A 121,896-nucleotide genomic window follows, 5' to 3' on the forward strand; every position below is an offset into this window, starting at 1 on the left:
GCTATTGAGTAATCTAAGTAGGGGGCCCATCACAGGCTTTGTTGGGTTTGGTAGTATGGATGGTGAAGTCATATGTCGAGAAAAGGGAGGGACTTTCACAGCCTCGAGTGGCCACTGCGCCTTCAGTGTATTGCAATGTAATACAGTTTAGGTGTTTTCTCCTGTAGAAATTTACCAATTTTATTGTTTTAAATAGTAAAATCTTTGCAATGTTTTTGTAATGAAATAGAGAATGACAATGAAAATCTTTTGTACAATGCAGAGGTTTGCTGGTAAATTTTTGGTAAAGCATTTAAAAAAGTTGTCAAACTTAAAGATGAGATATGCGTTTTCTTTCTACTAAAGTCTCCAGATTCTCTAAACTTTTTCTGAGTTGCTGTCAGTAGTAAGCTACATAGTGACATTTTTGAAAAATTAAACACATTTAATAGGTCCCTACAAAATAATTCCTGCAATGAACCTGCAATGATGAGAGACAAAGTAATTGCTTCTTGAGTACAATTTGTTTTATGGAGGACACAATTTGTAAAAGATGTTTGGAAATATTTCTATCACTATAAGTTTTGTTGCCCAAATTTCTTTGTGTGTGTCTCCTGTGTAATCTCTCACATCTAAATACTTAAAAAACTTGGAAAAGAACATTCTAAAAACTATTAAAAACTTTCCAAAGGAAGAGTTTCAGTGGACTTTGAAACTGTTAAAAATGCAAGTCCATCTGACTAGTTTATGAGATAAACTGACTGATGTTAGAGAAAGGGAACATTTAGGAATTAACTTGCAAGAAAACATTTACAGACTTTCCAAGTAGGATTGAGAACAGATGTCGTGATTTAGCATTTATAGCCATGCCACGCTGGGTATGCTGACTTACTAAGCACAACCCGAAGGTTCTGTTCGGATTGACACTTGTGAGGTCAAGTTTGCAGCTATGACTGCCTATAACGCCATGTAAAGTAAACTGAATGTGAAAGCAAACTTTTGAATTTCTGTATTGTATAGTATTAAATCAATATTTAAAAAAAGTAATAAATGGAGTTAATTTCATTGGTCCCACTAAAATAAACTTCTTGTACTTATTAATATATTTATGAAAAGAAAAATATTTGGGATCATTAATAAATAAGATAAAATTTTAAAGCATTGTTTTTTTTCCCTGTCTTTTTCTCATCTGTCTTTAATTTTTTTCTTCCCTCATTCTCTAAGGAGAATACTACCTTTATCTGCTTGATTCCTGGACTTTTATAATTCAGAATCAGGAGGCTGTTAGAAAGGAACAGCACCGGTGAGACAGGAAAAGGGGTAAGGGGAATTCCAAATGAAAGGCCCCTGGGCTAATATATTGGGGAAAGATTTTGGGGGCTGGCAGAGAGAGCAGGAGAGGTGGGGGAGCAGAGGAAATCCGTCTGCAGGGTTCTTCCCAGAGCCAGCAGCATGCCTGGAATGTAATAGGTGCTCGGAAAATATTGGGGTGCACGATGCACAACCAACTTGCAGATTAAGAACAAAACGAGACAAACACTTCAATCTGACAATCCCTTTGGCCTAATTGAATTCTCAGCAAATTTAATAGTTTGTAAAAAATATGTTGCAAAGAGTCAATAAAATTCTGTTTCTGAGTAGATGTATGTCAGAATTATTTTGAAAGCATTTAAACATGCACAATAGCACTCTCTTCTGTTCAATAGAAATTCTAATATCATTATTTTTAATACTCTTTTTTTATAATATTCTGCTTTGCTCAATTTGAAAATTGGAAAGCTACAACAAAGGAAGTATTTTCCTCTGTATAACCTAGTTATCTATGCAATGTATCGTGTGGGCAATTACTGTCATGTAATGGTGGCCTCTTAGCACACTACCAGAGGTCACAGAATCGAAAGATTCACAGACCAAATTAGAATGCTTGAGTCACATGGTTTATAGAATCAACCCAAAACACTCACTGAACAGTAAGGGGAAAGAGATGGGGCAGGTTTGACACTTTGGTTAGAGGACGGGTGGGTGGATTCCTGCGTTACACAGCGCTTATCTGTCCTGTTTCTCTGGTGCATCAGCCTTTCCCACTGATGGTGTCATTACAAGGACCAGAGTTGAGGTTTGGGCAAGGAGGCCAACAGGAGAGTGGACTGGGCCAGTAGCGCATATTCACTCTCTCAAAGAGAGGCAAGGAAAGTCTGCCTGGCTTCTGCTGCAGCTCAGCTATTGCTGAAAGACTAGGGGTTTAGCTGTGTCTCCTGAAATGAGCATACACAAGGCCAGAATGGGGTCATATACTGTCATCAATGGGTGGCTGATGTCGGGATGACAGTTGTCAGCCCAGAAATGCCATGGTCATGACTTGGTCTTCACATCTTTTTCTGTCTCTAAATAACACTTTTGGGTGCTCCCTGTTATTTCACTTATTCTATCTTTTAGCATGTCTTACAGGTTACTAAGTTATTTATCTGTATTTAACACATTTTATGAATTCTGCCCATGTTTCACAAACCACTTACTCTTTGTTTATATTTAGCATACACTGTGTTTTGCCTGTATCTCATAAGCTACTATGCTAAATGCTGCTTATGAGTTTCATCCATTCTGTTTTTCTTGTCTTCTATGGCAATATTGAATATTCTCAAATAATACAGAAAACACACATTATGCAATCCCTTTTTTATGGGCCCAAAATACATATACCTTATTTTATGATCGTATAATAACTAATTTCTGTCTCTGAGAAGGTGCAATTAGATCGTTTTAAACTAAACCTTTGATTATACTCTTATTGTTAAGAAAAATGACTTGGTTTAAATAAGATGGTTTAGTTTACTAAGAATTTTTGGTAGGCGTTGATAAGCGAAAATATATTTTAATGGTTTCAAATATACTGGAAGCTGACTACCTGTGAATTCACCTATGAAATTCACGGGTGAGTTGCGGGTTTGGGCAATACACGGTGGCGTGGAGCAGGCCCTGGTTCTCCCCTGCTTGGGATTCAAAGTTCTTCCTTCTCTCCCTGGATCAGGGGAATGGCTTTCCAGGGTGGGACAAGCTTCTTTCTTTCCAACTCTATTCTCAGTAACTTAAGCTTTTGGAAGTAAAAGCCAGGAAGACTTATGGATTATTTCTGCTTTCTGTCTAGCTACACACTTTCCTGAGGTGATGAAGCGGTCAGCCTGATTGAACATGCAATAATGGAAAAGAGAAAAGAAATATAAGCTGATACTCGAAGAGTCCAGCCCGTGTCAACTGAGGTCACATTGTGGTAATCAGCCAGTCTGAAGGGTCTCTGAAGGATTCCCTGAGATGTGTGGTGTCTTGAAGGGAGGGCTGTAAGGCTGGTTTACCTGGGGCTTTCTCCCAGGGAGCCTATGTATACCCTCTCCAGCATGATGGTCTCAGAGTGGTTGGACTTTATTCCTACACACATTTTTTTTGATATTACTGTAAATGGCATTTTCTTTTTTTTTTTTTGAGGAAGATCAGCCCCGAGCTAACTACTGCCAATCGTCCTCTTTCTGCCCAAGAAGACTGGCCCTGAGCTAACATCCATGCCCATCTTCCTCTACTTTATACGTGGGACGCCTACCACAACATGGCTTGCCAAGTGGTGCAATGTCTGCACTGGGGATCCGAACCTGCGAACCCGGGCTGCCCAGAAGCGGACGTGCGAACTTAACCACTGCGCCACCGGGCCAGACCCATGGCATTTTCTTTTTAATTGTGATTTCTTCTCGTTTGCTGCATGCCCCTTTCCGTCTCAGGCTGCCTCAGTGAGAGGAGCTGCTGCCGCCTTGGCGTATCTGCAATGGACGGTCGGGAGCACTACTCCGGTTTCCTGATCAAGAGGAATAAACGGGCGCATGTGCAGCGCTGACGCCAATCATCTGAAGGCCTGCAACTCCTTCCGCTACAAGGGACTGATTCACTGCAAGACTGCGGGAGTGGAGCAGGCAGCCGAGGACAAGGGTGTGGTGGTGTTCACGAAGAAGAGATCCGGCCAGCCAAAGCCAGCCACCTTCATCCTGCAGACCACATCAATAAGAACTCCTGGGCCACTTTCAGCGGCACCTGGCACGTGAACAGCAAGAACAAGTACCGCCTGGATCTGCGTGTCTGCCGTCCGCTGAGTCTGCGCAAGCCTTGCGCAGCCAGAAGCCTGTGATACTGAAGAGGGGGTGGACCAGCACGGAGTCCCATAACGTCTCCCACCCCAAGCAATAAAGATGTCAACCGACTTTTCTCGACGATGACAACAAAATATACAGAAAGGCAGCTGAGTCTTATTCTGGGCACCGTGGTAAATTTTCCCATTATTTTAAATAATTTGCCTATAGAGTATTTTAGGTTTTCTATGTAAATGATTATACTATGTACAAAAGAGAATTTTGTTTCTTCTCTTTCAATACTTAAGTGTAATTTCTTTTTCTGTTTTACAGCATTGGCTAGGCCTCCAATGCAATAGCACTCTTGTGTATTCTAAAATTTAAAGTAAATTTATCTAATATTTCCCAGTTAGAATGATTTCTCTAGATTTAAAAAAATATTCTTCATGAGGTTAAGAAAGCTCCTTTATAGTCCTAATTATCATGAATTAAAAAAAATCAGGAGTCTTGAATTTATCAGATGCTTTTCCCCTGCATATATTGAGATGATCATTTGGTCTTTAACTTCTATACTACATTGAATTACGTGTATAAATTTTTTTTTGTCATCTTAAACCATATTTCTTTTGTGAGAGAAACCCAATATGGTTGTTTCTTTAATAATTCTTTAATGGGATTTTATTTTCTAATATTGTATTGCTTTTTTTCCCCCCTCGTCTGTTTCTGAGTAAAATAAGCCTGTAATTTTTCTTTCTCTGGTATCGTGGTTGTGAGACAGAGAGCTTTCTCTCTCTGTCTCTCTCACTTAATGTCTGGAAGAGTTTGTATAAAATTCGACTAATCTGTATATTGAAAGTTTTGCAGAACTCCCTTCTTGCCTGTAAACCCTCTGGGGCTATTTTTTTCCTTGAGAGAAGATTTTTAACTACTTCCATTTCTATAATGTTTATAGGGCCATTTGAGTTTTTTCATTTTGAATAGGTCTGTAAGATACATTTTTCTAGGAACTTGTCCATTCAGTAAACTTGAAAAATTGTTGGCATGTATTTGTTGATGGTATTTTTTCCCCTTACTTTTCATGTTCATTTTATCTGTAGTTATACTGTGCTTTAACTTATAATACTGTTAATTTGTGCCTTTTCTACTCTCGGTCAGTCTTAACTAAAGGTGGTTATTTTGTTAGTGTTAGCTGAGAACTAACCTTTGGCTTTTTAAATCTTCTCTATTCTACTCTTGTTTCCTATTTAATTAATTTTAACTCATGTTTATTATCTTTTTTCTATGTTATTTGGGATTACGCTGTTGTTCATTTTATAACTTCTTTTTATTAAACGATTGGCACCTGAGCTAACAACTGTTACCAATCTTTTTCTTTTCCTTCTCCCTCCCAAAGCCCCCACTATATAGTTGTATATTCTAGTTGTGAGTGCCTCTGGTTGTGCTGTGTGGAACGCCGTCTCAGCATGGCCTGATGAGCAGTGCCATGTCCGCGCCCGGGATGGGAACCGGTAAATTCCCAGGCCGCCGAATTGGAGCACATGAATTTAACCACTCAGCCACGGGGCTGGCCCAATTTTATAACTTCTTAAGATGGCTGTTTAATTCATTTTAAAAGACAGTATAAACTTTACTAAAGTATTAGTCATTTTTACTTCATGTGTCTTGCAGTATGTCTTGGATTTTTCTCTATTCTCATTCAAGTATTTTATCAAAAACTCTTTTTTGGCTTTTTGTATGTGTGTGGCAGATAGCTTTTGCCTTTGTATCCCTGAGATTATTGCCCTCATTTGTTAATGCAGTTTGGTCAGCTGGAAAATTCTGGGTTCTCTTCCATCAGTACTCTGGAAACACCACTCTACTGTCTTCTTATATCCAGTGTTGGTTATGAAAAATCTGATGTCAGTTTGATTTTTTCTTTCTTTTGAAAACTTTTAGCATTTTCTCTTGGTCTTGAATATTCTTAAATTGTACTAAAAATATCCAGGTAAGGTTTCTTCTGTATCATTCCTCTCTTACGCTGAGCTCTTCTTTTTAAATCTGAGAAATACATCTCTATTTTTCTTCACATGTGGTTTTCCCCCCATTTTAATTTTTCTTTCTTTCAGGGACTTCCATTATTTGGATGTTAGCAGTCTCCTTCTGTCCTCCATATCGCTTGCTTTTCTTTCATACTTTCTCTTTACATGTTTTTGTTTTTTCCTTCTGGGAGATTTCCTCAGTTTGTTCTTCTAATTGGCTAATTCATCTCTCTACTACATCCATTTCTATATATCCCACCTTTTGGGCTTTTTATTTCAATTGCTACATTTTCATACATAATATTTGTGCTTGCTTCTCTTCATATTATTTGTTCTTATTGCTAACATCTTTCCTTATTTCTTTAGTAATTTTATTAAGGTCACTAGTAGTCCATCTGTTCTAATATTTCTGCTTCTTATAGATTCAATATTCCAACATGTATTTTTCTTTTGAAATAGTTGTGCTCTTCAAGTATTTTGTTGATTTTTCTCATGTGTCTGTTTTTCCCTGGTGGTATCAGCTTCTCTGTCAGGCAGCACTCAATCCCTGACAGCCTCACTTTGCTCAGTGCGTTGGGGGGTGACTGGCTTTTGAGTCTGTCCCTCCTCACTCAGAAATCAACCCTCGGGCCAGAGAGCCGCTCTTTGCATCACAGGGAGAAGAAAGGTTGGGAAGAAATACTCCTCAGATGTAATTCACCAGCCCTGGGGCTTGGCCTGGGAAGGATGGGGAGGCAACTCCTGGAAGTTACTTAGTTTCTGTCTGTTTTCTAACTTTTCATAAACTGTCTTGGGCCAGGGGGGGATTTGTTTGCAGGAATTTATTGGAGCATGGTTTCAGGAACAACACCCGTAAGCCAGTAAGGGAAGCAGCACTGGGCAGAGGGAGGAGTGAACTGTGATGCCGTTGCAGCAGGGGCTTCAGCTGATCCTGTAGAAACTCTGGAGCCAGGAGAGCCCTTCACAGTGTCTAACACTGAGGCAGGAGGGCTAGCATTTGGTACTACCCTCCTACCCGCATTGACTAGTAACTGAATGTAGGCTGCTCCTGGGGAGGGGTCTTGCGTTGCTTCTTTCCAAGGCAATTCCTGGAAAGGAACGCTGCTGTGAGCTGTTAGCAACCAACGCTCCAGGTAGCTGCAGGAATGAGCACCTCAGCCCTGAGGGGGGATCTGGGCTCTGCGCTATAGGCCTTCTGTGCTGCCCTGATTTTACCCCTCAGGACCTCTGAACCAGAGGTCCAAAGGCAAAAGTGAGGGGCAGGAAATCACAGAACCCCTGGAGTTCCTTCTCTATATTATTTTCTTCCCGTAGCCGGGCCCAGCTGCTTCTTGCCCAAACCAAAAGCTTCCAGGTCACACACCAGTTTAAATAGTTGCCTTACCTTCGTTCCCTCTATGCTTTCCCACAGTTTTCTTACTTTGTTAGTGTTTTTCCCTCTGTAGTTTCTCTGGGGTTGATCTTAGGGAAGGCACTGGCGGTTGCTGTGATGGTTAATTTTATGTGTCACCTTGACTGGCCTAAGGGATAGCTAGATAGCGGTAAATATTTTTTTCTGAGTGTGTCTGTGACTGTGTTTCTGGAAAGGATTAGCGTTTGAATCAGTAGCCTGATTCAAGAAAGTCACCCTCAGCGCTGTGGGTGGGCATCATCCAATGCGTTAAGGGCCTGAGTAGCACAAAAAGGCAGAGGTGGGGTGAATTTGCTCTCTGCTTGAGCTGAGACATCCATCTTCGCCCCTTGGCAGTAGTGCTCCTGGTCCTCATGTCTTCAGAATCTGAGACTTACACCGTTGGCTCCCCTGGTTCTCAGGCCTTTGAGTTTAGACTGGAGTGACACCACTGGCTTTCCTGGGCCTCCAGCTTGCATACAAGATCGTGGGACTTCTCAGCCTTCATAATTGCGTGAGCTAATCTCTCATAAGAAGTCGCTTTCTATATATCTCTATATATTCTTTTTTTTTTTTTTTTCTGGTGAAGGAGATTGGCCCTGAGTTAACATCTATGCCAGTCTTCCTCTTTTTGCTTGTGGAAGATTGGCTCTGAGCTAACATCTGTGCCATTCTTCCTTTATTTTGTGTATATATGGCTCACCAGCACAGCATAGCTTGATGAGTGGTATAGGTCTGTGCTTGTGATCCAAACCCACAAACCTGGGCCACCGAAGCAAAGTGTTCCAAACTTAACCACTAAGCCACTGGGCCAGCCCCATCTGTCTCCATATTCTATTTGTTCTGTTTCTCTGGAGAACCCTAACTGACCCAGTTGCTAGTGCAGCAACTTTAGCTATCATACTTTCCCATGTAGTGGCTAAGGTAATCTTAAAAAAAAGGGAAATCAGATTATGTCATTCTTCTGCTTAAAACCTTTTGTTGTCTCTTCGGTGTATTTAGAATGAAATCCAGAACCTCTAACCTTGGCCTGTAAAGATCTTTGCAATCTTGCCTCTGTCTCTCTGACTTCCTCTCATGTTGCTCTTCACCCTGGCCTTGTGTCTGTCTTGAAAACATACCAAGATCTGCCTGTTCCCCTCTATCTAAAGCGTCCCCCTCCTCCAATTGTTCTTTACCACAGCACCCTGTACACTTCTTTCTTTGCACTAGTAAAGTCTTAATTATTTTGTTCACTTATTGGCTTACCTGTTGACTGTTCTTCCAGCCGAATGCAGATTCCACGAGGACCAGGCCCATGTTGGTTTTGTTCACCACTGTGTCACTCCTGGCCACAGTTCTTGGGGCTAAGTGCTCTGCTCAGTAAATATTTATTGAGTGGATTCTCCGAATATCAAAGATGCTCTTTTCTTTTTTCATTCTTAAGCTATACTCGTTCTTTTTTTCTAGCTTGTGTACATGCTCAACTGCCTCCCAAATTAGAAAAATCTTCTCTCTCCATGCCTTGTTTGTCTCTCACCACCACTTTTTCTGATTCCCACACCTCTAAGCTGCATGCTAGTTGAGTTTACAATGAAAGTCTGTACTTCTTCGTCAGCCCATTACAGCTGGGCTTCTCACCGCACCACTCCGCTGTTAATGTCTCTGGAAAAAGTCGCTCATGCCCTCTGTATTGCCACATCCAATATGAATATATTCTTATCTTTTTGGACTTCTCTGCTACATTGAGCTGAGTTGAATACTCTTTTTCCTGAAAATTTGTCTCCTCCTCCACTGTGAGCTCCTGGAGGCTGGAAACTGTGTTGTACTCACTGTTTGTGTTCACTCTTTATGTTCCTAGTGTTTGCACATAATAGGTACACAATAAAAGTTTGTGGGACTTTTGAGTACTTCGTCAACAAAGGGTGCATATTTAAGAGTGTGGGGAGGTTAGGCAGGGCCAAATGATGTAGGGCAAGTCTTGAAAACCCCAGTAACCACAGGACGTAGGGCGATATGGACTCTAAATCAGTATAGTAGGCTGGGGAGGATGGTGGCAGATGGCAGAGGATACAGTTTGTCTAAGGGGATGAGATGCTATTCAAAGCCACTGGATGGCTGCCCTGTGGGAATGCTGGTCCAGTGTTGTCACATCTTATCGTGGAGCCAGAAATCTGGATGCTTATATAAAATTATCTGATGTTTAAATGTTGAGTATCAATTTAAAAGTCAATTTAAAATATTGTGTAGGCCCAACAAAGCATGTATGTAGACTGTTTGTCCATGGGCTTCTAGTTTTCTACTTTGAGGTTATTCTCAAAGCTAAGGGAAGCCAGAGATGGATTTTAGGTAAGGAGTGGCATGTTCAAATTTATCTTTCACAAAGAACACACTGAAGAACAGAACATAGACTTTACTGCAATGATAAGAGTGGAATTTCAAATAAACGGTGACAGAAAGGATTTTTTTCTCAATAAAAACCATTGGGTTAACTTGTAATTATCAGAAAAAAGGTTAGCTTTTTCCATCACTTAATATACAAAGATTTTACAATGAACTTACTATTTGAATATGAAAAATGAAAATGTATGATATCAAAAAGTAATTATAGCTGCTTATTTCATTTAGAAATGGAAAAGTTCTTTTAAAGTTAATACCTAAAAACAAATACCAAAGAGAAAGCAATGATAGATATGATTATGTGAAAATTAAAATATCTTCCCATATCAAACTAAAAGGCAAAGTACAAATGAGCAAAAATATTTATCATATGTCACAAAGAGATCATGTATATATAACTAGCACTTGCAAATCAATAAGAAAAATATTGCAATAGGAAAATGGGCAAAAGTTACGTGCTAACAATCAACAAATATAAAATACAAATAGTTAACAAATAGAAATATTTCAACATGCTAATAATCAAAGCAATAACTCAACTATAATGATAAATTTTTTTTTCATACAGTTAAAGGTAAAAAGATGACAATATAACAACTAATGTTAATGAGAATGTGGGGAAGTGGGTGTTCTGACCCAGGAGGTTGTGAGGATAAATTGCACAGTTTTTTGAGAGGGCTACTTGACAATACGTATGTATTTTTCGAACCGGAAGTTCCACTTTTGCAACTTTATATTGTTGAAGTAATAATACGTCAAAACACTTAGTAAGGATATTCATGGAAGCGTTGTTTATTATATTGAAAAAACAAAAACAACTTGATGCTTCCAAATAGGGAACTAGTTAATAAATTGAAGATATACACTAATAAAATAAAGTTCAACCATTACACATTATGTTGTAAAAGAAAATTTGATGACCATGGAAATTGTTGGTTACACTGGTAAATGGAGAAGGCAAGTTACAAACTCTACTGTAGTGATCTCATTTTTGTTAAAATATATATGTCTGTACAGAAAAAGCACTGGAAATGCAGACAAGAAAATACTATCAGTGATTATCTCTGTGCCGCGGGAATTTTCACATTTTCCTCATTTTTCAGTGACCATGTGTGTTTGTTTGCTAGGGCGACCTCAGCAAAATTTCACAGACTGGGTGGCTTAAACAACAGAAATCTATTTTCTCACAGTTCTGGAGGCTGGCAGTCCAAGATCAAAATGTTGGCAGGTTTGGTTTCTCCTTAAGCCCCTCTCCTTGGCTTGCAGATGGCTGCCTTCTTATTGTGTCCTCATGGCTTTTTCTCTCTGTCTGTACATTCCTGATGTCTCTTCCTCTTCTTCTAAGGACACCAGTCATGTGGAATAGGGCCCCATCCAAATGACCTCATTTTAACTTAATGACCTCTGAAGACCTTATCTCTAAATATGGTTATGTTCTGAGATACTAGGGGTTTGGACTTCAACATATGAATGTTAGGGGGATAAAATTCAGCCTATAAGACCATACATTTATTTTGTAATCATACTTCTTCAGTACATGATTGTGGAGGTAAGATTAGAGACTTAACTTACGTGGATAGGAAAATTTTTATTTTTATTAAGAACATGTTTCATTATTCATAACCCTTCTAGGTAAAATTGACTTAAGTTTATCTGATGAGAGGTCAAAAATATATCCATTTAAATTATGTTTGGAAATTGACAAACATAACTTTTGATCTGGCTGCTGTGCACATTATTTGTCTGGCTATAAAGGGAAGGAGAGGTCTCTAATGAATTCTTTGTGAGTACTAGTAGGCAAGCTCAATACTAATGAATACTGCTATGTGCTAGGCTCTGCATTTTACAAACACCTTGTTTGGCCCTCACAAATAGATTAGGTAGTTTACACACAGTGACACACATAAAGTCCACAGATAGTTGATGGTAGAGTCCTGTGGAACTTAGAACCACCTGACTCCAAACCTACTGCCCTTACTTGCTACACTGCAACCACCTATCAAGTTTTGTCAGATACTCTGTTAACTTAACACTTATCACTCTTCATTGGAGTGCTAAGTCTGATTTTCTTCCTTAATTTTTTTTTTCCTGAAAATTCTAAGTACTACACTAGTTTATTGCATTGCTTCTTCTATAATAGCGCAGAGAACTTTGGACAAAGAGTTTGATATTTTGTCATTTAGAGAGATTATTATACCTTTCGTTCATAATTTTCAATCTGCCAACCTAAACATACACATATGCACAAGCACACACGCACACACAGAATTGTTTCAACGGATTTATTAGCCAGAAAACAAACAATTAATACTAAGATTTGCGTAGCTGTCAGAAGTGTTTACAGAAAACAATGACTAAACATCCTTGAAAATAAGGTTGTCTTTTCTATATCAGAGGAAGAATACATTTATTCTTCAATGATATAAAATTTAAAGTTAGCTTTTTGGAGGATTGATGGCAGACCGAAATTTCAGTAGTGCATTTTTTGGATTGATGAAGATTTGTGAGAAAGAGGATATAAAGACAATTTTAGTTACTAGAGCCACATGTTCTGAGAAGAATAGAAATTTCTATTGCTTGTCATTTTAATTTTGTAGGTAGAATCTGTTATTAATTGACAAATTGCTTCATGGCATCTTGTAAACACTCCGTGGACGTTTGCATGGTAATATTTTTCGGCATAACCGATATCAACAGTTTTGGTAAAAAATACATGATTAAAATTTGATTTGTGATTAATGAAGCTTGGCCTATGGACAACATATGCCTCTTATTTTTTACTAGCTTCTTCCATAATTAGGATATCATGAAGCTACTTATTGGCAGATGTCCATTTCTCTCTATAGGCGTGTTCCATTTTTTAATGTTAAGGGAACATTCCAAACTTATTAACAGATTGCCAGATATTGTTACTTATCATTGAATTTATAGAAAAATGAAAAATAAAAGTACTAAAGAGAGAATTCAATAATATTTTTATGGTCTTCAGGCTGTATGGATCATTCTAGGAATTGGGATGGCAGAGAAGTTTCCTCCTGAGTGGCTCCATTGGCTTGAAGTCACCCACGTTTTTAAGTGATGACTCATAACTAAAGTTTTATTTTTGAAATTTAGCCCAAACGCTTTCCACTACAGGACTATGTTTGACTTTCTGGAAAGAAGTTATTCAGTTGTGATTACAGGTAACGTAATTTGAGGGTGCAGTAACTAAAGCAGGAGAATAAGGGCATTACTCTAAGTTGTGAGTGATTTTTGTTTTAGTAAGTGTGATAGATGAGTACTTAACTTTCATGATTGGTTGTGATAGAAGTAGCAGAAATTGTAGTTTGCCCTTTGTACTTTTATATCACTTCTACTAAAAGCTCAAAGCACTTTACAACTATATATTTAAGTCAGGAGTTTTAACAGTAATGCTTTTAGTTTGGAAAAGAGTAGGTTTTGAGAGCTGATGTTCCCCAGTTGGACTGCGTGCTTGTCTGTCTGGATTGGCTGAAGAAGTGGTAGAGGTGTTGAAGTAGAGCTGAAGCTGTATGTGTTGTGTTAGAAGGAAACGTTGTTAGACAAGTCGTTATGGCTAGTTCAGTTGTGGTCGAGGTGATTGTAGTTTGCAGTGGATATTTCAAGTCCAGGGCTGGTCATTTCCTGTTTGACAGTAGGGGCTGGAACTCTTGTGTTCAAGACTGTCGATGGGGTGACTTCAGGTACAGTGGTGTGCTCTGGGGTGATTTTAAGTACAACAGTGGTCACTGGGGTGGTTTCAGGTTCAGCGATTGTTAATGGGCTTTGGCTTCAGTGGTAGTCTCAGGGGTTTTTTCATGTTCAGTAAAGATTTCTTGGGTATTTGTGCGTTCAGCGGAGCTTTCTAGAGTGATTTGGAGTTTGGTGGTTGTTCTTGGGATAGTTTCAGGTTCAGCAGTGGTGTCTGGGGTGGTGTTTCCATTTGCTGGTAGTTTCTAGGATGGTTCCCTATTCAGATGTATTTTCTGGTGTGGTTTCATGCTCAGCGTGTTTTCTGGAGTGGTTTTGGATTCAGAAGTATTTTTGGGATGGTTTCAAGTTTGGTTGTGGTCATTGGGATAGCTTTAGGTTGGGTGGTGATCACAGGGTGGTTTTGGGTTCCGTGATGATCTCTTGAATGGGCTCATGTTGATCAGTGATTTTTGGAGTGCTTTTGGGTTCAGCAGTAGTTTCTGGGGTAAGTGTGGTTTCAGGTTTAGCAATGTTTTTTAGGGAGGTTCAAGGTCAGTCAGCTCTGGGGTAGTTTCAGGTTCCGTGGTTGTCTCAGTTGTTCTTTTGGGTTCACTGGTGATTTCTTGGGTGGCTTTAGCTTCAGCAGTGATCTCTGGGGTAGTTGTAGTTTCTGGGGAGGCCCCTGGGATGGTTTTGGGTTCAGCAGTGCTTTCTGGGGTAGTTTCATTTCAGCAGGGGTCTCAGGAGTGGTTTTGTGTTCAACAGTATTTTCTGGGGGTGTTTTCAAGTTTAGTGGTGGTCCCTGGAGTGATTTCAGGTTCAACAGTGTTTTCTGGGGTAGTTCCAGTTTCAGAAGTGGTCTCCGGAGTGGTTTTGCGTTCAACAGTGTTTTTTGGACTGGTTTTAAATTTAATGGTAGTGTTTTGGGCCATTTCAGTTTCAAGGCTGTTGCCTGTGGTGGTTTTGGGTTCAGTGGGGGTCTTATGGTTAGTTTCATGTTCAGCAGTTGCTTCTGGGGGTGATTTCAGTCCTAATTGTGGTTTCTTGAGTGGTTTCATGTATTTTAGAGTGGGTTTGGTTTCAGGCTTGATTTCTGGGGTGGTTTTGAATTTGGTGTTCGTCACTGACTTTGCTTTGTGTTCAGCAGTGATCTCTGTGTTGGTTTTTGGTTCAGTGGCATTTTCTTGTGTGGTTTCATGTTCGCCAGTGGTCTCTGAGGTTGCTTTGGGTTCAACGGTGATCTCTATGTTGGTTTTTAGTTCACTGGCGGTCTGTTGTGTGGTCTCATGTTCACCAGTGGTCTCTAAGGTGGTTTGGGGTTCAGCAGCGATCTCTGGGCTTATTTTAATTTCTGGGGTGGTTTCAGATTCAATAGTATTTTCTGAGGAAGTTTTAGTTTCAGAAGTGGTCTCCGGAGTGGTTTTGTGTTCAACAGTGCTTTCTGGTGTGGTTTCAAGTTTAACAACAGTCGTTTGGGTTGTTTCAGGTGTAAGGACATTGTCTGTGTTGAATATCTGTTCAGTGGTGATCTCTTGGTTAGTTAGATGTTCAGTAGTGGTTTCTGAGGTGAATTCAGTCCTAATTGTGGCTTCTTGAGTGGTTTCAGGTTCAGCAGTGGTTTTTAGAGTGGGTTTAGTTTCAGGCTTGGTTTCTGGGGTGGTTTTGATTTTGCTGGTGGTCGCTGACTTTGCTTTGTGTTCAGCAGTGATCTCTGTGTTGGTTTTGGGTTCAGTGGTGGTCCCTTGTGTGGTTTCATGTTTACCAGTGCTCTCTGCGGTGGTTTTGGGTTTAGGTTTGATTTCTGGGATGGTTCCCAGTTTAGTAGTAGCCACTGTGGTGGTTTCAGTACCTGGGGTGGCCTCTGGGGTGGTTTTGTGTTCAGTGCTGTTTTTCTTGGCAAGTTCAGGTTCAGCAGTAGTCTCAGGCATGTTTTTGTGTTCAACAGTGTTTTTGGGACTGGTTTCAAGTTTAGTGGTGATCATTGGGATGGTTTTAGGTTGAGTGGTTGTCTTGGGGGTCATTTTGGGTTCAGTGGTGATTTCTGGGTTGGTTTCAGGTTGAGACCTAATTTCTAAGATAGGTTTGGATTTGAGGATGTGTTCTGGGGTGGTTTTGGGTTTGATGGTAGACACTGAGGTGGCTTTGCATTCAGCAGTGTTCTCTGGGTGAGTTTTAGATTCAGTGGCAGTCTTTTGTGTGGTTTCATGTTCGCCAGTGGTCTCTGAAGTTGCTTTGGGTTCAGCAGTGTTCTCTGGGTTGGTTTGCAGTTCAGTGACAGTCTTTTGTGTGGTCTCATGTTCACCTGTGATCTCTAAGGCAGTTCTGAGTTCAGCAGTAGTCTCTGGGCTTGTTTCAGTTCCTGGGGTAGTTTTAAGTTTAGTGGTGGTCATTGGGATGGTTTTAGGTTCAGTTGTTGTCTCAGGGGTTGGTTTGGATTCATTGGTGGTTTCTGGGATGGTTTCAGTTTGAGAAATGATTTCTAGGTTAAATTTGGGTTCAAGGGTAGGTTCTGGTGTCGTTCCAGTTTGATGGTGGACACTGAGGTTGTTTTGGGTTCAACAGTGGTTTCTGGGTTCATGGTGGTGCCTGGGATAGTTACACTTTCAGTCAATTTTTGTAGAGTGGGTTTGGGTTCGAGGGTGGTTTCTGGGATGTTTGTGAGTTTGATGGTGGTCACTGAGGTTGTTTTGAGTTCAGAAGTTTTCTCTGGGTTCATTTGGCATTTATTTGCGGTTTCTTGTGTGGTTTGTTGTTCAGCAGTGATGTCTGAGGTGGGTTTGTGTTTAGCAGTATTTTGAGGGGTGGATTCACGTTCAGAGGTGATTGGAAAAATTGCTATCATAGGTTCCGTAGTAATTGGAGTGTGGGTAGATTCATATAGAGAGCTAATAGCAACTTGGTTGGGCAGAAAGGAGGTGGTAGATACTTCTGAAGGGATTTTTGAAGGGATTCTTTTAAATCAATTTAGAAAGACTTGGCCATCAAGACACATTACAAGACCTGAAGATGGTATTCGATATGGCCTCTTACACAATTTTTTAGCTGGATGGTTCTGTTTTGGTTTATCTTTTAGAGTCCATAAAGAAGGTTTTTTCAGATAATGTCTATATGTTATGTGTGGGATTGTGTGAAAGTGAGTATTACTAGTTTTATAAACAGGACCATGTTTTAAGGAAGATAGAAGAGCTTTGGGGCCAGTTTTCCATTGAAGGTGTACCATGTTTTTTTCCTGACTCTCACTAGGCTGTAAAAAGAGAAAGGAGAATATTATTCATGAGTAACATAATTATTGAAATTTAGATGAATCAAACCATGTAAATTTGGAAGTATCTTTTTTAATTTCAATTTTTGATCAAGTACAGCACACATACCTAAAACACAGTGTATAGTTCAATGAATTAAGAAGGCAAATACCTATGTAACTACAGCACAGATAAAGAAATAGAACGTTCCCATTGTTCCAGGAGACCCCTTTGGTCCCTTCTCAATTTTTACCTAACACTTGTATAGACCTGTTTTTGAATTTTGTATAAATGGAATCATGTAATATATACTAATGATTTGTTTCTGGCTTCCTTTGCTCAACATTCTGTTTGTGAGATCATCCATATTGTTGTGTGTAACTGTAATTAATTTTTTTAAAGTCACCATAGAGTAGTTAGTCTTTTCTATAAATCCACCACAAATGTATCCATTCTACACTTTATAGGCCTTTAGGATCTTTCCAGTGTTTGGTTATTAGAAATGATGCTGCTATGAACTTCTGTTTACATGTCTACTGGTGTAAATCTATATGCATTTTCTTGGAAAATACACTAATGTTGAATATATCCATTCCTGATGACTTAGTATATATGTATATCTTCAGATTAGTATATAAAGCCTTACAATTTTCCAAAGTAATCTCACTAACTTATGCTCTAGTGGTAGTGTGTGAGAATTCCAGTCTTTTTAATCATTCTGATTAGTGTGTAGTAGTATCTCATCATGGTTTATATTTGCATTTGCCATTACATATGAGGGTGAATCCTTTTACATATGTTTATTGGCTTTTTGAATATGACCAATATCTTGAAGATATTCTGTTGTCTTCTAGACACTTTAATGTATTGTATTTTCCTTTAGGATCTACAATTCACTAGTCTTTTTTGAGAGAAAGAGAAAGGCGGCAGGATATGAGTTTGGGGTCAGGTCTCATTTTGTTTTCCAATTTGGACACTAATTGACTCAATACTTGTATTGAAAGGGTATCCTTTCTCCATTGATCTGCAGCGTCACCTTGTTGTAAATTAGGAATCTGTGTATCTATGACTCTGTTTCTGGGCTTTTAATTTGGTTTCAGTGATCTCTTTATTTATCCTTTGCCAAAACCACCTTTCATAATTTCCGTGGCTTTGTATTGTCTTAATGATCAGTAGAGAAATTCCACAAACCTTTCTTTCTTTTTTTTTTCTTCGTTTTTTTTTTCTTCCAAGAGTGTCTTGGCTATTCTTAAATCTTTGCATTTCCATATAAGTTTGATGATTTTATGTCATTTTATGCAAAAGACATGTTGGGCTTTTGATTAAGATTGTATCAAATCTATAGATCAGTTTGAAAAGAATGATATTTTTATAATATTGAGTCCTGTCATCATGGACATTATATGGTCCTCTACGTAGGTCTTTAATTCTTTCAATGGCATTTTGTAGATTTTAATGTAGAGAGCTTGCATATCTTTCATAGTTTTTTTTTCTTTAGGTGCTTCCTTATACTCCCATGTCTTCTGGCAAAAATCAGTAGAAAATTATATCACCTCAATATAGAGAAACTATTAATGTCATCAACAATTCAGGAATGAAAGTTAGGTCATCCCACCAGGCAGAGAACTACCACCAGCTGAAGTCCTTGTTAAGGGAAAAGGGAATATAGGCTAGGTGATTGAAGAAAGATTGTATATATTTGTCTCTTAGCAGTTTAAAATTTTTTCTCTTTATCTTGGTTTTAAGAAGTTTTATTACGAAGTGTTTGATTTGGTTTCCTTTGTATGTATTCTGTTTGCATTATTAGGTCTTAACTTTTACAGGAAAGCCTGTTGTATTTTCTCATTAAATATGATGCTGTTTCTGGGCTAAGGTATGGGAACTTTATCATATCGAGGAAGTATCCGTCAGTTCCTCTTTTATTTAGTGTTTTTAACCTGAACGGGAATTAAATTTTTTCAAATTCTTTTTTATATCTACAGAAATGAACAAATAACTTTCTCCTCAATTCTGTTAATACGCCGTACTGTCCATTGTGTCCCCAGGACTTATTTATCTTAGAACTGGAAGTTTGTTCCTTTTGATCACCTTCACCCACTTCACCCTCCCTACAACCCTGCCTCTGTTCTGTGTTCCAACCACCAATCTGATCTGCTCTCTGTATCTATGAGTTTGGTTTTTTTTAGATTCCACATATAAGTGAAATCATGCAGTATTTGTCTTTCTCTGACTTATTTCACTTAGCATAATGACCTCAAGGACCATCCATCTTGTCACAATGGCAGGGTTTCCTTCTTTTTTATGGCTGAATAATATTCCATTGGATATATAAACCAAATTTTCTTTATCTATTCATCTGTCCGTGGTTACTCAGGTTGTTTCCATCTGTTGGCTATTGTAAGTAATGCTGCTACGGGAGTGCAGCATTACATTTTTTTTTAATGCAGACCCCAGTATGAGCCAAAGACTGCAGGGTAAAATAGTTATAGAGGTGGGACAAAAGAAACAGACTAAACTGCTCGTGAAAATTTCTCCAACAGGCATGGATAATGTGAGTGTGAGAGAAAATGTGTGGGTGCATATAGGTAAAGGAAAAAGAACAGAAGAGAAAAGGGAGAGAAGATTTTTGTCCTAGCTTGCCCTGATTGCTTGTAATTCCAAGTCTCTGAAATGAGCCGAGAAAAGCTGCCAGGCAAGGAGGTAGAGGATAAGGACATAAATGCACATTTAGTTTTTAGTGCTTTGCAAAACCCAAAGACTACTTATTGCATGTTCTCAACAACTTCTGCATTGTTGTGCTGGGTTAAAATTGTGTTGGATTTGGTCACTTTGGAAATTTTTGCATGGCGGGATTCTTTGTAGGGAAAAAAGGAAAGGAACTCTGACACACTTGATTTCCAGTTACAGAATAGCTGTTAGTTCTTATTTAATTGTATGATCTCTTCTGCTATATCAGATGTTGGCAAAGCTTCCTCTGCACCATTTTACTGCTTCGTGATGTAATTCTCCTGTGATTTAACATGTGCCACTTAAACTTATATTTCCTGCCTATTCTTCCCACGCTAATTTGAACTATGTGAAAAAACTTAAACAAAAGAGGAGAAACTTCTTGCAGGATAAATAAAGATATTGTACTGGGGCAATTCTTAATTAGAGTTAGCATTTTACATAACAATACAGGATATGGCAAAAATCAACTCAAGATGTGGTATATTGCAATTGCATTATGACTAACCAAGTCTAGACCCAAATTTTACACCAACTGTGACTCATGAACTAAAATAAAACTCAATGAAACCCATGCGTACGTCAGAGTTTGCTTTTCTTGATTTGGCAGCAAACTACTAACTTTGCATAGGATAGGCAGCAGAGGAGAAAATGTTACATTTCTTTGAACCAATCCATGTTAGAAAGAATAACTAATTCTATTTGGTAACCAGCTAGATTTTTAAATAACAATATCCAACAGAAGTAGAATCATATCTGTACCAACTGTAACCAACAAAAGCAATATCCAAACAGAAACTTTGTCTAAATGATGTTATTGAAACTTAAAAAATAAAATTAACAAAATCTATCATTTATTAGAGCCTAGCATGTGCTAGGATAGTTAGTAGGTTAGGTAGTGTATGCACATTGTCTTGTTAGATCTTTTTAGAAAACTTTATTTGTCTGTTTGTTTATTAAAGTCTTTAGTTTCCATTAGGGTTCACTCTTTGTATTGTACATTCTATGGATTTTGATAAATGCCTAATGCCGTGTGTCCTCCATTGCAATATCAGACAATTCCCTATGCTACACCCATTCATCCCTCAGCCCCTTGTCCCAAACCCCTGGAAACTACTGATCTTTTTACTGTCTTCATAGATTTGCCTTTTCTATTAGGTCACATAATGGAATCATACAGTATGTAGCCTTTTCAGACTGGCTTCTTTCACTTTGCAATATGCTTTAAGATTTCTCCATGTCTTTTCATGACTTGATAGCTCGTTTCTTTTTATTGCTGAATAATACTCCATTGTATGGATCCACCACAGTTTGTTTATCCATTCAGTTATTGAAGGGCATCCTGGTTGCTTCCAATTTGTGGCAGTTATGAATAAAGCTGCTTCAAACATCCATGTTCAGGTTTTTGTGTGGACATAAGTTTTCAACTCATTTTGGTAGATTCTTGGGAGCAGGACTTCTGCAGCATGTGGTTAAACTAGCTTTTTAAGAAACTGCCAAACTGTCTCCCAAAGTGCCTGTAGTATTTTGCCCTCTCATTGCTTCCTCTTTTAGCAGCTTTTCAATGTATGTATTTTACGTCTGTTAGATGAAACAACTGAGATTCCAAGAGGTTAAATAACTTGCGCAGTGTCACGCAGCAGAGTAAGGGCTAATGCTTAGATTCAAATTCAAGTTGCTCTCACTTTAAAGCTGATGATCTTTCTACTATACTACGCTACATCTCTGAGCAAACCAAACACTGAGCTGGGCAGGGTCATTTAATGGTGCAAGTGTATATAGCCAGTCTCTACTGTATGTATTAATGTGTGTCCTGAGTCTAAAGCCAGACATCAGGGAAATGGCCTATTGCACAAGTCTTATAACTTTCCTCCTTCCCTTGAATCTCCCCCTCCTCCTTGGCCACAGCTCCTGGGCGGGGCTACAAGGCCCTATGAAAATGGCAGAAGGCAGACACTAGATGTAGCCACGCCTTAATACAACTCTAGCTGTAGGCAAAGACAGTTTGCTATCACTAAACTTTGTATTATCACTCCATAACTGCACTTTCAGTAATGCAAATACTAACTTCAAACCCCCAAATGAGGTTTCTGAATTCAGGACTTCTTTCAAAGAACTGGAATGCCAGCGGCTGACTGTTCTAGAATGGGAAACTGGGGGAAAAAGTCACTGACTGCTGCTTGTAAGTTGTTTTGCCAGAAAGAACTTAAGATGACTATTGTAGACTCATACCTCTAAGCTAACTAAGGGATTTAGCCACTTAAAAATGTTTCTAGGTTTTTAGCTCAAGAATTATGCATGGTACTCCTGAGGTGTGATCTGAGATATTCCTCATTTTCAACCAGGGCAGAAATCCGAGTACATTTATTTGTACCTCAGTGGACTCATCATCACAATATACAGCGTGGGTGTTGGGGAGGGGTGACAGGCATTGATGGCTTGGGGGAGCAAGGGGCATGGCCAGCCTAGGTTCACTGTTAGGACTGGATTTGAGGCCCAACCCTGTTGCTTAGTTATTATGACCTTGAGGCATGATATGGAGACCATTGCACCATCTGGAAGGCAGACAATAACATTTGCCATGTAATAATATGCATATCAGCCATATCATATTCTGCAAAGTGTCCAGTGAGATTCCCTATTCTCAAAGTATATCAGTTCTTTCTTCTTTTCTCTTCTCCTTTCAGCAATTCCAGCTATATTGGTCACACCACCTTTCAAACAGGGCACAGAATGTCCTATTTTAAGAGGAAGCACAATTTGGTACAGCCTGGAGAAATAGCTTAAGAAACTTAAGAAGAAGAGTGATGCTTGTTCTCATGAATAATATGGTCTGGTTAAATTAGGGAGTGTGCTTTACATAGCAATTTAGATGAGATAGGAGCACCATCCTTTGCTTATGGTCGTTTCTTTAAAAGGTTTATATAACTCTTTAGTTGTTGGTTGAGGTTATAGGAGAATATTACTTTGGCTGCCAGTTGTAGAAGGGGCTAGATTTCTATTTCAGAAAGACCTAGGTTGAGGGGGAAGGGATGAGACTGTTGACTATAAAAATGAACTACATTAATGGAAATCTTATGAAAATTAGGGGGCTATATCCTGCTTAGACTCCAGATGTTGGAGAGATGATATCCCCAGCCCTAAAGATTGCACACTGCATTGTATCAAATTCCTAAGATCTTTTAAGATAGTAAATACGTACTTCCTGATTTCGTCTTCATTTCCTTGAAAGACAAAAAGAGACCACATAAGTTTCTGGGTTGTATTCTATTAATAAAACTGAAACCATCTAGGGAGAGTGTTCTGTTTATACAGAAATTGAATAAACAGCGCATGTGTGTATGTCTTAATTCCTTATTTTTTACACAGCACATCTGTACTATCAAGCCTGGGTGACTAGCTCATGTATCTGTGTTTGAAGGTCACTAAAAGCAGAGTCAGTCTGGTTTTCAGAGCGTTTCCAGCGCTTCAATCCTTGTCTCCGGATCTGCCTATTCCATTCCAGTTTTCACCTCATCTGGACCCTGTGCTTCTCCTCTTTGTGCTTTTGAATAATCTTGGTGTCCTTATCTTGACCCCCTGTACCCTCTGAAATACTGTGGCTTGTGTTCAGCCCTGTGGCTCTTTGGGCTCCAGGATGCTTCAAATGGGATATATCACTTTAGCACCTAAGACCTAACCAACTCTGCTTGTACTCCAACTTCTCCCAGGGAAGAATGTAGGCCTCAGAAATTATGTTTTTTCCACACTGACACAAGTCAAAGAGCCATATTAAAAAATTTTTATTGTACTAATCCATGGCTAGTAACCATATATATATATTTTTTTTTGCTGAGGAAGATTCCCCTTGAGCTATCATCCATGTTGATCTTCCTCTATTTTTCAGTTTGTGGCCACCAGCACAGCATGGCTGCTAACAGGGCCATGTGGGTCTGCACCTGGGAACCCAACCCAAGCCACAGAAGCAGAGCCTACTGAACTTAACCTCTAGCCCACTGGGGCTGGCCCTAACCATATTTTTTAAGATGAGGAGAGGCATCAGATTTATGCTGTATAGTACAAGTTGAAGTTGCAAAATCCAGCTTCAGCGAGTTCAACACAAATATTTCAGAGAAACATTCAAGTTTCTAAAATTCTGAACATTAGAGTTACTGAAACCAGTGGGGAAAAACAATACTACTGTAAGATTTCACCAGATATCTTTTTAGGATAGTGATTTCATTTTACTCAAATACCCAGAAGTGGAATTATTGGATCATGCGGTAGTTCTATTTTTAACTTTTTGAGGAACCTCTGTACTGTTTTCCATAGTGGCTGCACCAGTTTGCATTCTCACTAACAGTGCACAAGGATTCCCTTTTCTCCACATCCTCACCAACACTTGTTATTTCTTGTCTTTTTGATAATAGCCATTCTAACAGGTGTGAGGTGATATGTCATTGTGGTTTTGATTTGTAGTTCTCTGATGATTAGTGATGTTGAGTTCCTTATCCTATACCTGTTGGCCATTTTTGTGTCTTCTTTGGGAAAATATCTATTTAGTTCTGCTGCCTGTTTTTTAATTGGGTTATTTGTTTTCTTGCTATTGAGTTGTAAGAGTTGTTTATATATTTTGGATATTAACGTCTTATCACATATATGATTTGCAGATATTTTCTCCTATCCATAGGTTGCCTTTTCATTTTGTTGATGGCTTCCTTTCCTGTGCAGAAGCCTTTTAGTTTGATGTGGTCCTATTTGTTCTTTTTTCCTTTTGTTGCCTTTGCTTTTGATATCAAGTCCAAAAAATCATTGCCAAGACAGATGTCAAGGAGCTTACCCTCTATGTTTTCTTCTAGAAATTTTATGGTTTCAAGTCTCATATTCAAGTCTTTAATCCATTTCGAGTTGATTATTGTGTATGGTCTAAGTTAGTAGTCCAGTTTCATTCTTTTGCATGTGGCTGTCCAGTTTTCCCAATACCATTTCTTGAAGGAACTATCTTTTCGCCATTGTATATTCTTGGCTCGTTTGTCCTAAGTTAATTGGCCATATATACATGGGTTTATTTCTGGGCTCTCTCTTCTATTCCATTGATCTGTGTGTCTCTTTTTTTGCCGGTATCATACTGTTTTGACTACTATAGCTTTGTAATATAGTTTGAAATCAGCAAGTGTGATGTCTCCAGCTTTATTCTTCTTCCTCAAGAGTGCTTTGACTATTCAGGGTCTTTTGTGGGCCCATACAAATTTTAGGATTATTTTTTCTGTATCTGTGAAAAATGCCATTGGAATTTTGATAGGGATTGCACTGAATCTGTAGATTGCTTTGGGCAGTATGGACATTTTAACAATGTTAATTCTTCCAATCAATGAGCATGAAATATCTTTCCATTTATTTGCATCTTATTTAATTTCTTTCATCAATGTCTTATAGTTTTCAGTGTACCGGTCTTTCACCTCCATGTTAAATTTATTACCACGTACTTTGTTCTTTTTGATGCAATTGTAAATGGGATTGTTTTCTTAATTTCTCTTTCTGATAGTTCATTATTAGTGTATATAAAGGCAACTTATTTTGGTGTATTGATTTTGTGTCCTGCAACGTCATTGAATTCCTCTATGAATTCTAACAGTTTTTTGGTAGAGTCTTTAGAGTTTTCTATATATAATATCATGTCATCTTCAACAAGACAACTTTACTTCTTGTTTTCCAATTTGGATGCCTTTTATTTCTTTTCTTGCTTAATTGATCTGGCAGTGACTTCTAGTACTGTGTTGAATAGCAGTGGTAAGAGTGGGCATCCTTGTTTTGTTCTTGATCTTAGAGGGAAAGCTTTCAGCTGTCACTGTTGAGTATGATGTTAGCTGTGGACTTGTCATATATGACGTTTATTATGTTCAGGTATGTTCCCTCTGTACCCCCTTTATTGAGAGGTTTTATCATGAGTGGATGTTGAATTTTTTTCAAAATGTCAGATGCTTTTTCTGCATCTATTGAGATGATCATATGATTTTTATCCTTCATTTTGTTGATGTGGTGTATCACATTGATTGATTTGTGGATATCACACCATCCTTTGCATTTGTGGAATAAATCCTCTTGATTATGGTGTATGATCCTTTTAATGTACTGTTGTATTTGTTTTACTAATATTTTGTTGAGGATTTTTGCATCTGTGATGATCAGGAACATTGGTCTGTAATTTTCTTTTCATGTAGTGTCCTTGTCTGATTTTGGTATCAGGGTGATGATGGCCTCGTAAAATGAGTATGGAAGTGTTCCCTTCTCTTCTGTTTTTGGAAGACTTTGAGAAGGGTTGATATTAATTCTGTAAATGTTTGATAGAATTCACCTGTGAAGCCATCTAGTCTGGGACTTTTCTTTATTGGGAGGTTTTTGATTATTTGTTTAGTGTGCTTACTATTAAGAGGTCTGTTCATATTTTCTGTTTCTTCATGGTTCATCTTATTTGGAATCCTCCAGGCTTCCTGGATCTGCATGTTTGTTTCCTTTCCCAGGTTTGGGCAGTTTGCAGTCATTATTTCTTCAAATAAGTTTTCTGCCCCTTTCTCTCTCTGTTCTCTTTCTAGGACCCTTATAATGGGAATATTGGTCTTCTTCATGTTGTCCCATATGTCCCTTAAACTATCTTCAAAGTTTTTCAGTCTTTTTTCTTTTTGGTCCTCTGATTGGCTGAATTCTGCTGCCCTGTCTTTGAGTTTGCTGATCTTTTCTTCTGCTTCATCTAGTCTGCTATTGAACCCTTCTACTGAATTTTTCATTTCAGTCATTGTATTCTTCAGCTCTGTGATGTCTATTTGGTATTTTCTTATATTTTTCTGTCTCACTGGTGCAGTTCTCACTTTGTTCATGCATTGTTCTTCTGACCTCAGTAACCATCTTTATGACCATTATTTTGAACTCTTTATCAGGTAAATCACTTATCTCCATTCATTGAGGTATTTTTCTCAATATTTTTTATCTTGTTCTTTCATTTGGTGTATGTTTCTTTGTTTTTTAAATTTTCCTTGGCTTTCTGTGTTGGTTTCTTTGCATTAGATAAAGTGGTCACCTCTTCCAGTCTTGAAGAGTGGTCTGGTGTAGATGAACCTTATCATTCAACCTTGCCTTAGCTCTTGGTTGTCTCAAACATTTGTGATTGTCTAAGCAGCCTCTTTCTTCTCAGTAGCTGAGTGTGTGCCAAGACATGTCATATCTCAAAGGAGAGGATCTCAGTCAGTGCCTAGTTGCAGGCTGATTGGAAGCTGGACCCTCGAGCAGCAGCTTTTATGGTATGCGAATGTACCTCTTTCAGGGGAACACTGGCATATGAATGTTTCTGTCTGCTCCCTGTGCACTGAGCCCTGAGGGGATAGCCAGTTACAAACTGTTTCTTCGTTGAACCTGTGAGCACAAGCCCCACTGGCTATCAGAGCTAAGCAGTTTAGGGGTGTCACCTAGGTGGCAGCCACAAAAACTGGGACATGAGACATGTACACAAGCTCCTTTCTTTTCTGAGAGCACAAAGATGGAGCCTGCTGCTCTCTGGGGTCTGGAGAATATTACGGTTGGCCTTTTCATGTGTGTTAAATTAGAAATCTTCCCTTCTGGCCAAAGCTTTAAGAGAAGCAAATAGTCCCCTCTCGCAGGAAGAATGGATGTTTCAGTCTGCTGCCTCTGCACTGGGCCCTGGGGTTAGCAAGGGTGCATCTGCAGGTGCCCTTTAAAAACTGTCTCTCATTTCCCTATAGCCTCGTGAATCTCCTAGATGCAAGCCCCATTGATTTACAAAATTAGATGTTTTGGGAGCCCATCTCTCTCTTAAGGTGAAAGTTTTAAAAGTTGGGGAGCCAGGTGTTGAGTCCAAACCCTTCACTCCTCAGGGAAAAGCTGGGAGTTGTACGTTCCCTCTTGGTTGTGTGTTGCCAAGGGTGAGGTTTATGGCAAGAATGTCTCAGCCTTTTCTACCCATTTCCATATGCGTTTTTTCTCCTTTGCCTGATGTGTATGAATTGCTCAGCTAGTTTCTGAACTTCTTTCAGAGGGAATTGTTCTGTTAGTAGCTGTAGATTCCGTGTGTCCGTGAGAGGAGGTGAGCTCAGGAGCCTCCTACATCACCATCTTGAACCGGAACTCCACATTTGTTTTTCTCAAGCTTGTCCTTTAGTCAAGTTCTCTGGGAGGAACTCATGGGGACAATATACTTTGGGTTCTTCAGTTTCCTAACCGTATATCTGCAGTCATTACATTTAAAGATCAATTTGGCCGAATATATTCTGGCTTATATTTTATTTCCTTGAATATCTTAAATATTTTACTCCATTGTCTCGTACAAAATAGCCATTGAAAAGACTCATGTCAATCTAATTTTATTTTTCTTATAAGTAACTTTTTCTTTTTATCTGAATGCCTAATGGATTTGTTTGTTTGTTTGTTTTTTAAAATTAAAGATCAGTAGATTTACTAGAGTATATATTAGTGTTGACTACTCTTGGTTGATATTCCCAGGTTCATGTGTGGTATGCTGTTTCCATCAGTAATTTCCAGTCTTCTTTTATTTCAGAAAATATCTCTTTAATTATAGCTTTAAGTATTTGTTCTGATCTGTTGCACTGATTTTCTTCAAGGACACCTGTAATATATATGTTGGATCTTCCCTCCTACTCCTTATTTTCTATATCTGTTACTTTCTCTTAAATCTTTTAATCTCTCCTTAAAAATTTCTTTTTTGATCAAAACATATTTTTTCCTATTCATTTCTATTTTCTTATGTATTTATTTGCTCATGTGTTCCATGTGTTTGATCTTTTTCTTTTATTTCTAATTCTTTTCTGAGTTCTGTAAGCTCTTTTTTCAAACTTCGATTTTGTCCAATCATTTTTTTCTGAGTTTTTTAAATTTCTGATTTATGTAGTTCTTTCAAAGCTTCTATTTTTTTCCTCCAAATTTTTAACTTGTTTTGATATATAGGTCTACCTTTTCCATCTGTTTTTGGGCATGTATTTCTGACATGCCTTCCTTACTCCTAGGATCATTACTCTGACTATTCTTTTCTTTTCTTTTCTTTTGTTTTTTTGCAGGCAAAGATTTGCCCTGAGCTAACATTTGTTGACACTCTTCTTCTTCCCTTTTTAATCTCCAAAGCCCCAGTACATGGTTGTATATCATAATTGTAAGTCTTTTTAGTTCTTCTATGTGAGCTGCTGCCACATCATGGCAACTGACAGACAGGTGGTGTGGTTCTGCGACTGGGAAATGAATCCGGGTCACTGAAGTGGTGAGAGCGCTGAACTTTAACCACTAGACCATCAATGCTGGCTCTCTTTTGTTTTTTCTTAAAATTGTTTTGAATGAGTTCTGCTATAATTATTTTTTGTGGCTAATCTTTAAGTGGGATAGACTTGTCCTGTGAAGGAGGATGTAAAACATGCTAGATTTCCTAGCTTCACGGCTCTAGGATTCCCTTTTCTATTGTTATCACAAAATGTTAACTGATTATGGCCTTAAAATTTTTGAGCTCTACCTTTTCTGCTCCTCTCCCCTCCTTTCATCAGCACAGTCTCTTTTCTTTCCTCTACTTGTCCCTTTCCTGATCAATTTAGATACTACTCCCAACAGTTTCTCTTGAGTGTGGGGCTTCTTTTTCCTGGAAGAGTGCTTTGATTGGTTAATTTACAGAATTCACAGAGCTTCATTTGTCCCACACAGTTAGACCTTTTCCTGATCCCCTTGGCCTCCTCAGCACATTGGGGACTTTTTATATTGTTAGGGTGAAGAGGTCAGTTGTTTTGCTTCACTTGCTTCCTTTAATTCTAAAAACGTTATTTTCAATGAAACTGGATGTCATTTATTAATATACTAGTGCTAAACTAGTGACAGCTTGAATAAAACATTAGCTCTTTGCAGATATGGGAAGCTGACTTATCAGTTGAAAAAAGAAAAATTTTCAAAATCAAATGCTTAAATGATATAAGATAGCTTGATGAATTTATGTCAACAATGAGAACACATCTACCAGAAGGACTGGATGTTAAGATGGCAAATGCAAAGGACATGATGTTACTAACCCTTGTCAGTATTGTAAGTTGTGGAAACGTTTTCTAGGTTCAATGTACATCAACACAAATTATTCATGAATCTTTACAGAAAAGGTCTATTCAGACTTGAAAACCAAAGGGAAAGCTTATGTTATTAATTATTAAGACTCACATACTTAAAGAAAGGCAAAGAAAGTAAAAATTCCAAACCCACTATTTCATTTCAAAGAAGAATCACACTGTGGGTTAGTGGTTCTTCCCTTGTGGCTCTTTGGCAAAATCTGAGCCCTTGAGAGAACTGTGATCATCTCTGAACACTCTGACATTTTTCTTATACAATGTCATTTAGAACTAGGTACAGTTTGATTCTAATAAAAGGGGGCACGGCATAGTGTCATGCTGGCACCAAAGGAAGGTAAATTTTTTTTGTATAGCATTAATGCCCTTGCTTCTTGAGGCAAGAGGTCAGGGGTATAAAAATTTTACTCACACAGAAACACTGAACTGAAGGGTGACAAGTGAATAGCTCAATATATGGATACAATTAAATGCTGTTAAGTGTGCTGCGAAAAATTCTAGCATTTGGAAAATTCAGAGAACATAAACAAAGTTGAGAAGTATCACTGTGGATTTGTTAAGATGGTTTGAATAAAATAGGAAGGGTGAAGGATTGCAATCAATGGGACTTACCAAGAAGCCTGCAGTCAGAACCCAAAGTCCAAGAATCAGGGATGGTGTTTTCATCTTTTCCTGTTATGCCCTGAAAATGGTCAGATGGTTATGTCTCTCAGCCACATTGATAGATATATTAGTGAGGCTCAAGTTATTTAATTGAAAAAATGCATTTTACATTTTTATATATAATCTTGAAGAGATAGGGCCTTCTGGATAATGACCATGAGAAAAGTTTCAGGAATTTTTGTTTGTTTTGTTTTTTGTTTTTCTTTGAGGAAGATTAGCCCTGAGCTAACTACTGCCAATCCTCCTCTTTATGCTGAGGAAGACTGGCCCTGAGCTAACATCCATGCCCATCTTCCTCGACTTTATATGTGGGACACCTACCACAGCACGGCTTTTGCCAAGCGGTGCCATGTCCACACTTGGGATCCGAAGCGATGAACCCCGGGCTGCCAAAGCGGAACGTGCACAGTTAACCGCTGTGCCACTGGGCCAGCCCTAAAAAGTTTCAGGAATTTTATATAAAGAAATGGACCATTTTTTAAAGTAATAAAGGCACTGAATAATTAGGTACTGGTAGTGCTTCTTCTAAAAAATTATAATAGGGGATTTCTGTAAATTTATGGTTAGAACATTTTTTATTTTCTTAGATAATGCACTTAAAATTATAGTCTTTCTTGGGAACTTATGCATGAATAAAAGACAATCATTATTACCCTGTTTTCAGGTGATAAGAAATTCTTTTCCTAAAAATTTTTAGTCTTTTTGAAAAAAATTTTTATTATTACACGAGTCTCACTAAGAATTAAAAGTTCACATCAGTCTTAAAGCATCTTCATATTCTCCTCTACCTCCCATCACTAAGAGCAGAATCATCCAAGACATCCTCTTCTCTGTGCATCAGACTAAACTCACACACTAGTGTGTTTCTTTCATTTCTTCTAGATGTTTTCTGTGAAATAATTAGATGTACTTTTAATGTTGATGTAAGGAAGGAGAAAAGGTGAGAAGAACATAGCCCATTGATCTTCATTTTTGAATTGTGATTTTCAACAGTTTTTAAGTATACGTTATTTCAGATAGGGGTCTCTGCTAAGTATGACCACAGATAACTATGTTTATTCAGTATGAGTGAGAGAACGTATAGCCTTATAAAAAAATATCTGAGGTGGATAATCCTAGGTTCCCTATGCAGGATTGTGGAGAAGGAAGGCATATCCGGAAGCTGGAGAGGACCTTCTTGGAGGATGTGGTACTTGAGTTGGTGGAGCACAGATGCCCAGGACAGCCCTAGAGAACAGTCTTCCACACTATACTCCCCAGGATGGGAGTCAGACGAAGACCAAAAGTGTTTCCTTATTTGTAAAAGAATAAAATGCCATCTTTCTCGTGGGCTCACCATAAATGCCTGATAATGTGAAAACACTTCGAAAGAGATAAAATGACTTCTAATTGTATGGGCCTTATATGATTATGATCATTTCAGATATCTCAATTTCCAAATCCTCAGCTTCTTAGATTATTTAAGAGGCATTTGTTGCATGATTTCTCTATGCCAGGCTCTGTGCTAGGCACAGTAGGGGATAAGGACATATCTAAAGCAAGTTGCCTGTAGTAAGAAGCTCAGTGTCTAAAATAATGTAAAATAATGTAAAATAGAAGTCATAGGGCCAGCCCCGTGGCTGAGTGGTTGGGTTTTTGTGGTCCACTTTGGTGATCTGGGGTTCGCCAGTTCAGATTCTGGGCATGGACCTACACACTGCTCATCAAGCCATGCTGAGGCAGCATCCCATATAGAAGAACTAGAATGACTTACAGCTAGGATATACAACTATGTACTGTGGCTTTGGGGAGAAAAAGAAAGAAAAAAAGAAGAGGAAGATTGGCAACAGATGTTAGCTCAGGGCTAATCTTCCTCAGCAGAAAGCATACCTTAAAAAAAAAAAAACGAAGTCGTGTGTAAGATTATTTATAGCAAAAGCAGAAGGAAACCTGATTATCCTAGAGGTGTAACAAAGGTATGTTTATCACTGTCCTGGCTCAGGGCAGCCTCAGATGCCTTCCATTTGCTGAGGCTTTCCCTTTCATATAACTTTGCTTAGTGACCAGGTCCTCTCCTTCTAGAAATTCTTTGTATCCCTGCCAAGAAAATGTACTTTTTATCTCAGTTTCTCCTACATAAATTGAAAACTAAGTTTCTGTTTCAAATTTTTTTCTTTAGGATAAAACTTCCATATTTTCAAAATAATAAAAATGAAGAGAGGATATAATGCTACAAGATTTGTATGCAAAAAGATCTGAGTAAAAGTAGAATTCAGAAGTCTCAAATCCAGAGTTCCCAGTACCTACCTTAGTGAGTGGGAGACTTCTCATGGATAGGTCAAAATGGTGCAGAAGTTTGATGGTGGCCAGTAACTGTCTTATGGCTTTCTCAGGATGGCAGCTGAATCATATGAGAGAGCTTTTTAAGGGATATACTGCTTCTTCTAGCCGTCAGGATTTATTGGAGGTAGGAGGAAGTGTTGTTGGAAGGGGAAGTCACTTCTCGACTGATAATCTTTATCCACACAAAGAAATGGTAGTTATGATGTTTGGCAGGAGTTCTTTTCATATCTGTTCATTATTGAGGAACACCGTGATTCTTCAAGCCACATTCTTGCAGTAAATTTTATGTCCTGGGATTAAGCTATGTAAATTCTTTTGGATCATTGGATTTCCACTATCATTAATACTAAGATGCCCAATTTTTTATGGTAGCTTTGTACCCATAACATTCAATTTACCTTCCAGATAGCCAGGGACTCTGGCAAATATTTACTAAATCTTTCAAAAGTACACGAAACAGTTTCATGTAGTGTCCTATTGTATAGAAAAGACATGGAAGACATTGGCTAGATGCTCACCAAACCCATCCTTTAGTTCTTGGCAACACAGCTAAATGGAAATTCTCACCATGTTTGTATGTAGGGGCCTTGTGTCTGGTTTTGGCCAACAGAATACGAACAGAAGAAATGTATGTCACTGCTAAGTTTGGCCACTACAATATGCCCCACTTTCTCTTTCACTATTTTTGAGTAAAATATAAAGGAAGGAAAGGAGTCAACTGTGCAGATATCTGAGTGAAGGGAGTTGCATGCAGGGAAAACAGTTGTGCACAGGCCCTGAGTTCGGCGAGTGTTTGGTTAGAAGAACAACAAGGAGACCAGACGGTGAGGTGGATTTTTCCTTTCTATCTTGCCCCAAATGTCCTCCTTCTCAGTAAGGCTTACTTCTTATCACTCTATTTAAAATAGCACCATGTTCTCATCAGCGTTTCCTCTGTTCTCCTTGTTCTTTCTTTCATACACTTATTCCCTTTGACATAACATGCTAGGCAGAATAATGACCTTTAAACACGTCCATATCCTAGTCTCCGGAACCTGTAAGTATGTTGGGTTACATGACAGAAAGGGAATTAAGGTTGCAGATGCAGTGAGGGGGACTAATCATCCAATTTTAAAATAGGGATATTATCCTGGATTGCCTGGTGGGCCCAATATAATCACAAGGACTCTTAAAATGGGAATAAACCTGCAAAAAAGAAAAAACCAGAAGAAAGAGACAGAAGAAACTCAGAGGGAGAAGTGACTCCAGAAAAAAGACATAGAAAGGCGCAGTACTGCAGACTTTGAAGATGGAGAAACGGGGCCTTTAGAAGTTGGAAAGACAAGGAAGTGATTCTTCCCCAGAGCCTGCAGGAAGGAGCTCAGCGCTGCCCACACCGTGATTTAGCCCAGCGAGACCGTGTCTGACTTCTGACCTACAGAACCGTAAAGAATAAATTTGTGGAGTTTAAGCCACCAAGTTTGTGGTAATTTGTTACAGCAGGAATAGAAAACTATTACACTATACTATATAACGTACTATATGATTTACATATTTATTATGTTTATTGTTTTTTGTCACCTTTTTCAATTAAAATTTATATTTTAATAGGTAATATATTTACATGGTTCAAAATGTTCACGCGATTCACAAAGGTATAAACACAGAAGTCTAGTTTCCATGGTGTTCCCTCTTACCTGTCTCATCCCTGTTTTAGGTAACTATTTTTAAAAGATGCTGGCTTATTCATACAGTATTTTTAAAAAATATAAGCAATATGTATATGTGTGTATGTATATATATATATACATGTGTACATAAACATGTATATTTTCTCCACTCTTTTACAAAAAATATAGTGTACTGTATGTATTATTCTGCACCTTGCTTTTTTTCACTTAATCATCTATCTTGAATTCATGTCAAACACACAGGATTTCCTCATTCATCGTTTTTCAGCTTTATTGAGAAATAGTTGACAAATAAAATTGTAAGATATTTAAAGTATGCAATGTGATGATTTGGTATACGTATACCATCACAATATACGTTGTGAAAGAATTCCCTTCATCAAGTTAATTAACACAACCGTCACCTCATATATTTCCTTTTTTTTTGTGAGAACATTAGTTCTACTCTCCTAGTAAATTTAGTCAGTGTCTCATACATTAGATCCTCAGAATTTATTGTTCTTATAACTGAAAGTTTGTACCCTTCTATCAACATTTCCCTATTTCTCCCACCCCCCAGCCCCTGGTAACCATTTTTCTACTCTCTGTTTCCATGAGTTTGACTATTTTGTTGTTGTTGTTAAGGTTCCACATATAAGTGTTATCATGCAGTATTTTCTTTCTCTGTCTGGCTTATTTCACTTAACATAGAGCTCTCCAGGTTCATCCATGTTATCAGAAATAACAGGATTTCCTTCTTTTTAAAGGCTAATATTCCATTGTGTATGGACCACATTTTCTTGATCCATTCATGCACTGATGGACATTTAGGTTGTTTCCATACCTTGCAGATATATATCTTCTCACGATGATGATTTTGTTTCCTTTGGACATATATCCGGAAGTGGGATTGCTGGATCATATGATAGTTTTATTTTTAATTTCTTGAAGAACCTCCATACTATTTTCTATAGTGGCTGCACCAGCTTACATTCCCACCAACAGTGTACAAGTGTTTCCTTTTCTCCACATCCTCACCAGCATTTGTTATAGCTTGTTTTTTGGTAACAGTCATTCTAACTAGTGTGAGGTGATATGTCATTGAGGTTTTGATTTGCATTTCCGTGATGATTAGTGATGTTGAGCACCTTTTCATGTACCTGTTGGCCATTTGTATGTCTTCTTTTAAAAATGTCTATTCAAGTGCTTTGCCAATTTTTAAATTGGGTTATTTGGTTTTTTTTTACTACTGAGTTGTATGAGCTCTTTGTATATTTTGGATATTTACCTCTTATCAGATATGTGGTTTGAAAATATTTTTTTCTCCCATTTTCATAGGCTGACTTCATTTTATTGATGGTTTTCTTGCTGAACAGATTTTAGTTTGATGTAATCCTACTTGTTAATTTTGCTTTTGTTGCCTTTGCTTTTGATGTCAAATTAAAAAAATCATCACCAAGACCAATGTCAAGGAGCTTACCCTGTATGTTTTCTTCTAAGAGTTTTATAGTTTCAGGTCTTAGGATCAAGTCTTTAATCCATTTTGAATTGATTTTTGTGTATGGTGTAAGTTAGTGGTCCAGTTTTATTCTTTGGCATGTGGCTGTCCAGTTTACCCAACATCATTTATTGAAGGACTGTTCCTTCCCCATTATGTATTCTTGGCTCCTTGTCCTAAATTAATTGACCATACATGCAAGAATTAATTTGGGCTCTCTATTCTGTTCCATTGATTTGTGTGTCTGTTTTCATGCTGGTATCATACTGTCTTGATTACTACAGCTTTGTAATGTAGTTTGAAATCAGGAAGCACGATGCCTCCCACTTTGTTGTTCTTTCTCAAGAGTGCTTGGCTATTCAGGGTCTTTTGTGGGTCCATACAAATTTTAGGATTCCTTTTTATATTTCTCTGAAAAGTGCCATTGGAATTTTGATAGGGATTGCGTTGAATGTGTAGTTTGCTTTGAGTAGGATGGACATTTTAATAATATTAATTCTTCCAGTCCATGAGCATGAAATTCTTTCCATTTATTTGTGTCTTCTTTAATATCTTTCCTCAATGTCTTATAGATTTCAGTTTACACATCTTTCACCTCCTAGGTTAAATTTATTCCTAGTTATTTTATTATTCTTTCTGATACAATTATAAATGGAATTATTTTCTTAATTTCCCTTTCTTATAGTTTGTTGTTAGTGTATAGAAATGCAACTGATTTTGGTATGTTGATTTTGTATTCTGCGACTTTACTGAATTTGTTTATTAGATCTAACAGGTTTTGGTGGTTTTTAGGGTTTTCTATATATAATATCATGTGATCTGCAAATAGAGAACATTTTACTTCTTCCTTCCTAATTTGGATCCCTTTTATGTCTTCATCTTGCTTAACTTCTCAGGCCGTGATTCCAGTATTATGTTGAATAACGGTGGTGAGAGCAGGCATCATTATCTTGTTCCTGATCTTAAAGGAATAGCTTCCATTGTGTCGCTGTTGAGTATGATGTTAGCTGTGGGCTTATCATATGTGACCTTTATTATCTTGAGGTACATTCCCTCTATACCAGTTTGTTTAAAGTTTTTATCATGAATGAGTGTTGAATTTTGTTGAATGCTTTTTCTGTATCTATTGAGATGATCGTATGATTTTTTCTTTCATTTTGTTTATGCAGTGTATCATATTGATTGATTTACAGATGTTGAGCCATCCTTGCATCCCTGGAAAGAAATGAAAAATAGAACCACCATATGATCCAGCAATCCCACATCTGAGTATATATCCAAAGGAAATGAAACCATTATTATGAAGAGATAATTTTACTTCCATGTTCATTGCAGCATTATTCATGATAGCCAAGATATGGAAACAACCTAAGTGTCTGTCAGTGCATGAATGGATCAAGAAAATATAACTATATATATGTATATACATAAAAAATGAAATAGCCTTAAAAAGAAGGGAAATCCTGTCATTTGCAACAACATGGATGAACCTGGAGGACATTATGCTAAGTGAAATGAACCAGGCAGAGAAAGACAAATGCTACATGATATCACTTATATCTGGAATCTTAACCAAAAAAATAGTCAAACTTTTAGAAACAGAGAGTAGAAAAGTGGTTGCCAGGGGCTAGGGGGAGAAATAGGGAGGTGTTGGTAGAAGGGTATGAGCTTTTCAGTTATAAGAACAATAAGGTGTGAGGATTTAATGTAAAATATGGTGACTATAGTGGACAACACTGGAGTGTGTAAAATTTCCTAAGAGAGTAGAACTTGTGTTCTCACCAAAAAAAAGAAAAAGGAAGTATTTGGGGTGATGGTTGTGTTAATTAACTTGATGAAGGGACTCCTTTTACAATGTATATGTTTATCAAATCATCACATTGTATATTTTAAATATCTTACAATTTTATCTGTCAATTACATCTCAATAAAGCTGAAAAAATTTTAAAAAGAGCATTGGTTTGGGAATTTCTAATTATGAGTAAATATATTTCTAATAATATAAATACATCTGCCGATTTAATTTACATTGACCAATTTTGCTAATTCTGTAAATATATTTAATTTGCTTGTATGTGAAGTTAAATTTAAACAATAGTACTAATCCTGTATAAAATTATCTTGCCCTACATTACATATCTGGTATACATCAAAAGAGTCATAAAATTTCTTCTAACAAGGCTGTCATTAACTTGAATGGCAAAAATACATACCAGACTGTACCAGTATGATAAACAATGCTTCTAGATATTCGTCTTAGTGCGTGTCTGATGAAGTAATGCATTGTGGTGGACAGAATAATTGCCCCCCTAAAGATGTGCATGTCCAAATCTCCAGACCTGTCGGTATGTTACTTTATGTGACAAAAGCGACTTTGAAGATATCATGATGTTAAGAACCCTGAGATGAGGAGATTATCCTGGATCATCCTGGTCAGCCCAGTGTAATCACAAATGTTCTTATAAGGAAAGGAGGGAGGCAGGAGAGTCAGGGTCAGAAAGGGTGATGTGAAGACAAAAGCAGAGAGAGAGGTTGGAAGACGCTGTGCTGCTGGCTTGGAAGATGAAGGAAGGGGCCACAAGCCAAGGAAGGGAGGTGTCCTTGAGAAGCTGGCGAGGGAACAGTTTGTCCCCTAACCCTCCAGAAGGAATGTAGTCTTGCAACTTTGATTTTAGGACTTCTGACCTTTGGAACTATAAAACAATAAATTTTTATTGCTTTAAGCCACTCAGTTTGTGGTAATTTGTTACAACAGCAATGAGAAAATGAATACATGTGTTATCATTGAGTGGTACTTTTTAATTTATTAGCTGATTTATCTTTAATAATCATAAATGATATATCCATATACACTAAAAGGAAAATTTTCTGAGTGTGTTAATGATCCACTTTTTGCTTCCATAATGTTCAACTAAATAAAATATAAAAGCTTTTTTCATTAATAGTCATGGAAAGCTAAGGAATTTTGCCTACACTTAGAATTTTCTTTCTTTGGAGATATTCAGTGGTTTTATAAGAAGTAAATCCTCCCAGGTTCCAGTGTCTTTTTAAACTTGAAGGCTTTAAGCTTTAATTTTTAGGAATATCATTATGAAGAATGCATTAGAGTCTGTCATTTTCGTTGGTTTTGCACACCTTACTTTCTTCGCTTGGTGAGGCTCAAATTTTAATTGAAGTTTGTTGAGTAGAGTCAAAATTTTTATCCAAGTTATTGCCACTTATGCTTCTAGATCTAGCAATTGAGCTTGAACTGTGCTTCTATATTTTTCACTTCTTCATTCTTTTCTTTTAGCAATAAAACAAGCTATTTTAAGGGCAATTTATAAAGATTCAAATAAAATATTACAATTGTCACAAACTTTAAAAATGTTCATCTGTATGTTCTCCTTTACAAAAAATATAGTAGGATTTCACAAAAGTGAAAGACAGTTTTGTCGACAAGGGATAGAATTCTCCCTCATTTTGCTTTCTAAGTAATCATAAGTTCTGTTAATAAAAAGAAATTGTGTAATGTTAACTGTCTGTTTACAATGACAAAACAGATAATCATATACCAGAAAATCAATACTGTTAAGCCATAGATCAAATAAGCCATTTCTGCATGTATTGATCACTTCCCCTTCTCTGTCTCTCACAATGCTGAAGGCAATTGGGTATAGTGTTTATTGTAATGTACACAGTTCTTGCTGAGGATAATGTGATTAATTCTTTGTTCTATTCTGTTCTGTTCCATTTCATTTCATTCTAGATGTTAACCTAGGATTCCAATTCATATAAATGAATGTATGCTGTTGATGGTGAAGTCTTGGGCCTCAAGATGGCATATCTTGGCCATTCTAAAACTGGGGAATATTCCCAGGGAAAGGACTAGTTGCTATTCTTCTTTCCAGAAGGCACAGAGGTACTCTATGATGAGACTGGAAAGAACAGAGGTAAGTGAGAGGGATGACGGTCTTTGTCAATCTCAGCAGCACAGGGCAAACACAGAATTTGGATTGGTAATAAGTTTAAGTAAAGATTAAGTTAATCTAAGTAAATTAACCACTTTGTTTGAAGGATAAAAAAACATATTCTGAGATATTGATTGCCTTGCCAAAGTCACTGGCTAACTAGTGGCTGAGTTGACAAGTCACCTGACTCAGAATCTGAGAGAGACAAGGAGCTTCCAGATACACACAATGAAAATAGATTGCCATGTGAAGTCTTTATTAGTTGACAAAAAATCTAAATACAATCATCAGAGTTCTTAGTAGTAGTAAAAATAAAAGTACCTCCGCATCCCAAATTAACATCCTCTCTTTATACCAAATAGATAGTTTTTATTCTTCTACTGGCTAGAATCAGCATTTATTTTCAGAGGCCATTTTGCAAACTCAACATCAGGGCAGTAGTTTGGTATGATTTGCTTTAAAATACACTCAAATATATGGCTAAAAGTTTTAGAAGATATTTCACTGTTGAATGCAGTTCACATTGAATTAATGTAAATTAATCAAATTAGTAGAAAGTTGAATTAATAGTAAAATATTATGAGCAACATACAAAAAAAGTCTTCTTGTGGTTCACAGAGGCTAGAATCAAGCACGTCAGGTCTAAATTAACTTAGATATAATATAATAAATGTCAACCGTGAAGTCTAACCAATTACATGCTCTCAAAAATGTAGTGCCAGAGTCTTGGCTGCCAGATTTCATTTTCATTCACTTCAAGTCTTCACTTCACATCCACTTTCCCCTTTCTCAGCTCACATTTTGTGGAATGAAATTTCATTTAAAGTTTTAAGATGATTGTTTAAAGGGTTTTTGTCACTAATCAGTAATACAATGATAGATCTATCTATAGATGTTTAGATGTTTTTGTTCATTTGGAGAGACCTAATTTTATCCCTTTATATTTGTGGGGTTGGGTAATTCAGGTAGGTTTTTGATTTAGGGGTACAATGTAGTGGCCTTATAGTTTCTAACATTTAGGGAAAGGTAAATGGTTGCTGATCCATATAATTTTCTCTCTTTATTAAATGACTTTTTCTCCTGTCAGTGGGCTATCTCTGTAGGTTCCATAAAGTGATCTTAAATTATGGTCATGCAACTGATTTGTGGGATAGAGGTGTTTTTCCTTGCTAATAGATCATGTGAGGTGACTAGTTAGACTAGGTGACAAGATTAGTGATAGCACTTTAAATCTGAGGAATATTTTTATTTCACTTTGAGATTGGTGGTAGAAGTAAAGGTGGTAGTTATGTATTCATAAACCATATCTAATGACAGAACACTTCACAGCGTATGATGCACTATTGCTGCTGTAATACGCCAAAATTGCTCCCATAGCTTATTAAGAGCTAACCAGAATTGAGGAAATGTATCTTGGGGAGAAGATGAAGTTGTTTGTTCAACACTAGTAGTTTGAGTAATGGCTGGAGTAGGAGTTTGGGTTGTGGGTTCAGCTGGAGTTTGGGAAGTGTCAGGAGTGGTTGGGGAAGGATTGGGTGTGGTATCTGGGGCAGCTGTGGTCTCTGGTGAAGGTGGGGAAGATGGTGGTGCTGGCGTAGCTGGGGGAGATGTAGGTGGGGCAGCTGTGGTCTCTGGTGAAGGTGGGGAAGATGGTGGTGCTGGCGTAGCTGGGGGAGATGTAGGTGGGGCAGCTGTGGTCTCTGGTGAAGGTGGGGAAGATGGTGGTGCTGGCGTAGCTGGGGGAGATGTAGGTGGGGCAGCTGTGGTGTCTGGTGTAGCTGTGGAAGGTGGTGGAGCTGGGGAAGGTGTAGGTGGGGCGGCTGTGGTGTCTGGTGTAGCTGGGGAAGGTGCTGTAGCTGGGGAAGATATAGGCGGGGCCGCTGTGGTGTCTGGCAGAGCTGGGGAAGATGGTGGTGATGGTGTAGTTGCAGACGAGCCTGTGTTGCCGTTATTTTCTCTTGCCGTTGTGGTAGCATCCGGAGCAAGGATTGTCACACTTGGAGAGGGAACAATTTTGGTGGAAGTAGATGTGGGTTCCACAGATGGGACTTGAGTGGTAGCCTCTGAGGTATTATTGTTGACCCCAGTGTCATTTTTAGCTGGATGTTTAGGTGGCTTGAAATGTTTTGGCCGCTTGTATTTTCTTCTTGGATTTGAAGGCTTCCAGGGTCTGGGTTGATTAAAAAGGAAATGCTTTTGAATTAATAGGTTCCTGTCAGGTCGAAATTGGGGATGAAATGGTGAGTGGTGGTCTAATGTATATCGATGGACATTAATCTTTTTGTGAAGTACTTTCTGTTGCTGTGTATGACCTTCACTGAGCTGTAGAAGAGAAAGAAAGTACAAGAAATGAAAACATCTTTTGATTTATCAACTAGGGGATTGTTGCTGAATGTGGGGTGAGCATATTTGTGAAGTTTTGGGATTGGAAACTGGATTTCAGTGGGTTGAATGATTATCCTTCTAATTTCACCAAATTTCAATAACAGCTTGCTCTTAGAGAGTTTCATTTTGTCAAGTGTTTATTTCACAGCCAGCCGGGATGGATATATTCCTGTGGGCTCAAGCCTGGAGAATCAGCTAGATCTGCCCTTTTGTGCTTGCAGTGTCTCTGGTAGAACCTGGTCAAGTTACTGCTAGAGGCGTGAGCAAAAGGGCTCCCAGCTTGCTGCACTCTGTCCGTGAAACTTCAGTCAAAGACTTTCAACTGAGACCAGGAGTCCTTTCTGAATCACACCCCTCATATCCACCGTCATCAAAACCAAAAAACGAACAATAACAAAAACCCAAACAACCAACTTCACAAACAAATATACCACCTCAGCTTCAGATTTTCCATATCGCAGGAAACTTAGTTTTTAGCCTTCTTAAATTGGAGAAAGAACTTTGGCCATTACCTTTTAACATTATCATTATAAATATTAGAATTACAGAAACTCAGGGGGTTCATCAATCCTATGATTCTGCAGAAAAATTATGCATGTTTATGCATTTTGTGGGGTTAGGGGACCTATAGGTTTCAGGATTTCTCAAAGGTGCTCACATCTGAAAAGAACACTGATCTAGTCCAGCTGTCCATCTGATACCTGATCTTATACCAGTACACCTCCTGACTGGCTTGCCAGCCTGTGCTTGACCACCTTTTCTGGTCGAGAACTCGCTACCCTGTCTCCCAAGGTGGCCTGGTAGAGAGTTCTTGATACTGAACGGAGTTCATTTCTTGGCATTTCCATTCTTAACTGAATAGAGATTTGTTTCTTCAGATTCCCATTCTTGGTATTAATTCTGTGCTTTGGCAGCACATAGGAGATCCTGGAGCCCTTCAGAATTTGAAAATACCTACCATGCCATCTGGCTGTTCTGTAAGATTAGCATTCTTAGTTCCTTTAGCCATTGCTGACGTTATTGGAGTTAGAGTACCATCACTGTTTCATTTTCTTATCTTTAAACATACTACAATTTGTCTATATCCTTCTTTTATTTCTGTATTCCATCTCATACTAGACTTTTAAATTATCAATTATATTAATTTAAATTGGAGAAAAGAAATATTAACATAAGGATAAGGGGGCACATTCCAAAGTTCCAAACAAGAATAGGTTACATTTTTCCTGCTGAAAATTCCACATAAAGACTTTTTAGACCACCAAATACATAAATCATTCCAGTCCCACACTATAAAGCTGTCTTCAGAGACAGAGTTTAGCACAGGTAAAGTGACAACTTCTCAGTGACTAGCAGAGTTGTTTAGCTAGAGAACTTGCTCAGAGACTGGTATACCAAGCCTCAAAAATAATTTCGAAAGGCATTAATTGTTTAAAAAACTTAAATTATCTAGGACATTTCAGTTTTTAACTGAGAATATCCATAAGTTAAGGTAATGGCCTCTGACCCACATAATGTTAATGCTTTTGCATAGAGCTCTCTTAAAAGGGCATAGAAATTCAGAATCTGTAATTCTGAACCCAGGATTCTTCCCTGACCCATGGACCCTCTCAGGAGATCCTCTCCAGTGGAGGGCAGTAGTTTTCTAATATGAAGTAAGCGGGTCGCATCGTTCAAGCAAATCTTTCCCTGGAGATTCAATGTGTGATCCGGATAATCATGAAACTGCTCTGATTGAAGCAGGATTGGGGGCCTCACATTCCAGTGGCTCAGTCTCCCCCTTTCCTGGTGGACTCTGAGGATGGTATGAAGAACTCCCACACCTTAGAGGAAGGTTTTTGAAACACACCGCAGCAGACCATCAGGGGACGTCTGAGTCCGTCCTACACCTACTGTTAAATGAGTGACTTTGGATCATTGGCTCTCAGTTTACTCATTTTTGAAATGATTTGGATTAAATTAAATTCCAGATCCAAAGTCTAATTCTGTGACTTCTATGCTTTGAAATACCTATGCTCTTCATTCTCTTAATCAGATGGTCAATTTCATGAGGGCGGTGACTTTATTTTGTTAATCTCTGCCCGATTCCTAGAACTATGCCTGGAGGGCACATAACAGGTATTTGTTAGATATTTATTGAATGAACAAATGCATGGAATTGATAATAAAAACACTAATTTCTCCTTGAATAAAATCTTAACATTTAAAAGTGCTTACTAGGATGTGAAAAAGTTTCAGCTATTTTAATTTAGGTGACCAAAATAATATCTATGACATTTTGATATGAAGGAAATTAATTAAAATCATATTGATTTTGGGACCACCCCTGTGGCCGAGTGGTTGGGTTTGCACACTGAGCTTCGCTGGCCCAGGGTTTTGCCTGTTTGGATCCTGGGCGCGCACCTACCACCACTCATCAAGACATGCTGAGGTGGCACCCCATATGACACAACTGGAAGGACCCACATCTAAAATATACAACTATGTACTGGGGGGCTTTGGAGAGAAGAAGGAAAAAAAAATCATATTGATTTTAATATTAGCTTAGCATAGAACATGTATCAAATGACCAGTTTGACTAGTTTACTTAAAATATATTGAGTAATTATTATAATTGGCAGTTAGAGATGCCTTTAACAGAGCTTGTTGATGGGAATTGGGCTTGTGTGGGGGGGTGTTGAAAATACCTCTAAGGGTTTGAGCTTAGATATCTGAAGTATGGAGGTGCTTATAAGAAATATAGATAAGCCAGGAAGAGTGTGTTAAAGGTATGCTCATTTGCCTGTTCACATCTGCTATTTACTTTTATAAAAAATTCTTATACAGCATTACTTTGTGTTATGCCCTATTCTGATTGGTTTACAAATATAATTTTACTTGATTCTTTAGCAACACCCTAAGGTGGGTACTATTATTCTCCTCATTACACAGATGAGGAAACTGAGTCCCAGAGAGATTAAGTAACTTTTAGGGGAATGTGTCTCCACAGACAAACCACACTTTTGAGGGGAGAGTGGGCTGGAGTCAGGGAGGGGAAGTGTAGAGAGGCACATAATCCTTGGAGCAAGAAAGGATGGGTAGGAGGAAGAGGAAGATTCCTAAAATAACTAGAGGAATGCCAGATTTTGGGAGTTGGAGGAGGAGGAAAAAATAAGCTGTGAAAGAAGTAGAGAAATAGAAAGGAAGTAGACTAGGAGAGTGCAAGGTCAAAGATATTTATGGTTTCTTGGGAAAGGAAGATTAAAATTAATAACGATTCAAGGTGATACAGCTCTAAGGCTGTATACTTATATGTGTTTGTTCACATTTATTTTGACAAATTTGAAGGAAGGGTAGAGAAGTGGAATGTAGATTTATTGAATGGGGCTGGGTATGTTGAATAAGGCTTCTGAATATTAGGACTGCAAAGAGTAGAGAGAGAGAGCAGGAGAACTGATAAAGTGGATGCAGTTTACTCTTGGATACTCTCAGATCCTCCCTCACCACATAGTATCCACCCCCAAAAAACCATCTTGCGATTTTCCCTGGGCCCTGGTGCTCATTTCTGTGATTATAGCAGAAAATGCACTCAAACTGGGCTCAGAAGATATGGGCTTAAGCCCATCATCTGAACATCCAGATGACTTTTGAACCACAATCTATCTATAAAGCACAATTTTGCTGTGTGAAAATAGCAGTAACAGTATATGCTTCACAAGGCTGTTGAAGAGTAGATGAGAACATATGCATTTATAGATTGTTAATCACAGTATAGGTGTAAAAATTATGACTGTTGGGGCCGGCCCAGTGGCGCAGCGGTTAAGCGCCGCATGTTCCACTTCAGCGGCCCAGGATTCGCTGGGTTGGATCCCAGGTGCTGATGTGGCACCACTTGGCAAGCCATGCTGTGGCAGGCGTCCCACATATAAAGTAGAGGAAGATGGGCATGGATGTTAGCTCAGGGCCAGTCTTCCTCAGCAAAAAGAGGAGGATTGGCAGATGTTAGCTCAGAGCTAGTCTTTCTCAAAAAAAAAAAAACAAAATTATGACTGTAAGATTGCTATAATCTCCATTCACATATTAGTTGATAAGGATTTAAGGCCTGAATATGTGTGGTTATATTAATTTTTTAATAAGTTAAATTTTAAAGGTAGGGTCCATTTTGTAATCTTCTCTTGGTTTTGAAAACCGTACTTTCCTGTCCCCTTTTGTGGTTCCTTCATTTTCTCTATCTATATCCAAACTTCCGAAATTTTCTCTTTAGGTGATCTTGTAAGGTTCCATGGCTTCAAATACATTCTAAAAGTAGACTTTACCCCTTGACTTCTTTCTGAGCTCCAGACAATGTATATCCAGTTGGCTTGTGACATCTCCTTGTAGAAATCTAATATCCATTTCAAATTTAACCCTTCTAAAACAGAACTGTTTTGCTCATTTATTTCTTTAACTACACACCCAATCCAGCCGAAGTTATGATAGACAATCGCCAAAATATGTCTTAAATCCACCCTCATCTTTCATTTTAATTGCTGACATGTAGTGCAAGTCACCATCATTTTTCATCTGGACCACTGCTATAGCTTGTTGACTGGTCTCTTTGCCTCAACTTTTGGCCCCTGCAATCTGTTTTCCCCCAAGGCCACAGTCATGTCATTCCCCTGGGGGCACTACAATCATCCAGAGTCTTCCTGACATTCTGAGAATGAATTCCATTTTTCTACACCAATATGGTCCCACATGACCTATCTTTTGCATCTCCATGTGATCTTATCACACCTGTGATAAAGTTGGTGCTATGTAAATACTGATTAAGTGAAACAAATCATTTACTTGTGCTTTAATTATCTGTTGTCTTATGTTTCACAGAAAAGAAAAGATATCAAGCTTCTTGGAAATAGGAATTGCATGTTGTGCTTTTGAAGTCACAATTGGGTATACCCACTAAATGTTGGCTATTGGTATATAAGAATAAAAGTTATTTGGGTGGATACTTACTGAGAAGCAAGCACTCAGTGCACAGATGCACACCAGCAGTGGCAGAGTTTTCATGTTTTCCTTATGGCTTCTGGGAAAAGCAGAAAAGTGGCTCACTATTAATTATGATATTGTGGGAAAGGGATGCATTTTGGTAAATGACTTATTTTTGTTAGAAGGAATTGCTTAAAAGAGAACGATGGTTTCTGAAAATTATATATGTATTTTCACTTCATAGTGGTGAGACAAAATTACTTCAAGCCAGAACACATTCTTTCAGAAAGAAAGCAATGGAAGAGAGTCAAGAATTATTCTTATATCTACCTCTTAGCATGAGTATTTTCCACTGATAGTAAAGATCGCCTAGGAAGGGCAGGATCTTAGGAAGTTTAGCAATAACAGAAGGAAAAAATTTCTTCTTATTCCTATTCTAATTCTAGAAGCTTCCCTGTTTGGTGAACCATCATACAAACTACTGATATTTGCTGAACATGGTTTTGTACATGTTCCATGATCTTTTAAGCAAGGGAGGTGTTCCTTGTTTCTGTATTATGAAGCTGTCACTTAGGACCAAGAACCATGTTGAATGGACTCTTCTCTAGACTTCATTCTACTGCAGATTTTGCCATTTGATGTCCTTTTTCTCAATCCCTAAAGGACAGGAGTTATGTTCTATTTCATTTTTATATTACCGTGTTTAGCATATAGTACAGATTTAATCAATTTTTTTTTTGAGTAACTACTACCAAAGATAATTGTGCTTTTGCCTACAACTTGTAGGAGGGGAGAGTAAGGGAGGGACATGGCCTCTTATTTTTCTTCTTTTGATCATGTATACAATATGTACATGTCAGCGTGATTTCAGAAAATGAAATAAGGGTTAAATTATTATGTAGCCGCAGTGCCTATTAGGGTAAGTAAATTAGTGTGCACACGTCAGTGTGGTGTGCCGTCAGATCAAGTACACTTCACAAGATAGCAGTGTGGTTTATCAAACTGGTGTTAGAGTCAGTCATACTTAGTTTAAATCCGAACTCTACCACTTACTTTGTGACTTTGAGTGAGTTGCAGTCTTACATTTTAAGATTGCCCTGAGGATTGACTGGAATAACATATTCTACAAATTGTTCTGAGGACAATGTCTGGTCCACGATAAAGGCTCGGTGGTGGTTGTTATTATACTGCTAGTATACCAGGAAGAAAACCATCTGGCCCAACTGGAGAAAGGAATTATTATGATTATTTTATCTGGTTCCTAATGTCCTATCAGATTTCCTTCTTTTTATTTTCAATATTAAAAAACATTCCCCACTGAACATATTTTCTTCCAATAACATATGAATTGGGTCTGTTATCACATAGTTTAGCAGTTCATGAGAAAAGGGGAGAATAATTGTATTACAATAACTACCTCTATTATTTAGTATATGTATATAACTTGAAAGCTGCGTAGCTTACGTTAGAATACGTTAGTCCCTGATATATCTAAAATATCCATATACCTGGCGTGGTGTGACTCTTTCTTCTTAGGATGTTCAATCCGGTTGATTGCCTTCAGCTGATCCTTTTAGGATGGTAACTGGAAGCAAAGAAGGAGAAAGGCCAAGAGAATTTTCACGTTTTATAGCTCTCCAGTTGAGTTTTTTGGAAAGAGATCATTTATTGCATTTAGGATAAGGTCTCTTCTGTTAAAGAATTTGATTTCAAAGACAAAGAAAGGATAGTTGTAATTCACTGAGGTTGACAGTAGTCCTTTGTGCATCAGTTTCTTCCTGATGAACATGGTGACAATAAGAGGTTGTCAATGAATAATTTACCTGATTGCCAAGCATGATAGTGATTGATGACTTTTAAGGAGACTTAAACAAGCACGGCCCAGGTCTTCCAAGCAGGAACAGATCTTCCACCCTTTCCTGTTGGCCTCTCAAAGTAAGCAGAGGGGTTTCCCCTGACAGTTCTTGCGATGGAACATCATTTTTCCTCTGTCAAGAAATATGATTTAACAAAGGGCAGAGGATTAAGAAAAATAACGATTCTAAATACTGGTCAAGGACAATTGTTTCAGAGCTGAAAGATAAACGTAGAAATTTTTTTTTTGAGGAAGATTAACCCTGAGATAACATCTGCTGCCAATACTCCTCTTTTTGCTGAAGAAGACTGGCCCTGATCTAACATCCGTGCTCGTCTTCCTCTACTTTATTTGTGGGACGCCGGCCACAGCATGGCTTGACAAGCAGTGCGTAGGTCCACACCTGGGATCTGAACTGGTGATCCCTGGGCTGCCAAAGCAGAATGTGCAAACTTAACTGCTATGCCACTGGCCTGGCCCCCAAACATTGAAGTTTTTGATATGAGCAATTTTTAAATTTTTGATTTGTTATTTTGAAAAAAATTCAAACATACAACAAAATGAGGAGAGTAGAATAATGCACAACTATATATCCATTCCCTAGATTTCACAGTTGTTAACATTTTGCTATAGATACTTAATTGATTATTTTGCTGAAATATTTTGATGTAAATTACAGAAATCATGATAGTTAATCTATAAATATTTCAGTATTTTTCTCTAAAAAACCCTTTTATAACACAGCACCAGCAACATCTAACAACATTAATAATTCACACATATAATCTAAAACTCAGTCCGTATTCAAATTTCCTGAGTTTTGTCAAAAGTATTTTTAGTTGTTTTGTTCTAACCAGGACTCAAATAAGAGCCATGTGTTACTTTTACTTGTTATGACTCTAGTTTCTTTTGTCGTAGAATGGTCTTCCCTCTTTTCCCCCATGATATTGGTTTCTCAAATGACTAGACCAGATGTCTTACAAATATTTATTTTTAGAAAGAAATTTAAGACCCATTTTTATAAAGGTTAGATTTTTCTACCAAATGAAATTGTCAAGCTGGAATACGATTTTGAAACTCTCATTCCACTTTTAGCCAGTCAGTTTGTTCTTTTTCACATATGGTCTCCGAGGGCAGGTTCAGAAGTTATATGGTTTGAGTTTGATTCCTTGCTTCTCCACGTAGTAGCAATATAATATTTGTCAAGTTATCTCATTTCTCTAAACCTCACTTTTCCTATCTGTAAAATAAGGGTAACATCTACCTTACAAAGTTGTTGTGAGAATGACAGATAATTTAGAGCCTGATATGGTGCTTTTGAATTGTAAGCCCTCAGGTATCGAATTGCCATCAAAGGGAAGTAGAAGTTTTTGACATACCATTGAGTTAGTGGATGTGGGTTGTAATGTCAATTTTGTTCCCTCTTTTTTGCTAGTAGCCAGTGACATGTATTTACAATGTGCTTGTTGTGATCAAAATTGACTGTGGAGTAGAATTTTTATTAACATGAAACAAGTTTTTCTGAGTTCATGACTTCATTAGAACAATTCTCAAATCACCTTAAGTTATTGCTCACTTAGTTGATGATTTGTAATGATCTGAAAAAATTAATAGGATTTCTAGAAATGTCTAATTTATCTACAGTCTTGATTCACACCAGAAGATAGCAGATTCAGTTTTCTTTAAATGTTGGAAAAGTATAAGAATAACTGAACCTGTCCAAACCTAATCTAGTGCCTTTCAGGTTTTATTTTTCAATAAATAATGAGTATCATTTATTCCTTTAATATTCCTGCAGTGTTGGAGCTGCTTGGCATTTTAGGAACTCATGATCATACAGTAGCATATGTCAGTTGTACAAATTTTGGAAATAATGTATGAAAATTACTAACATATAGACTATAATTCACCATTATGCCATATTTTAAATTAGCACTGGGTGTTGTGACATGGGCTGAACATGTTAAGCTCACAGTATACTACTCATTGAGTTTTGCTCTTCTGGAATAGAAAAGCTACGGCTGCTTTTCTGCTCCTCATTACACTCTCACCTCTACACGAAAATGCTTCACAGTTGGAAAGAAAGAAGTTGTTTCTTATCTGATTCAATCAGGACCAGATGTTGGTTAATTGAAAAGTCCAGTAAGGTAGAATTCATAGTAGAAGGCTTTTACCAACCTGCTTTCTACCTTGACCTCAGTCCCATGGATTTTTCAGATTGTTTTATACTTTCTAATCCTTCGTAAAATGTATTTAGAATATGGAGAACATCAATTATTTCAATCAGTGGAATAAGACAGCTTTTACTGTATCAATATTATTTTAGGATTTGTCTTTGTAGTTTGAAATGTATCTTTTAGTTTTATTAAAGTTGAGAGTTGACTTCCTTTAGAGTTTTGAGAAGGTTTTTGCAAGCTGAGAGAGTCTATCTATGGAATCCAGTTACAGGTTTAGAGAAGTGATCTGAAGTTAAGAGAAAGAGAATTTGGCTACGCACAAGGGAAGATTGGCCTGGGAAAGTGGTGGAGAACAGTGTCTCAGCTTTGGCTAGTCTTAGCAGGGACTATCTAATCTAATTTATGTCTAGATATGCAAGAAAAAAGTAAAGAGAATTATGTGCATCTTCTTTAGTTTTTGATTTCCTACCACGATCAGTTTTATCTGTATCATCTGTCCTAATATCTTAACTGTGCCTAAATTCTTTTCATTTTCAACGTACTTCCATATACTTCATAGTTATCAATGATCTAGAACAATTATTTGAAGCAAGTATAGTGCTGTGGAAATCTGTGGGGGCACTCATATTGCTTAACGTAACAAAGTCAGTAGACTAACAATGGATAATGGTAACATTGAAATCTTTTTAATACTACTTTCTCTAAGTATGTTTATTAGGGGAAGGTTAGATAGTTTGTACTTTAAAATGCCTCATTTAATATTTTCCCTTTTCCCCACTTACGTTAGCTTGTCAATATTTCTTTGTCATGACTATACCTTTTGTATCAGCTTTATACCTCTGGCTTCCATTTTCTAAAACTAACCCTTTTTAGCCTGGAGATCTTTTTTTTCCTTCTATTTTGATCTTAAAATTTCATTTTGTTATTTTCTTCTGGTTTGGGTTCAGCAAAACCGAAGCTAAATCATTCATTGAGTAAGGCTCTTCCTCATTGAGAGAAATTACAATTATTTCTGCAATTGTTGTGTCTCCCTCTGAAGTTTTAGGTCTACTTTAAAGATGGCATTTTGCATTGGAAGGGGGGACTAAAGCATAGGATAAGAAGGGCTTGGACTTAAAGGGCAGGGAAAGAAACAGGTCATTCTATAGGGGATAGCAGGATCAGTGGACGTTCGCAGCAAGAATGGGGGAGGTGATTCTCGGCGTCTCTCCATGGTTAGGCCTCCGCATAAAAGAATTGCTCAGGTTGAGTTGTGAACTAGGTTAACAGCATTTGTATTTATTACCTTATCATTTTAATGCAGACATGTAATAAATAGAGTAGTAGTTGAAGAGGAAATTTTTTTTCTGGCATATTCCTGAGTCCTGTAAATTTTTGTAAAGGGTAGAATCTCACTTTCTGAGCACAAGAAGGTCAACTGATGTCTGTGATAAAGACAGTATTTAAATATAGTCCAGTCTTCTAAAAAATTTGCTTAAAACTTTTTTCTTTGTGTCAATTATTTTTTCCAGGAAGGGATAAAAACCTTAAAATAAATGTTATGGAATATATTAAGATATTTGTAATTTTTCAACTTTTATGTAATAAAGTATTAAAAACAATCTGATTCTTTGTCTAAGCAGTTCCTGAGAAGAGATTGCTTAAATTCCACCTGATCTGAGAGACAGATTAGGCAGGTGAACATTACAAAGGAAGGAAAGACTCTCAGAGCTACTTCTGATTAAAACAAAACAAACGGGGACATCTCATTAAAGAGACAGTCACAGGGCAGGTTGCATGGGAAAACTGGAAGGCCATAGGTTTTCTTTTGTTTGTGCCAAATATAAGAAGGGAAGCAAGAGAAGAGCTCTGAATGTGGAGAAATCTTTCCTCTGATTAGCTGAGTGCTATCAAAAAAGAAAGGAAAGATACTGGCAAAGGCAAAGTCAACTTGCAATGATTTTGAGGCTGTTTCCCTGCAGTCGTAGCAAGAGGGACCCTAACATGTCTTAGGAAGGAATTTGTACTCTAAGAGAAGAAATAATAAAGAAGGGTCTGACTGAGTTTATGAAAAAGTTATAGAATGAAATGTGTATTATAAGTTAGATTTAGTGAAGATGGTAACCAGTTTACTACAAGAGCGGGCTTTGGTAAACAATGGTATGGGGGCCTAATTTGGCCTGTGGCCTGGTTTTGTGCCCAAATGAAGAATGGTTTTTACATTTTTAAAGGACTATAAAAACAAACAACAACAGAAAATACCCACAAAGCCTAAAATATTTACTACCTGACCCTTTACAAAACAAGTTTGCTGATTCCTGTTTCAATTAGAGGAATTTTTTAAGGAAAATCTATTTCACCATTTAATGTTTGGGTTCGCCTATTTTTAAAAGTCTTTAAAGAAATAAAACAGGAATATTTTCTGTAAGAGTTTAGTGTATTTTGCAGTGATTGGTGTAGAATTGGGCTATATATTCAATTGTCTGAGCTCTACCCTCTGACTTATTAGCTGTCTGACTTTGCTTAAGTTATTCAACTCTTCTGAGATTTAGTTTCCTCATTAGCAATATATGTATATGATTATGGGATTTACCTTGTGGAGTTATTGTGAAGATTAAGTGGGATAATGAGTGATACATACTTAGCGGTATCTGACACAAAGTAAATGCCCAATAAGTGTTAGCTATTATTATCTGTGAAACTGTTAGATGTAAGCATTCCAGAATTATGGCAACAAGGAAGCAGATAGACAGTGTTACACAGGTAGAGTTTTTTGTGACATCCATGTCTCTGCCCAATGGGGAAATCCATATTCAGTTTGGAACACGTTCCAGAATTTGTCTTCCCACTGATAGTTGTGGAAATTAACTCACAACATTGTCACAGGCTCGCAGAAAATGCTTGCAGCTGGGTAGGGATCTTGGCACAGACCTAAAAGTAGAGACTCATGTGCAGAACCACAGCACCAAAAAAAGGGTGTTTTCAGGTTGAATAGAACAAAGTTATCAATATTTTATAAAGCTTGCCAAAGAAACTAAGCCCTTGCAGTTATACCTGATAAAGTGAATTTTGAATCACTACACAAGCAGAATCTGAAAAAAGCCACATCTCACCCCAGATTGGCTTGAGACAAGAACAATGAGATTACAGAAGCATTTCAGAGGAACTCCTCTTTGTGATTATTAGATGCAAAATATGACGGGCTAACTAAGATTGGAGGTGTTAGGATAAGTGAATTGTGTTTAAGGACTTATGTCACTGGAGGATATAACTAGCTCAAATGCTTTAAAGGCAGAACTTTCTAAGTGATAGAACTTCAACAGATTTAATGGACTTTACCAGTATGGTGAACTCAGTGTCAGAGAGCAGGATTGGGAGATGAGGTATCTTCTGATGTATCTTAGGGATGTCTGGTCATGGTTCACTTAAATGGCTTGATGGAGGTCTTGAGGAGCCGGGATTTGACTTGATACATTCGCTGAGATGGGCTTCTTGGGGATGGAGCCATCTGCAGTTTCTCGGAAGTAGCTCAGTATAGTGGATAGAAGATGGCATTCGAAGGGTGCAGTCAACAGACAATAGATGTGAATCAGGTAAGCAGTTGGCACCAGGGGTTACTATCCACTGGAGAGTTGCCTGACAGACAGTTGAGAGGCAGCAATACAAAATCCAGAAGGGAACGGGTGACGTTTAGAAATGGAGGCACACAGGATGGCAGCGACAGAACACTAGATTTTAACAGGTGTTAGCATACTGGGCGAGGTCTAGGAGTAGGGAGTACCAAGGGCAAGTACTTGATCTTTACAAAAGATCAATTGACTATATATGTGGGGGTTATTGCTGGATTGCCTATTCTGTTCCGTGGATCATTATGTCTGTCTTTACAGCAGTACCACATCGTGTTGATTACTGTTGCTTTATATTGTTTTAAATTAGGAAGTGTAAGTACTCCAAGTTTGTTCCTCTTTTACAAAATTGTTTTGACTGTACTGATTCCTTTGACTTTCCATATAGATTTTAGAATCAGCTTGTCAATTTCTACAGAAAAAAATCACACTGAGATTTTGATTCTGGTTGCATTTAGTCTGTGGACTAGTTTGGAGAGAATTAAAACTATGTTGAGTCTTCCAATCCCTAAATGTGGTATCTGTGTCCACTTATTTGGATCTTATTTAATTATTCATAGCACTGTTCTACAGTTTGCTTGTATAGCTCTTGCAAATTATTCCGTTTCATTCATTCGTAAGTATTTAGTATTTTGGATGCTATTGTAAATAGTATTTTTTATTTCCGTTTTCAATTGTTCATTCCTCGTATATAGAGATAGAATTGACGTTTGCATAATAACTGCGTATCCTTCAACCTTGCTAAACTCACTTATTAATTCTAACGGCTTTTTTTCCAGATTACTTTGGGATTTCTACATAGATGATAGTTTTTTTTTTACCTTTCCAATTTCATTTTGCCTTATAGCTTTTTACCCTTGCTAGAATCTCAGTACAATCTTATATAAAGGTGGTGATTATATACACAATTCTTTTTTCTTAATTTTAGGGGAAAGTATTGAGGCTTTCATTATTAAATATTTATTGGAGGAGGTCAGAATGAGGGTTCGAAATATGCCTTTGTGTGGACACTGCATCTTGCCTAATCCAGACTTTCTCCTGTTACCTCACAAACCAGGCTGGCACCATTAGGGGATTAGAAGGGATTAGATTATTTGACAGATACCGTTGTTGAATAAACAGTGATGGGAGTCACATTTCAAAGCTCATGATGTGCAAGAGTGGGCAAAAGACCGTGACATTGAAAGGAGGTTCCATCTCCCCCTAATCTGCAAGCAGCAGGGTTGGTAGAAAGGATAAATGGAATATTAAAGAAGCAGATTAAATTACTAACAGGTAAAACCACCTTGGCCAGGTGGACCAAAGTACTGCCCCAGGCTTCAATACATTTGAATGATCATTTGGTAGGGCCTGTTGCCTTATATGCTAGACTGGGGACCCCTGCTGACACACCCAGTACTGTAAAGGTATAGTAGTCATAGGAGACAGCCATTGCCCCACCTCTCACCATGAATCAACATACTGTGCTAGTGAAAACACCAAGCCCCATCATGCCTGGGAAAAGTATCTACTGAAATTTGCAATGGGACGTCCCACTGGGATGGGCAAGTTACTTTGCACCCTTGGGTGAGGGGGAACTACTCAGTCTCCACTGGGATCCCTTTGTCCTGCTGCAAGCTGGATCTGTTGAAATGCCCTCCACCTGAATGGAACATGCACCACTGAAAGAGGGGAGAATGTGGGCCTCCTAGTCCGGCATGTCCCACCCCCCAGTCCATATCCTCACGCTTGACAGTGCTGCCTCCTCTGACCAACATGTGTGGTATGCACAACCAGGTCAAGTTCCTAAAGCTTCGACCTCCCTCTCTTCGAGGTCAGGTGGGTGCATTCTACTTTCCACTGGTACAACCATTTGGTCATCATCTTTGTTCCCCCCATTGGCCCGGAGGACATTATAACACACGTAGAAGCCCTTAGTAAATTCTTAGCAAGGCTTAATTGGTAGCTGACAAAACCTGTCTTTACTGAACGCTGAGATGTCTCTAATGAGAAAACTTGTCCTCCAAAATAGAATGGCCTTAGACGTTATCACTGCCTCACAAGGGGGCACCTATACCATTATCCAAAGAGAATGTTATGTGTTCATACCTGGTGAGTCTGCTAATGTGACATCTTTGTTAAATCATATGAGGATGCAAGTGAATGCCCTGAGTGACTGACCCCCAGCTGGGGTACTTAATAAATCAGTGGTTCGGATCACGGGGCTCTTGGTGGAAAAAATTGTTACTTATTTTGGGAATCGTTTTCTTAATCTGTGTTTTCTCTTGCACGTGCCTATATCGTTGCTATGTTTTCTGCCTCCACTGTAAACAGATAGTCGCCAAACAAGCCACCTCCATGCTAATGAAATCCCTTGCTGACTGCTCAGGGCACATTGCAGAAGATGGGGGCTGTGGGATTGGAAGCGCTGGTCGTGAGGGTGGAGTGTCGGAGGAAGTCATAGAGAGGATGTGACTGCCTGTTGACCCATGAGCTGGACCCTGGTAATTGGAGGCTCCTTACCCTCCCCTGTCCTTGGAATGTATGTTCTGCCCACCGTTCCCACAGCTGGAGCTGCTTTCAAGGATGTAGCCTTGAGAGAGTAAGGTGTTGTTGAGACCATGTGGGCTGAAAATGTGACTGAACCCAGTTAAGGCCTCTATATAAACTTTGAAGATTCTGGCTGGTGGCTGCAGAGATCTTGTCTTGTGGTTGCAGAAGACAACAAGCCTCTTATGTATGTTTTCTTGCTCGTTAAACCTGCCCCCTACCAGTCTGGAATGGTCTGCCTGTTTCTTCCCTGCCCTCCCTGTATAGGGGCCATTTTTCGAACCAGCAGTACCCAGACGTGGGATTGTTGGATCATATGGTAGTCCTATTTTTAATTTTTTGAGGAATGGCCATACTCTTTTCCATAGTGGCTGCACCAATTTACGTTCCCACCAGCAGTGTTCAAGGGTCTTTTTTCTCCATGTCCTCACCAACATTTATCCCTTGTCTTTTTGACAACACCCATTCTAATAGATGTGAGGTGATAGCTCATGTGGTTTTAATTTGCACTTCCCTAATGATTAGTGATGTTGAGCGTCTTTTCATGTACCTGTTGGCCATTTGTATGTCTTCTTTGGAAAAATGTCTATTCAATTCCCCTCCCCATTTTTTAATCCAATTGTTTTTTGCTATTTAGTTGTGTGAGTTCCTTATATCTGTTGGATGTTAACTCCTTATCAGATCAATGACTTGCAAATATTTTCTCCTATTCTGTAAGTTGCCTTTTCATTTTGTGGATTTTTTTCCTTGGCTGTGCAGAAGCTTTTTAGTTTGATGTAGTCCTCCTTATTTATTTTAGCTAATAACATAACATTTAAGACTAAAATTTTCTTAATCACAGCTTTGATTTGGGAACAAACTGTTCAACTCTTCCTAACTTTTTAGATGATTTGTAATCACAGTTTTGATTTTCACTTTGTCCCGGTGGTTATTTGAAACAGTTTTTCTTAATTTCTAGTAAATCAGATATTTTTTCCTGAACTCTCTTGCTCTGTTGGGTTACTTTGCCCTGGCACGACACGGGAAGAGGGTCTTGGCTTGTGCAGGGTTTATTGAGATCCAAGCGCCATTTACAGCCAAGGACAGCTAATTGCGAGACAAAGAAGCTGTTAGGAACAGGAGAGTGGTCAAAAAGTCTGTAATAAAAAATGTTGAAACTGGAATCTGGGTCAAGTAGTTTTGATGATTATCATGCTCGGTCAATCCCAGAGAAAAGTAGAGTCTGGTTTGCTTAGCTGAGGATGCCAATCCAGACTCAGAGACTGGAATAAGAATGGAAAGGAGAGATGGTCACCAGGGAAGAGCAAGTTTTCAGAAAACTGAATTCCCAATACCCTTAGTAATGGCTCTTGCAGTTTGTGGTCCAAGCTCATGGCATAATTCAGTAGTCTAGCCCAAATGCAACTCTTAAGGCAGAGTTTTTCAAACTATGGATTGTGGCACATTTGTGATGAGTGGCCAGCTTTAAAATATTAAAGATAGCATGTGCATGATATGAGATGTATTTCATGGTGCATCGAAGATGAATCTCGAGAGTTTGAAGAAAATTATTTTATGAAATGTGAGAGTAGAAGAAAGTGTTATTAGACATTAATATCTTTTTCCACATAATATGTGATCTTAAATATATATGTAGATCTAAGTAAATAGATTACATATTATAAATAGAGTGTGACAATTTCATTTACATCTTTAGAAGCTTCTGTATTTGGGTTTCCAAATCAGAGGGATTTTGGTTATCCTCTCACCCAGAAAATGTGGAAATTGTCTTATAGTCAGGTTGCTTTATATACAGCCATATATTCTAGTCCAGTATCTGCCCAGATTGAGGAGTTATAAGCATGTAAAGAAAGTATTGGAGGTGGAACAGACTGCTTTCTTTTATGTGTGGCTGGATCTAATCATTGCACTTAATTTATCACACATATCCTTTTGATTGAAACTGAGGGGCTCTTGGATTCTTTTATGTACAACAAACAAAAAGAAGACAGTCATTTTAAACTTTTATTATGTGGCAAAAATGAAGAAGAGATTTTCTTTGTTGTAGCTTTCCCATCAGTGGTGGGTATTTACTTCTGTTGGGGCTGCTAATGCACGCTGTTTATTAAAGAGGACCTTTATTATGGTTAAATTATGGACTTCGAAGTAAGTTTTTCAGTGATTGCTGCTATTGTGTGTGCTCTGTGAAAGATATACAGTCATAGTCTGCAGAAATAAATTTGTGAATATTTACTTTTCGATAAATGCTCCCCTTGTAATTCTTTAAGTAAATGTTGTGAATAAAAACTCAAAGCTTCCCAGCAGATAAAACAAAAGGTGACTTTTTTCTTATTATAAGTATTTATTATAATTTAAGAGTACCATATAGCAGGCATTTTTAGTGCTCTTAATATGATTTAATTAAAAATAATCAGCTTACATGAAACTTCTTAGGAACATATTTGTAGTAAAGAATAATGTACTCTATATTAAATTTTCTCTTATGTAATTCATTTACTTCATTTCAGCATTATATCATTGCCCTGTGAAAGGTTACCTTAATCCATTGCATAATGATTTATGAATGGCTAATCTGTGCCTAATGCACCTCAGAGCTACAAATTATCTTTTAAAAATTATCTTTTCGTAGGCCAGGTATTGTTGGAAGTAAAATGAAAATGTCATTAATAACATATCTTCAATTTTCTCATGTTAGCCTTTATTTTCATTTAATTTCTATTGCTTCTGGCTTATTCTTTTTGTGAATTTTAATCTCATCACTCAGGTGACCGCTGGGTAGGCAGCAGCCATGAGCAAGTTTATGCCCAGTGTCATGTGAATGGGAGCTCAGAGGGCTTGCGTTCTATGATAGCTGCAGTGGTACTGAATTTTCAAACAATGATGGTGGATCTTTTTGATTCACTTACAAATTGTTATTGCACCTTTAATGGATAAAGACTTTTAATTTAGGATCTCTTCATGGTAATGATAACTAGTAAATAATATGTTAACTTTTCTTCGTAAATTGGCTTGCTTGCAGTTAACTTTGATTACATCAGAAATGTTCATAATTCTTAAGGATTTATATTTGTGTATGTATGTGTGTTCATCAAGTCCAGAGTGCATTTGTAGCATTTGCTGGATGACATGGAAATCTGGAGAAGTTTAGGGAGAGGTGTTGGATAGGGAGCCAAAGGGATTTCTTCAGTCAGATATGATTCCATTCACCTCAGTCCTGCAGCCCTCTCTAATTCATCCACCAGAGCAAACATCGTTAACATTTTGGCATGATTTCTTTAAATCTTTCTCTTGGGTATATGTTTTAGAAAAAAGTCATTGTGATTTACACAATTTAAAGATAAGTTTTTATCATTTCATAGATAATAGAAAGGATAGTTTTAGTTTGTGTACTGAAATGAAATGTACTTATGCTGTTTAAACTTCCTTTTGATATTAAGAATAGAAATGAAAATATTGTTAGCTGGAAGAAAATTTAGCACATTTATGAGAAAGAGTAGTAGGTGTTAGATTTTGGTCTCGGGTTAAGTTTGGTTCAGAAGTTTCACCCATGTGAATCGTGCTCTATGGTGACTGGGCTGTAGGAAATGATTCAGTTTCAGCCTGACTTTGTGTAAAAGCATCTGATGTGGGCTCAGCTGTGTCACTCTCAGTGGTGCCATCATTACTATCAAGTGTAGTGTCATAAAATGTGCTAGGGTCAAGTGTTAAAGTGTAGTTATCTATGATGACATTATTGGTTGTCATGTCGATAGGTGGAGTTGTGGTGTCAAAAGGGGCAGTGTCATCAAGTGTGGAGGAAACAGTTGTGGTAGTGGGCCTAGGAGTTGTGGGTGTACCACAGGTGATCTCTTCAGTGGAAACAAGTGTGTTGGGTGCATCAGCTGAAGTGGTGGAGGGAGCTGCTGTGGTCGCTGCTGCAGTGGCAGCAGGCATGGTGAGGGTTGATGAGGTACTAATGGAAGGAGTGGTTAAAGCACCAGATGTGGTGGTTGCAAGAACTGAAGTCATTGTGGCTGTAGGTGTGGTACTGGTAATAGCAGACATGGTGGTGAGACCAGGTGTGGTAGTGGCAGCCTGTGTGCCTGTAGAAGTGGCAGGAGTGATTGTGGAGGCAGGTGTTGTAGGATTGGCTGCAGTAGTCATGGTGGTGTGAGTGGCATCGTAAGTAGTGTTTATTGATGCTAGGGAAGGTTCCCCAGTGGAAGGGGAAGAGGCCTCAGAAAATGAGGCAGCAGCTGATGTAGAAAAGAGACCAGCTATGGTAGTGCTTATCTCTGTGGTGGCAGTGGTGCTGGTAGGAGCAGGTTTGGTAGGGACCGATATGGCTGCAGCAGATGAGCTGGCAGGTGGAGCTGTGGTAGTGGCACTCTTTGTGGTTCTGGGAAGAGCAGGAGGACTTGTGGTGATGGTGGTGGGTGATGAGGAGACCTCAGTTGTGGAGATTATGGGCTCAGTGGTAGTCCTCGTGGAGGAGGCTGTGAGGAGAGTTGTGGAGACAGGTGGGGTTGTGACAGAAGTAGTTGTGTCAGTCTGAGCAATGTTTGAGGAAGAAGATGAGGTTGTAGTGGCAGGGGTGGAGCTTGCAGCAGAAGAGAGAGAGAGAAAGGCTGTGTTGAGGGCTGGCTGTGTGGAGCTAGAAGGGGTGGATGTGCTTGTGGTAATCGGTGTGGTGTTAGTGGCAGCAGATGAGGAAGAGACTTCAGCTGTGGAGGTGGCAGCACTTGTGATAGTAGTGGTTGTAGGAGCAGGCACGGTAGGGACAGCTGTGGCAGCAGAAGCTGTAAAGACAGACTGCATGGTAGTTGAGGAAGGGGAAATGGTTGAGGTGACTGGGGCTGTACTGATGGCTGCGGCAGATGAGCTGGTGGGAGGAGCTGTGGTAGTGGCACTCTGTGTGGTGCTGGGAGGGGCAGGAGTACTTGTAGTGAGGGTGGCAGGTGGAGAGGAGACCTCAGCTGTGGAGGTGATGGGCTCAGATGTGGTAGGTGTGGAGGAGGCAGTGGCGATGGTGGTAGAGACAGGTATAGTAGTGACAGAAGTGGTGGTGTCAGCCTGAGTGGTGGAAGAAGGAACAGAAGTTGTCATGGCAGCAAATGAGATGCTGGTGGAGCCGGAGGATGTTAAGATCCTGGCTGTGGTAGATGAGGCAGATGTGGTTGTGGTAAGAGGTGAACTGTTGGAGGTAGTAGAGGTAGAGGTTGTGGTGGTGAAGGGAGCAGATGTGGTTGTGGTAGAAATCAATGTGGAAGCAGCTGTGGTAGCATCCTCTGTGGTCCTGGCAGAGGTGTTAGTGGCCACATATGTGCTACTTGTGCATGTTGCTGGAAGTGCTCCAGGTGTGATGGGAGAAACCAATTTATTAGTGGTCTCAGCTACTGTTGTGGTCAGAAATGCAGTAGTTGCAGGAGCAGACATGGCAGTGGCAGCTGTGGGGGTGGCAGAACTAGTAGTGACATTCTGTGTAGTGGAAGAGGGAGAAGAAGTAGTTGTGGCAGCAGGTGAGCTGGAGTGATCATCAGAGGTACTGCTGGGCTCTGGAGTGGTAGAAGGCACTGAAGAGGCTGTGGCAGTAAGAGTGGTGACAGAGGTAGCAGTGGTGGTGTCAAAGTCATAATCAATAATAGTGTCATCAAATGTGCTAGAGCCCAATGTTGTCATATCATCTGTGGTGACCAGTGTAGTTGGTATAGTGTCAGTAGAAGTTGTGGTGTCTTCAATGGTAGCGGAGTAAAGAGCAGAGGAGTCGGAGGAAGTAGTGGAAATAGGATTCATCATGTTTTCCATGGTGGTCACAGTGGATATTGGTGAACTGAGGGCAGGAGGTGTGATGGAAGCTCGCAAAATGCTGGAAGACATGGAGGAAGCTGATAAAGTGCTGGTCGCAGCAGGAGTGGAGGCACCAGGGGTGGAAGGAGCAGGAATGGGGGCTGGAGAAGTGACAGCAGCGGCCTGAGGGGAAGTGTCAAGAAGAGCAGTGGTCACGGTGGCAAGGGAGGTGCTCGTGGCTTCTGTAGATGAATTGGGGAGGACAGCTGTAGCTGTTGCCACCTGTGTGGTGCTAAAAGGAACAGACATGCTCATGGCAGCTTGTGTGGTGACAGAAGCAGCAGAGGAGGAAGTGACTGTGGAAGAAGCTGTGCTAGGGGCCTCTGTGGTCATGGCAGGCATGATGGTGGCAGCAGAGGTGATACTTGTGGATGCTCCTGCTCCAAGTGAGATAAATGGAGCCAAGTGACTAGTGATACCAGAGATAGCAGTGGCAGCTGCTGTGGTTGGAACCACAGCTGTGGAGGTGGCAGCTTGAATGGTGCCGGATGGAGTGGAAGTGCTTGGGGCAGCAGTCATGGTGGTGACAGTGTCTGTGATAGTAGAAGCAGAGGCAGTTGTAGGAAGAGCAGTAGGAACAGCTGTGGTGGCAGAGAGTGTGGCAGAGGGAACATCTTTGGAGGTCGGGGGTCGTGTGCTGGCAGATGATGTATAGGAAGCGGTAGAGGTGAAGTCAGTAGTGTCAAGGTGATAATCAAGTGTGGCGCCATCAAGTGTGCTAGAGTAAGATGTTGATGTGTCATCTGTGTCATCAGTGACCAGGGCTGTGGCTGTGGCATCAGTGGGTGAAGCTGTGACATCTGCTGTGGTAGTCAAATGCAGTACTACAGGGACAGTGGGAGGGGCGGAAGTAAGAGTGGTGGTGGTTTCAGGGATGGTCACTGTGGATGTCTCTGTGCTTAGGGCAGCAGCTACGGTGGAGTGAGCATCTGTGGTGGCTGCTTTTGTGGTTGTAGAAGCAGAAGTGGTAGTTTTCATGGCAGCTGTGGCCATAGTGGCAGGGGTAGTCTTACTAACCTTTAAAGCCGTAGAAGTAGAGCTGGTTGTCAGTGCCAATGTTGTAGAAATAGGTGTGATAGCCGCAGTGGTGCTGGTGAAAGCCTGTGCTGTGGTCAAGGGAGCTGTAGTGTCCACAGCCGTGGATGTGGTACTGGTGGCAGCAGGCCTGGTAGAGAGAGACTTGGTGATGGAGGTAGAAGCAGCTGAAGGAGAAGAGGGAGAGGGAGCAAGAGTGGTTGAAGCAACAGATGTGGTAGAGAGACCTACTGTGCTGGGAGCAGCCTCTGTGATGAGGGGGGTTGAAGTAACTTTGGGAGCAGCTGTGGTAGCAGCAGACATGTTTCTCGATGATGCTGTAGAGACAGAAACTGTGGTTGTGGCTGGAGTCTTTGTGGTGTCCACAGCTCTTAAGGTACTTCCAGCCAGAGTTGCAGCAGTGACTGAAGATGGTATGGTTGTATTGATAGGTGATGCCGTGGTAGTAGTGGATGTAGCGGTGGTTAATATAGCCTGTGGAGTTGATTCTGTGGTGATAGGAGATGTAGTTTTTGTCACAATTGTTGAGAAATTAGAAGCAGGAGTTGTTTCTGTGATGAGTGATACCGAACTGGAAGATTTGGCAACTTTGGTGGTAGTAGGAAGGGATTTAGTGGTTTTTGCCACAGATTTGGTCATTTGGGCAGATTTTGTAGGAGCAGGGCTGGTGGAAGAGAAACTAGTGATTTCAGTTGGTTTGGGTGATATAGTGGCAGATGAACTGGCGTCAGCTACAGTGTTAATAGTGGTGGTAAGTTTGCTGGTGGGTGCCTCAGGCTTGGTGGAGGTGGTCCGTTTTGTAGTAGGAATCACAGGGTTTAAAGTTGTGGTGGATTTGGCTGGGAAGGTGACAGGCTTAGAGTTGGTGGTGGATTTGGCAGCGGAGGTCACAGCCTTGGTTTTGGTCGTGGATGGAGTGATAGTTGCGGCGGGTTTATTAGTGGTGGAGGATTTGGTGGTAGGGGTCACTGCCTTGGCACTTGTGGAGGATTTGGGAGTATTAACCACAGGTTTGGTAGAAACAGTGGATTTTGTGGCTGTAGCTGTAGGATTAGAAGTTGGGGAAGATTTGGTGATAGGGGCCGCTGAGTCTGTGGTGGGCTTTCTGCTAGTTGATACAGATTGAAGGGTCACAGAAGCTTGGGTGGTCAATAAAAATGGTCTTGGGGATACAGTTTTAGAGGTTGTTGGGTTAAGATCTGTTGGCAACTTCCCAGGTTGTGTGGGAGGAAGTACCACTGGAAAATGATGCTGAAAGCCAGGTTTAGGTTTCAGTGCTGGTTTTGGATGAGGTCTGCTTGGAGGAAGTGGGTACTTTTTACCTGGTTGCCTTACACAATGTTTGCGTGAACCAGGGTTCTGGATGGGTTTATATGGATGGAGATAAAATGGATTAAGATACTGCTTTTGTACAGCAGGATGCCAGAGTAAAGGCATCTTTGGCCCAGGTATTGGTTGGCCAGGACCATGGTGCTGTGGGCCTGGCTGGGGAGGTCTCCAATAGCAGAGTGGATTCCTTGCCTTTTTGCTTTTCTGTTGCATGGTTGCTTTTGCCTTAGGTTTTCTTTGGCCAGATTGTTTTCTTACTGGTTTATTTAGATGATGCCCTGAGAGTCCAGTCTGATGATGTTTGGGAATATTCGGACCAGTCTTTGCTTGACTTGTTTGTTGCTTTATGGTTGGATTTTTATGAGTTTTTGCTTGGCCAGATGTTTTCTTTGGACCTAATGGTCTCAGCTTGGTTTGACTATGACTTTTTATTGGATCATTTGGAATCAAAGGTAGTATGGGTACTTTTGGGTTTTGTTGAAATCTGGTGCCAGAGTAAAGTTTAGGTTTTCTTGATAACTTTTTCGTAGTTTTGCCTGGCTGGTATTTGATAGTTCGAGGGTTTTTAAGAGCCGATGACTTCCTGTGATTTGGGAGCTGGTTACGATTTTGTTGCACTGAAGAGTTTTGAAGAGGTCTTGATTGGCCCGGTGGAGGATGTCTATGCACAGGTTGACCAGGTTGTTTTTTCAGCTTTTTGGTTCTGTTTGTTCTGTTCGCAACAGGTTTTGACTTCCCAGATTGTTCAGTAGCATTTGGATTATCTTTCCTTTGTCTAATATTTTTTTGTATAGGAGTCTTCGTTTGGCTGATTTGCTTTTCCTCGGTTGTGTTATTATGAGGTTTTGATAAGATATATGTTTTACGTGATCCTAATGCTCTTGGTGGAGTTTTGTGCTGACTGTTTCGTTTATCAACTGAAACTGCAGGTAGCTTGGATCTTTTTGGATTTTGATGAACTTTGGTTGTAAAGTGAGGTTTAGGTTTTCTTAAAAAAATTTTAACAGATTTTCCTTGCTGAGATTTGGTTTTGTTAATTTTGGGGGGAGCTGTTGAATGCATGTGATGTGGGAGATGGTTGACATTTTGTGTGCCATTTCTTTGACCAGGCTTGGGTTGACCGGGTTGGTGATGTCCATGTGGATGAGGCCCAGTTGGGGCAGGTTTATGTTGACCGGTTTTCTGCTTTACCTGTTTACTTCTGTTGTTTCTATTTGCTCTAGTCTTAGGTTTTGAGATTGCAGATTGTTTTATTTCAGAAATGTTGACATGACGTTTTCTCTGGTCAGTTTGCTTTTGTATCAGAATGTGTGTTTGACTTGATTGCCTGATGGTTATATTTTTATGAAGATTTGATTGATTGACTCTTTTTTGTAGATTAGGTTGGTGTTGACCATTTCTTTTACCAGTTGAAGATGCAGATGGTTTGGATTGTTTTGAGTTCTGTTGAATGTCGGTAATGGGATGAGACTGGAATTTTCTTGAGAATTTCTTAGCAGTTTTACTTTGTTGAGATTTGGTGGTTTTAGGTTGTCGGTGAGCTGTGGAATTCCTGGGACTCTGAGATTGTTGGCTGCTTTGTGGTGCAGGGGATTTTTGATGAGGATTTGGCTGACCGTATGAATGAGGTCCACGCTTGGCTGTCACTAACCTCTTTTGTCCATTTGCTTTTGTTTTAGGTGTAGAGCATCTAGTCTTTTTTGTTTCAGTAGTGTTGAAATGGTATTTTCTCTGGTCATTTTGCTTTCTTAGAGGATTTTTTACTTGTGGTGGTGGCTGTTTAATAAGTGTTTTCTCCTGAAGTTTTGGTTGGCTGGATATTTTCTGCTTGCCTAGTGAGTGTGGCTTTGCTTGTTGGTGACCATTTGAAGATGAAAATGCTTTGGTTTGGCTTGTGTTCTGTTGAATAACAGGACTTGTGGGAGATTTAGATTTCTTTGGTAATCTTTTAGATATTTTGCCTGTGTGAGATTTGAATGTGCTAGATTTTTTATGAGCTGTTAATTTTGTATTATTTTGGGGTTGGTGGCTCCTTTTTTGTGGAAGAGATATCTGTTCGGGTTTTGATTGACCAAGCTGATGATTTCTAGGCCTAGACTTTTTAGGTCTCAGCTTACTGGTTGGTTGTTTTGTTTCTTTAGGTTTGTTCTGTCCAGTAGATTTTGCCTTTGGCTTTGATAATCGGATTTGTTTTCTTTGAGAATTATTGAAATTGTATTGTCTCTGGTTAGTTTGCTTTTGTAAAGCAGTTTCTATTTGACTACTGGGATGTTGCTTTATGGTTTTATTTTTTGGAAGTTTTGATTTACCAGATGTTTTCTGTGGACCTAATGTTCGTTGCCTAGTTTGACGTTGACTGTATTTTTCACCAGTTGAAGACGCAGTTGTCTTAGTGAGATCTGGGGTCTGTTGAATATTTGCACTGGAAAGGGATTTAGATTTCCTTGGTAATGTTCCAGGAGTTTTGACTAGAGAAGATTTGGAGTTGCTTGATCTTTTTTGAGCTGTTATATTTATATGATTTTGGAGTTGGTGGGTTTTTTGATGTGCAGATTTTTGACTAGCTTTTGGTTGGCTAATTTGATGGTTTTTAGTCCCACTTACGTAATTTCTCTTTATAACATGCTGTTCTTTTATACGTTTACTTTGATTCTGTTCAGATGTTTTTAACTGAGATTTTGGTTGGCTAGGTATTTTTGGATTACTTAATAGGTTTAGCTTAGTTTTGGGCTTCATGTTTTTTTGAGATGAAGGAAGTTTGGGTAGATCTAATTTCGGTTGAGTGTAGATACCGGTGAAAGGTTCATTACTTTTGATTAAATTTTCAGCAGGTTTACCTGCATCAGATTTGTTAGTTCTCAATCTTGGTTTAACTGGTGAATTCAGATAATTGGAGGGTTGGCGGCTACTTTGTTGTACAGCAGAGTTTTGACTAGATTTTACCTTTGGAGATGTCTTTGGACCAGTGGGATTTAAATGGGCTTGAGAGCTTTCAGCTCTTTGTTGAACAGATGAATTTAGCTGAGTGAGAATCTGACCACTTTTCCCCAAGGAAAGGACATGCTGAAGTGAGGATGATGATGCTTGTGCAGATGGATTCACGTGTAGTCTGTTTCTTAGCTTGTTTTGTCTCTCTTGTGTCATACTTGTCTGCGGGAAGAAAAAGGAAAAGCATTTAGTATGAATAATCTCTCATTTAAAATTTCATGGATTCAGAATCTTGAGTGAGCAAGCTTCTTTGTGCGTTGGTAAACTTATTATTGGAGGATAGGAAAAACTCTTTTCTCTCAGACAACTACTGTGTTGGGAGCAGAGCTTTGGTTCAGGAGGACTCTCCAAACGTCACATTGTGGCCACAAGCACAGAGTCGCAGAGCCTGCCCCATCTCCCACCCTGACTGATGCTGCGGAAGAAGAGGTGAAGCTCTGAGTTCTTTATTAGACTACTATACTTCCAATTCATAAAGGGACTAAGGCAAAATTATATTCAGAACCTTTAGCTAAGGGACTTGAGCATTTTAGGTGCTCGATATATGGTTACTGGAGAATATATAAATATATATTTTTATTTATTTGTATTATTTATAAATATATAATTTATAAATATATATTTATAAAATATATAAAACATATTTATAAAACAATACATATTCATATATATTTATATTTATATAAAGAGAATATATAAAGAGAAACAGCTCTATAGTACAAGAGCTCTCTAAATAATTTTTCTTCACTACTTCCTGTTTCATTCTTCTTGACACACTCTCCAGATAACTTGCTGATTAATCTTCATAAAATCTTCCTCAGTTTTGCAGTTTTGCTGCAAAATTCTCCCCATTCTCCAATTCTCCAATTTTCTTTCATTGAATTAATTTTTTTGAGTTTTCTTGGAGTCCTAAATTGATTATTTCTAGTTCTTTCTGATTTGATCCAAATCTCTAATTCAAACTTTTAAATTCTGCGTGCTTCATTTTTGACGTGATTTACTAGCTCTGTATGTTGTCTTAGTGATTCACTGGGTTTGAAAGCCATTACTTCACATCTCCGCCTGTCAGAAATCCTACACATCCTTTGATGCTATAGGTACTTCCTCATCCTTGCCAAACGTGATTTCTGATTTAAGGAGTGGCATCTATTCTATTTTGCATTGATATATAATTATTTATTTGTATGTATCATTTTTTTTTTTAAAGATTGGCACCTGAGCTAGCATCGGTTGCCAATCTTCTTTTTTTTTCTTCTTCTTTTTCTTCTCCTCAAAGCCCCCCAGTACATAGTTGTATATTCTAGTTGTGAGTGCCTCCAGTTGTGCTATGTGGGACAGTGCCACAGCATGGCCTGATGGGTGGTGCCATGTCTGCGCCCAGGATCTGAACCGGTGGGTCGCCAAAGTGGAGCGTGCAAACCCGACCACTTGGCCACGGGGCCAGCCCCCTGTATGTATCATTTTTTTTTTTACCCCATTAAAATTTAGTTTCTTACAGCCAGAAATTATGCAGCATTCATTCTTTGTTTCCTTGTCAATTACAGTAGTTTTCATAAAAAAGAGCCACAAAAGTATTCATTGATTGGACCTAGAGGGTATTATGCTAAGTGAAGTAAGTCAGACAGAGAAATGATATGATATGATATTATGTGATTTCACTCATATGTGGAATCTAAAAAACAAAACAAATGAACAAACAAAACAAAACAGAAACAGACTCATGGACATAGAGAACAAACTGATGATTACCAGAGGGAAGTGGGGTAGAGGGATGGGTGAAATAAGTGAAAGGGATTAAGAGGTACAAACTTCCAGTCATATGAATAAGTCACAGGGATGTGATACAGAGCACAGGGAATATAATCAATAATATTGTGATAACTTTGTATGGTGACAGTTGGTTACTTATCGTGGTGATCATTGTGTAATGTAAGTAAATGTCAAATCACAATGTTGCATGCCTGAAATTAACATAATGTTGTATGTCAATTATACCTCAATAAAAATAAATGCAGCTATCCTGTAGCATAACATCTAATTTTACACAGTTGCTAAAGAAAAGGAAAATAACCTGTGCACCAAAAAAGAAATTTTATTGGAAACTAGAAAACATTTAGAACTGAACTTATGGGACATAGCTGAAGAAGTATTTAGAGGGAATTTTGTAGTCTTAATAATTTATGAAATAGGAAAAAAGTCTAAAATTAACAAGCTGTCATTTCTTCTTAAGTTAAAAAAAATCACAAGCCAGCCCTGGTGGCCTGGTGGTTAAAGTTCAGTGCTCTCACTGCTTTGGCGGCCTGGGTTCGGTTCCCAGTTGCAGAACCACACCACTGGTCTGTCAGTAGCCATACTGTGGTGGCAGCTCACGTGGAAGAACTAGAAGGACTTACAACTAGAACATACAACTCTGTACTGGGGCTTTGGGGGCAGGGGAAGAGGAAGACTGGCAACAGATGTTATCTCAGGGCAAATCTTCCCCGGCAAAAAAAAAAAGCAGGAAAAACACAATAAATTAAAAAAAAATAGAAGGAAAAATTAAAAAGCAAAAATTAACAACATGGAAACCAAACATGTAATAAAAAGAATAAGAAAGTCAAAAGACAGTTCTTTGAAGAGACATAGAATCAACAAATCTGTGATAAGACTAAGGAAGACACAAATACAAATAATCAATATTAGAAAGAAAAAAGAGACATAATTACAGATATATTAAGCATTAAAAAGTAAGAGTATATTATGAAAAATATGGCCAATAATTTTGAAAATTTAGATAAATGGATGAATTCCTAGGAAAGCGTAATATCAAAATAAGGAATAGAAAATATCACTGTCAATTCTATAACCATTAAAGAAGTGGAATCCAAATCCAAATCCATTTTCCACATAATAGCCCCGAGTGGTCCTTTTAAATGGAAATTGGATGACATCTCATCTCTGCTTTAATGGCTTTTTATCTCAGAGTTAAATTCAAAACCCTTCTTCTTGTTGACAAGTCATATCATGATCTGCACCCCTGCAGCTGCCTGACTGACTGACCACTGACTAAAAGAGAGCTTTATGAATGCTTTCCTTTCTGACACCATTAACAAATATTTTGTATATTTTTCTCTAGGATGATTGTATTTAATATTCTATGGCTGTCATCATTTTCCCAAAAGCAGTAGCCTTGGCTCCTTCCTTGTTGACTGTAAAATGTTAAAAGAGTGCTTTTTTTTTGCTGAGGAAGATTCACCTTGAGCTAACATCTGTGCCAATCTTCCTCTATTTTGTATGTGGGTCACCACCACAGCATGGCCATTGATGAGTGCTGTAGGTCCGTGCTGGGGAACTGAACCAGGGACCCTGAAGCAGAGCAAGTCAAACTTCTACCACTAGGCCACAGGGCTGACTGGTAAAAGATTGCTTTTTTAGTGTGATACATATTCTACATACACCTCTAATACATCCCCACCCCCTCCTACCTCCTGCTTTGAAATTTTTCTTGACCCCAACTCCTGCTGAAATCCTCAATACCCTTTCAGGATGCTTCACAATAGTAGATAATGTTGTCTGTCTGTACTCTTTAGCATAAATATTCATCTTTATTTTTCTGACTTAAGACTTTGATATCACTGAACACCAGCCTCTATGAAACGTAGATGAGATAAATGTACATAAAAAGTTTGTGTTAAGGTCTTCAATATTTTTCAGAATACCCGAGAAACACATACAGAGAGAAAAACCTGATATGGCTTGCAAACCAGATGCCAGTATTAAAGTATTTAATCAAAGTTAAGTGTAATGTATTGAAAAAATTCACTCCTCCAGTTAATAAATGTCCCCAAATGAAAACCGCAACTAGCAATCTCAGAGTCTGTGCATAGCAGGGTCTCCTAGGGCTCGGACCTTGGACTTCTCTTTTCCATCTGTACTCACTCCCTAGATGGGCACTCAGTTCTGCCAGACAACCACATATCTCTAGTGCTCTCACTCGTCCACTCTTCTGTGTAGTTAATTCTTACCCTGTCTTCTGTCCTAAGAATCCCCTAAACCTCTTCCATCCTCACTCTCAGCTGACATACACCCTTGCTTCCTCCTTTCCTGAGAAAATTGGACTGTTGGAAAAGAGCTTCTTTAAACTCCCACCACAACATCTATCTGCCTGCCAACATCTGCAGCCACCTACTCTTATCTTCCCACTTATCACAGATGTACATCTGCTCCTATAGAAAGCTAATCCACTCACTTGTGCTCTGGATCCTGTCCCCTATTTCCTGCTCAAGGATGCTGCTTCAACAATTCACTTGCATCAATATTTTGCTCCCCTAAGAATGTTTCTATCAGCATTAAAACGTATTTCTTGACCTACTTTTCCCACCATTTATAACCCATTCCTGTGCTCCCCTTTGCAGAAAAACACATGGAAAGAGTTATTCTCACTTCAAATACACTTTTTCCCTTCTCTCTTAAACTTGCCCCAGTCAAGTTTTTATCACTACTATTTCACAGAAATCATTGTCGAGATAACCAATGACCTGGTCCATGTAGCTTTATACAGTGGTGACTTCTTAGTCTTCATTTTGCTTGACATATTATTAGCATTTGACAAAGCTTATCATTCCTTTTTGGAATAAATTTTTTTTTGAAGTTGGCTTCATGGATGCAAACACTCTCTTCTATTTCCTCATACGTCCCTAGCTATTCCTTCTTAGTCTTGTTTGTTGGTTCTTTCTTTCTCCCTGATGTCTTAATTTTGGAGGACCTATGGTCATTCTTGGGTGCTCTTATCTTCTCTATCGACACACACCTCCTTGGTGATTTCATTCATCTCATGCCACTCAAAGTTATAACTTCCTCTTGATCTCTACCCTGAACTCAGAATCTTCCATCCAACTGTCTCCTTGAAATCTCTACTCGAACTGTTCAATAACAATTTCATATGTATCACATCCAAAGCCGAACTTTTGATCTTCTCCTCTAAAACTTCTCCACATACAGCCTTCTCCGTCTCAGTTGATGGCACCTCCTACCTTCTGGTTGTTCAGGAGAAAACTTTGGAGTGGAACTTGACCTCTCTCCCTCACCTCCCATCCAGTCCATCCATTTGGATCTACTTCAAAGTATATCCAGGATTTGGTAACTTCTAATCATCTCCACTGCTACCACTGTCCTCCAAACCACCACCATCTTTTGTTTGATTACTGCAGTAACTGCCTAACTGGTCTTCCCACTTCAAATCATATCCTCCTATGGTTATTTCTCAACATAATAACTAGTATGTTTAAAACATGTCAGATCAATACAAAGTATAGGTTATTCTCAACACGGCATCTAGTATATTTAAAACATAAATCAAATCATGTCATTCCTTTACTCAAAACCCTCCAATGGAGGCTCATTTCACTGAGTTAGAGTTTTCTCTATGACCCCTAAGGCATTGTCTAATCCAGCTTCCATTACCTTTCTGATATCACATCTTAATAATTTCACCCTCATTCACTTAACTCCAGTCATACTCGCCTCCTTGCTCTTCCTGAAAAACACCAGGGACACTTTCACCTCAGTGCTTTTGCACTTTTGTTCCCTCTGCCTGGAACATTCTTCTTCCAAGGAACCTCATATTAAGCTCTGTCATTTGCTTTAGCTATTTCCTTAAAAGTTAACTTTTCAGAGTTACCTTTTCAGAAGTGTTCCCTGGCTACCCTACCGCAAATTCAAGCTGATCCCCATGTATATCATCCTTCTTTGCTTAATTTTTTCTCCTTAGCATTTATCACCACTCACATATCATATATTTATTTATTACTTATTTGGCTTATTACTATATCCCAGTGTCTAGAATAGTACATGTTACTTGGTAGGTATTCAATAATCAGCTATTGTTGAATGAATGATTTTTCCAATGGTTTATTTCATCCTCCAAATGGAAAAAAGTAGCTGCTTAGTACATATAAAAAACTCAAATTACACATTAATGGCTTCAAAGTGCATATTAATGTCTTTAAATCATGTAAGAAGGCAGATTGGGCTCAATGGTGCTTACCGAGAAGCAGGTCATAAGTGCCAAGAGGCCCAGGGTCAAGTAGAGCCCTTTCATCCTTCCCATCTTCTCCCTGAAAGAACAAGGATCACTCATTCTTTGTTGTCTAGACAACAGCTACATACATGACAAATAATTATCTTATCAACACAACTATTTCTTATAGACAAAATTATTGAGTAATAAATTATTTGAAATGACTTAAAGAGGCAAAATATAATTGCCAAGACATTTAATACATCTCACTTTTAATACTTTAGCATATTTGCATTCTAGGAAAATAGGTTGTTTTATAATTTAAAAATAATTAAGCATGTAGAAGAGAAAATAGTAATATTGAACCATTATGAATTTTCAGAATATTCATCATTATTCAAATGGTGCTACAAACTGCATTTCACCATTGAATATAAATACTTTATGGATTTAATGAATTTTGTATTATTTAAGTTACAATGCCTTCTACTACTGTATAGTACCTCAAGTTAGTTAGATATTTCATTGTATTGGGAGTCCATTTTATGAAGCCATGGAATGTGAGAGTCAGAAAGACTTGAGAGACGATGATGGTTTCTGACCAGTTAAGTGCAACATGTCATGAGAACAGTCTCCAGTCTAGGAAACAGGTCTACCATTTACTGAGTAGCTGCCATTTACTGAGCTGTTTTCAGAAATGGGCTGCATGTTATTTATATTGCTCACAATTCTAGCAACAACTCTAAGAAGTAGATAAAGTCATCTTCGTTTTATAGCTTGAAGAAAAAGGTTAAGCAACTTGTTCAAGGTCTCAAAGCTGTTAAGTGACAAAACTGGGATTTGAAAACATGACTCTGACTGCGAAGCATCTGTTGTGATGTCATGGAAAATCTAAAAATAATTATTTTTCTCCAAAAATTCCACAAGAAAGAGAATAAAACGTTTCTTTTTGGAGCATCTCTTCTCTAATATGGTCTTATTTTTGTTAGTTCTATGCCTTTAGGAAGTTAATTAAACTGTGGAACAAGAATAATGGAATAAGAGAATTTCGCAGTTAATTTTTAAAAAATTTGCTCTTTCTACACTATGAAAAAATAGGTTCTGCAGTTAGATTTCTGAGTAGAAATAACATGAATCAAAATAATATGAATCATGTTAAGACAAACATTCAATTAATTAAAACCTGTGGGCAAGTGAATGAATGTTATTTGACCTTAAAAGTTTGGAAGAGAAGTCTAGAAATACCTATTAGGTGGGCCCAGCTTTTAAAAATGGGGCTTAATGAATATTTTCTTTTGTCATGTTCCCACCACATACTTTGCAAATATGTAAAAATAGTATCACTAACTACACTTTCATTAAAAGCATACCAGAAATCATCCTATCAGAATGCCTGAAAAATTTTCATTAACTTGAAAAATCTAAAGTTAAAAGAACTGAATCTGGGTCTCTTTTCAAAAGCCTCTATTGAAGATTACTAGTACCTACCCGGACAGTGTCCTTCTTTTCCGATGTGGTACAATTACTAGTTAAATGGATTCTTGTCAGTTACTGTGTTTGAACATCTTCACTGTCCAGGAGTAAGTCAAGACTAAGGACACAAGTAAGAACCAGTGAGACAGCAATGGTTTTTATAACCTGTTGTCTTTCCTATTCTATTCTTTCAGAGAGAGGAAATATTGTGCTGGAAGAGAAGGTCATGGCTGGATTGAATGGTTCTGGTTAAACAAAAGAATAGACGGTTGTCACTTACTGTGTTTGACAGTTGTCCTTTGTCTTCCTTCCTGAGGAGCAGTTGTACTGTGAGTCCCCATGCCAGGTTTTTCCAAGTGACTAAGTTAAGTCTTCTTGAGGTTTTGGTAACCTCTGTTCTCTGTGGTCACACAGCACTGAGGTTTCCATAATTCTTAAGAAAGCCTAATGGTCTGAATAAGAAGAAAAGCCTTTATAATCACGCCCATTTTTTCCAAGATATAATGTGCAAATTGGAAAAGAACAATAAAAAATGAAGACATGACAGTGGTATTATAAAATATTAATGGTAGGAGCCTATTTTGTTTTTTTTTCTATAAATCCCAGTGCACTGTTTATTTTGCCTCTACTTCAGTGTGCCTTTTGTTGCAAGAATGCATACATCTGTCTGACTTGCCCACTTGAGTAGGGACACATTGGGTGTCTTGTTCTCCTTTGTATTGGCCGTAGCTGCAAGTGTAGAATATTGTCAAGTCAGGCACCTCATATCTGCTCACTGAATCTGATTTTATTATATCTTACAGAAGATGTCACTTATTTTAGAAATGGAAAATATAACTTCAGGCAGTGCTGACTTGGTCACATTTCCACCCTATGATATTTCAAAAATATGTAGAGGAATACTTGGAATATTAGATGTACAATTAAAGTAGAAATTATTCATAACTTTTATGCATGTTATTCACTTCACTCTTGGGGTTTTGTCACTTTTTGCTCTTGCTTCTCATGTAATATTTGGCTACTTATCCATCAAAACAAGGCTTATCAAATTCTATTCCTTTATGAAGCCATACTTGATGAGATTACTAGCATCATAGCATTTCTCTCTCTCATCTCTCTGAGTATTGATTCTTGTTTATTATTCCATAATTTAGTCCTCTGTCATACTTTGTTGTATCTCTCTCTCTTTCCTTTTTTCTTGCATCTAGCTATCATGGTTTGTAATTTCAGTGTCTTAGTATTACCTTCTAAAATAGTGAGGTATCTATTGTGATATTTTCTCTTCTATTTTCATGAGAGCTTCATACTTAACCAAAAATCGACCCATCGCTTTAATTTGGGAAGTCTTTGTGTTCTGGAGTCTAATGACTCTGATGTTATGCTTATGAAATTTGTTAGTTTTCAATATAGATTTTCCTTGTTTTAATAATGTTATCATTTATTAATCTAAGATTATTGGTCAATTAGCTAAAATGCAAACTCTTACATTAGGACCGGTAGTAAATATATCTGATCACCAGTAAGTCTTATTTGGCATTAAAATTTTGAGAAGACATGACAAGAGATGCATGCTAAATGATGTAATGGGTTGAGTTGTGTCCCCCGAAAGATATGTTGAAATCCTAACCTTCAGTACCTCACAGTGTGATCTTATTTGAAATAGGGTCATTGCAGATGTGATCAGTTAAGATGAGGTCATACTGGAGTAGGGTGAGCCCCTGATCCATTATGACTAGTGTCCTTATAAGAAGATGGCCATGTGAAGACACAGGGAGAATGCCATGTGAAGACAGGCAGAGACTGGAATTATGCTGCCACCAGCCAAGGAATGTTCGGAGCTACCAGAAACTGAAGAGGCAAGAAAGACTCCTTCCCCTACAGTTGTCAGAGGGAGCATGGCCCTGCCGACACCTTGATTTTGGGATTATAGCCTCAAGAACTGGGGGGCAACAAATTTTTGTTGTTTAGAGCCATCCAGAATGTGATACATTTTTTGGGCAGCCCTAGGAAACTAATGCAAATGGAGACAGAGTTTCTTAATAAGTAATATCCCGATGAATTCTTGAATGCTTTGCTCTTTCCCGCTAATATGTATATATTTATAAAAATTTCTGCAGCATTGTTGGCTTATGATAATATGTCTAAGGGTTTGAACCTGGATCTGTATTCAAAGGCCTCTTTCTGTGGATCCCAAGGACCTACCTGAGTGGGATCCTTCCTCCCAGACCTGTCAGAGAGAGTCCCGTCAGCCCTCGTGCCCGGGCATCTGCAAGCCCAGGAGAAACAGAACAAGAAGGAGACAGTGAGGGGCCAGGAGAGGACAGTGGCTTATTTCATTCACACAACAAGCACTTTTTGACATATTTCTATGGGCTGGTCAGTAATCTTTGGGTATATGTCATATTTAGCATACTGGTTGATAGCATTTCTTTGTTTGTTCTCTTGTGATTAAAGGTTTATATTTAAAGGGATCTTTCCCATTACCTCTTTTAGACCGTGCTATGTAATCCTTTAAGTAGTTCCCCAACATCCTCTATCAAAATTAAGCGTTGTCTGTTTTCTTTTGGTATTCTCTCTGTTATTTAAAAAACATTTGCCTGCTAATGGCACTGATCATAGTTTTAGTGATTTACATTTGTTTACCTCTCCTACTGGTTTTGTGACAGATTTACTGTGCTTCTCATTTTCGTGTCCTCTGTTGCTCTGCAGCACCTTGCATAGAACCTCGTTGTACGTGTAGGTGTCCCACATATTAGTTGGAGTGATGGTACTTGCTAGAATAAATAGAACCCTAAATATATAATGGCTCACGCTCAAGAGAGGATTATTTGTTTGTTTCAAGATTGGTGTTCTAGGTCAGTGGGCAACTTTATTTCATGTGGTGATTCAGGGACTCTGGCTCGTTTCATTTTGTAGTCCCCACAGTCTGCTAGGGCCCCGTCAACACCTTGTCCGGCCAGCGAAAGAAATGGAGGAGGAGATAGTGGACAGACTTCTAAGAGCCTTGGCCTGGAAATGACTACATCACTTCTCCTCATATTCCATAGTGTGGAACTCAGTCACGTGACCAGCTAAAAGCAAAGAAGGCTGGGAAATGCACAGGGAGGGGAGAAAATAGTTATTTTTTGGTGAAGAGCTGGCAATGTCTTCTATATTTGCTGATTTAAGATTTTGTTTTATCAGACCAAAACCTAGTAGATTTAAGTAGTGGAAAATATTCCCTCACATTTATGAAATGCCTACTATGTTTCAGACACTGCCCTAAGTATTGGGTTATATCAGTCAACAAGAGAAGAAATCCCTGTCCTATAGAGATTTCTTTCTAGGTTGTGTGTGTGAGACATAAATTAATTATATAGTCTATTAAAGGTGATAACTTGTGTGGACAAAACAGAGTTTGGTAAGTGAAATCAGAAGTGCTGGGTGAAGGGACATTCCAATTTTAAATAGATGATCATGGAAGTCCTCATCCGAAAAAATGACAATTGATCAAAAACATGAAGAAGGTGAAGGAATGAATCCTCTGGTTTCTGGAAGAAGACTATTTTTGGCAGAGAACTGCAATGCAACAGCCCTGAGGTAGGAGTGTGCCTGGTATGGTTGAGGACCAGCAAGTGGGCCAGTATGGGTTAGAGGGAGTGACCAAGGAGGAAGCAGAAGATGTTGACAGAGAGGAAATGGCCCAGATCATGTAGGACTTTACAGACCATTGGATGAGATGGGAGCCATCGCATGATTTTGAGCAGAGCAGTGACATGATTTGAGTCTTGTTTTAAAAAGATATCTGTGGCTGTAATATGGAGAGGATAGCAGGAGAGAGGCAAGGCTGGAGGCGGAGATACCAGTAATATGCAATAACCTGCACAGAAATGATGATGACTTGGACACGGGTGGGTGCAGGGTGGCAAAAGTGGTTAGATTCTACATCTTTTTGAAGGCAGAGCCAGCAAGTTTTGCTGATAGGTTGGATGAAGCAGTTGAGAGAAAGAGAGGGGCCATGATTTTTGGCTCAATCCACTGGAAAGATGAAATCGCCTTTAACTGAGGTAGAGGAGTATATGTGTGTGTGTGCGCGCATGCGTCTGTGTGTGTGTGTGTGTGTTGGAGAGGGAGATGAGGAATTCTAGTTTAGACATGTATAATTTCAGGCTGAAACAAATAATTACATTCTTTCGTCATAGCTAATTGTATCTTTAATTTCAAAATCTGGAGCTAATCTTGAAACAAGTCATAAAATTCTAATTGAATTACATTTCTAGCTTTGCTGTTCTATCTAGAGTTTACCTTTTGGTGTCAGTCTCTTGTCTTCTTGACACTCTACTCCATCTTCTGAGATTGCGCCTCTCCAATCACACAGCCTCCTGGAGACACTCCTGATGATGATATCTTTTTATCCATCTTTCTTCCTTATGCACCGAGTAAGGATCCCATGGTGTCATACTCTCACTCTCTCTTTTTTCCTACTGTGTTTTGTCCCTCTCTCTATAGATTCCTAAACTTAGGGAGGGTCTATGTATGATATTTTCACAGGGGCCCTGCAGAATTCAGAAACCTGGACATAGTAGCCGACATGCTTTAAAACCATTGCATTCTGGTACTGTGATTTCTGCTTATGGCAATATACACAGTTAGCAAATGACATATTTTCAGTGTTTCATATATGTTAGTATTCCTCAATTATGCAAAAACAAAAGTGAAGCAAATGAGAAATTATATAATATAATTGGCTTATGAATTTGGTGATATATTTTGTGAGGTAACTATGGGGCACTCATCTTTCTAAATAGGATTCTTCAAGGATTAACTATCCATAAAGTTGATATTGTCACAGTCACAATATCCGTAAGAATGTCTATCTCAGGAAGGTTAGCAAAACAATTTGTACTTTGCCGTGAATGGCTCATTGGGGTTTTCAATCTTTTCCATTTAGTCTGCAAGGTACTTGCATTGATTTAAAACTTTTTGAATGCGTTGTTAAATCAACTTCCTTTCCTATTTTTGTGTCCTTGATCTGAGGATTTCTAAGATGTTAAGGACTCCCCCATAATTGTGGATTGGTCAATATCTCATTTATATATTTTTCTTTATACTTATGTTAGGTGTTTAGAAGTTTATTTATATATTTATAAATAACATATAATATTATATATTATAATATATGTAATAATATAGAAATAATATATAATAAATAATTATAATATCATAAATAATATATATTTAGGTGGATTGTGAGTTTTATCATGTGAAATATCCCTCTCTGTCCTATTTAATGTGTTTAACTTTGAGTTCTCTTTTGTCTACAAGAAATACAATTTATTTTTTCCAGCTTTATTGAGATATAGTCAACATATAACACTGTGTAAGTTTACAGCATACAGTGTGTTGCTTTGATACACATATATATTGCAATGCAATTACCACTGTAGCATTAGCTCACATTTCCATCCAGTCACATGATTACCATTTCATTTTTGCGGTGAAAACATTTAAGATTTACTCCCTTAGCAACTTGCAAATATATGATACAATATTGTTAAATACAATCACAATGCTGTGCATTAGATCCCCAGAACTTGTTCATCTTATAACTGGAAGTTTGTAATCTTTGACCAACATCTCCCCAGTTCCCTCAGCCCCCAGCCCCTGGGAACTACCATTCTACTCTCTGTTTCTATTATTTTTGTAGTTTGGATTCCACGTATAAGTCATATCATGAAGTACTTGTCTCTCTCTGGTCTCAAAATTCTTTTAGTCATTCTTGCCTTTTATTTGTTAGCTATAGCTTAATATAAAATTTTCTCATCCTTTATTTTCAACCTTTTGGTGTCACTTTGTTTTAGATGTGCATCTTGCAAAAGCACATAAATGGATTAGATTTTTATTAAGTTTCTTAAAAGCTGCGAAAACTTCTATTTTTAAGTAGAGAAGTAGAGCACGTTTCTATTCATTGTGATTAGTTATGCTTGACTTCCACTTAATCTTTTATGTTTTATATTTACCTTAATTTTTTATACCTTTCATTACCTTTGTTGTATTGATTGTGGTCTCTTTGTTTCTTCTTTTTCCTCGAGTTTTAAAATTTATACATTATATGTGTAGATGTTAAGTAACTAACCTTACATTTAAAATGAACATATTTACATTTTCTATTAAATTCTGGAGTTTGTCACTAGCTATATTTTCCATGTGAACAGATAAGGTTTTCTTTTCAGGCCTTCACTGGATCTTTCCTTTCACACCAACTCACATTTTGATGGAAATTAAGAATTTATTTCTAGATTGTTATGAATTATTTCTATATTATACATCAATAATCATTTAGAATTAACTTATGTTTAACTCTTTCCTCTGGTCACTCATGTTTCTGGTAATGCTACATCTTCCTTTTTATTTTTCTTTTAGATGGAGATTATCCTCAAATAATTCTTTCGGAAAGTGTTTTAAGTATTACATTTCAGCTGTTTTACATGTGCTTTGAGTATAAATTTCATTTTACGTCCTTGGTTGCAAGCAAGATAATAGTTCTGTCTTGTTTCTCTTAGTCCATTCTGGCTCCCATAACAAAAGAACCATAGACTGAGTGACAATAGAGATTTATTTCTTATGATTCTGGAGGTTAGAAAGTCCAGGATCAAGGTGCTGCAGATTCAGTGTCTGGTGAGGGCCCGCTTCCCGGTTCATAGGTGGCCGTCTTCTCTCTGTGTCTTCACCTGGTGGAAGGGACGAGGGATCTCTTGGGGCCTCTTTTGTAAGAGCACTAATCCCATCCATGAGGGCTTTGCTCTCATGACCTAATCAGCTCCCAGAGGCCCTACTTCCTAATACTATCATCTTGGGGTTAGGATTTCCACATAGGCCTTTTGGGGGGGACACAAATATTCATGCTATAATATTATCATCATCATTATTATTAAAATAATTCAATTTTACAAGAATAGTGGCACAAACTTAACACAAGTCAACTTGTGGGTCTGCCGAACTTTTTCTCAGGCATTATGCTGCTTTTCTGATAGAGGTTGGGGAAGACTTCTGAGCCTCTAAGTTGTTTATGTGGGTGTTTACTGAGATGTTCATCATCTCCTCTGGTTTTTAATCGCCTAGTTATGCAAATAGTCACTAGGTCCCTCTTTCTACTCCTTCTGCCTGGACCCTCTAGGTCCACTGGCATTCTCTCCAACTTCTGTGCCGCACTGGAGATGTGAGAGCTGTGCATACTCTACCCGTTGTCCCATGAATTATGCCATCTTCCACTCTGGCTGGTGCAAACAGGCACTCACTATTCCTGGCCCTGTGTCAGCACTGGGCACTGTTTCTCTTAATCCTCTTATATGATTCTTTCCCCAGTTTTTGACAGTATCTTCCCACACATCTGTCAATCATTACTCTATTGAATATGTGAGGGGAACTCTGGGGTCTTCTCTCCATGCAGCAATCTCTTTTCTTATACTCTGACACTCAAGTTGCCTTGCTTTCTCCAGACTTTCAGCTTCCTATCCTCAACTCACAGAGTTCTCCAGGTTCCCCTTGGGATCTCCCTCTCTGCACCCTGGCAACTCAATGCCAGCAAGCTAGAGAAATCACAGGGCTCACCTCATTTGTTTCTCATCTCTGAGGATCCCTGTCCTATTTTGCTTGATGTCCAATGTCTTGAAAACCATTATTTTATACATTTTGTGTATTCTTTTTTGTTTTTTCTTTTGATTATTTTAGGCAGGAGACTAAATCATGTCCCTGTTCTTCATCATGGTCAGAAGTGAAAGTTGGTCCAGCGCATTTGATAACTGATGTAATAGAGGTAAATGCATAAACTCTTTGGAAAATAGATGATGGAGAATTTATTTCTTGGGTAGCTTGGAGAATGATAAGAAAAATCTTGATAGAAGAGGGTACTTTATAATTGGGTTTTTCAGTGTGGGATTTTTTTCCATCAGTTGTATGGGGAGCGTAATAAGGACAAAGTCTTCTAAATGGGGGAAAATCGTTAGCAAAGGCAACCATCCTACCTTCTGATCCCCACCTCCTGTTTTTCTGCCTCACTTTCTGTAGTACCTTGACACAAGCAATCTTTCAATCCTGATCACAAGGGCCTACCTTTATCATCCCCATCCCTTCACTTTCCTCTTTATCTAGGTTATATTCCATGAACAGTTAAAATCACCACCTTGCATATACCCTTAATTCCCTTGCTTCCTTTTTGCTTAGCCTTATTCACTTGGCAAAACTCCAGCTTCAGTTAAACTCAACTGTCTGCCTAGCTTATATGAGTACTTGTGAAGCTGGGTGTCATTGGAGAAAAACACACCATCATTATGAGTGGATTTAATTTTTTCTAATTTTTTTTGGTGGTAAAATACAATAAAAAAATTTACCATTTGACTGGATTGAGTAAACTTTTTTCTATGTATAATATATATATAGGAAAGTGTCAATACACATCATAAATGTATAGCTTGATGGAATTTTACAAAGTGAGCATATCCATGGGCCAGGAGCCAGATGAAAAACAAAACATCACCACTATTCTAGACCCAGCTCTCATATCTCTTCCTGGCTGGACTCAATTTCAATTCAGGAGTATAAAACTCAAGGTGCCTAACAGTCACACTCTAGTTCACTAGTGCAGTCACTCTTTTACTTTTCTAGATGACTCTTTCATACTTTCTCTTTTTTATTTAGGAGTTTTGTACTCTTCATTCAAGCAATCAAAACGAGCTTCAGTAAGCTCTCATGACCATATCGATGGTCATATCCTAGGTCTCCCACCTGTGCATCTGTGTTACATCCACTCCTGTTACTGTGGACAAACTCTTTGCTCAAGGCAATAGCCAGATCTTCCCTTTGTGCACTAGGCTCCATCCATTCTTTCCTACTTAACAGACATTCTCTCTTCTCTCTCTATCATCATAATTTTTCTCTCTTCTGTATTTTTCCTATTGACATGTATATTAGTATTTCTCTCATATCGCTGTCTTCTTTTCTGTTCCCATTTTCTCTTGAACCTACTCCAACCAGGCTTTCACTCCCATCACTCCATCAATTTCCATGGTAAGGTCATCAATGATCTTCATAATTCTAAATCCAATGGTCATTCAATCTCTCCATATCATTTACCTCTTTCTTTTGTGGAATTCTTTGTTCTTTTGGCTTCTAACACGTTACATGTCGTGTTTTCCTCCTGTCACATAGACTAGCTCTTCCAGTCTCCCTTGGTTTTTATTCCTTCTGTCTCCACCTAGCCTGTAAATGTTGGAATAACCAAGCACAATCTCTAAATTGTTTCTCTTTTTAATGTTTATCCCTTTCTATTTTGTTCATTTCCTTGTTGATATCATCTGTTCACTAGGATTCACACACTGCTATATTCAAACACCTTGAGCCCTGGACTTTTCTCTTTAATGCCAAACTTGTATATCCAAATGCTTATTAAGTTTTCACTTGGATATCTGGTAGGTATTTCACCATTGACAGATCTGAACTGAGCTATTAAGCAACCTCTCCTCCTTGAAAATCCACAAGAACACTTCAACTTTTCCTCCTGCAGTTTTCTCTGTCTTAGTTAATAGCAAAGTCATTTTTCTAAGTGCTCAGGTGAAAAAACTCAGAGTTAAACTTGAGGGAAACTTGATTCCTCTTTTTTATCCAACGCCCATTTGCAAACTGTCAGCTCTTCTTTCAAAATATATCCAGACAGAATGTGACAACTTCTTGCTATTTCCACTGCTGCCATTCTAGTGCAAGCCACCAATATACCTTCCTTTGGATTATTGTAGTGGTCTTCTATCTGGGCTTCTAGTTTATACCCTGTCTCCCTTCAGTCTTTTTTCTCAACTTACAAGTTAGAACTTCTATAAGACTGAGGCAGTGAGAAAGAGTTTATTGAGCATTAATAGCTTGTTTGATAAGTGAACGTTAAACTTAAGAGAGTGAGAGATACCCAAAGAGAATTTTTAGGAAGTTTTTAAAGAGAAGTGCCATCCACTATGCTACTTAGACAAACTTACAGTGAAGACTTATGCTGTTTATCTAGTATCTTGTCAAATTGTGGTTTCTCTGAAGTCAAAACCACCGAAAGTATGCCCCAAAAGATTTTATAATCTCTCAGTGAAAGGTTAATTTAATTCATTAATCAAAGGCATTGGTATTTTTTTCCCCTAAACCTTATGGCTTATCTTCAAAGAACGTAATTTTTACTAAGAAAATTTGGATATAAAAGAAATGTCATTAAAAACACCATATTCCTAAGTACTTCCATAATTAGCTTTAATTGTTGCCAGTTACATATTTCTGTAAAATTATGTATTTAAAACAGATAACTGTCCAAATTATGTTGATGTTAAACTCTGGATTATGTATTTCTGTTTAAATGTCAATGTCTAGCCTCCTTTAAAGAAGCTCTAACTCTGGGATGAATGGCTCTCTATGACATTTAATCCACTTGTTTTCAACAAAGAAAATTCATTTCTCACTTTATATGTTTGTAGAATTATAATTCATGACCAATGTTAAAAAAATATCACCTTAAAAAAACCCATAATTTAAGTTGAGAGCAGGTTTGTTTTGCTAACCTTCACATAGGAATCGTGTTTCTGAAAGATATTTAGTTATAAGTGGGTTAGCTTAGTCTAGAAGGTATTTGGTATATTTGTATGAGGAGAAAGAAAGTTTGGGAGGGGTGTTGTTTGCTTCTTGACATCTACTATTTTCACATCTATTTTCAATAATAAAAAAGATTTACTTCCATTTTAATTGTTTGAATAAGTATGATTTCCCTTCTCATGTTATAAGCTCTTCACAATCATTTGGTGTTTCAATTCACTGCCGTTTTCACTGATCAGTAATACCCAATTTCCTCTTCTGAACAAACTCAAACTAGGTTGGAATTTATGTGAGTGGGTTTCTCAGAATGACCCTACTTCCAAGTGTTTTCTGGTTAGAAGTGGTTTGGGCCTAGTCTGGAGGACTTTCAGTGTATTTGCTTGGTGGCTTGGGGGCTGAAGACATTTTGAGGAAAAATGATAGGAGAGTAGAGGAGGATGTCTCCCTGGGGCTAGTTCTGGGATGACCTCATGTTATCTGAGGTTTCTGAGCCACTGTAAAGAACGACAGTGGTTTCCAGACATCTTTACTCTTCTCAGCCATCTCAAGTTTCTTGAAGTATGGAGTTTGTGTAGACTATGGCCTTCACCATATAGAGTAATGACTATAATAATAGAGCATAGTCGAGTTTTTGAAAGGGATGCTTATTTAATTTCAGATTAAAGACAGCTTCATTAAGGTTGTAAAATATAGAAATGTAGAAAAAAATAAAGTGAAAAAATAACATAATCTAACTATTTCAAAGATAACCATCAAAAATATTTTAATATATCTTTTTAGTCTGTCTTTTAACTATGTGTAGATCCTTAAAAAGAAAATTTTAATAATTGCTATAATTTCACACTCACTAGAAATAACAGTTGTTATAAATATGTATTTAATTGAGATATTTTCTTCTTTAGTACTATAGCACTTCTGCATACTCATAATTCTTTTTGACTCAAACTTTAGAAATGAAAAGAAAAAGTTAAAATCATAGAAATGTTGGCTACAAGACAATTATTGGTTCCAGAATTACTGTGATCTATTATTATGATGGTGGCAGGCAGATATAAATAAAGTGATGCTGGGGAGGAGACATTATTAGGTGTGGGAGAGACTTTCATAACGTGATTCCCATTGAATAATTGGTAGATGAAATATTATCAAGGGTATTCATAATAATTAGTTGTGTTGCTTCCATAATCTTCTGTGGTAGTCTCATAATCAAGTGTAGTAGTGTCATAAAATGTGCTTGGAGTAATTGTCATATGTCATCAATTGTGTTAAATACACTGGCTGCAGCACCAGTTGGTGGCGTTGTGGTTTCAAGGAAGGCAGCATGAAGTGTGGAGGAGGCAGACGTGCTGGCGGATGTGCTGAGGGCGAAAGTGGTGTCAGATGGAGTGGTGATTGTTGATGCAATGCTGGCTGGTGTGGTGGGGGAGATGAAGTGGTGATGGCAGTAGTTGAGGCTGCAGGTGTGGTATGGATGGCAGCAGATTTGGTAGAGAAAGCAGTCATAGGAACGACAGCTTTGGTTGTGGCAAAGGGAACAGAAATGTCCTTGGTATTATTTCTTGTACTTATACCTGTGGAATAAGTACCAGTGGATGGTACGGTACTGACAACTGATGTAACTATAACAGGGCTTATTATAAGGCAGTAGGAACAGGTGTTGAAAACATGTTTGTTTCAGGTTCAAGATTACCAGCGGTTATAAAAAACGAGGCATCATCATTTGCAGTGTTGGCAGTGGTGACCATTGCAGTATTAGATGGAGAGGTTGAGTTGAGTTGGATAGTGGCTGCAAATGCAGCGCTGGTAATAGCAGACAGAGCAGAAGCAGAGTATGGGGTAGTAGGGACAGGGTGATAGTTGTAGGGAGTGGGGTAGCAGCGGTTACTCTGAAGGTGGTAGGAGAAGAAGTAGTGACCGATGTTGTCTTGACAGCAGCAGCAGCAGCAGTAGTGGTAGTAAATGTGGTTCTTGGAATGATGGTGGGAGAAACAGATTTTTCAGCAGTTGTCACGCTTGTAACCTGAATTGTAATAACAGGTATTGTGCCAACAGATTGAGACAATAGGGTAGGTTTGGAGGCCAAAGTAGTGGATGAAGAAATAAACGTGGCTCCTGCTGTAGTTGCAGCAAATGGAGCTTGGGTCTTAGCTGTGGTTGTGCCCCTTTCCACAGGTTTGATTCCTGAGGAAGATGGTGTGAAGATAGAGGCAAAATACTCGGTGGAAGCAGGTGTGGAAGCTGATGGGGTTAAATTATTGAATGCTCCATTTTAGGTGTTTTCTCCGAGGCCGATGTGGTTTCAGCGGGTGAGCTGGTAGGAATCCCTTCTGTGGTAGGAACGTCAGATAGAGTGGGTTTGGCTCCAGGTGTAGTCTTTGCAGAGGATTTAGGATTTAGTACTAACAGATGTCACAATAGTTGTGGAAGTGGGTGCTGTTGGCTTAGGGGTAGTGGTTTCAAGTTTCTGAATGGGAAATATGGTGATGAGTACCGGTGGCTGTGGGGATACAGGCTGCCATGAAATTGGAAAAGGTGGATGTCCGCTGGGCTTAGGCTTACAAGAAAAATTTGGGTTATGTCTTAGAGGATGAGTTTTGTTTTTCTTAAATGGATTTGCATGATTTTGGTGTGAGCCAGGTTTCTGTGGAAATTTTTTTGGTTTACCAGCGTTTTTATGTGAAAGACAGTGTAGGTGAGATTTTGGTTTGCCAGGATTTTTTCGAGCAGATCTCTGTTTCTGAGATGGCTGTTTTGTGTGCTTAATTATTTTTAGTTTATAGGTTTTTGCCTGAGTTTTTGAGTGGCCAGCTTGTTTTATTTTAGTTTTGTTTATACAATATTTCCTTTGGTTAGTTTGCTGTGGAAGAGAGATTTTTGTTTGCCTGGATCTTTTCTCCAGGTTTGTATTTGTACTGAGTTTTGACTGTTTCTGTGGTGTTGATTTGTTTCAGAGCTGCCCATTCTGTTTACTAGTTGAAGTTGAAGGAAGGTTAGGTTGATTTGGGTTTTGTTGAGTCTTGGTACTGGGTTGAGATTTACTTTTCTTTAGTAATAGTGTGTCAGTTCTGTGTGGATAATATTTGACGGTGTTAGCACTTTTGTGAACTATTGACTTCCCATGATTTGCATGTTGGTAGCTACTCTCTTGTGCTGGAGACTTTGGCCTGGAATGTGGTTGGCCAGTTTTTACGTAAAGTCTTTTTTTGGTTAGATTGTTCTTTTATATGTATTTATTTCCATGCTGTCTAGATCTTTTTTGGCTGAAATTGATCCCAATATATGTTAGTCTTTATGTTGGATAGAAAATGTAGCATGTACCATGGAAATGCGCTCACATTTCACTCAGCTGGCCAACGCTGTTAGGAGAGAGTTCCATCAACTTCTTGAAGTTCTAAATATCTTTGTACCATTATCTATTCTAGTTTCTTTGTCCCAAGGGCTTGTCTTTATTAATGGTCCCTTTTCTGGTCCATATTTTCCTCTCTCTTTCTGTCTAGAGTTGAATTCTCTCACCTTACAGAGTTTCCTTGAAGAGATATGTTTTCTTTGAATAATTAGGCATTGATTGAAACTCAGCTTAGTTGTATTGCTAGTCACTTAATTAAACACTAAATGAACTTGAACTGAAATGGAAGGTGAGATGGTCCAAACAGCAAACTGCCTTCTTCGTCATGTCCCTTACACTAGTCTGGATATCAAGATCTACATTTTCCACCTAGTTTGCAGTCTTATAGTGAATTGTAACTCTTCTTTTTCTTCATCCTTACTTTTAGTTCATAATATTAATCTGTCAATCCATTCCCCTCAATGATTTTCATAAACATCTTAACTTTTCTATATTCCATACTTCTTAGCAAATATATGCTAAGTGATTAATAACTATTTGCAGAAAAAAAGAAAGGCTGAATATTCACTATTACAAATTGTGTTAAGACCGCTATCCCTCCATATAGAGGTTGCTGCCAAGTCATTCCCCATTCCCATTGATTTTTCTCGTTATTTATGACATATTCTTTCTTAAGATCCTCTATTTTCATTATTAAATTCCCTACATAAATTATAAGGTCCTTTCTCTACAGTGGAATTATCAGTTCCAGTCTTTTCATCCTAACATTCTTGGCCCTTTTATAGTTGGACCCATATATGTAGTATATAGCACCTTCTTTCCCTAAGGTTACTCTCGCTATGTAATAAGATATTTATATAACAATGAAATTCTTAAAAATAATGTTCACAGATTTTAAAGAAAACATGTGTGATGTTAAGAAGGAGACTAGACTGAAAGCTGTATGGAGGTGGGTGTAATCTCTCTGGTTCCCTGCTCAATATCCAGATCCTGCATGGGAGCGCTCAATAAAGATTTATTGAATCAGCTTTAATATCTGATCTACTTAAACTTACCTTTATTATAATCTTTGTAATCTACTCTTTGAAAGCCTTTCAAAGTGATCTAAGGAAGTTGTACGTATTCATAGATTCTTCCTGTTCCCTCCATTATCCCTCCCCTCTCACCTGCCCTTGGCCCACTGTTTTATGTTTTCAAATGTTCAGCATTTCTTGTTGTTTCTCAAAATATATTTTGAGGAACATTTCTTTTTTCTACAAAGGGAGTGCCATTAATTTTCCTTCACTTTTACTCCTCCTTTTTCCCTCTCTTTTTATTTATTTTGTTTTTGTTCTTCTGTCTCCCCTCATTACCTCCATTTTTGTTTTCATACTTCATCACATATGTAGTTTTAAAATTTTTTTCTTTTGGTGCTTTTTATTTTCTTTATTTTTTGCTAAAGGAGATTAGCCCTGAGCTAACATCTGTGCCAGTCTTCTTCTACTTTACATGTGAGTCACTGCCACTGTGTGACTGACAAGTCGTATAGGTCCACAGCTGGGATCTGAACCCATAAAACCAGGCCGCTGAAGTGGAATGCACTAAACCTAACCACTACACCACATGGCTGGCCTCTTAAATTTTTTTTGTGAGGTGACATTGGTTTATAACATCATATAAATTTTGGATGTACATCATTGTATTTCAATTTATGTGCAAATTACATCTTGTTTACCACCCAAAGACTAATTTCCATTCATCACTGTTTGTGTGTGCTCTATTACCTCTTATGCCCTCCTCCCTCCCCCTACTGCTCTGGTGACCACCTATCTAATCTGTGTATCTATGGTTGTTTGTTGTTATTGTCATTTTTATCTTCCACTTATGAGTCAACTCATGGTATTTGACTTTCTCTATCTGATTTGTTTTGTTTAGTGTAATACCCTCAAGGTCCATCCAAGTTGTGACAAATGGCAAGATTTTAGCTTTTTTATGGCTGAGTAGTATTCCATTGTGTATACATACCACATCTTCTTTATCTATTCATCCATTGATGGACACTTAGGTTGTTTCCAAGTCTTGGCTACTGTGAATAATGCTTCAATGAACATACGGGTGCAAATATCTTTTTGCATTCATGTTTTTATGTTCTTTCAATAAATACCCAGATATGGAATAGCTGGATCATATGGTAGTTCTATTCTTAATTTTTTGAAGAATCTCCATACTGTTTTCCATCATGTCCGGACAAGTTTACATTCTCACCAGCAGTGTGTGAGGGTTCCCTCTCTTCCACATCTTCTTCAACACTTGTTATTTCTGATCTTGTTAATTATAGCCATTCTGATGGGCATGAGGTGATATCTCATTGTAGTTTTTCTTTTTTTTTACTTTGTTGAGCAAGATTTGCCCTGAGCTAACACCTGTGCCAATCTTCCTTTATTTTTTAGTATGTGGGCTGCCTGGACAGCATAGCCACTAACAGAGTGGTGTAGGTCCACGCCTGGGAACCGAACCTGGGTTGCTGAAGTGGAGTGTGCCAAACTTCAACCACGAGGCCACTGTGGCTGGCCCTCTCATTGTAGTTTTGATTTACATGTACATAATAATTAGTGATCTTGAACCTCTTTTCATGTGCCTGTTGGCCATCTGTATATCTTCCTTGGAAAAATGTCTGTTCAGATCCTTTGCCCATTTTTTAATTGGGTAGTTTGTTTTTTTGTTGTTGAGTTGTATGTTCTTTATATATTTTGGATGTTAACTCCTTATTGGGTATATTATCTACAAATATCCTATCCCAATTGTTAATATTTTTATTTTGTTGATGGTTTCCTTTGCTGTGCAGAAGCTTTTTAGTTTGATGTAGTCTCATTTGTTTATTTTTTCTTTTGTTTCCCTTGCCTGGTCAGACATGGTATTCAAAAAGATATTGCTAAGACTGATGTTGAAGAGTGTACTGCTTATGTTTTCTTCAAAAGTTATATGGCTTCAGGTCTTACATTCAAGTCTTTAATCCATTTTGAGTTAATTTTTGCATATGGTGTAAGATAATGGTCTGCTTTCATTCTTTTGCATGTGGCTGTCTGGTTTACCCAAGACCATTTATTGAAGAGACTTTCCTTCCTCCATTGTATGTTCTTGGCTCCCTTGTGGAAAATTAGCTGTCCATAGATGTGTGGATTTATTTCTGGGCTTTCAATTCTGTTCCATTGATCTGTGTGTCCGTTTTTGTACCAGTACCATGCTGTTTTGATTACTATAGCTTTGCAGTATATTTTAAAATAAGGGAGTGTGATGTCTCCAGCTTTGCTCTTTTTTCTCAGGATTCCATGAGGTCTTTTGTTGTTTCATATAAATTTTAGGTTTCTTTTTTCTATTTCCATAAAAAATATCAATGGGACTAATAGAGATTGCATTGAATCTGTAGTTTTCTTAGGAGTATGGATATTTTAACTATGTTAATTCTTCCAATTCCTGAGCACCGAATATCTTTTCTTTAGCTAGACTCACCAAAAGAAAAAGAGAGAAGGCTCAAATAAATAAAATCAGAAATGAAAGAGGAGAAATTACAAGACACCACAGAACTGCAAAGGATTATAAGAGAATACTACTAAAAGCTATATGCCAATACATTGGATATTCTGAAAGAAATGAATAAATTCTTAGACTCATACAACCTTCCAAAACTGAATCAAGAAGAAATATAAAATCTAAATAGACAAATCACTAGTAAGGAGACCAAAATAATAATCAAAAGCCTCCCCCAAAACAAAAATCCAGGAGCAGACAGCTACCCCAGCGAATTCTACCAAACATTCAAAGAAGACAATACCTATCCTTCTCCTGTCCCAAAGAATTGAAGAGAAGGAGACACTTTCTATCTCATTCTACAAGGCCAACATGAACCAGAAAGAAAATTAGAGGCCAACATCACTGATGGACATAGATGCAAAAATCCTCAACAAATTACTAGCAAATGAATAAAACAATATATTAAAAAGATCATACAGCAGCATGGGAGCATGAACTGTTCCCTTTATCTCTTCCCCCCTTTGAACTACAACTAAATGGACATTCATTGACCACTGAAGCATACCCACACAGTGCAACAGGACACCTGCGAGACTCATGCAGCGATACATCTGAAGGTGGATGGACTGGCCCCCCAGGAATTGGTAGAGATAGATGAGTGCAACCTTCCCTTCCCTGGCAGCCCTGTGTGTGCACTTGATTGTCTTCCTGGCTGGTGCAAGCACCCATAGTGCTGCTGCTGCCCTGAAAGTAGGAGTGCACCTCAGTGCCACTGTGGGAAGGGCTGGCGGCAGCCCGGGGCCCATGAGCAAACACTTTCCTGGTTGATGGGCGAGGCCACACTGCTGCTGCAGTGCCAATGAGTAACCCAGGCTTGGACCTTGCAAAGAAGCCACACTGACCAAGCACAGTAGCCAACATGACATCAGAAGAAGGGGCAGCAGATACATGCATCAAGAAGCTTTCCCAGCCGTCACAAACACCCATAGTATCACTGTGGCCCCACAAGTGGGAATGCAGATCAGCATGAAGGGAAGCCCTGAGCCCATGTGCAAATACTTTTCAGGCTAGTGGGACTGCTGTACCTGCACCATTTCCAACAGATGGCATGGGATCAGAAACACAGCCCCTGCTTCCCCTCAGTGGTTGCAGGTGGAATTTGTTCCCTGGTACTACCACAAATGCCCCAGCAAAAGATTAGCTCATCAAACACCATGAGAAACTATAGCAACAATTCATAGCAAGAGGAGAATGACAAATCTCCAGAAACCAATCCAGAAGTTACAGAAATTTACAATCTTAATGACAGAGAATTCAAAATAGCTGTCATAAAGAAACTCAATGAGTTACAAGAAAACTCAGAAAGACAGTTCAATGAGCTTAGGAATAAAATTAATGAGAAGAAGGAATAGTTCACCAAAGAGATTGAAACTATAAAAAAACCAAGCAGAAATTCTGGATATGAAGATCAATTAATGAGATAAAAAATAAGCTAGAATCCTTAAACAATAAGCTGATATTATGGAGGAAAGAATTAGTGAGTTAGAGGATAGGAATATAGAAATGCTTCAGGTGGAGGTGGAGGGGAACTAAGAATTTAAAAAAATGAAGGAAGCTGGCCCAGTGATGCAGTGTTAAGTTTGCACTCTCTGCTTTGGTGACCTGGGGTTCGCTGGTTTGGGTCCTAAGGGTGGACCTACCCTCTGCTTATCAAGCCACACTGTAGCAGGTGTCTCACATATAAAGTAGAGGAAGATAGGCACAGATGTTAGCTCAAGGCCAGTCTTCCTCAGGAAAAAAAGAGGAGGATTGGCGGTAGATGTTAGCTCAGAGCTAATCTTCCTCAAAAAATAAATAAATAAATAAATAAACAATAGATTAAAAAAACAAAGGAACTCTTTGAGAAATATCTGACTTAATTAGGAAAAGCAGCATAAGGATTATGGGTATTCCAGAGGGAGAAGAGAGGGAAAAAGGAGCAGAGAACTTCTCCAAAGAAATAGTAGCTGAGAACTTCCCAAACTTGGGGAAGGAACTGGCTTACAAATACATGAAGTCAATAGAACTCCTAATTATATCAATGCTAAAAGATCTTCTCCAAGGCATATAATAGTAAAACTGGCAAAAGTCTGTGACAAAGAAAAAATACTAAGGGCATCGAGGCAGAAGAAAATAACCTACAAAGGAGTTCCTATCAGGCTTTCAGCAGATTTCTCAGCAGAAGCCTTATTGGCTGGGAGAGAATAGAATGATATATTCAAAATACTGAAGGACAAAACCTTTCAGCCAAGAATATCTATCCAGGAAAACTATCCTTCAGATATGATGGAGAAATAAAAGCTTTCCCAGATAAACAAAAGCTGAGAGAGTTCATAACCTCTAGACCTCCCCTATCAGAAATGATTAAGGATGCCCTCATCCCTGAAAAAAAAGCCAAGTTCTACCAGATTTGAGCTAGGAGATAAATAGACAAATAAGAAAACTGTAGCTCTCTTTCAAAACAGGGTAGCAGATACTTAATTATAACTTAAAAGATAAAGGGAAGGAAAGCATCAAAAATAACTATAAACATTTCAACTTAGTCACAAACTCACAACAGAAAACAATAATTTGTGACAACAATAACTCAGAAGGGGAAGAGGAAATCAATGGAACCTGCTTAGGCTAATGGACATAAAAGACTATCATAAAATGGACTATCTCATCTACAAGATTGTTTGTACAAATCTCACGGTAACCACTAAATAAAAAATCAGAGCAGAACCTTTATACATAAAAAATAGAAAACTGAGAAAACCTCAGAAATCCACCAAAATGAAATGGCAGTAAGAAATGCAAAGGAAGAGAAAGAATGGAAATATAAAACAACTGGAAAACAAGAGATAAAATGGCAATATTAAGCCCTCTTATATCAATAATAACTTTAAATGTAAATGGATTGAATTCTCTATTCAAAAGACAGAGAGTACCTGGATGGATTAGAAAACAAGACCCAACAACATGCTGCCTCCAGGAAGCACATCTCAGCTCTAAAGACAAACGTAGGCTCAGAGTGAGGGGATGGAAGACGATACTCCAGGCAAGTGGCAGACAAAAGAAAGCAGGCATTGCCATACTTATATCAGACAAAGCAGACTTCAAGATAAAAAAGACAATGAGAGACAAAGACAAGCAGTGTATAATGATAAAAAATACATAATAATAAAAATATATGTCCTACTAAGAGGACATAACACTTTAAAATATATATATGCATCTAACACAGGAGCACCAAAGTATATAAAGCAACTATTAACAGATGTAAAGGGAGAAATAGTGGGTTTAAATGAAACACTTGATCAGATGGACTTTTAGATATATAGAGAGCATTCCATCAAAAACAGCAGAATACGCATTCTTCTCAAGTGCACATGAAGCATTCTCAAAGATAGACTATATGTTGGGCAACAAGGTGAGCCTCAATGTATTTAAGAAGAAATCATATCAAACGTCTTTTCTGACCACAATGCTATGAAACTAGAAATCAAATACAAGAAAGAAGCTGGGAAAGTCACAAATATGTGGCGACTAAACAAGATTCTGTGGAACAACTATTGGATCAATGAAGAAATCAAAGGAGAAGTTAAAAAATACCTGGAGACAAATGAAAACGAAAATACAACATACCAACTCTTGTGGGGTGCAGCATTAGTTGTTAGAAGAGAGAAATTCATAGCTAGACAGGCCCAACCTCAACAAACAAGAAAATCTCAAGTAAGTAATCATAAACTACGCCTTAAAGAACTAGAAAAAAAGAACTAACAAAGCCCAGAGGCAGCAGAAGGAGGGAAATAATACAAATTAGACCAGGAATAAATGAAATAGAGCCTAAAAAAATGGTAGAAACAATCAATGAAACTAATAGCTGGTTCTTTGAGAAGATAAACAAAATTGACAAACTCTTGGCCAGACTCACTAAAAAAAAAAAATAGAGAGAGAGAGAGAAGGCTCAAATAAATAACATTAGAAGTGAAAGAAGAGGAATTACAATAGATACCACAGAAATAGAAAGGATTATAAGAGAATGCTATGAAAAACTATATGCCAACAAATTGGACAACCTAGAAGAAATGGATAAATTCTTACACTCATACAACCTCCCAAAACTGAATCAAGAAGAAATAGAGAATCTGAATAGACCAATTACAAGTAAAGACATCAAAATAATCAAAAACCTCCCAAATAATGAAAGTCCAGGAGCAGACGGCTTCTCTGGAGAATTCTACCAAACATTCAAAGAGGATTTACCTGTCTGTCTCAAAAAATTGAAGAAGACAGAACGCTTCCTAACTCATTCTATGAGGCCAACATTACCCTGGTACCAAAACCAGGCAAGGACAGCACAAAGAAGGAAAATTATAGGCCAGTGTTGCTGATGAACATAAATGCAAAAATCCTCAACAAAATATTGGCAGACTGAATACAGCAATACGTTAAAAGGATCATACAGCATGATCAAGTGGGATTTATACCAGGGATGTAGGGATGGTTCAACATCTGCAAATTAATGTGATGCACCACATTAAGAAAATGAGGAATGAAAATCACATGATCGTCTTGGTAGATGCAGAGAGAGCATTTGATGAGATCCGACATACATTTATGATAAAAGCTATCAGTAAAATGGGTATAGAAGGAAAGTACTTCAACATAATAAAGGCCACATGTAACAAACTCAAAGGCTACATCATGCTTAACAGGGAAAAACTAAAAGCTATCCCTCTGAGAACAGGAACAAGACAAGGGTGCCCACTCTCACCACTCCTATTCAACATAGTGCTATACGTTTTGGCCAGAGCAATTAGGCAAGAAAAAGAAATAAAAGGAATCCAAATTGGAAAGGGAGAAATGAAACTCTTTTTGCAGATGACATGATTCTATATATAGGAAACCCTAAGGAATCCATCAGAAAGTTATTAGAAATAAACAACTACAGCAAAATTTCACGGTACAAAATTAACTTGGAAAAATCAGTTGTATTTCTATACACTAATAACAGACCAGCAGAAAGAGAACTCGAGACTACAATCCTATTTCCAACTGCAACAAAAAGAATAATATATACGGAGCCAGCCCCATGGCCAAGTGGTTAAAGGTCCATGCACTCTGCTTTGGTGTCCTGGGTTCACAGATTCAGATCCCAGGCATGGACCTACTCAGCCATGCTGTGGAGGCATCCCACATACAAACTAGAGGGAGACTGACACAGATGTTGGCTCAGGGTTAATCTTCCTTGAACAAAAATAAAGAGCAAGATTGGCAACAGATGTTAGCTCAGGGTGAATCTTCCTAACCAAAAAAAAAAAAAAAAAAAAAGAGAGACCAGAATAAAATATCTAGGAATAAATTTAACCGAAGAGGTGAAAGTCTGATACACTGAAAATTATAAGGCATTATTAAAAGAAATTGAAGAAGATATAAGGAAATGGAAAGGCATCCATGTTCATGGACTGGAAGAATAAACATAGTCAAAATGTCCATATTAGCTAAAGAAATCTACAGATTTAGTGCAATTCCAATCATAATCCCAATGACATTCTTCATGGAAATATCACAAAGAATCATAAAATTTATATGGAACAACAAAAGATCTCAAATAGCCAAAGCAATGCTGAGAAAAAAGAACAAAGCTGGAGGCATCACAATCCACGATTTCAAAATATACTGCAAAACTATGGTAATCAAAACAGCATGGTACTGGTGCAAAAACAGACACACAGATCAATGCAACAGAATTGAAAGTCCAGAAATAAATCCACACATCTATGGACAGCTAATTTTCGTTAAGGGAGTCAAGAACATACAATAGAGAAAGGAAAGTCTCTTCAATAAATGGTGTTGGGAAAACTGGACAGCCAGATGCAAAAGAATGAAAGTAGACCATTATCTTATACCATATACAAAAGTTAACTCAAAATGGATTAAAGACTTGAATGTAAGATGTGAAACCATAAAACTCCTAGAAGACAATATAGGCAGTACATTCTTTGACGCTGGTCATAGCAACATCTTTTCAAATACCATGTCTACTCAGGCAAGAGAAATAAAAGAAAAAATTAAGAAATGAGACTACATCAGACTAGAAAGCTTCTGTAAGGCAAAGGAGACCATGAACAAAACAAGAAGACAGCCCACCAACTGGCAGAAAATTTTTGCAAATCATTTATCTTATAGGGGTTAATTTCCAAAATATATAAAGAACTCATACAACTCAATAATAAAAAACAAACAAGCTGATCAAAAAATGGGCAGTGGATATGAATAGACATTTCTCCAAAGAAAATTTACAGATTGCCAACAGACATCTGAAAAGATGTTCAACATCACTAATTCTTAGGGAAATGAAAATCAAAACTACAGCGTGATATCAGCTTACACCTGTCAGAATGTCTATAATTACCTAGACAAAAAATAATAAATGTTGGAGAGGATGTGGAGAAAAGGGAATCCTCATACACTGCTGGTGGGAATGCAAACTGGTGCAGCCACTATAGAAAACAGTATGGAGATTTCTCAAAAAATTAAAAATAGAAATGCTATATGATCCAGCTATCCCACTATTGGGTATTTATCCAAAGATCTTGAAATCAACAATCCAAATAGATTTATGTACCCCTAAGTTCGTTGCAGGATAATTCACAATAGCCGAGATGTGGAAGCAACCCAAGTGCCTGGCTATGGGTGATTGGATAAAGAAGATGTGGTGTACATATATAGATATACAATGGAATACTACTTGGACATAAAAAAGACAAAATGATCCCATTTGCAACAACATGGATTGACCTTGAGGGTATGATGTTAAGTGAAAAAAGCCAGACAGAGAATGACAAACACTGCATGATTTCACTCATATGTGGTAGATAAACAAACACATGAATAAAGAGAACAGATTAGTGGTTACCAGAGGGGAAGGGGGCTTTGGGGTGTGCAAAAGGGGAAAAGGGGCACATACGTATGGTGATGGATAAAAATTAGACTACTGTTGGGGAGCATGATGCAGTCTATATAGGAATTGGTAAATAATAATGTATACCTCAAATTATACAATGTTATAAAACTTTATGATTTCAATAAAATAATTGAAGAAAAAATCATACGCCACGACCAAGTGGGATTTATTCCAGGGATGCAGGGATGGTTCAACATCGGCAAATCAATCAATGGGATATTGCGTATTAAGAAAATGAAGAATAAAAATCACACAATCATCTCAATAGATGCAGAGAAAGCATTTGACAAGATACAGCATCCGTTTATGATAAAAACTCAATAAAATGGATATAGAAGGAAAGTGCCTCAACATACTAAATGCCACATATGACAAACCCACAGCTAACATCATGCTCAATAGTGAAAAACTGAAGGCTATCCTTTTAAGAACAGGAACAAGACAATTATGCACAGTCTCACCACTCTTTTTTAACATTGTACTGGAAGTCCTGGCCAGAGCAATCAGGTAAGAAGAAGAAATAAAAGGGATCTAAATTGGAAAGGAAGAAGTAACTGCCACTATTTGCAGATTATGTGATTTTGTATATAGAAAACTCTAAAGAATCTACAAAAAAACTATTAGAAATAATAAATGAATATGTTAAAGTTGCAGGGCGCAGAAATCAACATACAAGAATCAGTTGCATTTCTATACACTAACAATGAAATAGCAGAAAGACAAATTTAGAATAGAATCTCATTTATAATTGCAACAAAAAGAATAAAATACATAGGAATGAATTTAAGCAGAGAAGTGAAAGATCTGTACCCTGAAAAGTATAAAACATTATTGAGAGAAATTGAAGAAGATGAAAAGGCATGGAAAGATATTCCGTGCTTATAGATTGGAAGAATTAACGTCATATATGTATTGATACTGGCTATGTCCCAGGCACAGTGTTAGATGCTGAGGATTCAAAGATGTACAAGATGAATGTTGTGCGTATGCTCATGGGGTTTATAGTCTAGTATCAATAATGGAAATATTATACTATATTCCTCCATTGGTGAGAGAACTTCATGTGGCATTTAAAGATGCTGAGAAGACCTACATCTTAGACAAAAACCCAAATGAAAAATATCCATTTAACTCTTTCTAATTTACCATTTCTAAAGTTATTTGACTCTAGTAACTTTTAAAAATTAACAGTTATCATGGGGCCGGCCTGGTGGCAAAGTTTGCGTTCTCCACTTTGGCAGCCCAGGGTTTTCAGGCTCAGAGCCTGGGCATGGACCTACGCACTCCTTGTCCAAGCCATGCTGTGGCAGGCATCCCACATATAACATAGAGGAAGATGGGCATAGATGTTGGCTCAGGACCAATCTTCCTCAGCAAAAAAAGGAGGATTTGTGGCTGGGTGGATGTTAGCTCAGGGCTAATCTTCCTCATCAAAAAAAAAAAAAAATAGAAGCTATTATGTACTTCAGATATAATAGTCTGTGGAACATGCATCAGAAAAACTGGAGGAAATAATATCAACCCATATTGAATATTATTTTAAATGACTAACATGTTTTTCTATATTTGTACATACTTCAAATCTTTCATGTTTGAAATGACATATATGGTGACCTCTTTTTTTTCGTTCCCCCCTTTTTTTAACTTTTTATTGAGATTATGTTAGTTTACAACCTTGTGAAATTCCAATTGTACATTATTGTTTGTCAGTCGTGTTGTAGGTGCACCACTTCACCCTTTGTGCCCATCCCCCACCCCCCCTTTCCCTTGGTAACCACTAATCTATTCTCTTTGTCTACATGTTTAACTTCCACATATGAATGTCGTCATACAGAGATTGTCTTACTCTATCTGGCTTATTTCACATAACGTAATACCATCAAGATCCATCCATATTGTTGTGAATGTGATGATTTTATTCTTTTTTATGGATGAGTAGTATTCCATTGTATATCTATATACCATATCTTCTTTATCTAATCATCAGTTGATGGACACTTAGGTTGCTTCCACATCTTGGCTATTGTAAATAATGCTGCAATGAACATAGGAGTGCATGGGACTTTTGGAATTGCTGAGTTCAAGTTCTTTGGATAGATACCCAGTGGTGGGATGGCTGGGTCAAATGGTATTTCCATTTTTAATTTTTGAGACATCTCCGTACTGTTTTCCATAGTGGCTGCACTAGTTTGCATTTCCACCAGCAGTGTATAAGGGTTCCTTTTTCTCCACAACCTCTCCAACATTTGATACTTTTTGTTTTGGTTATTTTTGCCATTCTAACAGGTGTAAGGTGATATCTTAGTGTAGTTTTAATTTGCATTTGCCCGATGACCAGTGATGATGAACATCTTCTCATGTGCCTATCGGCCATCCATATATCTTCTTTGGAGAAATGTTTGTTCATGTCCCCTGCCCATTTTTTGATCAGGTTGCTTGATTTTTTGTTGTTGAGTTGTGTGAGTTCTTTATATATTACCGAGATTACCCTTTATCGGATATATGACTTGCAAATATTTTTTCCCAATTAGTGGGTTGTTTTTTTGTTTCAATCCTGTTTTCCCTTGCCTTGAAGAAGCTTTTTAGTCTGATGAATTCCCATTTGTTTATTCTTTCTATTGTTTCCCTTGTCTGAGAAGACATGGTGTCTGAATAGATCCTATTGATACTGATGTCAAAGAGTGTACTGCCTATATTTTCTTTTAGAAGCCTTATGGTTTCAGGTCTTACCTTTAGGTCTTTGATCCATTTTGAGTTTATTTTTGTGAATGGTGAAAAATAATGGCCAATTTTCATTCTTTTACATGTGGCTATCCAGTTTTCCCAGCACCATTTGTTGAAGAGACTTTCTTTTCTCCGTTGTATGCCCTCAGCTCCTTGGTCGAAGATTAGCTGTCCATAGATGTGTGGTTTTATTTCTGGGCTTTCAATTCTGTTCCATTGATCTGTGCCCCTGTTTTTGTACCAGTACCATGCTGTTTTGATTACTGTAGCTTTGTAGTATGTTTTGAAGTTAGGGATTGTGATGCCTCTAGCTTTGTTCTTTTTTCTCAGGGTTGCTTTAGCAATTTTGGGGTCTTTTCTTGCCCCATAGGAATTTTAGGATTCTTTGTTCTATTTCTGTAAAGAATGTCATTGGGATTCTGATTGGGATTGTGTTGAATCTGTAGATTGCTTTAGGTAGTATGGACATTTTAACTATGTTTATTCTTCCAATCCATGTGCATGGAATGTCTTTCCATCTGTTTATGTCGTCATCAAGTTCTTTCAGGAAAGTCTTGTGGTTTTCATTGTATAGGTCTTTCACTTCCTTGGTCAGATTTACCCCAAGGTATTTATTCTTCTTGTTGCAGTTGTGAATGGGATTGTGTTCTTGAGTTCTTTTTCTGTTAGCTCATTATTAGAGTATAGAAATGCTACTGATTTATGTAAGTTGATTTTATATCCTGTAACTTTGCTGTAGTTGTTGATTATTTCTAATATTTTCCAATGCATTCGTTGGGGTTTTCTATACATAAGGTCATCTCATCTGCAAACAGCAAGAGTTTCACTTCTTTATTGCCTATGTGGATTCCCTTTTCAGGCCTAATTGCTCTGCCCAAAACCTTCAGTACTATGTTGAATAAGAGTGGTGAGACTGGACACCTTTCTCTTGTTCCTGTTCTCAGAGAGATGGCTTTCAGTTTTTGCCCATTGAGTATGATGTTGGCTGTGGGTTTGTCATATATGGCCTTTATTATGTTGAGGTACTTTCCTTCTATACCCATTTTATTGAGAGTTTTTATCACAAATGGATGTTGGATCTTGTTGAATGCTTTCTTTGCATTTATTGAAATGATCATGTGGTTTTTGTTTCTCATTTTGTTAATGTGGTGTATCACGTTGATTGGCTTGCGGATGTTGAACCATGCCTGTGTCCCTGGTATAAATCCCACTTGATCATGGTGTATGATCTTTTTAATGTATTACTGTATTCGGTTTGCCAGAATTTTGTTGAGGAGTTTTACATCTATGTTCATCAGTGATATTGGCCTGTAGTTTTCCTTCTTTGTGTTGTACTTGTCTGGTTTTGGGATCAGGGTGATGTTGGCTTCATAGAATGTGTTAGGAAGTACTCCATCTTCCTCAATTTTCTGGAATAGTTTGAGAAGGATAGTTATTCAATCTTCTTTAAATGTTTGGTAGAATTCTCCAGAGAATCTGGACCTGGACTTTGATTGTTGGGGAGGTTTTTGATTATTGTTTCAATTTTGTTACTTGTGATTGGTCTGTTCAGATTCTCTGTTTCTTCCTGATTCAATTTTGGGAGGTTGTAAGAGTGTAAGAATTTATCCATTTATTCTAGGTTGTCCAATTTGTTGGCATATAGTTTTTCATAGTATTCTCTTATAATCTTTTGTATTTCTGTGGTATCCCTTGTGATTTCTCCTCTTTCATTTCTAATTGTATTTATTTGAGTCTTCTCTCTCTTTTTATTAGTGAACCTGGCTAAGGGTTTGTCAATTTTGTTTATTTTCTCAAAGAACCAACTCTTTGTTACATTGATCCTTTCTACTGTCTTTTTTGTTTCAATTTCATTTATTTCTGCTCTAATTTTTATTATTTCCCTCCTTCTACTGACTTTGGGCTGTGTTTGTTCTTCTTTTCTAATTCTGTTACGTGTAGTTGAAGATTGCTTAACTGAGATTTTTCTTGTTTACTGAGGTGAGCCTGTATTGCAATGAACTTCCCTCTTAGGACCACTTTTGCTACATCCCAAATGAGTTGATATGGCATGTTTTCATTTTCATTTGTCTCCAGATAATATTTGATTTCTCCTTTAACTTCTTTAATGATCTACTGGTTGTTCAGTAGCATATTGTTTAATCTCCACATTTTTGCCCCTTCCCCAGCTTTATTCTTGTCATTGATTTCTAGTTTCATAGCATTATGGTCAGAAAAGATGCTTGATATTATTTAAATCCTCTTGAGTTTGTTGAGGCTTGCTTTGTTTCCCAGCATATGGTCTATCCTTGAAAATGTTCAATAAGTACTTGAGAAGAATGTGTAACCTGCTGTTTTTGGATGGAGTGTTCTATATATATCTATTAAGTCCATCTGGTCTAGTATTTCATTTAATTCTACAATTTCCTTGTTGACTGTCTGTCTGGATGATCTATCCATTGGTGTTAGTGGGGTGTTGAGGTCCGCTACTATTATTGTATTGTTGTTGATATTGCCTTTTAGTTTTGTTAATAGTTGCTTTATGTACTTTGGCGCTCCTATTTTGGGTGCATATATATTTACAAGTGTTATGTCTTCTTGGTGGAGTGTCCTTTTTGTCATTATAACCTGCCCCTCTTTGTCTCTCTTTACCTGTTTTACTTTGAAGTCTACTTTGTATGATATAAGTATGGTGACACCTGCTTTCTTATGTTCATTATTAGCTTGGAGTATCATTTTCCATCCCCACATTCTGAGTCTTTGTCTTTGGGGCTGAGGTGTGTTTCCCAGAGGCAGCATATTGTTGGGCCTTCTTCTTTAATCCATCCTGCCACTCTGTGTCTTTTGATTTGCGAGTGCAATCCATTTACATTTAGAGTGATTATTGAAATGGGGGGCCTAATGCTGCCATTTTATCACTTGTTTTCCAGTTCTCCTATATTTCCTTTGTTTCTCATCTGATGATTTTTGGAGTACCAATTCAGGTAGGTAGTTTTCTATATTGGCTTTCTTCTTATTTGTAATTTATGTCTCTATTTTTGTTATTTGTTTAGTGGTTACCATGTGGTTTGTATAAAACATCTCACAGATGAGATAGTCCATTTTCTCATAGCCTCTTATTTCCTTAGATTAAGCCATTCCTTCCCTTTCCTCTTTCTCTTCTATGTTGTTATTGACAGATCTTTTTTTTTCCTTCCTTCTTGTGTTGTGAGTTTGTGGTTAAAATGACAAGATTATATTTATTCTTGGTGTTTCCCTTCCTTTTATGTTTAATGTTATACTTAGCATTTGCTAACCTGTTCTGTTGGAGAGCTGCAATTTTCTGATTTTGTCTTTCTACTCATCTTCCTTGCTCTGGGTTTTGTAACCCCTTTCCTTTTTATTTTCAGGTATGAGGGTCTTCCTGAGCAATCGTGCAGGAGTGGTCTTGTGGCAATGAACTCCCTTAACTTTTGTTTATCTGGGAAGGTTTTTATTTCTGCATTACATTTGAAGGATATTTTCACTGTATAGAGTATTCTTGGCTGTAAGTTTTTGTCCTTCAGAGTTTTGAATATATCATTCCACTCTCTCCTAGCCTGTAAAGTATCTGCTGAGAAATCTGCTGACAGCCTGATGAGGGCTCCTTTGTGGGTTATTTTATTCTGCCTTGCTACCCTTAATATTCTCTCTTTGTCAGTGACTTTTGCAAGCTTCACTACTATATGCCTTGGGGTTGGTCTTTTTACATTAATAAAGTTTGGAGATCTATTAGCTTCTGTGACATGGAGTTCCATCTCTCTCCCCAGGTTTGGGAAGTTCTCAGCTATTATTTCTTTGAACAGGCTTTCTGCCCCCTTCTCCTTCTCTTCTCCTTCTGGGATACTATAATCCTTATGTTGCATTTCCTAATTGAGTTGGATATTTCTCAGAGAGTTTCTTCATTTCTTTTTAGTCTTAGTTCTCTCTCCTCCTCTATCTGAGGCATTTCTATATTCCTGTCCTCCAAATTGCTGATTCTGTCTTCCATATTATCGACCCTACTATTCAGAGAGTCCATGTTTTTCTTAATCTCTTCCATTGTGTTCTTCATCTCCAACATTTCTGATTGGTTCTTCAGTATAGTATCAAGCTCTTTTGTGACGTAGCTCCTGAACTTGTTGAGTTGTCTATCTGTATTCTCTTTTAACTCATTGAGTTTTTTAATGATAGCTATTTTAAATTCATTATCATTTAGCTTATAGATTTCAGTGTCTTCGGGATTGATTCCTGGGTACTTGTCATTTTCTTTCTGTTCTGGAGATTTAATATATTTTTTCATACTGCTTAATGGCATGTATATGTGCCTCCACATAGAGACAGAGTTTGGTTACTGCTTCCACTTGCTTCTACTGGTGGGGGAGGGGGCAGCAGCTGTGAAATCTGCACCAACCGGGATCACTGTCAGCTCTTCCTGACCAAGCCTGGGCCCCTCCTTGTTATCACAGTGGCCCTGGGGGGTCTCCCATCAGCTGTGGGAACAATTGCAAGGGGGCCTCAACTTGCTGGTGCCTACTCTTGCAGACTGCTTAGACACGCTCCCTCCTGAGGGCATGCAGCTGTGTTATGGGCTTTCACAGCAGCTGGGAGCAGGCTCACCTAGACTCACAGCTCTGCCACCATTAGGTCCTGCAGGATATCACTTGTCCACTCTGGGCCACAGCAGAGCTATGGGTATCTAATGCAGCCTGTGGTTAGCTCACCTAGCCATTACACTTCCGCCCCAGGGTCTCCCAGCATTTGTGTTTGCTGGGTGGGACCTCTCTGTTAAGGCTGAGTAGAGTAGAGGCTTTCCCTGTGGCTGCTGTGGGGTGGTGAATTTTCCCCCTGGACCAAGGAGCAGTCACACTGGGGCTCCAAATTGTCACTGCTCACTCATGCAGTCCCTCTGGATCTTCCCTGCCCCCTCAGGGCCACAGCAGGGCTGTGAGTGCTAAATGTGGCTGGTGCATTGCTCAGCTGGCCTGAGCCACTTTTGCCCCAGGGCCTCCCAGCCTTGAGATGGCTGGGCGGGGCCTCTCCACTAACACTGAGAAGAGGCTTTCCCTGTGACTGCTGTGGGACTGTGGATTTTCACCCTGGACCAAGGAGCGGTCATGCTGGGGCACTGAATTGGGTGACCTCTGTTTATATATGTGAGGAGTAGCAAATGAATAAATGTTGATGATATGTTGAAAGTAAAGGTAATCAAAATAGATTTTCAAAATAGAAATCAAATTAGAAAATCAAAATAGATTTATCAAAATAGAATTTCTTCTTATTGTTGTTCTGCAAAGGTGTAAAACTATTTTAAATATGGCATTAAATCTTTACAAAAATTTCTAAAAAGGTGAAATTTTACTACATTGCTAAAATGTTTAAAGATGTTGAGATATGTTAATCTTTCATTAAATTGTAGTGATTATCAATTAGTAAGGATGATTAATTAAAATGCATTTCATTTGTATAGTGCTTTCTAGTTTTGCTTCTGTTTACATGCACAATCTTACTTGATTGAAATAATAAATATAGAACTAGTGAAATGAAGGAAGGAAAGTATTGTGCAATAGAATCATGGTGATTATTGATGAAAGTTTGAATAGAACCATAATATTATACTTAAATATAAATATATTATTATAAATAAATTTATAAACATATTAATTTTTGTGTCCCTTTGTTTAGAAATATGATGTTCAGTTCTACCAGGTATGATACTACCTCCATTCATACATAATCTCACATTGCCATTTTGGCCTCCTATCATCTATGCTCCACAAAGGAGACAGAATGTTTAAAAAAAAAAAAAGTCAGGCATAAAATCCCTCACTTAAACTTTGCCTTGGGTTCCCGTTGAACTCAGAATGAAATCCAGCTTCTTACTGCCACTTAGAAGGGACTACATGAGCTGGTCCTCACCTCACTCTCCCTCACAATCACTAGCTTCCAGACACCAGCCTTCCTTCTGTTGCTTGAACAAGTCAAACTTGTTTCCTCCTTGGTGTACCTTTGTCAAGAATTCCCTGCTCCAATATCATCACTTGGATGAGTTTTTTGGTCATTATTTAGCTTAAAGGACACCTCTTCAGAACAGCCCTTTGAAACACCCAATCTAAACTAGTATCTTTTTTTTTTTTTTTTGTGTGTTGGTTGTTAATGTATCCTTTATTTTTTTTTTTTATTAATGTTATGATAGATTACAACCTTTTGAAATTTCAGTTGTACATTTTTGTTAGTCATATTGTGGGTACACCACTTCCCCCTCCGTACCCTCCCCCCACCCCCCCTTTTCCCTGGTAACCACCGATCAGATCTCCTTCTCAATATACTAATTTCCACCTATGAGTGGAGTCATATAGAGTTCGTCTTTCTCTGACTGACTTATTTCGCTTAACATAATGCCCTCGAGGTCCATCCACATTGTTGTGAATGGGCCAATTTCGTCTTTTTTTATGGCTGAGTAGTATTCCATTGTGTATATATACCACATCTTCTTTATCCAATCATCAGTTTCTGGGCATGTAGGCTGGTTCCACGTCTTGGCTATTGTAAATAATGCTGCGATGAACATAGGGGTGCAACGGACTCTTGAGATATCTGATATCAGGTTCTTAGGATAGATACCCAGTAATGGGATGGCTGGGTCATAGGGTATTTCTATTTTTAACTTTTTGAGAAATCTCCATACTGTTTTCCATAGTGGCTGTACCAGTTTGCATTCCCACCAACAGTGTATGAGGGTTCCTCTTTCTCCACAACCTCTCCAACATTTGTCGTTCTTGGTTTTGGATGTTTTTGCCAATCTAACGGGGGTAAGGTGATATCTTAGTGTAGTTTTGATTTGCATTTCCCTGATGGTTAGCGATGATGAACATCTTTTCATGTGTCTATTGGCCATATTCATATCTTCTTTTGAGAAATGTCTGTTCATGTCCTCTGCCCATTTTTTGATCGGGTTGTTTGTTTTTTTGTTGTTAAGCAGTGTGAGTTCTTTGTATATTATGGAGATTAACCCTTTGTCGGATAAGTGGCTTGTAAATATTTTTTCCCAATTAGTGAGCTGTTTTTTTGTTTCAATTCTGTTTTCCCTTGCCTTGAAGAAGCTCTTTAGTCTGATGAAGTCCCATTTGTTTATTCTTTCTATTGTTTCCCTCAACTGAGGAGTTACAGTGTCCGAAAAGATTCTTTTGAAACTGATGTCAAAGAGTGTACTGCCTATATTCTCTTCCAAAAGACTTATTGTCTCAGGCCTTATCTTTAGGTCTTTGATCCATTTTGAGTTTATTTTGGTGTGTGGTGAAAAAGAATGGTCGATTTTCAATCTTTTGCATGTGGCTGACCAGTTTTCCCAGCACCATTTGTTGAAGAGACTTTCTTTTCTCCATTGTAGGCCCTCTGCTCCTTTGTCGAAGATTAGCTGTCCATAGATGTGTGGTTTTATCTCTGGGCTTTCAATTCTGTTCCATTGATCTGTGGACCTGTTTTTGTACCAGTACCATGCTGTTTTGATCACTGTAGCTTTGTAGTATGTTTTGAAATCTGGGATTGTGATTCCGCCGGCTTTGTTTTTCTTGCTCAGGATTGCTTTAGCAATTCGCGGTCTTTTGTTGCCCCATATGAATTTTAGGATTGTTTGTTCAATTTCTGTGAAGAATGCTCTTGGGATTCTGATTGGGATAGCATTGAATCTGTATATTGCTTTAGGTAGTATGGACATTTTAACTATGTTTATTCTTCCAATCCATGTGCAAGGAATGTCTTTCCATCTCTTTATGTCATCGTCAATTTCTTTCAAGAAAGTCTTGTAGTTTTCATTGTATAGATCCTTCACTTCCTTGGTTAAGTTTATCCCAAGGTATTTTATTCTTTTCGTTTCGATTGTGAATGGGATAGAGTTCTTGAGTTCTTTTTCTGTTAGTTTATTGTTAGTGTATAGAAATGCTACTGATTTATGCACGTTAATTTTATACCCTGCTACTTTGCTGTAGTTGTTGATTATTTCTAATAGTTTTTCTGTGGATTCTTTGGGGTTTTCTATGTATAGGATCATGTCGTCTGCAAACAACGAGAGTTTTACTTCTTCGTTACCTATTTGGATTCCTTTTATTTCTTTTTCCTGCCGAATTGCTCTGGCCAGCACCTCCAGTACTATGTTGAATAGGAGTGGTGAAAGTGGGCACCCTTGTCTTGTTCCTGTCCTCAGAGGGATGGCTTTCAGCTTTTGTCCGTTGAGTATGATGTTGGCTGTGGGTCTATCATATATGGCCTTTATTATGTTGAGGTACTTTCCTTCTATACCCATTTTACTGAGGGTCTTTATCATAAATGGGTGTTGGATCTTGTCGAATGCTTTCTCTGCATCTATTGAGATGATCATGTGGTTTTTGTTTTTCATTTTGTTGATGTAGTGTATCACATTGATTGACTTGCGGATGTTGAACCATCCCTGTGTCCCTGGTATAAATCCCACTTGATCATGGTGTATAATCTTTTTGATGTATTGCTGTAATCGGTTTGCCAAAATTTTGTTGAGGATTTTTGCATCTATGTTCATCAGTGATATCGGCCTGTAGTTCTCCTTCTTTGTGTTGTCCTTGTCAGGTTTGGGGATCAGAGTGATGTTGGCTTCATAGAATGTGTTAGGGAGTTCTCCATCTTTCTCAATTTTCTGGAACAGTTTGAGGAGAATGGGTATTAAGTCTTCTTTGAATGTTTGGTAGAATTCTCCAGAGAAGCCGTCTGGTCCTGGACTCTTGTTTTTGGGGAGGTTTTTGATTACCGTTTCTATTTCCTTACTTGTGATAGGTCTATTCAGATTATCCATTTCTTCCTGATTCAGTTTGGGGAGATTGTAGGAGTCTAGGAATTTGTCCATTTCTTCCAGGTTGTTCAATTTGTTGGCATATAGTTTTTCATAGTATTCTCTTATGATCTCTTGTATTTCATTGGTATCTGTTGTGATTTCTCCTCTGTCATTCCTGATTTTATTAATTTGCGATTTCTCTCTTTTTTTCTTGGTGAGTCTGGCTAGGGGTTTGTCAATTTTGTTAATTCTTTCGAAGAACCAACTCTTTGTTTCATTGATCCTTTCTATTGTCTTTTTTGTTTCAATATCGTTTATTTCTGCTCTTATTTTTATTATTTCCCTCCTTCTACTGACTCTGGGCTTTGTTTGTTCTTCTTTTTCTAGTTCCGTTAGGTGTCGTTTGAGGTTGCTTACGTGAGCTTTTTCTTGTTTAGTGAAGTGAGCCTGTATTGCGATGAATTTCCCTCTTAGGACTGCTTTTGCTGCATCCCAAATGATTTTGTATGTCGTGTTCTCATTTTCGTTTGTCTCCAGATAATATTTGATTTCTTCTTTAATTTCTTCAATGATCCATTGTTTGTTGAGAAGCGTGTTGTTTAGTCTCCACATTTTTGCACCTTTCTCTGCTTTTTTCTTGTAGTTGATTTCTAGTTTAATAGCGTTATGATCAGAAAAGATGCTTGATATTATTTCAACTCTCTTGTATTTATTGATGTTTGCTTTGGTTCCCAAAATATGGTCAATCCTTGAGAATGTTCCATGTGCACTTGAGAAGAATGTGTAACCTGCTGTTTTTGGATGAAGTGTTCTATATATATCTATTAAGTCCATCTGGTCTAATTTTTCATTTAATTCTATTATTTCCCTGTTGATTTTCTGTCTGGATGTTCTGTCCATTGGTGTTAATGGTGTGTTGAGGTCCCCTACTATTATTGTATTGTTGTTGATGTCTTCTTTTAGTTCTATTAAGAGTTTCTTTACAAATTTTGGTGCTCCTGTGTTGGGTGCGTATATATTTATAAGTGTTATGTCTTCTTGGTGGAGAGTCCCTTTTATCATTATATACTGTCCCTCTTTATCTTTCTTTATCTGTTTTGCTTCGAAATCTACCTTGTCTGATATTAGTATAGCGACACCTGCTTTCTTTTGTTCATTATTAGCTTGGAGTATTGTTCTCCATCCCTTCACTCTGAGTCTGTGTTTGTCTTTGGGGCTGAGGTGTGTTTCCTGGAGGCAGCATATTGTTGGATCTTGTTCTTTGATCCATCCTGCCACTCTGTGTCTTTTGATTGGGGAGTTCAATCCATTTACATTTAGAGTTATTATTGAGACGTGGGGGCCTACCACTCCCATTTTGTGTCTTGTTTTCCGGTTTTCTTCAGTTTCCTTTGTTTCTCGTCCCATGGTTTAATCTGTTCTGATGTAGAGCTGCTACTCTCTGTTGTTGTCCTTCTACTTATCTCCTCTGCTCTTGGTTTTGTAGCCCCTTTCCTTTTTTGGATTTTTCAGGAGTGAGGGTTTTCCTGAGGATTTCCTGAAGAGGAGGTTTTGTGGCAATGAACTCCCTTAATTTTTGTTTATCTGGGAAAGTTTTTATTTCTCCATCGTATTTGAAGGATATTTTCGCTGGGTAGAGAATTCTCGGCTGTAGATTTTTGTCCTTCAGATTTTTGAATATATCATTCCACTCTCTTCTAGCCTGTAAAGTTTCTGCTGAGAAATCTGCTGATAGCCTGATGGGGGTTCCTTTGTAGGTTAGTTTCTTTTGCCTGGCTGTCCTTAATATTTTCTCCTTGTCGTTGACTTTTGCTAGCTTCACTACTATATGGCGTGGAGTTGGTCTTCTTGCATTGATAAAGTTTGGAGATCTATTGGCTTCTGTCACCTGAAGATCCATCTCCCTCACCAGATTTGGGAAGTTCTCAGCCATTATTTCTTTGAATAGGTTTTCTGCCCCTTTCTCCTTCTCTTCTCCCTCTGGTATACCTATAATCCTTACGTTGCATCTCCTAATTGTGTCTGATAATTCTCGGAGAGTTTCTTCATTTCTTTTAAGTCTTGCTTCTCTCTCCTCCTCTGCCTGCAACAATTCTATATTGCCATCTTCCAAATTGCTAATTCTTTCCTCCATATTATCGGCCCTACTGTTCAGAGCATCTAGATTTTTCTTAATCTCCTCTATTGTGTTCTTCATTTCCAATATTTCTGTTTGGTTCTTCTTTATCGTATCAAACTCTTTTGTGACATAGCTCCTGAACTCGTTGAGTTGTCTGTCAGAATTCTCTCTTAACTCATTGAGAATCTTAATGATGGCTGTTTTGAAGTCGTCATCATTTAGGTTATATATCTCATTTTCTTTGGGATTGTTTTCTGTGTATTTGTTACCTTCTTTCTGTTCTGGAGATTTAATGTATTTTTTCATATTGCTTGATGTTGTTGATTTGTGCCTCCGCATGGAGATAGAGTTTAGTTGCTCCTTTCACTTGTTTCAGCTGCTGTGGTGGGGGGAGCCGCTGTTTATACTTCACCAACCAGGAACCCTGTCCGTAGTTGCTAACTGGGCCTGGGCCCCTCTTCGTAGCCACAGTGGCCCTTTGTATTCCCTCCTCTGCCGTGGGGGCCGTCACAGGGGGGCTTCAGGCTGCAGGTGCCTACTGTTGCAGCCCACCTAGATGTGCTCTCTCCTTGGGGTCTGCAACGGTGTTATGGGCTTTTCCAGCGGCCAGGGGTGGGATCACTTATATTTGTTGCTCCGTTGCTCTCTGCACCCACCAAAACTCACTTGTCCTCTATGGGTCGCAGGAGAGCTATTGGCATCTTCTACAGTCTGTAGTTAGTACACCTAGCTATGCTGCTTTTGCCCTGGGGTCTTCCAGCCTTGTGGCTGGCGGCTGGGTGCCTTCTACTGGTGCTGTGCAGAGGCTTTCCCTAAGGCTGCTGTGAGCCTGTAGGGTTTCCCCCTAGGCTACTAAGCTGGGTCTCTGGAACTCTCTCCAGCCCCAGTCCTCTCCGAGATCTCCGGCAATCCCTAGCCTCATGGGGCGGGCAACAGCAGCTGGGGGTCGCCCCGCCCTCAGGGCTTCTCTCCGGGCCTCTGCCGGGAGCCCTGAATGCTGGGAGTGGCCCCTCTGCTAATGGCAGACAGAGAGTTTTGTCTGCTGCCCGGGCGGAGCTCCGGCGCTTCCCCTCCGGGTCGCAGAACCGGCCTTTGAAACTTCCCCCCTCCCCAGTCCTCTCCGAGATCTCCGGCAATCCCTAGCCCCACGGGGCGGGCAAGAGCAGCTGGGGGTCGCCCCGCTCTCTGGGATTCTCTCCGGGCCTCTCCCGGAGCCGTGAATGCTCAGCGTGGCCCCTCTGCTAACGGCAGACAGAGAGTTTTGTCTGCTGCCCGGGCAGAGCTCCGGCGCTTCCCCTCCGGGTCGCAGAACCGGCCTTTGAAACTTCCCCCCGCCCCGGTCCTCTCCGAGATCTCCGGCAATCCCTATCCCCACGGGGTGGGCAAGGGCAGCTGGGGGTCGCCCCGCTCTCTGGGATTCTCTCCGGGCCTCTCCCGGAGCCGTGACTGCTCAGCGTGGCCCCTCTGCTAACGGCAGACAGAGAGTTTTGTCTGCTGCCCGGGCGGAGCTCCGGCGCTTCCCCTCCGGGTCGCAGCACCGGCCTTTGAAACTTCCCCCCGCCCCGGTCCTCTCCGAGATCTCCGGCAATCCCTAGACCCACGGGGCGGGCAACGGCAGCTGGGAGACCTCTGTGCCCTCCGTGTCTCTCTCTGGGACCCTCCGGGCGCCCCGAGCACCAGGCTGGGTCTCCCCGCCAATGGCGGGGAGAGACTCTCCCCGCAGGCTCAGGTGTGTAACTCCAAAGTTTCCCTCTGCGTTTAGGAGTAATTGCGGGGGGTTTAGGTAGGGTTCTGGTCACCTGTTTCCACCGTCGCTCCTCTGTTGTGTTCTCGCTCCTGGCCTAGATGTGTGTGGATCCTCTGGGGGCGTCCGTTGGAAGAAAGCCGCTTGCGGGTACTAGGCTGCCCGTCGGGGTCGGAGAGTTTTCACCTATTTCCACATCCTCCTGGAGGAAAGTCCACCCGCCTTCCGATGTATAGTCGCGTGGGTGTCTCAGACGTCCTGAGATGTTGTCTGGATATCCTTTGTCAAGCGATAAGTGTCCAAATAATTGTAGACTCGAAGGGCGAGAGACAAAGAGGACTACTCACGGCGCCATCTTGGATCCTCCCCCTAAACTAGTATCTTTACTCTTTATCATTTCAGCCTACTTTAGTTCCTGTTTTTTTTTTATCACTATCTAAAATGATGTCTTTCTTTTGTTTTCTTCCTTATGATTTGTCTCCACTCCCAAGAAAGTAGGCTCTATGAGGGCAGAGACTTTATCTTTCTCGTTCTACACGGTATCTCCACTTCTTTGAACAGTTCCTGGCACATAGCATGACTTTGACAAATGTTATATTGAATGTGTGAATAAATAGTGTCAGTTTAGTATAACCTTGAGCTACTTCACTAATTTTCATTGGAAAAAATCATTTAGATTTCTTATATAGACTTTTAGAGTATCATTTTGATCTTAAAAAATTTTTTCCTAAAGTTCTAACTTTTCTGTTTCAGTGCTAATATTTTCGAGGTGTTAACAAAAAGATAAGCACATACTAAGAGTGTTTAAGAATTTGGGCTTTCTTTTGTGATAGTTGAGATTTTTGTGTTTAACAGAAATGAAAGAAGAGAAATAAAATGTAAATGCACATTATTATATCACATCATCTGGCCTTTGGCTGGAGATGATGTTGACCAGAGAGTCCTTGTTACATGTGAAGTAGTGAGCTTTCCGTATATTGAGCTATAACTTAGAGCTTGAGTGGCCTACAGACGGGAGAGACAATGGTCTTCTACATTCCACATGATTTTAAAAAATAACCAGGTGTGGATAGGCTTTATTAGTCATGTTCTTTCTTTGTTGATTATTAATAGTCTGCAAAGCTAGCTCTTTATGTACTGCCATGTAGACATCTATTAAAGATCTCAAAATCTCATTTTCAATGAATCTTTCTAGGATTTAGGGAGGGTAAGGATAAATATTTAAAAGTAACTACATAAATTATATCTTTACTTTTCCATCCTAAGGCCTTGGTACTAATGAACACTAGATTATATGGAATAGAGATAAATATTCACATGAAATTATATTTTATTTTTATGACCTTTTTAGATATTTAAAACACCTTACATGCAAACATAGATACGGTGCTAATAAAAAACTGTGAAATATAGAGTTAAGAAAATTTGACCCCTAAATATTATGTCTAAGAATATGAAAGCTGAATTTACAGATATTGTAGTTTTCCTCTTGTTCAATTGCAAAAGGGCACATATATACATGAATATATATATACATGTTGAATATGTATATGATATTTGTACATATATATGTATGCAAATATTTATATATACCTACACATACATATAAATACATATATATGTTGAATATATATATCTCCAAAATAATTATTTTTAATTTACAGTTAAATATAAAGGCAAAGTAATTGAGCTTGTGAGTACTTACCGAGAAGCGGGTCATAAGAGCCAGTAGGCTCTCAGGATCAGGCAAGGGGCTCTCATTGCTTTCAGCTATTTGAAAACAAGCACAAGGGGTGTCTATGTTAGTTGTCATAAAAGATCCTATTTGTCTCAGAATAATTATAGTTATGAAAGAACAGTTTAAAAAAGTAATTCCTGTGAGACATGGTTATTGGAATTGTAGAAAAAGAATGCACTTGTCATTGAAATATATGAAATATAAAAGAATATTTGAATTCTTTTAATGCCAGGAAATATGATTATGACAGTGTGTATATTTTTATAGTAGAAGTAATACTACTAAATTTCTTGTAAATTGGCCATTTGAATTAAAAATTTCTAAAATATGCTGTATTAGTGGAAAAGAAATTTATAGTTAAATCACATTAGCTTTAACAAGGATCTACCATCATATTTAAATACAGTTATATACTGTAGTTAAGAATGAAATGTTAAAAGGTTGTGTGGATTTTCTGAGGCTTGGCTGGTCTAAATATCTCTATCTTTAATGTGGATTATTTTTAAAAGTTGGCATAATTAAAAGAAGATTTCCCATTGAATTAAGAATCTTAGAAACATACATTGATATCATTGGAAAGGACTTAGGAGACAAGATCTCACCTCTCTATTGAGGGTAAAAGCACCTATAACTGCTCTAGTTGTTTCGCAGAAGGAGTTACCACTTAACAGACTCCTATTCTCCTACCAGTCGGTACTCTCTATACATAACTTCACTTAATCATGGTGAGTTATAAATGAGGCTGGTATTTTTATCTTTACAATACAGAGAGGAAAGCTTTAATAGTCTTATCCAAAGCCACAAATCTATGAAGTGAAAGAATAAATATTTGAATCCAGGGCTATCCAACTCTAAATTCCGTGGCTTAGTTCAGATAGAATGGTAACTCAGGGAAATAAGTTTTTGTTTAAAACTTTCCACAATCCACAGAAGAAAGTCTATTAAAATTTTTTTCTCATATGTTCTTGGTTTCATTGTTTATAAGACTTTATGTAGGGTGAGACATTTTTCTTGCCCCTGAGAAACTAAGACTTTTACTGGTCTTTTTTCTCCTTCTCATTTGGAGTTATTCTTAGCCAAATATAGACAACCTAGATATAACCATTATTTTCTGAAAAGTAATAATCAACCCCCCAAACAATGAATTATATTAGAAATAATGTCTAGTTAGACAGTAAATGTTAAAAGTCACTAGTTAGTCACTAATTTTAAAATTATTTGCCACTAGAAGGTTATGAAGAGAAATCAAGAAAGGGTAAAGAAAAAAAGATGTGGATTTCACTAATATTAGCCCCATGTAATCTCATGAATTTTTTTCCTGTCATACTGTTAAAAACTATTTTGAAGATAAGAAAAATAAAATAACATCACTCACCAAATTTTTATCCAAAAGAACATGTAGAAATGATGTTCTGATCAGTGAATTTTCACATTATCACTAGAAATGCAATGTTTAAGAATGTAATCTTGAGTCTCTATTCAAAAGTCTTAACTCCTGAATTCTCAAGTACCTACCCGTGAAGGGATCCTTCCTCCACATCTGGTCAAACTACCTGTCACTAGAATTCTTGTCAGCTACTATGTCCAGGTATTTTGACAATCAAGAAGCAGCTTAAAATCTGGTGTGAAAGAAGGATCAGTGAGAGAACATTCCTTATAGCCTTATTAGAAATAGGAAATACTGTAATTGAATAAAAGGTCATGTCTAGGTTGAGGGTTTTATTCAAAGAATGATTAGTTATTTGTTCAGTTGACAGTTGTCCTTTGTACCTCGATGTCTTCCTGGGAAACAGTAGGTGGTGACTTAATACGCATATTGTCCCGTGTGTGAGTTACGTGCTCTGGATAGAAGTATCTGCATCAGCTAGTTTTGGGCCACAAAGGAATCTATTACTAATCAGTAAAAAAAGAATAGCTAAAAAATCTCTATGCATAGAAACCAAATTACAGATTACTAAGTAAATTTGAGGCTGTGAAGGAATTAATAAAGGAAATTGCAAAATATTTACAGCTTAATGACAGTGAAACATAAAAAGTCAGTATGGCACACAAAGGGAACTATAATCTTTAGCTTTCAAATATTTATGAGACAAGAAGAAAGGTTGAAAACAAATGAGCTAAACTTTTAGCCTCTTTAAGAACCTGGCAAAAAACAGTGAGACACATCCATAGAAAAAAGAAGGAAGGAAGTATAAAAATAGAAATAAAGAAAAAAGCAACAACAAAAACAGCAATAGAAAAATATTTTTCAATACCAGAAACTTGTTCTTTGAAAATATTAAATAAGATATTAATTCTGGTAAGAATGGTTTTAAAAAAATAGAGATGATACAAATAAACATAATAATGAATAAAAAGGGGAAATAGTAATTATTATAATGGGAGAATATTATGAACAATGTTTTGTTAATAGATTTGAAAGACTAGACAAAATGGATACATGTGTGCAAAATTTTATAATTCCTAAATTTACATACAAATATATGAAAAACTTAACTATAATATAAAAAAGGATGAAAGAACTTTCTTAGTTCAAAAACCCCAAACCCAGACAATTTTATAGGTGAAGTCTACCAAATTTAAAAGGAACAGACAATTCCTAATTTATACTGGATATTTCAGAAAACGTAGCAAAGCTACCCTAATCATTTTGTAAGTTTTTTTATAACCTTGTTTCCAAAACCAGAAAAAGACATACCAAGACAATAAAATTACCAGCTCATTTACCTTACGAATATATGTTTGAAAATTCTAGAGAAAATATTAACTAATTGAACAGTATATTTGATTAATTAAAAATAATGTTTCATGATCAAATAGTGTTTATCACAGAAATTCAAAGGTGATTTACTATCAGAAAAATGTATCAATGTAATTTACCACATTAATAGAATAAGGGAAGAAAACCATGAATAAATCAATTGATACAAAGAAATCATTTGATAAAATTCAACACACATATATAGGTTAAGAGCTTTTAGCACATTAGGAGTAGGAGATAATTTAACTTGATAATGTTGATCTACTGTAACAACAGCAAACTTCATAATCAAAGCAAGGTTGACTACTAAACACTGCTGTTTATCTTAGTACGGGAAGACTTGGCCAATGCTATGAGATAAAAAAGTGTGGAAGAGTTCTAAGAATTGGAAGGAAAAAACTAAAATTCTCATTATTTGCAAATACAAAGTCATTTACATAAAATGACTAAGAAAATTAACAAACTCTTAGGACAAATAATAGAATCCAGTATGGTTCCTGAAAGCAAAATCAACTTAAAAATAAATAAAATTTCTCCACATCAGTAATAGTGAACTAGAAGAGATAAGACAAAGTCAGGTACCATTTACAACAAAAATAAGAACTAGAAATTATCTTGGAGTTAATTAATCAAGTCCTACATTTAATAAATTGTGGGTTTGGGATTTGAACCCAGGCAGTCTATCTCTTGAGTCTATGCTCTCAAGCACTGCATTACGTTTGAAAATTTTTTAGTCTTCCAAGATCCCAGTCAAAATGATTGTCCCCATCTGCTGTACTCCTGTTTTGCTCTGTTTGTCCCCTTATTGTTGCAATTTTAACCATTTGCTTTTAACAGTAATTAAAGCATGCACTTGGCTCTCCCACTGTGTTGAGGCAGTATGTCTTGTTAACCTTTGAATGATCTGCAGTATAAACTTGCTGAATAGATTCCTTTTATGTTTATCTTGCAAAAGACTTTGTAAATTTTACAAAGTGATAAAATTTAAGTTCTTTGGACTTTGGTCAGAATACATTTTCCTATATTGAACTTAAAAAACTTTAGAGAAATCTTTGAAATATATATTCTTATAACTTATTAATTGAATAGTATTTATTGCTATCTTATACAACAATAATCTTGTCCCTCAGTGCCTGGCTGCCTTCTTCCTCATATGGTAATATTTGACTCCCAGTCTTTCAGTATGAGTACTCTCAAATCCTGCTGTGTTATTGAGTGCCTGGACGTTGCAACTCTTTTTGGTTGATATCTTTCTTTCTCTTTCCCTTTGCATTTTTTAGAGAGTCCTGAACAACTTAATCCTTTGTGTGTCTATATGCATACGCACACACATTCTATCATTTATCCTAAATTAGAACAGAGTTTACGTATGCTATTTTAAACTCTTCTTTTTAAGAGAGCTCCATAGTTTCCAGAACCGAGGACATAGAAGATTTACTTTAGAAGTTATTACATTGTGAATCTGGGAATTCTTTAGGTCTTTATACCAACCTCTGTGTTAACGAGTGGTTATAAATCTGTATTTTCACAAATGTAAATGTAATCTTTAATTATGGATATTATTTAATTAACTCAAATGCATATGTAATAAAAATGCAATCTTATTATTGAATTGCCTATTGTGAGAGACAGCAGGTTGTTTCTGCGGGGATCTTTTTTAGTGAATGCCTGTCTGAGGATTAACAGTCCACAAAGTTGGTATTGTCACGTCTTAATATCTGGAAGTGT

The 121,896-nt window shown here is 38.1% G+C and overlaps 2 protein-coding genes across 8 annotated transcripts; both read right to left on the bottom strand.

The window, feature by feature from the left end:
- Positions 1–39,957: 39,957 nt before the first annotated feature.
- On the bottom strand, positions 39,958–48,674 carry MUC7 (mucin 7, secreted). The gene is made up of 3 exons (XM_014847253.3): positions 48,554–48,674; positions 47,073–47,142; positions 39,958–42,035 (listed from the first exon to the last, which is right to left on the bottom strand). The coding sequence occupies exons 2-3, from the start codon at positions 47,124–47,126 to the stop codon at positions 41,037–41,039; spliced, it is 1,053 nt and encodes a 350-aa protein (XP_014702739.3). The 5' UTR covers positions 47,127–47,142; positions 48,554–48,674; the 3' UTR covers positions 39,958–41,036.
- A 10,533-nt stretch (positions 48,675–59,207) lies between these two features.
- LOC139044855 (mucin-22-like) lies at positions 59,208–119,061 on the bottom strand. 7 transcript variants are annotated; one of them, XM_070505707.1, is made up of 8 exons: positions 118,923–119,061; positions 118,783–118,845; positions 117,375–117,439; positions 80,145–80,233; positions 78,063–78,126; positions 76,141–76,312; positions 74,415–74,484; positions 59,208–68,551 (listed from the first exon to the last, which is right to left on the bottom strand). In XM_070505707.1, exons 7-8 carry the CDS (start codon positions 74,475–74,477, stop codon positions 60,773–60,775), a joined length of 7,842 nt encoding a protein of 2,613 aa, XP_070361808.1. In that variant the 5' UTR covers positions 74,478–74,484; positions 76,141–76,312; positions 78,063–78,126; positions 80,145–80,233; positions 117,375–117,439; positions 118,783–118,845; positions 118,923–119,061; the 3' UTR covers positions 59,208–60,772. The 7 variants fall into 7 exon arrangements, with proteins under 7 accessions (XP_070361808.1, XP_070361812.1, XP_070361809.1 ...); XM_070505711.1 differs by lacking the exon at positions 118,783–118,845; XM_070505708.1 differs by lacking the exon at positions 80,145–80,233.
- Between the last annotated feature and the right edge of the window lie 2,835 nt (positions 119,062–121,896).

The sequence above is a fragment of the Equus asinus genome, chromosome 3 (genome assembly GCF_041296235.1).
Source record: "Equus asinus isolate D_3611 breed Donkey chromosome 3, EquAss-T2T_v2, whole genome shotgun sequence".
NCBI lineage: Eukaryota > Metazoa > Chordata > Mammalia > Perissodactyla > Equidae > Equus > Equus asinus.

Coding starts and splice junctions, on each gene's coding strand:
- MUC7 (XM_014847253.3), bottom strand. CDS start 47,126: ATGAAAACTCTGCCACTGCTGGTGTGCATCTGTGCACTGAGTGCTTGC. Junction 42,036..47,072: donor CACTGAGTGCTTGCTTCTCA/GTAAGTATCCAC, acceptor TCTCTTCTACAG/CTCAGTGAAGGTCATACACA.
- LOC139044855 (XM_070505712.1), bottom strand. CDS start 74,477: ATGGGAAGGATGAAAGGGCTCTACTTGACCCTGGGCCTCTTGGCACTT. Junction 68,552..74,414: donor CACTTATGACCTGCTTCTCG/GTAAGCACCATT, acceptor TTCTTCCCGCAG/ACAAGTATGACACAAGAGAG.